Source organism: Phalangium opilio, unplaced genomic scaffold (genome assembly GCF_054372755.1).
Source record: "Phalangium opilio isolate 3A_F unplaced genomic scaffold, DU_Popi_V2 ptg000021l_1, whole genome shotgun sequence".
NCBI classification, from domain to species: Eukaryota; Metazoa; Arthropoda; class Arachnida; order Opiliones; family Phalangiidae; genus Phalangium; species Phalangium opilio.
In genome coordinates, this window is record NW_028324153.1 from 4,302,268 (window position 1) to 4,445,332 (window position 143,065).

Here is a 143,065-nt window from a genome sequence, read left to right on the forward strand (position 1 = left end):
AAGTGAGAAGATACCAAAGTTGACGAACATTTTGCTTAATATCTCGGACCCTGTTTGTCCTAGCTCAATGTTTTTAGTATGGTTAGATGGGGGACAATTTGGACTATAACATATCCTAAGGACGTCCCCGTATCTCTAGTAGACACAGAGTTATGGGCCTGCAAAGTATAGTCTAATGCATTTGCTATGGACGGGTTGTTTGTTTACGTTTAGCTTAATTACTCGGCCCCTGTTTGTCGTAGCTCAATGTTTTTAGTATGGTTAGATGGGGGACAAATTGGACTATAACATACTCAAAGGACATCCCCGTATCTCCAGTAGAAACGGAGTTACGAGCCAGCAAACTATAGTCTAATGCATTTTCTATGGAGAGGTTTGTTTGTTCACGTATTGCTTAATTACTTGACCCTGTTCTTTCGATTAAAAATAATAACATATCTTTAGTGTAGCGGTTATCGCATCCGCGTCACTCCCGGAAGGCCACAGGTTCGAAACCGCGAAGTTTTTTTTTATAATTATCCGAACATTTGTGTCAAGGTCACATTATTTACATCCCCGTATCTCTGGTAGAACCAGAGTTACGAGCCTCCAGAATTTAGTCTAATGTATTTCCTATGGAGGGGTTTGTTTGTTTACGATTAGCTTAATTACTCGACTACTGTTTGTCGTAGCCCTAATTCTTAGTATGGCTAGATGGGGGACAAATTGGTCTATAACATACTCGAAGGACATCCCCGTATCTCCAGTAGAAACAGAGTTACGAGCCTGCAAAATATAGTCTAATGCATTTTCTATGGAAGGGTTTGTTTGTTCACGTATTGCTTAATTACTTGACCCTGTTCCTTCGATTACAAATAATAACATATCTTTAGTGTAGCGGTTATCGCATCCGCCTCACTCCCGGAAGGCCACAGGTTCGAAACCGCGAAGTTTTTTTTTTTTGCTTGGAACATGCAAAGACCTTTATAATTATCCGAACATTTGCGTCAAGGTCACATTATTTACATCCCCGTATCTCTGGTAGAACCAGAGTTACGAGCCTCCAGAATTAAGTCTAATGTATTTCCTATGGAGGGGTTTGTTTGTTTACGATTAGCTTAATTACTCGACTACTGTTTGTCGTAGCCCTAATTCTTAGTATGGCTAGATGGGGGACAAATTGGTCTATAACATTCTCAAAGGACATCCCCGTATCTCCAGTAGAAACAGAGTTACGAGCCTGCAAAGTTTTTTTCAAAAATCAAAAGTAACCTTCTAACAATAAGTGAGACAAAAAATAAGTTGACGACGATATTGAGGTAGCCTCAAGTTTAAAGTATCCTTGTATGGGGAGCAAAGAGTACTATAACATATCCAAAGGAGATCCCAGTATCTCTTGTAGAACAAGAGTTATGAGCCTCCAAAGTTTAGTGCAAAAATCATAAGTAACATAATAAAATAAGTGAGACGATACCAAAGTTGACGAACATTTTGCTTAATATCTCGGCCCCTGTTTGTCGTAGCTCAATGTTTTTAGTATGGTTAGATGGGGGACAATTTGGACTATAACATATCCTAGGGACATCCCCTTATCTCTAGTAGACACAGAGTTATGGGCCTGCAAAGTATAGTCTAATGCATTTCCTATGGACGGCATGTTTGTTTACGTTTAGCTTAAATACTCGGCCCCTGTTTGTCGTAGCTCATTGTTTTTAGTATGGTTAGATGGGGGACAAATTGGACTATAACATACTCAAAGGACATCCCCGTATCTCCAGTAGAAACAGAGTTACGAGCCTGCAAAGTAGAGTCTAATGCATTTTCTATGGAGGGGTTTGTTTGTTCACGTATTGCTTAACTACTTGACCCTGTTCTTTCGATTAAAAATAATAACATATCTTTAGTGTAGAGGTTATCGCATCCGCCTCACTCCCGGAAGGCCACAGGTTCGAAACCGCGAAGTTTTTTTTTTTTTGCTTGGAACATGCAAAGACCTTTATAATTATCCGAACATTTGTGTCAAGGTCACATTATTTACATCCCCGTATCTCTGGTAGAACCAGAGTTACGAGCCTCCAGAATTTAGTCTAATGTATTTCCTATGGAGGGGTTTGTTTGTTTACGATTAGCTTAATTACTCGACTACTGTTTGTCGTAGCCCTTATTCTTAGTATGGCTAGATGTTGGACAAATTGGTCTATAACATACTCAAAGGACATCCCCGTATCTCCAGTAGAAACAGAGTTACGAGCCTGCAAAGTATAGTCTAATGCATTTTCTATGGAGGGGTTTGTTTGTTCACGTATTGCTTAATTACTTGACCCTGTTCCTTCGATTAAAAATAATAACATATCTTTAGTGTAGCGGTTATCGCATCCGCCTCACTCCCGGAAGGCCACAGGTTTGAAACCGCGAAGTTTTTTTTTTGCTTGGAACATGCAAAGACCTTTATAATTATCCGAACATTTGTGTCAAGGTCACATTATTTACATCCCCGTATCTCTGGTAGAACCAGAGTTACAAGCCTCCAGAATTTAGTCTAATGTATTTCCTATGGAGGGGTTTGTTTGTTTACGATTAGCTTAATTACTCGACTACTGTTTGTCGTAGCCCTTATTCTTAGTATGGCTAGATGGGGGACAAATTGGACTATAACATACTCAAAGGACATCCCCGTATCTCCAGTAGAAACGGAGTTACGAGCCAGCAAACTATAGTCTAATGCATTTTCTATGGAGGGGTTTGTTTGTTCACGTATTGCTTAATTACTTGACCCTGTTCTTTCGATTAAAAATAATAACATATCTTTAGTGTAGCGGTTATCGCATCCGCCTCACTCCCGGAAGGCCACAGGTTTGAAACCGCGAAGTTCTTTTTTTTGCTTGGAACATGCAAAGACCTTTATAATTATCCGAACATTTGTGTCAAGGTCACATTATTTACATCCCCGTATCTCTGGTAGAACCAGAGTTACAAGCCTCCAGAATTTAGTCTAATGTATTTCCTATGGAGGGGTTTGTTTGTTTACGATTAGCTTAATTACTCGACTACTGTTTGTCGTAGCCCTAATTCTTAGTATGGCTAGATGGGGGACAAATTGGTCTATAACATACTCAAAGGACATCCCCGTATCTCCAGTAGAAACAGAGTTACGAGCCTGCAAAGTTTATTTTCAAAAATCAAAAGTAACCTTCTAACAATAAGTGAGACAAAAAATAAGTTGACGACGATATTGCGGTAGCCTCAAGTTTAAAGTATCCTTGTATGGGGAGCAAAGAGTACTATAACATATCCAAAGGAGATCCCAGTATCTCTTGTAGAAGAAGAGTTATGAGCCTCCAAAGTTTAGTGCAAAAATCATAAGTAACATAATAAAAATAAGTGAGAAGATACCAAAGTTGACGAACATTTTGCTTAATATCTCGGACCCTGTTTGTCCTAGCTCAATGTTTTTAGTATGGTTAGATGGGGGACAATTTGGACTATAACATATCCTAAGGACGTCCCCGTATCTCTAGTAGACACAGAGTTATGGGCCTGCAAAGTATAGTCTAATGCATTTGCTATGGACGGGTTGTTTGTTTACGTTTAGCTTAATTACTCGGCCCCTGTTTGTCGTAGCTCAATGTTTTTAGTATGGTTAGATGGGGGACAAATTGGACTATAACATACTCAAAGGACATCCCCGTATCTCCAGTAGAAACGGAGTTACGAGCCAGCAAACTATAGTCTAATGCATTTTCTATGGAGGGGTTTGTTTGTTCACGTATTGCTTAATTACTTGACCCTGTTCTTTCGATTAAAAATAATAACATATCTTTAGTGTAGCGGTTATCGCATCCGCGTCACTCCCGGAAGGCCACAGGTTCGAAACCGCGAAGTTTTTTTTTTATAATTATCCGAACATTTGTGTCAAGGTCACATTATTTACATCCCCGTATCTCTGGTAGAACCAGAGTTACGAGCCTCCAGAATTTAGTCTAATGTATTTCCTATGGAGGGGTTTGTTTGTTTACGATTAGCTTAATTACTCGACTACTGTTTGTCGTAGCCCTAATTCTTAGTATGGCTAGATGGGGGACAAATTGGTCTATAACATACTCGAAGGACATCCCCGTATCTCCAGTAGAAACAGAGTTACGAGCCTGCAAAGTATAGTCTAATGCATTTTCTATGGAAGGGTTTGTTTGTTCACGTATTGCTTAATTACTTGACCCTGTTCCTTCGATTACAAATAATAACATATCTTTAGTGTAGCGGTTATCGCATCCGCCTCACTCCCGGAAGGCCACAGGTTCGAAACCGCGAAGTTTTTTTTTTTAGCTTGGAACATGCAAAGACCTTTATAATTATCCGAACATTTGCGTCAAGGTCACATTATTTACATCCCCGTATCTCTGGTAGAACCAGAGTTACGAGCCTCCAGAATTAAGTCTAATGTATTTCCTATGGAGGGGTTTGTTTGTTTACGATTAGCTTAATTACTCGACTACTGTTTGTCGTAGCCCTAATTCTTAGTATGGCTAGATGGGGGACAAATTGGTCTATAACATTCTCAAAGGACATCCCCGTATCTCCAGTAGAAACAGAGTTACGAGCCTGCAAAGTTTTTTTTCAAAAATCAAAAGTAACCTTCTAACAATAAGTGAGACAAAAAATAAGTTGACGACGATATTGAGGTAGCCTCAAGTTTAAAGTATCCTTGTATGGGGAGCAAAGAGTACTATAACATATCCAAAGGAGATCCCAGTATCTCTTGTAGAACAAGAGTTATGAGCCTCCAAAGTTTAGTGCAAAAATCATAAGTAACATAATAAAATAAGTGAGACGATACCAAAGTTGACGAACATTTTGCTTAATATCTCGGCCCCTGTTTGTCGTAGCTCAATGTTTTTAGTATGGTTAGATGGGGGACAATTTGGACTATAACATATCCTAGGGACATCCCCGTATCTCTAGTAGACACAGAGTTATGGGCCTGCAAAGTATAGTCTAATGCATTTCCTATGGACGGCATGTTTGTTTACGTTTAGCTTAAATACTCGGCCCCTGTTTGTCGTAGCTCATTGTTTTTAGTATGGTTAGATGGGGGACAAATTGGACTATAACATACTCAAAGGACATCCCCGTATCTCCAGTAGAAACAGAGTTACGAGCCTGCAAAGTAGAGTCTAATGCATTTTCTATGGAGGGGTTTGTTTGTTCACGTATTGCTTAACTACTTGACCCTGTTCTTTCGATTAAAAATAATAACATATCTTTAGTGTAGAGGTTATCGCATCCGCCTCACTCCCGGAAGGCCACAGGTTTGAAACCGCGAAGTTTTTTTTTTTTTTGCTTGGAACATGCAAAGACCTTTATAATTATCCGAACATTTGTGTCAAGGTCACATTATTTACATCCCCGTATCTCTGGTAGAACCAGAGTTACGAGCCTCCAGAATTTAGTCTAATGTATTTCCTATGGAGGGGTTTGTTTGTTTACGATTAGCTTAATTACTCGACTACTGTTTGTCGTAGCCCTTATTCTTAGTATGGCTAGATGTTGGACAAATTGGTCTATAACATACTCAAAGGACATCCCCGTATCTCCAGTAGAAACAGAGTTACGAGCCTGCAAAGTATAGTCTAATGCATTTTCTATGGAGGGGTTTGTTTGTTCACGTATTGCTTAATTACTTGACCCTGTTCCTTCGATTAAAAATAATAACATATCTTTAGTGTAGCGGTTATCGCATCCGCCTCACTCCCGGAAGGCCACAGGTTTGAAACCGCGAAGTTTTTTTTTTTGCTTGGAACATGCAAAGACCTTTATAATTATCCGAACATTTGTGTCAAGGTCACATTATTTACATCCCCGTATCTCTGGTAGAACCAGAGTTACAAGCCTCCAGAATTTAGTCTAATGTATTTCCTATGGAGGGGTTTGTTTGTTTACGATTAGCTTAATTACTCGACTACTGTTTGTCGTAGCCCTAATTCTTAGTATGGCTAGATGGGGGACAAATTGGTCTATAACATACTCAAAGGACATCCCCGTATCTCCAGTAGAAACAGAGTTACGAGCCTGCAAAGTTTATTTTCAAAAATCAAAAGTAACCTTCTAACAATAAGTGAGACAAAAAGTAAGTTGACGACGATATTGCGGTAGCCTCAAGTTTAAAGTATCCTTGTATGGGGAGCAAAGAGTACTATAACATATCCAAAGGAGATCCCAGTATCTCTTGTAGAACAAGAGTTATGAGCCTCCAAAGTTTAGTGCAAAAATCATAAGTAACATAATAAAAATAAGTGAGACGATACCAAAGTTGACGAACATTTTGCTTAATATCTCGGCCCCTGTTTGTCGTAGCTCAATGTTTTTAGTATGGTTAGATGGGGGACAAATTGGACTATAACATATCCTAGGGACATCCCCGTATCTCTAGTAGACACAGAGTTATGGGCCTGCAAAGTATAGTCTAATGCATTTCCTATGGAGGGGTTTGTTTGTTCACGTTTAGCTTAATTACTCGGCCCCTGTTTGTCGTAGCTCAATGTTTTTAGTATGGTTAGATGGGGGACAAATTGGAATATAACATACTCAAAGGACATCGCCGTAACTACAGTAGAAACAGAGTTACGAGCCTGCAAAGTATAGTCTAATGCATTTTCTATGGAGGGGTTTGTTTGTTCACGTATTGCTTAATTACTTGACCCTGTTCTTTCGATTAAAAATAATAACATATCTTTAGTGTAGCGGTTATCGCATCAGCCTCACTCCCGGAAAGCCACAGGTTCGAAATCGCGAAGTTTTTTTTTTTGCTTGGAACATTTAAAGACCTTTATAATTATCCGAACATTTTTGTCAAGGTCACATTATTTACATCCCCGTATCTCTGGTAGAACCAGAGTTACGAGCCTCCAGAATTTAGTCTAATGTATTTCCTATGGAGGGGTTTGTTTGTTTACGATTAGCTTAATTACTCGACTACTGTTTGTCGTAGCCCTAATTCTTAGTATGGCTAGATGGGGGACAAATTGGTCTATAACATACTCAAAGGACATCCCCGTATCTACAGTAGAAACAGAGTTACGAGCCTGCAAAGTATAGTCTAATGCATTTTCTATGGAGGGGTTTGTTTGTTCACGTATTGCTTAATTACTTGACCCTGTTCTTTCGATTAAAAATTATAACATATCTTTAGTGTAGCGGTTATCGCATCCGCCCCACTCCCGGAAGGCCACAGGTTCGAAACCGCGAAGTTTTTCTTTATAATTATCCGAACATTTGTGTCAAGGTCACATTATTTACATCCCCGTATCTCTGGTAGAACCAGAGTTACGAGCCTCCAGAATTTAGTCTAATGGATTTCCTATGGAGGGGTTTGTTTGTTTACGATTAGCTTAATTACTCGACTACTGTTTGTCGTAGCTCAATGTTTTAGTATGGTTAGATGGGGGACAAATTGGACTATAACATACTCAAAGGACATCCCCGTATCTACAGTAGAAACAGAGTTACGAGCCTGCAAAGTATAGTCTAATACATTTTCTATGGAGGGGTTTGTTTGTTCACGTATTGCTTAATTACTTGACCCTGTTCTTTCGATTAAAAATAATAACATATCTTTAGTGTAGCGGTTATCGCATCAGCCTCACTCCCGGAAAGCCACAGGTTCGAAATCGCGAAGTTTTTTTTTTTGCTTGGAACATTTTTGTCAAGGTCACATTATATTCATCCCCGTATCTCTGGTAGAACCAGAGTTACGAGCCTCCAGAATTTAGTCTAATGTATTTCCTATGGAGGGGTTTGTTTGTTTACGATTAGCTTAATTACTCGACTACTGTTTGTCGTAGCCCTAATTCTTAGTATGGCTAGATGGGGGACAAATTGGTCTATAACATACTCAAAGGACATCCCCGTATCTCCAGTAGAAACAGAGTTACGAGCCTGCAAAGTTTATTTTCAAAAATCAAAAGTAACCTTCTAACAATAAGTGAGACAAAAAATAAGTTGACGACGATATTGCGGTAGCCTCAAGTTTAAAGTATCCTTGTATGGGGAGCAAAGAGTACTATAACATATCCAAAGGAGATCCCAGTATCTCTTGTAGAACAAGAGTTATGAGCCTCCAAAGTTTAGTGCAAAAATCATAAGTAACATAATAAAAATAAGTGAGACGATACCAAAATTGACGAACATTTTGCTTAATATCTCGGACCCTGTTTGTCCTAGCTCAATGTTTTTAGTATGGTTAGATGGGGGACAATTTGGACTATAACATATCCTAAGGACGTCCCCGTATCTCTAGTAGACACAGAGTTATGGGCCTGCAAAGTATAGTCTAATGCATTTTCTATGGAGGGGTTTGTTTGTTCATGTATTGCTTAATTACTTGACCCTTTTCTTTCGATTAAAAATAATAACATATCTTTAGTGTAGCGGTTATCGCATCCGCGTCACTCCCGGAAGGCCACAGGTTCGAAACCGCGAAGTTTTTTCTTTATAATTATCCGAACATTTGTGTCAAGGTCACATTATTTACATCCCCGTATCTCTGGTAGAACCAGAGTTACGAGCCTCCAGAATTTAGTCTAATGTATTTCCTATGGAGGGGTTTGTTTGTTTACGATTAGCTTAATTACTCGACTACTGTTTGTCGTAGCCCTAATTCTTAGTATGGCTAGATGGGGGACAAATTGGTCTATAACATACTCGAAGGACATCCCCGTATCTCCAGTAGAAACAGAGTTACGAGCCTGCAAAGTAGAGTCTAATGCATTTTCTATGGAGGGGTTTGTTTGTTCACGTATTGCTTAACTACTTGACCCTGTTCTTTCGATTAAAAATAATAACATATCTTTAGTGTAGAGGTTATCGCATCCGCCTCACTCCCGGAAGGCCACAGGTTCGAAACCGCGAAGTTTTTTTTTTGCTTGGAACATGCAAAGACCTTTATAATTATCCGAACATTTGTGTCAAGGTCACATTATTTACATCCCCGTATCTCTGGTAGAACCAGAGTTACGAGCCTCCAGAATTTAGTCTAATGTATTTCCTATGGAGGGGTTTGTTTGTTTACGATTAGCTTAATTACTCGACTACTGTTTGTCGTAGCCCTAATTCTTAGTATGGCTAGATGGGGGACAAATTGGTCTATAACATACTCAAAGGACATCCCCGTATCTACAGTAGAAACAGAGTTACGAGCCTGCAAAGTATAGTCTAATGCATTTTCTATGGAGGGGTTTGTTTGTTCACGTATTGCTTAATTACTCGACTACTGTTTGTCGTAGCTCAATGTTTTTAGTATGGTTAGATGGGGGACAAATTGGTCTATAACATACTCAAAGGACATCCCCGTATCTACAGTAGAAACAGAGTTACGAGCCTCCAGAATTTAGTCTAATGGATTTCCTATGGAGGGGTTTGTTTGTTTACGATTAGCTTAATTACTCGACTACTGTTTGTCGTAGCTCAATGTTTTTAGTATGGTTAGATGGGGGACAAATTGGACTATAACATACTCAAAGGACATCCCCGTATCTACAGTAGAAACAGAGTTACGAGCCTGCAAAGTATAGTCTAATACATTTTCTATGGAGGGGTTTGTTTGTTCACGTATTGCTTAATTACTTGACCCTGTTCTTTCGATTAAAAATAATAACATATCTTTAGTGTAGCGGTTATCGCATCAGCCTCACTCCCGGAAAGCCACAGGTTCGAAATCGCGAAGTTTTTTTTTTTGCTTGGAACATTTTTGTCAAGGTCACATTATATTCATCCCCGTATCTCTGGTAGAACCAGAGTTACGAGCCTCCAGAATTTAGTCTAATGTATTTCCTATGGAGGGGTTTGTTTGTTTACGATTAGCTTAATTACTCGACTACTGTTTGTCGTAGCCCTAATTCTTAGTATGGCTAGATGGGGGACAAATTGGTCTATAACATACTCAAAGGACATCCCCGTATCTCCAGTAGAAACAGAGTTACGAGCCTGCAAAGTTTATTTTCAAAAATCAAAAGTAACCTTCTAACAATAAGTGAGACAAAAAATAAGTTGACGACGATATTGCGGTAGCCTCAAGTTTAAAGTATCCTTGTATGGGGAGCAAAGAGTACTATAACATATCCAAAGGAGATCCCAGTATCTCTTGTAGAACAAGAGTTATGAGCCTCCAAAGTTTAGTGCAAAAATCATAAGTAACATAATAAAAATAAGTGAGACGATACCAAAATTGACGAACATTTTGCTTAATATCTCGGACCCTGTTTGTCCTAGCTCAATGTTTTTAGTATGGTTAGATGGGGGACAATTTGGACTATAACATATCCTAAGGACGTCCCCGTATCTCTAGTAGACACAGAGTTATGGGCCTGCAAAGTATAGTCTAATGCATTTTCTATGGAGGGGTTTGTTTGTTCATGTATTGCTTAATTACTTGACCCTTTTCTTTCGATTAAAAATAATAACATATCTTTAGTGTAGCGGTTATCGCATCCGCGTCACTCCCGGAAGGCCACAGGTTCGAAACCGCGAAGTTTTTTCTTTATAATTATCCGAACATTTGTGTCAAGGTCACATTATTTACATCCCCGTATCTCTGGTAGAACCAGAGTTACGAGCCTCCAGAATTTAGTCTAATGTATTTCCTATGGAGGGGTTTGTTTGTTTACGATTAGCTTAATTACTCGACTACTGTTTGTCGTAGACCTAATTCTTAGTATGGCTAGATGGGGGACAAATTGGTCTATAACATACTCGAAGGACATCCCCGTATCTCCAGTAGAAACAGAGTTACGAGCCTGCAAAGTAGAGTCTAATGCATTTTCTATGGAGGGGTTTGTTTGTTCACGTATTGCTTAACTACTTGACCCTGTTCTTTCGATTAAAAATAATAACATATCTTTAGTGTAGAGGTTATCGCATCCGCCTCACTCCCGGAAGGCCACAGGTTCGAAACCGCGAAGTTTTTTTTTTGCTTGGAACATGCAAAGACCTTTATAATTATCCGAACATTTGTGTCAAGGTCACATTATTTACATCCCCGTATCTCTGGTAGAACCAGAGTTACGAGCCTCCAGAATTTAGTCTAATGTATTTCCTATGGAGGGGTTTGTTTGTTTACGATTAGCTTAATTACTCGACTACTGTTTGTCGTAGCCCTAATTCTTAGTATGGCTAGATGGGGGACAAATTGGTCTATAACATACTCAAAGGACATCCCCGTATCTACAGTAGAAACAGAGTTACGAGCCTGCAAAGTATAGTCTAATGCATTTTCTATGGAGGGGTTTGTTTGTTCACGTATTGCTTAATTACTCGACTACTGTTTGTCGTAGCTCAATGTTTTTAGTATGGTTAGATGGGGGACAAATTGGTCTATAACATACTCAAAGGACATCCCCGTATCTACAGTAGAAACAGAGTTACGAGCCTCCAGAATTTAGTCTAATGGATTTCCTATGGAGGGGTTTGTTTGTTTACGATTAGCTTAATTACTCGACTACTGTTTGTCGTAGCTCAATGTTTTTAGTATGGTTAGATGGGGGACAAATTGGACTATAACATACTCAAAGGACATCCCCGTATCTACAGTAGAAACAGAGTTACGAGCCTGCAAAGTATAGTCTAATACATTTTCTATGGAGGGGTTTGTTTGTTCACGTATTGCTTAATTACTTGACCCTGTTCTTTCGATTAAAAATAATAACATATCTTTAGTGTAGCGGTTATCGCATCAGCCTCACTCCCGGAAAGCCACAGGTTCGAAATCGCGAAGTTTTTTTTTTTGCTTGGAACATTTTTGTCAAGGTCACATTATATTCATCCCCGTATCTCTGGTAGAACCAGAGTTACGAGCCTCCAGAATTTAGTCTAATATATTTCCTATGGAGGGGTTTGTTTGTTTACGATTAGCTTAATTACTCGACTACTGTTTGTCGTAGCCCTAATTCTTAGTAAGGCTAGATGGGGGACAAATTGGTCTATAACATACTCAAAGGACATCCCCGTATCTCCAGTAGAAACAGAGTTACGAGCCTGCAAAGTTTATTTTCAAAAATCAAAAGTAACCTTCTAACAATAAGTGAGACAAAAAATAAGTTGACGACGATATTGCGGTAGCCTCAAGTTTAAAGTATCCTTGTATGGGGAGCAAAGAGTACTATAACATATCCAAAGGAGATCCCAGTATCTCTTGTAGAACAAGAGTTATGAGCCTCCAAAGTTTAGTGCAAAAATCATAAGTAACATAATAAAAATAAGTGAGACGATACCAAAATTGACGAACATTTTGCTTAATATCTCGGACCCTGTTTGTCCTAGCTCAATGTTTTTAGTATGGTTAGATGGGGGACAATTTGGACTATAACATATCCTAAGGACGTCCCCGTATCTCTAGTAGACACAGAGTTATGGGCCTGCAAAGTATAGTCTAATGCATTTTCTATGGAGGGGTTTGTTTGTTCATGTATTGCTTAATTACTTGACCCTTTTCTTTCGATTAAAAATAATAACATATCTTTAGTGTAGCGGTTATCGCATCCGCGTCACTCCCGGAAGGCCACAGGTTCGAAACCGCGAAGTTTTTTCTTTATAATTATCCGAACATTTGTGTCAAGGTCACATTATTTACATCCCCGTATCTCTGGTAGAACCAGAGTTACGAGCCTCCAGAATTTAGTCTAATGTATTTCCTATGGAGGGGTTTGTTTGTTTACGATTAGCTTAATTACTCGACTACTGTTTGTCGTAGACCTAATTCTTAGTATGGCTAGATGGGGGACAAATTGGTCTATAACATACTCGAAGGACATCCCCGTATCTCCAGTAGAAACAGAGTTACGAGCCTGCAAAGTAGAGTCTAATGCATTTTCTATGGAGGGGTTTGTTTGTTCACGTATTGCTTAACTACTTGACCCTGTTCTTTCGATTAAAAATAATAACATATCTTTAGTGTAGAGGTTATCGCATCCGCCTCACTCCCGGAAGGCCACAGGTTCGAAACCGCGAAGTTTTTTTTTTGCTTGGAACATGCAAAGACCTTTATAATTATCCGAACATTTGTGTCAAGGTCACATTATTTACATCCCCGTATCTCTGGTAGAACCAGAGTTACGAGCCTCCAGAATTTAGTCTAATGGATTTCCTATGGAGGGGTTTGTTTGTTTACGATTAGCTTAATTACTCGACTACTGTTTGTCTTAGCTCAATGTTTTTAGTATGGTTAGATGGGGGACAAATTGGACTATAACATACTCAAAGGACATCCCCGTATCTACAGTAGAAACAGATTTACGAGCTTGCAAAATATAGTCTAATGCATTTTCTATGGAGGGGTTTGTTTGTTCACGTATTGCTTAATTACTTGACCCTGTTCTTTCGATTAAAAATAATAACATATCTTTAGTGTAGCGGTTATCGCATCCGCCTCACCCCGGAAGGCCACAGGTTCGAAACCGCGAAGTTTTTTTTTGCTTGGAACATGCAAAGACCTTTATTATTATCCGAACATTTGTGTCAAGGTCACATTATTTACATCCCCGTATCTCTGGTAGAACCAGAGTTACGAGCCTGCAAAGTTTATTTTCAAAAATCAAAAGTAACCTTCTAACAATAAGTGAGACAAAAAATAAGTTGACGACGATATTGAGGTAGCCTCAAGTTTAAAGTATCCTTGTATGGGGAGCAAAGAGTACTATAACATATCCAAAGGAGATCCCAGTATCTCTTGTAGAACAAGAGTTATGAGCCTCCAAAGTTTAGTGCAAAAATCATAAGTAACATAATAAAAATAAGTGAGACGATACCAAAGTTGACGAACATTTTTCTTAATATCTCGGCCCTTGTTTGTCGTAGCTCAATGTTTTTAGTATGGTTAGATGGGGGACAAATTGGACTATAACATATCCTAAGGACATCCCGGTATCTCTAGTAGACACAGAGTTATGGGCCTGCAAAGCATAGTCTAATGCATTTCCTATGGAGGGGTTTGTTTGTTTACGATTAGCTTAATTACTCGACTACTGTTTGTCTTAGCTCAATGTTTTTAGTATGGTTAGATGGGGGACAAATTGGACTATAACATACTCAAAGGACATCCCCGTATCTACAGTAGAAACAGATTTACGAGCTTGCAAAATATAGTCTAATGCATTTTCTATGGAGGGGTTTGTTTGTTCACGTATTGCTTAATTACTTGACCCTGTTCTTTCGATTAAAAATAATAACATATCTTTAGTGTAGCGGTTATCGCATCCGCCTCACCCCGGAAGGCCACAGGTTCGAAACCGCGAAGTTTTTTTTTGCTTGGAACATGCAAAGACCTTTATTATTATCCGAACATTTGTGTCAAGGTCACATTATTTACATCCCCGTATCTCTGGTAGAACCAGAGTTACGAGCCTGCAAAGTTTATTTTCAAAAATCAAAAGTAACCTTCTAACAATAAGTGAGACAAAAAATAAGTTGACGACGATATTGAGGTAGCCTCAAGTTTAAAGTATCCTTGTATGGGGAGCAAAGAGTACTATAACATATCCAAAGGAGATCCCAGTATCTCTTGTAGAACAAGAGTTATGAGCCTCCAAAGTTTAGTGCAAAAATCATAAGTAACATAATAAAAATAAGTGAGACGATACCAAAGTTGACGAACATTTTACTTAATATCTCGGCCCTTGTTTGTCGTAGCTCAATGTTTTTAGTATGGTTAGATGGGGGACAAATTGGACTATAACATATCCTAAGGACATCCCGGTATCTTTAGTAGACACAGAGTTATGGGCCTGCAAAGCATAGTCTAATGCATTTCCTATGGAGGGGTTTGTTTGTTTACGATTAGCTTAATTACTCGACTACTGTTTGTCGTAGCCCTAATTCTTAGTATGGCTAGATGGGGGACAAATTGGTCTATAACATACTCAAAGGACATCCCCGTATCTCCAGTAGAAACAGAGTTACGAGCCTGCAAAGTTTATTTTCAAAAATCAAAAGTAACCTTCTAACAATAAGTGAAACAAAAAGTAAGTTGACGACGATATTGAGGTAGCCTCAAGTTTAAAGTATCCTTGTACGGGGAGCAAAGAGTACTATAACATATGCAAAGGAGATCCCAGTATCTCTTGTAGAACAAGAGTTATGAGCCTCCAAAGTTTAGTGCAAAAATCATAAGTAACATAATAAAAATAAGTGAGACGATACCAAAGTTGACGAACATTTTGCTTAATATCTCGGCCCCTGTTTGTCGCAGCTCAATGTTTTTAGTATGGTTAGATGAAGGACAAATTGGACTATAACATATCCTAAGGACATCCCGGTATCTCTAGTAGACACAGAGTTATGGGCCTGCAAAGCATAGTCTAATGCATTTCCTATGGAGGGGTTTGTTTGTTCACGTATTGCTTAATTACTTGACCCTGTTCTTTCGATTAAAAATAATAACATATCTTTAGTGTAGCGGTTATCGCATCCGCCTCACTCCCGGAAGGCCACAGGTTCGAAACCGCGAAGTTTTTTTTTTCTTGGAACATGCAAAGACCTTTATAATTATCCGAACATTTGTGTCAAGGTCACATTATTTACATCCCCGTATCTCTGGTAGAACCAGAGTTACGAGCCTCCAGAATTTAGTCTAATGTATTTCCTATGGAGGGGTTTGTTTGTTTATGATTAGCTTAATTACTCGACTAATGTTTGTCGTAGCCCTAATTCTTAGTATGGCTAGGTGGGGGACAAATTGGTCTATAACATACTCAAAGGACATCCCCGTATCTCCAGTAGAAACAGAGTTACGAGCCTGCAAAGTTTATTTTCAAAAATCAAAAGTAACCTTCTAACAATAAGTGAAACAAAAAGTAAGTTGACGACGATATTGAGGTAGCCTCAAGTTTAAAGTATCCTTGTACGGGGAGCAAAGAGTACTATAACATATGCAAAGGAGATCCCAGTATCTCTTGTAGAACAAGAGTTATGAGCCTCCAAAGTTTAGTGCAAAAATCATAAGTAACATAATAAAAATAAGTGAGACGATACCAAAGTTGACGAACATTTTGCTTAATATCTCGGCCCCTGTTTGTCGCAGCTCAATGTTTTTAGTATGGTTAGATGAAGGACAAATTGGACTATAACATATCCTAAGGACATCCCGGTATCTCTAGTAGACACAGAGTTATGGGCCTGCAAAGCATAGTCTAATGCATTTCCTATGGAGGGGTTTGTTTGTTCACGTATTGCTTAATTACTTGACCCTGTTCTTTCGATTAAAAATAATAACATATCTTTAGTGTAGCGGTTATCGCATCCGCCTCACTCCCGGAAGGCCACAGGTTCGAAACCGCGAAGTTTTTTTTTTCTTGGAACATGCAAAGACCTTTATAATTATCCGAACATTTGTGTCAAGGTCACATTATTTACATCCCCGTATCTCTGGTAGAACCAGAGTTACGAGCCTCCAGAATTTAGTCTAATGTATTTCCTATGGAGGGGTTTGTTTGTTTATGATTAGCTTAATTACTCGACTAATGTTTGTCGTAGCCCTAATTCTTAGTATGGCTAGGTGGGGGACAAATTGGTCTATAACATACTCAAAGGACATCCCCGTAAATCCAGTAGAAACAGAGTTACGAGCCTGCAAAGTTTATTTTCTAAAATCAAAAGTAACCTTCTAACAATAAGTGAGACAAAAAATAAGTTGACGACGATATTGAGGTAGCCTCAAGTTTAAAGTATCCTTGTACGGGGAGCAAAGAGTACTATAACATATGCAAAGGAGATCCCAGTATCTCTTGTAGAACAAGAGTTATGAGCCTCCAAAGTTTAGTGCAAAAATCATAAGTAACATAATAAAAATAAGTGAGACGATACCAAAGTTGACGAACATTTTGCTTAATATCTCGGCCCCTGTTTGTCGCAGCTCAATGTTTTTAGTATGGTTAGATGAAGGACAAATTGGACTATAACATATCCTAAGGACATCCCGGTATCTCTAGTAGACACAGAGTTATGGGCCTGCAAAGCATAGTCTAATGCATTTCCTATGGAGGGGTTTGTTTGTTCACGTATTGCTTAATTACTTGACCCTGTTCTTTCGATTTAAAATAATAACATATCTTTAGTGTAGCGGTTATCGCATCCGCCTCACTCCCGGAAGGCCACAGGTTCGAAACCGCGAAGTTTTTTTTTTCTTGGAACATGCAAAGACCTTTATAATTATCCGAACATTTGTGTCAAGGTCACATTATTTACATCCCCGTATCTCTGGTAGAACCAGAGTTACGAGCCTCCAGAATTTAGTCTAATGTATTTCCTATGGAGGGGTTTGTTTGTTTATGATTAGCTTAATTACTCGACTAATGTTTGTCGTAGCCCTAATTCTTAGTATGGCTAGATGGGGGACAAATAGGTCTATAACATACTCAAAGGACATCCCCGTAAATCCAGTAGAAACAGAGTTACGAGCCTGCAAAGTTTATTTTCAAAAATCAAAAGTAACCTTCTAACAATAAGTGAGACAAAAAATAAGTTGACGACGATATTGAGGTAGCCTCAAGTTTAAAGTATCCTTGTATGGGGAGCAAAGAGTACTATAACATATCCAAAGGAGATCCCAGTATCTCTTGTAGAACAAGAGTTATGAGCCTCCAAAGTTTAGTGCAAAAATCATAAGTAACATAATAAAAATAAGTGAGACGATACCAAAGTTGACGAACATTTTGCTTAATATCTCGGCCCCTGTAAGTCGTAGCTCAATGTTTTTAGTATGGTTAGATGGGGGACAATTTGGACTATAACATATCCTAAAGACATCCCCGTATCTCTAGTAGACACAGAGTTATGGGCCTGCAAAATATAGTCTAATGCATTTCCTAAGGACGGGTTGTTTGTTTACGTTTAGCTTAATTACTCGGCCCCTGTTTTTCGTAGCTCAATGTTTTTAGTATGGTTAGATGGGGGACAAATTGGAATATAACATACTCAAAGGACATCGCCGTATCTACAGTAGAAACAGAGTTACGAGCCTGCAAAGTATAGTCTAATGCATTTTCTATGGAGGGGTTTGTTTGTTCATGTATTGTTTAATTACTTGACCCTGTTCTTTCGATTAAAAATGATAACATATCTTTAGTGTAGCGGTTATCGCATCCGCCTCACCCCGGAAGGCCACAGGTTCGAAACCGCGAAGTTTTTTTTTGCTTGGAACATGCAAAGACCTTTATAATTATCCGAACATTTGTGTCAAGGTCACATTATTTACATCCCCGTATCTCTGGTAGAACCAGAGTTACGAGCCTCCAGAATTTAGTCTAATGGATTTCCTATGGAGGGGTTTGTTTGTTTACGATTAGCTTAATTACTCGACTACTGTTTGTCTTAGCTCAATGTTTTTAGTATGGTTAGATGGGGGACAAATTGGACTATAACATACTCAAAGGACATCCCCGTATCTACAGTAGAAACAGATTTACGAGCTTGCAAAATATAGTCTAATGCATTTTCTATGGAGGGGTTTGTTTGTTCACGTATTGCTTAATTACTTGACCCTGTTCTTTCGATTAAAAATAATAACATATCTTTAGTGTAGCGGTTATCGCATCCGCCTCACCCCGGAAGGCCACAGGTTCGAAACCGCGAAGTTTTTTTTTGCTTGGAACATGCAAAGACCTTTATTATTATCCGAACATTTGTGTCAAGGTCACATTATTTACATCCCCGTATCTCTGGTAGAACCAGAGTTACGAGCCTGCAAAGTTTATTTTCAAAAATCAAAAGTAACCTTCTAACAATAAGTGAGACAAAAAATAAGTTGACGACGATATTGAGGTAGCCTCAAGTTTAAAGTATCCTTGTATGGGGAGCAAAGAGTACTATAACATATCCAAAGGAGATCCCAGTATCTCTTGTAGAACAAGAGTTATGAGCCTCCAAAGTTTAGTGCAAAAATCATAAGTAACATAATAAAAATAAGTGAGACGATACCAAAGTTGACGAACATTTTACTTAATATCTCGGCCCTTGTTTGTCGTAGCTCAATGTTTTTAGTATGGTTAGATGGGGGACAAATTGGACTATAACATATCCTAAGGACATCCCGGTATCTCTAGTAGACACAGAGTTATGGGCCTGCAAAGCATAGTCTAATGCATTTCCTATGGAGGGGTTTGTTTGTTTACGATTAGCTTAATTACTCGACTACTGTTTGTCGTAGCCCTAATTCTTAGTATGGCTAGATGGGGGACAAATTGGTCTATAACATACTCAAAGGACATCCCCGTATCTCCAGTAGAAACAGAGTTACGAGCCTGCAAAGTTTATTTTCAAAAATCAAAAGTAACCTTCTAACAATAAGTGAAACAAAAAGTAAGTTGACGACGATATTGAGGTAGCCTCAAGTTTAAAGTATCCTTGTACGGGGAGCAAAGAGTACTATAACATATGCAAAGGAGATCCCAGTATCTCTTGTAGAACAAGAGTTATGAGCCTCCAAAGTTTAGTGCAAAAATCATAAGTAACATAATAAAAATAAGTGAGACGATACCAAAGTTGACGAACATTTTGCTTAATATCTCGGCCCCTGTTTGTCGCAGCTCAATGTTTTTAGTATGGTTAGATGAAGGACAAATTGGACTATAACATATCCTAAGGACATCCCGGTATCTCTAGTAGACACAGAGTTATGGGCCTGCAAAGCATAGTCTAATGCATTTCCTATGGAGGGGTTTGTTTGTTCACGTATTGCTTAATTACTTGACCCTGTTCTTTCGATTAAAAATAATAACATATCTTTAGTGTAGCGGTTATCGCATCCGCCTCACTCCCGGAAGGCCACAGGTTCGAAACCGCGAAGTTTTTTTTTTCTTGGAACATGCAAAGACCTTTATAATTATCCGAACATTTGTGTCAAGGTCACATTATTTACATCCCCGTATCTCTGGTAGAACCAGAGTTACGAGCCTCCAGAATTTAGTCTAATGTATTTCCTATGGAGGGGTTTGTTTGTTTATGATTAGCTTAATTACTCGACTAATGTTTGTCGTAGCCCTAATTCTTAGTATAGCTAGATGGGGGACAAATAGGTCTATAACATACTCAAAGGACATCCCCGTAAATCCAGTAGAAACAGAGTTACGAGCCTGCAAAGTTTATTTTCAAAAATCAAAAGTAACCTTCTAACAATAAGTGAGACAAAAAATAAGTTGACGACGATATTGAGGTAGCCTCAAGTTTAAAGTATCCTTGTATGGGGAGCAAAGAGTACTATAACATATCCAAAGGAGATCCCAGTATCTCTTGTAGAACAAGAGTTATGAGCCTCCAAAGTTTAGTGCAAAAATCATAAGTAACATAATAAAAATAAGTGAGACGATACCAAAGTTGACGAACATTTTGCTTAATATCTCGGCCCCTGTAAGTCGTAGCTCAATGTTTTTAGTATGGTTAGATGGGGGACAATTTGGACTATAACATATCCTAAAGACATCCCCGTATCTCTAGTAGACACAGAGTTATGGGCCTGCAAAATATAGTCTAATGCATTTCCTAAGGACGGGTTGTTTGTTTACGTTTAGCTTAAATACTCGGCCCCTGTTTGTCGTAGCTCAATGTTTTTAGTATAATTAGATGGGGGACAATTTGGACTATAACATATCCTAAGGACATCCCCGTATCTCTAGTAAACACAGAGTTATGGGCCTGCAAAGCATAGTCTAATGCATTTCCTTTGGACGGGTTGTTTGTTTACGTTTAGCTTAATTACTCGGCCCCTGTTTTTCGTAGCTCAATGTTTTTAGTATGGTTAGATGGGGGACAAATTGGAATATAACATACTCAAAGGACATCGCCGTATCTACAGTAGAAACAGAGTTACGAGCCTGCAAAGTATAGTCTAATGCATTTTCTATGGAGGGGTTTGTTTGTTCATGTATTGTTTAATTACTTGACCCTGTTCTTTCGATTAAAAATGATAACATATCTTTAGTGTAGCGGTTATCGCATCCGCCTCACCCCGGAAGGCCACAGGTTCGAAACCGCGAAGTTTTTTTTTGCTTGGAACATGCAAAGACCTTTATAATTATCCGAACATTTGTGTCAAGGTCACATTATTTACATCCCCGTATCTCTGGTAGAACCAGAGTTACGAGCCTCCAGAATTTAGTCTAATGGATTTCCTATGGAGGGGTTTGTTTGTTTACGATTAGCTTAATTACTCGACTACTGTTTGTCTTAGCTCAATGTTTTTAGTATGGTTAGATGGGGGACAAATTGGACTATAACATACTCAAAGGACATCCCCGTATCTACAGTAGAAACAGATTTACGAGCTTGCAAAATATAGTCTAATGCATTTTCTATGGAGGGGTTTGTTTGTTCACGTATTGCTTAATTACTTGACCCTGTTCTTTCGATTAAAAATAATAACATATCTTTAGTGTAGCGGTTATCGCATCCGCCTCACCCCGGAAGGCCACAGGTTCGAAACCGCGAAGTTTTTTTTTGCTTGGAACATGCAAAGACCTTTATTATTATCCGAACATTTGTGTCAAGGTCACATTATTTACATCCCCGTATCTCTGGTAGAACCAGAGTTACGAGCCTGCAAAGTTTATTTTCAAAAATCAAAAGTAACCTTCTAACAATAAGTGAGACAAAAAATAAGTTGACGACGATATTGAGGTAGCCTCAAGTTTAAAGTATCCTTGTATGGGGAGCAAAGAGTACTATAACATATCCAAAGGAGATCCCAGTATCTCTTGTAGAACAAGAGTTATGAGCCTCCAAAGTTTAGTGCAAAAATCATAAGTAACATAATAAAAATAAGTGAGACGATACCAAAGTTGACGAACATTTTACTTAATATCTCGGCCCTTGTTTGTCGTAGCTCAATGTTTTTAGTATGGTTAGATGGGGGACAAATTGGACTATAACATACTCAAAGGACATCCCCTTATCTCCAGTAGAAACAGAGTTACGAGCCTGGAAAGTATAGTCTAATGCATTTCCTATGGAGGGGTTGTTTGTTTACGTTTAGCTTAATTACTCGGCCCCTGTTTGTCGTAGCCCAAAGTTTTTAGTATGGTTAGATGGGGGACAATTTGGACTATATCATATCCTAAGGACATCCCCGTATCTCTAGTAGACACAGAGTTATGGGCCTGCAAAGTATAGTCTAATGCATTTCCTATGGACGGGTTGTTTTTTTACGTTTAGCTTAATTACTCGGCCCCTGTTTATCGTAGCTCAATGTTTTTAGTATGGTTAGATGGGGGACAAATTGGACTGTAACATACTCAAAGGTCATCCCCGTATCTACAGTAGAAACAGAGTTACGAGCCTGCAAAGTATAGTCTAATGCATTTTCTATGGAGGGGTTTGTTTGTTCACGTATTGCTTAATTACTTGACCCTGTTCTTTCGATTAAAAATAATAACATATCTTTAGCGCAGTCAGTACTAGGGAATACTGCGTGCCGTTTGCTTTTTCACTTTTGTTTCCTCTTTCAAATTCCACCAGATATGAAAAAAGCAAACATATCTTCTTTTTGTTATTGTTTTATAATGATGAAAGTTAATTAAATTCAAATTATTAACTAGCACTCTCGGCAACGGCCATATCACGCTGAATACACCGGTTCTCGTCCGATAACCGAAGATAAGCAGCGTCGAGCGCAGTCACTACTTGGGAGGGAGACCACTTAGGAACACTGCGTGCCGTTGGCTTTTTCACTTTTTTTTCCTCTTTTAAATTTTAATAGATATGAAAAAAGCAAACATGTTTTCTTTTTGTTATTGTTTTAAAATGATGAAGGTTAATTTGTCTCACTTAATTTAAATTCGAATTATTAACTAGCACTCTCGGCAACGGCCATATCACGCTGAAAACACCGGTTCTCGTCCGATCGCCGACGTTAGCAGCGTCGAGCGCAGTCAGTACTTGGGAATACTGCGTGCCGTTTGCTTTTTCACTTTTGTTTCCTCTTTCAAATTCCACCAGATATGAAAAAAGCAAACATATCTTCTTTTTGTTATTGTTTTATAATGATGAAAGTTAATTAAATTCAAATTATTAACTAGCACTCTCGGCAACGGCCATATCACGCTGAATACACCGGTTCTCGTCCGATAACCGAAGTTAAGCAGCGTCGAGCGCAGTCACTACTTGGGAGGGCGACCACTTAGGAACACTGCGTGCCGTTGGCTTTTTCACTTTTTTTCCCCATTTAAATTTTAATAGATATGAAAAAAGCAAACATGTTTTCTTTTTGTTATTGTTTTAAAATGATGAAGGTTAATTTGTCTCACTTAATTTAAATTCGAATTATTAACTAGCACTCTCGACAACGGCCATATCACGCAGAAAACACCGGTTCACGTCCGATCACCGAAGTTAAGCAGCGTCGAGCGCATACAGTACTTGGGAATACTAAGTGCCGTTTGTTTTTTCACTTTTGTTTCCTCTTTTAAATTCCACCAGATATGAAAAAAGCAAACATATCTTCTTTTTGTTATTGTTTTATAAAGATGAAGGTTAATTAAATTCAAATTATTAACTAGCACTCTCGGCAACGGCCATATCACGCTGAATACACCGGTTCTTGTCCGATAACCGAAGTTAAGCAGCGTCGAGCGCAGTCACTACTTGGGAGGGAGACCACTTAGGAACACTGCGTGCCGTTGGCTTTTTCACTTTTTTTTCCTCTTTTAAATTCCAATAGATATGAAAAAAGCAAACATGTTTTCTTTTTGTTATTGTTTTAAAATGATGAAGGTTAATTTGTCTCACTTAATTTAAATTCGAATTATTAACTAGCACTCTCGACAACGGCCATATCACGCAGAAAACACCGGTTCACGTCCGATCACCGAAGTTAAGCAGCGTCGAGCGCATACAGTACTTGCGAATACTGCGTGCCGTTTGTTTTTTCACTTTTGTTTCCTCTTTTAAATTCCACCAGATATGAAAAAAGCAAACATATCTTCTTTTTGTTATTGTTTTATAAAGATGAAGGTTAATTAAATTCAAATTATTAACTAGCACTCTCGGCAACGGCCATATCACGCTGAATACACCGGTTCTCGTCCGATAACCGAAGATAAGCAGCGTCGAGCGCATACACTACTTGGGAGGGAGACCACTTAGGAACACTGCGTGCCGTTGGCTTTTTCACTTTTTTTTCCTCTTTTAAATTTTAATAGATATGAAAAAAGCAAACATGTTTTCTTTTTGTTATTGTTTTAAAATGATGAAGGTTAATTTGTCTCACTTAATTTAAATTCGAATTATTAACTAGCACTCTCGGCAACGGCCATATCACGCTGAAAACACCGGTTCTCGTCCGATCGCCGACGTTAGCAGCGTCGAGCGCAGTCAGTACTTGGGAATACTGCGTGCCGTTTGCTTTTTCACTTTTGTTTCCTCTTTCAAATTCCACCAGATATGAAAAAAGCAAACATATCTTCTTTTTGTTATTGTTTTATAATGATGAAAGTTAATTAAATTCAAATTATTAACTAGCACTCTCGGCAACGGCCATATCACGCTGAATACACCGGTTCTCGTCCGATAACCGAAGTTAAGCAGCGTCGAGCGCAGTCACTACTTGGGAGGGCGACCACTTAGGAACACTGCGTGCCGTTGGCTTTTTCACTTTTTTTCCCCATTTAAATTTTAATAGATATGAAAAAAGCAAACATGTTTTCTTTTTGTTATTGTTTTAAAATGATGAAGGTTAATTTGTCTCACTTAATTTAAATTCGAATTATTAACTAGCACTCTCGACAACGGCCATATCACGCAGAAAACACCGGTTCACGTCCGATCACCGAAGTTAAGCAGCGTCGAGCGCATACAGTACTTGGGAATACTAAGTGCCGTTTGTTTTTTCACTTTTGTTTCCTCTTTTAAATTCCACCAGATATGAAAAAAGCAAACATATCTTCTTTTTGTTATTGTTTTATAAAGATGAAGGTTAATTAAATTCAAATTATTAACTAGCACTCTCGGCAACGGCCATATCACGCTGAATACACCGGTTCTTGTCCGATAACCGAAGTTAAGCAGCGTCGAGCGCAGTCACTACTTGGGAGGGAGACCACTTAGGAACACTGCGTGCCGTTGGCTTTTTCACTTTTTTTTCCTCTTTTAAATTCCAATAGATATGAAAAAAGCAAACATGTTTTCTTTTTGTTATTGTTTTAAAATGATGAAGGTTAATTTGTCTCACTTAATTTAAATTCGAATTATTAACTAGCACTCTCGACAACGGCCATATCACGCAGAAAACACCGGTTCACGTCCGATCACCGAAGTTAAGCAGCGTCGAGCGCATACAGTACTTGCGAATACTGCGTGCCGTTTGTTTTTTCACTTTTGTTTCCTCTTTTAAATTCCACCAGATATGAAAAAAGCAAACATATCTTCTTTTTGTTATTGTTTTATAAAGATGAAGGTTAATTAAATTCAAATTATTAACTAGCACTCTCGGCAACGGCCATATCACGCTGAATACACCGGTTCTCGTCCGATAACCGAAGATAAGCAGCGTCGAGCGCAGTCACTACTTGGGAGGGAGACCACTTAGGAACACTGCGTGCCGTTGGCTTTTTCACTTTTTTTTCCTCTTTTAAATTTTAATAGATATGAAAAAAGCAAACATGTTTTCTTTTTGTTATTGTTTTAAAATGATGAAGGTTAATTTGTCTCACTTAATTTAAATTCGAATTATTAACTAGCACTCTCGGCAACGGCCATATCACGCTGAAAACACCGGTTCTCGTCCGATCGCCGACGTTAGCAGCGTCGAGCGCAGTCAGTACTTGGGAATACTGCGTGCCGTTTGCTTTTTCACTTTTGTTTCCTCTTTCAAATTCCACCAGATATGAAAAAAGCAAACATATCTTCTTTTTGTTATTGTTTTATAATGATGAAAGTTAATTAAATTCAAATTATTAACTAGCACTCTCGGCAACGGCCATATCACGCTGAATACACCGGTTCTCGTCCGATAACCGAAGTTAAGCAGCGTCGAGCGCAGTCACTACTTGGGAGGGCGACCACTTAGGAACACTGCGTGCCGTTGGCTTTTTCACTTTTTTTCCCCATTTAAATTTTAATAGATATGAAAAAAGCAAACATGTTTTCTTTTTGTTATTGTTTTAAAATGATGAAGGTTAATTTGTCTCACTTAATTTAAATTCGAATTATTAACTAGCACTCTCGACAACGGCCATATCACGCAGAAAACACCGGTTCACGTCCGATCACCGAAGTTAAGCAGCGTCGAGCGCATACAGTACTTGGGAATACTGCGTGCCGTTTGTTTTTTCACTTTTGTTTCCTCTTTTAAATTCCACCAGATATGAAAAAAGCAAACATATCTTCTTTTTGTTATTGTTTTATAAAGATGAAGGTTAATTAAATTCAAATTATTAACTAGCACTCTCGGCAACGGCCATATCACGCTGAATACACCGGTTCTCGTCCGATAACCGAAGTTAAGCAGCGTCGAGCGCAGTCACTATTTGGGAGGGAGACCACTTAGGAACACTGCGTGCCTTTGGCTTTTTCACTTTTTTTTCCTCTTTTAAATTTTAATAGATATGAAAAAAGCAAACATGTTTTCTTTTTGTTATTGTTTTAAAATGATGAAGGTTAATTTGTCTCACTTAATTTAAATTCGAATTATTAACTAGCACTCTCGACAACGGCCATATCACGCTGAGAACACAGGTTCTCGTCCGATCGCCGACGTTAGCAGCGTCGAGCGCAGTCAGTACTTGTGAATACTGCGTGCCGTTGGCTTTTTCACTTTTGTTTCCTCTTTTAAATTCCACCCGATATGAAAAAAGCAAACATATCTTCTTTTTTTTATGGTTTTATAAAGATGAAAGTTAATTAAATTAAAATTATTAACTAGCACTCTCGGCAACGGCCATATTACGCTGAATACACCGGTTCTCGTCCGATAACCGAAGTTAAGCAGCGTCGAGCGCAGTCACTACTTGGGAGGGAGACCACTTAGGAACACTGCGTGCCGTTGTCTTTTTCACTTTTTTTTCCTCTTTTAAATTTTAATAGATAAGAAAAAAGCAAACATGTTTTCTTTTTGTTATTGTTTTAAAATGATGAAGGTTAATTTGTCTCACTTAATTTAAATTCGAATTATTAACTAGCACTCTCAGCAACGGCCATATCACGCTGAAAACACCGGTTCACGTCCGATCACCGAAAATAAGCAGCGTCGAGCGCATACAGTACTTGGAAATACTGCGTGCCGTTTGTTTTTTCACTTTTGTTTCTTCTTTTAAATTCCACCAGATATGAAAAAAGCAAACATATCTTCTTTTTGTTATTGTTTTATAAAGATGAACGTTAATTAAATTCAAATTATTAACTAGCACTCTCGGCAACGGCCATATCACGCTGAATACACCGTTTCTCGTCCGATAACCGAAGTTAAGCAGCGTCGAGCGCAGTCAGTACTTGGGAGGGCGACCACTTAGGAACACTGCGTGCCGTAAGCTTTTTCACTTTTTTTCCTCTTTTAAATTCCAATACATATGAAAAAAGCAAACATATTTTCTTTTTGTTATTGTTTGAAAAAGATGAAGGTTAATTTGTCTCACTTAATTTAAATTCGAATTATTAACTAGCACTCTCGACAACGGCCATATCACGCAGAAAACACCGGTTCACGTCCGATCACCGAAGTTAAGCAGCGTCGAGCGCATACAGTACTTGGGAATACTGCGTGCCGTTTGTTTTTTCACTTTTGTTTCCTCTTTTAAATTCCACCAGATATGAAAAAAGCAAACATATCTTCTTTTTGTTATTGTTTTATAAAGATGAAGGTTAATTAAATTCAAATTATTAACTAGCACTCTCGGCAACGGCCATATCACGCTGAATACACCGGTTCTCGTCCGATAACCGAAGTTAAGCAGCGTCGAGCGCAGTCACTATTTGGGAGGGAGACCACTTAGGAACACTGCGTGCCTTTGGCTTTTTCACTTTTTTTTCCTCTTTTAAATTTTAATAGATATGAAAAAAGCAAACATGTTTTCTTTTTGTTATTGTTTTAAAATGATGAAGGTTAATTTGTCTCACTTAATTTAAATTCGAATTATTAACTAGCACTCTCGACAACGGCCATATCACGCTGAGAACACAGGTTCTCGTCCGATCGCCGACGTTAGCAGCGTCGAGCGCAGTCAGTACTTGTGAATACTGCGTGCCGTTGGCTTTTTCACTTTTGTTTCCTCTTTTAAATTCCACCCGATATGAAAAAAGCAAACATATCTTCTTTTTTTTATGGTTTTATAAAGATGAAAGTTAATTAAATTAAAATTATTAACTAGCACTCTCGGCAACGGCCATATTACGCTGAATACACCGGTTCTCGTCCGATAACCGAAGTTAAGCAGCGTCGAGCGCAGTCACTACTTGGGAGGGAGACCACTTAGGAACACTGCGTGCCGTTGTCTTTTTCACTTTTTTTTCCTCTTTTAAATTTTAATAGATAAGAAAAAAGCAAACATGTTTTCTTTTTGTTATTGTTTTAAAATGATGAAGGTTAATTTGTCTCACTTAATTTAAATTCGAATTATTAACTAGCACTCTCAGCAACGGCCATATCACGCTGAAAACACCGGTTCACGTCCGATCACCGAAAATAAGCAGCGTCGAGCGCATACAGTACTTGGAAATACTGCGTGCCGTTTGTTTTTTCACTTTTGTTTCTTCTTTTAAATTCCACCAGATATGAAAAAAGCAAACATATCTTCTTTTTGTTATTGTTTTATAAAGATGAACGTTAATTAAATTCAAATTATTAACTAGCACTCTCGGCAACGGCCATATCACGCTGAATACACCGTTTCTCGTCCGATAACCGAAGTTAAGCAGCGTCGAGCGCAGTCAGTACTTGGGAGGGCGACCACTTAGGAACACTGCGTGCCGTAAGCTTTTTCACTTTTTTTCCTCTTTTAAATTCCAATACATATGAAAAAAGCAAACATATTTTCTTTTTGTTATTGTTTGAAAAAGATGAAGGTTAATTTGTCTCACTTAATTTAAATTCGAATTATTATCTAGCACTCTCGGCAACGGCCATATCACGCTGAGAACCCCGGTTCTCGTCCGATCGCCGACTTTAGCACCGTCGAGCGCAGTCAGTACTTGAGCGGTGTTGTGAGGTCTCAGATGTGACGTAAAAAGCCAAGGTTTTTACACAATACCTGACGAGCTTTTAATTTTTGGGCTTCCGTGGCGCAATGGTTAGCGCGTTCGGCTGTTAGCCAATAGGTTGGTGGTTCGAGCCCATCCGGGAGCGGTGTTGTGAGGTCTCAGATGTAACGTAAAATGTCAGAGTTTTTCCACAATACCTGACGAGCATTTAATTTTTGGGCTTCCGTGGCTCAATGGTTAGCGCGTTCGGCTGTTAACCTAAAGGTTGGTGGTTCGAGCCCATCCGGGAGCGGTGTTGTGACGTCTCAGATGTAACGTAATATGTCAGAGTTTTTCCACAATACCTGACGAACATTTAATTTTTGGGCTTCCTTGGCCCAATTATTAGCGCGTTCAACTGTTAATCGAAAGGCTGGTGGTTCAAGCGCACCCGGAAGAGGTGTTGTGGGGTCTCAGATGTAGCGTAAAAAGTCAAAACTTATCCACAGTACGTGACAACCATTTAATTTCTGAGCTTCCGTGGCTCAATGGTAGCGCGTTCGGCTGTTAACCAATAGGTTGGTGGTTCGAGCCCACCCGGGAGCGGTGGTGTGGGATCTCAAATGTAACGTAGAAAGCAAAAGTTTTTCTACAATACCTGACAACCATTTAATTTCCCCGGATGGGCTCGAACCACCAACCTATTGGTTAACCGCCGAACGCGCTAACCATTGAGCCACGGAAGCCCAAAAATTAAATGCTCGTCAGGTATTGTGTAAAAACCTTGACTTTTTGCGTCACATCTGAGACCTCACAACACCGCTCCCGGATGGGCTCGAACAACCAACCTATTGGTTAACAGCCAAACGCGCTAACCAATGCGCCACGGAAGCCCAAAAGTTAAATGCTCGTCAGGTATTGTGTAAAAACCTTGACATTTTACGTTACATCTGAGACCTCACAACACCGCTCCCGGATGGGCTCGAACCACCAACCTATTGGCTAACAGCCGAACGCGCTAACCATTGCGCCACGGAAGCCCAAAAATTAAATGCTCGTCAGGTATTGTGTAAAAACCTTGGCTTTTTACGTCACATCTGAGACCTCACACCACCGCTCAAGTACTGACTGCGCTCGACGGTGCTAAAGTCGGCGATCGGACGAGAACCGGGGTTCTCAGCGTGATATGGCCGTTGCCGAGAGTGCTAGATAATAATTCGAATTTAAATTAAGTGAGACAATTAACCTTCATCTTTTTCAAACAATAACAAAAAGAAAATATGTTTGCTTTTTTCATATGTATTGGAATTTAAAAGAGGAAACAAAGTGAAAAAGCTTACGGCACGCAATGTTCCTAAGTGGTCGCCCTCCCAAGTACTGACTGCGCTCGACGCTGCTTAACTTCGGTTATCGGACGAGAAACGGTGTATTCAGCGTGATATGGCCGTTGCCGAGAGTGCTAGTTAATAATTTGAATTTAATTAACGTTCATCTTTATAAAACAATAACAAAAAGAAGATATGTTTGCTTTTTTCATATCTGGTGGAATTTAAAAGAAGAAACAAAAGTGAAAAAACAAACGGCACGCAGTATTTCCAAGTACTGTATGCGCTCGACGCTGCTTATTTTCGGTGATCGGACGTGAACCGGTGTTTTCAGCGTGATATGGCCGTTGCTGAGAGTGCTAGTTAATAATTCGAATTTAAATTAAGTGAGACAAATTAACCTTCATCATTTTAAAACAATAACAAAAAGAAAACATGTTTGCTTTTTTCATATCTATTAAAATTTAAAAGAGGAAAAAAAAGTGAAAAAGCCAACGGCACGCAGTGTTCCTAAGTGGTCTCCCTCCCAAGTAGTGACTGCGCTCGACGCTGCTTAACTTCGGTTATCGGACGAGAACCGGTGTATTCAGCGTGATATGGCCGTTGCCGAGAGTGCTAGTTAATAATTTGAATTTAATTAACTTTCATCATTATAAAACAATAACAAAAAGAAGATATGTTTGCTTTTTTCATATCTGGTGGAATTTGAAAGAGGAAACAAAAGTGAAAAAGCAAACGGCACGCAGTATTCCCAAGTACTGCCTGCGCTCGACGCTGCTAACGTCGGCGATCGGACGAGAACCGGTGTTTTCAGCGTGATATGGCCGTTGCCGAGAGTGCTAGTTAATAATTCGAATTTAAATTAAGTGAGACAAATTAACCTTCATCATTTTAAAACAATAACAAAAAGAAAACATGTTTGCTTTTTTCATATCTATTAAAATTTAAAAGAGGAAAAAAAAGTGAAAAAGCCAACGGCACGCAGTGTTCCTAAGTGGTCTCCCTCCCAAGTAGTGACTGCGCTCGACGCTGCTTATCTTCGGTTATCGGACGAGAACCGGTGTATTCAGCGTGATATGGCCGTTGCCGAGAGTGCTAGTTAATAATTTGAATTTAATTAACTTTCATCATTATAAAACAATAACAAAAAGAATATATGTTTGCTTTTTTCATATCTGGTGGAATTTGAAAGAGGAAACAAAAGTGAAAAAGCAAACGGCACGCAGTATTCCCAAGTACTGACTGCGCTCGACGCTGCTAACGTCGGCGATCGGACGAGAACCGGTGTTCTCAGCGTGATATGGCCGTTGCCGAGAGTGCTAGATAATAATTCGAATTTAAATTAAGTGAGACAAATTAACCTTCATCTTTTTCAAACAATAACAAAAAGAAAATATGTTTGCTTTTTTCATATCTATTGGAATTTAAAAGAGGAAAAAAAAGTGAAAAAGCTAACGGCACGCAGTGTTCCTAAGTGGTCTCCCTCCCAAGTAGTGACTGCGCTCGACGCTGCTTAACTTCGGTTATCGGACGAGAACCGGTGTATTCAGCGTGATATGGCCGTTGCCGAGAGTGCTAGTTAATAATTTGAATTTAATTAACCTTCATCTTTATAAAACAATAACAAAAAGAAGATATGTTTGGTTTTTTCATATCTGGTGGAATTTAAAAGAGGAAACAAAAGTGAAAAACAAACGGCACGCAGTATTCCCAAGTACTGTATGCGCTCGACGCTGCTTAACTTCGGTGATCGGACGTGAACCGGTGTTTTCTGCGTGATATGGCCGTTGTCGAGAGTGCTAGTTAATAATTCGAATTTAAATTAAGTGAGACAAATTAACCTTCATCATTTTAAAACAATAACAAAAAGAAAACATGTTTGCTTTTTTCATATCTATTAAAATTCAAATGGGGAAAAAAAGTGAAAAAGCCAACGGCACGCAGTGTTCCTAAGTGGTCGCCCTCCCAAGTAGTGACTGCGCTCGTCGCTGCTTAACTTCGGTTATCGGACGAGAACCGGTGTATTCAGCGTGATATGGCCGTTACCGAGAGTGCTAGTTAATAATTTGAATTTAATTAACTTTCATCATTATAAAACAATAACAAAAAGAAGATATGTTTGCTTTTTTCATATCTGGTGGAATTTGAAAGAGGAAACAAAAGTGAAAAAGCAAACGGCACGCAGTATTCCCAAGTACTGACTGCGCTCGACGCTGCTAACGTCGGCGATCGGACGAGAACCGGTGTTCTCAGCGTGATATGGCCGTTGCCGAGAGTGCTAGATAATAATTCGAATTTAAATTAAGTGAGACAAATTAACCTTCATCTTTTTCAAACAATAACAAAAAGAAAATATGTTTGCTTTTTTCATATCTATTGGAATTTAAAAGAGGAAAAAAAAGTGAAAAAGCTAACGGCACGCAGTGTTCCTATGTGGTCTCCCTCCCAAGTACTGACTGCGCTCGACGCTGCTTAACTTTGGTTATCGGACGAGAGCCGGTGAATTCAGCGTGATATGGCCGTTGCCGAGAGCTACGACATTGAGCTACGACAAACAAGGGCCGAGATATTAAGCAAAATGTTCGTCAACTTTGGTATCGTCTCACTTATTTTTATTATGTTACTTATGATTTTTGCACTAAACTTTGGAGGCTCATAACTCTTGTTCTACAAGAGATACTGGGATCTCCTTTGGAAATGTTATAGTACTCTTTGCTCCCCATACAAGGATACTTTAAACTTGAGGCTACCTCAATATCGTCGTCAACTTATTTTTTGTCTCACTTATTGTTAGAAGGTTACTTTTGATTTTTGAAAATAAACTTTGCAGGCTCGTAACTCTGGTTCTACCAGAGATACGGGGATGTAAATAATGTGACCTTGACACAAATGTTCGGATAATTATAAAGGTCTTTGCATGTTCCAAGCAAAAAAAAAACTTCGCGGTTTCGAACCTGTGGCCTTCCGGGAGTGAGGCGGATGCGATAACCGCTACACTAAAGATATGTTATTATTTTTAATCGAAAGAACAGGGTCAAGTAATTAAGCAATACGTGAACAAACAAACCCCTCCATAGAAAATGCATTAGACTATACTTTGCAAGGCCCATAACTCTGTGTCTACTAGAGATACCGGGATGTCCTTAGGATATGTTATAGTCCAATTTGTCATTCATCTAACCATACTAAAAACTTTGGGCTACGACAAACAGGGGCCGAGTACTTAAGCGAAACGTAAAGAAACAAACCCCCTCCATAGGAAATGAGTTAGACTATACTTTGCAGGCTCGTAACTCTGTTTCTACTGGAGATACGGGGATGTCCTTTGAGTATGTTATAGACCAATTTGTCCCCCATCTAGCCATACTAAGAATTAGGGCTACGACAAACAGTAGTCGAGTAAATAAGCTAATCGTAAACAAACAAACCCCTCCATAGGAAATACATTAGACTAAATTCTGGAGGCTCGTAACTCTGGTTCTACCAGAGATACGGGGATGTAAATAATGTGACCTTGACACAAATGTTCGGATAATTATAAAAAAAACTTCGCGGTTTCGAACCTGTGGCCTTCCGGGAGTGAGGCGGATGCGATAACCGCTACACTAAAGATATGTTATTATTTTTAATCGAAAGAACAGGGTCAAGTAATTAAGCAATACGTGAACAAACAAACCCCTCCATAGAAAATGCATTAGACTATACTTTGCAAGGCCCATAACTCTGTGTCTACTAGAGATACCGGGATGTCCTTAGGATATGTTATAGTCCAATTTGTCATTCATCTAACCATACTAAAAACTTTGGGCTACGACAAACAGGGGCCGAGTACTTAAGCGAAACGTAAAGAAACAAACCCCCTCCATAGGAAATGAGTTAGACTATACTTTGCAGGCTCGTAACTCTGTTTCTACTGGAGATACGGGGATGTCCTTTGAGTATGTTATAGACCAATTTGTCCCCCATCTAGCCATACTAAGAATTAGGGCTACGACAAACAGTAGTCGAGTAAATAAGCTAATCGTAAACAAACAAACCCCTCCATAGGAAATACATTAGACTAAATTCTGGAGGCTCGTAACTCTGGTTCTACCAGAGATACGGGGATGTAAATAATGTGACCTTGACACAAATGTTCGGATAATTATAAAAAAAAACTTCGCGGTTTCGAACCTGTGGCCTTCCGGGAGTGAGGCGGATGCGATAACCGCTACACTAAAAATATGTTATTATTTTTAATCGAAAGAACAGGGTCAAGTAATTAAGCAATACGTGAACAAACAAACCCCTCCATAGAAAATGCATTAGACTATACTTTGCAAGGCCCATAACTCTGTGTCTACTAGAGATACCGGGATGTCCTTAGGATATGTTATAGTCCAATTTGTCATTCATCTAACCATACTAAAAACTTTGGGCTACGACAAACAGGGGCCGAGTACTTAAGCGAAACGTAAAGAAACAAACCCCCTCCATAGGAAATGAGTTAGACTATACTTTGCAGGCTCGTAACTCTGTTTCTACTGGAGATACGGGGATGTCCTTTGAGTATGTTATAGACCAATTTGTCCCCCATCTAGCCATACTAAGAATTAGGGCTACGACAAACAGTAGTCGAGTAAATAAGCTAATCGTAAACAAACAAACCCCTCCATAGGAAATACATTAGACTAAATTCTGGAGGCTCGTAACTCTGGTTCTACCAGAGATACGGGGATGTAAATAATGTGACCTTGACACAAATGTTCGGATAATTATAAAAAAAAACTTCGCGGTTTCGAACCTGTGGCCTTCCGGGATCGAGGCGGATGCGATAACCGCTACACTAAAGATATGTTATTATTTTTAATCGAAAGAACAGGGTCAATTAATTAAGCAATACGTGAACAAACAAACCCCTCCATAGAAAATGCATTAGACTATACTTTGCAGGCTCGTAACTCTGTTTCTACTGGAGATACGGGGATGTCCTTTGATTATGATATAGTCCAATTTGTCCCCCATCTAACCATACTAAAAACATTGAGCTACGACAAACAGTAGTCGAGTAATTAAGCTAATCGTAAACAAACAAACCCCTCCATAGGAAATACATTAGACTAAATTCTGGAGGCTCGTAACTCTGGTTCTACCAGAGATACGGGGATGTAAATAATGTGACCTTGACACAAATGTTCGGATAATTATAAAAAAAAACTTCGCGGTTTCGAACCTGTGGCCTTCCGGGAGTGAGGCGGATGCGATAACCGCTACACTAAAGATATGTTATTATTTTTAATCGAAAGAACAGGGTCAAGTAATTAAGCAATACGTGAACAAACAAACCCCTCCATAGAAAATGCATTATACTATACTTTGCAGGCTCGTAACTCTGTTTTTACTGGAGATACGGGGATGTCCTTTGAGTATGTTATAGTCCAATTTGTCTTCCATCTAACCATACTAAAAACATTGAGCTACGACAAACAGGGGCCGAGTAATTAAGCTAAACGTAAACAAACAACCCGTCCTTAGGAAATGCATTAGACTATACTTTGCAGGCCCATAACTCTGTGTCTACTAGAGATACGGGGATGTCCTTAGGATATGTTATAGTCCTATTTGTCCCCCATCTAACCATACTAAAAACATTGAGCTACGACAAACAAGGGCCGAGATATTAAGCAAAATGTTCGTCAACTTTGGTATCGTCTCACTTATTTTTATTATGTTACTTATGATTTTTGCACTAAACTTTGGAGGCTCATAACTCTTGTTCTACAAGAGATACTGGGATCTCCTTTGGAAATGTTATAGTACTCTTTGCTCCCCATACAAGGATACTTTAAACTTGAGGCTACCTCAATATCGTCGTCAACTTATTTTTTGTCTCACTTATTGTTAGAAGGTTACTTTTGATTTTTGAAAATAAACTTTGCAGGCTCGTAACTCTGTTTCTACTGGAGATACGGGGATGTCCTTTGAGTATGTTATAGACTAATTTGTCCCCCATCTAGCCATACTAAGAATTAGGGCTACGACAAACAGTAGTCGAGTAATTAAGCTAATCGTAAACAAACAAACCCCTCCATAGGAAATACATTAGACTAAATTCTGGAGGCTCGTAACTCTGGTTCTACCAGAGATACGGGGATGTAAATAATGTGACCTTGACACAAATGTTCGGATAATTATAAAAAAAAACTTCGCGGTTTCGAACCTGTGGCCTTCCGGGAGTGAGGCGGATGCGATAACCGCTACACTAAAGATATGTTATTATTTTTAATCGAAAGAACAGGGTCAAGTAATTAAGCAATACGTGAACAAACAAACCCCTCCATAGAAAATGCATTATACTATATTTTGCAGGCTCGTAACTCTGTTTTTACTGGAGATACGGGGATGTCCTTTGAGTATGTTTTAGTCCAATTTGTCCTTCATCTAACCATACTAAAAACATTGATCTACGACAAACAGGGGCCGAGATATTAAGCAAAACGTAACGAAACAAACCCCCTCCATAGGAAATGCATTAGACTATACTTTGCAGGCTCGTAACTCTGTTTCTACTGGAGATACGGGGATGTCCTTTGAGTATGTTATTGTCCAATTTGTCCCCCATCTAACCATACTAAAAACATTGAGCTACGACAAACAGGGGCCGAGATATTAAGCAAAATGTTCGTCAACTTTGGTATCGTCTCACTTATTTTTATTATGTTATTTATGATTTTTGCACTAAACTTTGGAGGCTCATAACTCTTGTTCTACAAGAGATACTGGGATCTCCTTTGGATATGTTATAGTACTCTTTGCTCCCCATACAAGGATACTTTAAACTTGAGGCTACCTCAATATCGTCGTCAACTTACTTTTTGTCTCACTTATTGTTAGAAGGTTACTTTTGATTTTTGATAATATACTTTGCAGGCTCGTAACTCTGGTTCTACCAGAGATACGGGGATGTAAATAATGTGACCTTGACACAAATGTTCGGATAATTATAAAGGTCTTTGCATGTTCCAAGCAAAAAAAAAAAAACTTCGCGGTTTCGAACCGGTGGCCTTCCGGGAGTGAGGCGGATGCGATAACCTCTACACTAAAGATATGTTATTATTTTTAATCGAAAGAACAGGGTCAAGTAATTAAGCAATACGTGAACAAACAAACCCTCCATAGAAAATGCATTAGACTATAATTTGCAGGCTCGTTACTCTGTTTCTACTGGAGATACGGGGATGTCCTTTGAGTATGTTATAGTCCAATTTGTCCTTCATCTAACCGTACTAAAAACTTTGGGCTACGACAAACAGGGGCCGAGATATTAAGCAAAATGTTCGTCAACTTTGGTATCGTCTCACTTATTTTTATTATGTTATTTATGATTTTTGCACTAAACTTTGGAGGCTCATAACTCTTGTTCTACAAGAGATACTGGGATCTCCTTTGGATATGTTATAGTACTCTTTGCTCCCCATACAAGGATACTTTAAACTTGAGGCTACCTCAATATCGTCGTCAACTTACTTTTTGTCTCACTTATTGTTAGAAGGTTACTTTTGATTTTTGATAATATACTTTGCAGGCTCGTAACTCTGGTTCTACCAGAGATACGGGGATGTAAATAATGTGACCTTGACACAAATGTTCGGATAATTATAAAGGTCTTTGCATGTTCCAAGCAAAAAAAAAAAAAACTTCGCGGTTTCGAACCGGTGGCCTTCCGGGAGTGAGGCGGATGCGATAACCTCTACACTAAAGATATGTTATTATTTTTAATCGAAAGAACAGGGTCAAGTAATTAAGCAATACGTGAACAAACAAACCCTCCATAGAAAATGCATTAGACTATAATTTGCAGGCTCGTTACTCTGTTTCTACTGGAGATACGGGGATGTCCTTTGAGTATGTTATAGTCCAATTTGTCCTTCATCTAAACGTACTAAAAACTTTGGGCTACGACAAACAGGGGCCGAGATATTAAGCAAAATGTTCGTCAACTTTGGTATCGTCTCACTTATTTTTATTATGTTATTTATGATTTTTGCACTAAACTTTGGAGGCTCATAACTCTTGTTCTACAAGAGATACTGGGATCTCCTTTGGATATGTTATAGTACTCTTTGCTCCCCATACAAGGATACTTTAAACTTGAGGCTACCTCAATATCGTCGTCAACTTACTTTTTGTCTCACTTATTGTTAGAAGGTTACTTTTGATTTTTGATAATATACTTTGCAGGCTCGTAACTCTGGTTCTACCAGAGATACGGGGATGTAAATAATGTGACCTTGACACAAATGTTCGGATAATTATAAAGGTCTTTGCATGTTCCAAGCAAAAAAAAAAACTTCGCGGTTTCGAACCGGTGGCCTTCCGGGAGTGAGGCGGATGCGATAACCTCTACACTAAAGATATGTTATTATTTTTAATCGAAAGAACAGGGTCAAGTAATTAAGCAATACGTGAACAAACAAACCCTCCATAGAAAATGCATTAGACTATAATTTGCAGGCTCGTTACTCTGTTTCTACTGGAGATACGGGGATGTCCTTTGAGTATGTTATAGTCCAATTTGTCCTTCATCTAACCATACTAAAAACTTTGGGCTACGACAAACAGGGGCCGAGTACTTAAGCAAAACGTAAAGAAACAAACCCCCTCCATAGGAAATGAGTTAGACTATAATTTGCAGGTTCGTAACTCTGTTTCTACTGGAGATACGAGGATGTCCTTTGAGTATGTTATAGACCAATTTGTCCAACATCTAGCCATACTAAGAATTAGGGCTACGACAAACAGTAGTCGAGTAATTAAGCTAATCGTAAACAAACAAACCCCTTCATAGGAAATACATTAGACTAAATTCTGGAGGCTCGTAACTCTGGTTCTATCAGAGATACGGGGATGTAAATAATGTGACCTTGACACAAATGTTCGGATAATTATAAAGATCTTTGCATGTTCCAATAAAAAAAAAACTTCGCGGTTTCGAACCTGTGGCCTTCCGGGAGTGTGGCGGATGCGATAACCGCTACACCAAAGATATGTTATTATTTATAATCGAAAGAACAGGGTCAAGTAATTAAGCAATACGTGAACAAACAAACCCCTCCATAGAAAATGCATTAGACTATACTTTGCAGGCTCGTTACTCTGTTTCTACTGGAGATACGGGGATGTCCTTTGAGTATGTTATAGTCCAATTTGTCCTTCATCTAAACGTACTAAAAACTTTGGGCTACGACAAACAGGGGCCGAGATATTAAGCAAAATGTTCGTCAACTTTGGTATCGTCTCACTTATTTTTATTATGTTATTTATGATTTTTGCACTAAACTTTGGAGGCTCATAACTCTTGTTCTACAAGAGATACTGGGATCTCCTTTGGATATGTTATAGTACTCTTTGCTCCCCATACAAGGATACTTTAAACTTGAGGCTACCTCAATATCGTCGTCAACTTACTTTTTGTCTCACTTATTGTTAGAAGGTTACTTTTGATTTTTGATAATATACTTTGCAGGCTCGTAACTCTGGTTCTACCAGAGATACGGGGATGTAAATAATGTGACCTTGACACAAATGTTCGGATAATTATAAAGGTCTTTGCATGTTCCAAGCAAAAAAAAAAACTTCGCGGTTTCGAACCGGTGGCCTTCCGGGAGTGAGGCGGATGCGATAACCTCTACACTAAAGATATGTTATTATTTTTAATCGAAAGAACAGGGTCAAGTAATTAAGCAATACGTGAACAAACAAACCCTCCATAGAAAATGCATTAGACTATAATTTGCAGGCTCGTTACTCTGTTTCTACTGGAGATACGGGGATGTCCTTTGAGTATGTTATAGTCCAATTTGTCCTTCATCTAACCATACTAAAAACTTTGGGCTACGACAAACAGGGGCCGAGTACTTAAGCAAAACGTAAAGAAACAAACCCCCTCCATAGGAAATGAGTTAGACTATAATTTGCAGGTTCGTAACTCTGTTTCTACTGGAGATACGAGGATGTCCTTTGAGTATGTTATAGACCAATTTGTCCAACATCTAGCCATACTAAGAATTAGGGCTACGACAAACAGTAGTCGAGTAATTAAGCTAATCGTAAACAAACAAACCCCTTCATAGGAAATACATTAGACTAAATTCTGGAGGCTCGTAACTCTGGTTCTATCAGAGATACGGGGATGTAAATAATGTGACCTTGACACAAATGTTCGGATAATTATAAAGATCTTTGCATGTTCCAATAAAAAAAAAACTTCGCGGTTTCGAACCTGTGGCCTTCCGGGAGTGTGGCGGATGCGATAACCGCTACACCAAAGATATGTTATTATTTATAATCGAAAGAACAGGGTCAAGTAATTAAGCAATACGTGAACAAACAAACCCCTCCATAGAAAATGCATTAGACTATACTTTGCAGGCTCGTTACTCTGTTTCTACTGGAGATACGGGGATGTCCTTTGAGTATGTTATAGTCCAATTTGTCCTTCATCTAAACGTACTAAAAACTTTGGGCTACGACAAACAGGGGCCGAGATATTAAGCAAAATGTTCGTCAACTTTGGTATCGTCTCACTTATTTTTATTATGTTATTTATGATTTTTGCACTAAACTTTGGAGGCTCATAACTCTTGTTCTACAAGAGATACTGGGATCTCCTTTGGATATGTTATAGTACTCTTTGCTCCCCATACAAGGATACTTTAAACTTGAGGCTACCTCAATATCGTCGTCAACTTACTTTTTGTCTCACTTATTGTTAGAAGGTTACTTTTGATTTTTGATAATATACTTTGCAGGCTCGTAACTCTGGTTCTACCAGAGATACGGGGATGTAAATAATGTGACCTTGACACAAATGTTCGGATAATTATAAAGGTCTTTGCATGTTCCAAGCAAAAAAAAAAACTTCGCGGTTTCGAACCGGTGGCCTTCCGGGAGTGAGGCGGATGCGATAACCTCTACACTAAAGATATGTTATTATTTTTAATCGAAAGAACAGGGTCAAGTAATTAAGCAATACGTGAACAAACAAACCCTCCATAGAAAATGCATTAGACTATAATTTGCAGGCTCGTTACTCTGTTTCTACTGGAGATACGGGGATGTCCTTTGAGTATGTTATAGTCCAATTTGTCCTTCATCTAACCATACTAAAAACTTTGGGCTACGACAAACAGGGGCCGAGTACTTAAGCAAAACGTAAAGAAACAAACCCCCTCCATAGGAAATGAGTTAGACTATAATTTGCAGGTTCGTAACTCTGTTTCTACTGGAGATACGAGGATGTCCTTTGAGTATGTTATAGACCAATTTGTCCAACATCTAGCCATACTAAGAATTAGGGCTACGACAAACAGTAGTCGAGTAATTAAGCTAATCGTAAACAAACAAACCCCTTCATAGGAAATACATTAGACTAAATTCTGGAGGCTCGTAACTCTGGTTCTATCAGAGATACGGGGATGTAAATAATGTGACCTTGACACAAATGTTCGGATAATTATAAAGATCTTTGCATGTTCCAATAAAAAAAAAACTTCGCGGTTTCGAACCTGTGGCCTTCCGGGAGTGTGGCGGATGCGATAACCGCTACACCAAAGATATGTTATTATTTATAATCGAAAGAACAGGGTCAAGTAATTAAGCAATACGTGAACAAACAAACCCCTCCATAGAAAATGCATTAGACTATACTTTGCAGGCTCGTTACTCTGTTTCTACTGGAGATACGGGGATGTCCTTTGAGTATGTTATAGTCCAATTTGTCCTTCATCTAACCATACTAAAAACTTTGGGCTACGACAAACAGGGGCCGAGTACTTAAGCAAAACGTAAAGAAACAAACCCCCTCCATAGGAAATGAGTTAGACTATAATTTGCAGGTTCGTAACTCTGTTTCTACTGGAGATACGAGGATGTCCTTTGAGTATGTTATAGACCAATTTGTCCAACATCTAGCCATACTAAGAATTAGGGCTACGACAAAGAGTAGTCGAGTAATTAAGCTAATCGTAAACAAACAAACCCCTTCATAGGAAATACATTAGACTAAATTCTGGAGGCTCGTAACTCTGGTTCTACCAGAGATACGGGGATGTAAATAATGTGACCTTGACACAAATTTTCGGATAATTATAAAGATCTTTGCATGTTCCAATAAAAAAAAAAACTTCGCGGTTTCGAACCTGTGGCCTTCCGGGACTGAGGCGGATGCGATAACCGCTACATCAAAGATATGTTATTATTTATAATCGAAAGAACAGGGTCAAGTAATTAAGCAATAATTGAACAAACAAACCCCTCCATAGAAAATGCATTAGACTATATTTGCAGGCTCGTAACTCTGTTTCTACTGGAGATACGGGGATGTCCTTTGAGTATGTTATTGCCCAATTTGTCCCCCATCTAACCATACTAAAAACATTGAGCTACGACAAACAGGGGCCGAGATATTAAGCAAAATGTTCGTCAACTTTGGTATCGTCTCACTTATTTTTATTATGTTATTTATGATTTTTGCACTAAACTTTGGAGGCTCATAACTCTTGTTCTACAAGAGATACTGGGATCTCCTTTGGATATGTTATAGCACTCTTTGCTCCCCATACAAGGATACTTTAAACTTGAGGCTACCTCAATATCGTCGTCAACTTACTTTTTGTCTCACTTATTGTTAGAAGGTTACTTTTGATTTTTGAAAATATACTTTGCAGGCTCGTAACTCTGGTTCTACCAGAGATACGGGGATGTAAATAATGTGACCTTGACACAAATGTTCGGATAATTATAAAGGTCTTTGCATGTTCCAAGCAAAAAAAAAAAAACTTCGCGGTTTCGAACCGGTGGCCTTCCGGGAGTGAGGCGGATGCGATAACCTCTACACTAAAGATATGTTATTATTTTTAATCGAAAGAACAGGGTCAAGTAATTAAGCAATACGTGAACAAACAAACCCTCCATAGAAAATGCATTAGACTATAATTTGCAGGCTCGTTACTCTGTTTCTACTGGAGATACGGGGATGTCCTTTGAGTATGTTATAGTCCAATTTGTCCTTCATCTAACCATACTAAAAACTTTGGGCTACGACAAACAGGGGCCGAGTACTTAAGCAAAACGTAAAGAAACAAACCCCGTCCATAGAAAATGCATTAGACTCTACTTTGCAGGCTCGTAACTCTGTTTCTACTGGAGATACGGGGATGTCCTTTGAGTATGTTATAGTCCAATTTGTCCCCCATCTAGCCATACTAAGAATTAAGGCTACGACAAACAGTAGTCGAGTAATTAAGCTAATCGTAAACAAACAAACCCCTCCATAGGAAATACATTAGACTAAATTCTGGAGGCTCGTAACTCTGGTTCTACCAGAGATACGGGGATGTAAATAATGTGACCTTGACACAAATGTTCGGATAATTATAAAGATCTTTGCATGTTCCAATAAAAAAAAAACTTCGCGGTTTCGAACCTGTGGCCTTCCGGGAGTGAGGCGGATGCGATAACCTCTACACTAAAGATATGTTATTATTTTTAATCGAAAGAACAGGGTCAAGTAATTAAGCAATACGTGAACAAACAAACCCTCCATAGAAAATGCATTAGACTATAATTTGCAGGCTCGTTACTCTGTTTCTACTGGAGATACGGGGATGTCCTTTGAGTATGTTATAGTCCAATTTGTCCTTCATCTAACCATACTAAAAACTTTGGGCTACGACAAACAGGGGCCGAGTACTTAAGCAAAACGTAAAGAAACAAACCCCGTCCATAGAAAATGCATTAGACTCTACTTTGCAGGCTCGTAACTCTGTTTCTACTGGAGATACGGGGATGTCCTTTGAGTATGTTATAGTCCAATTTGTCCCCCATCTAGCCATACTAAGAATTAAGGCTACGACAAACAGTAGTCGAGTAATTAAGCTAATCGTAAACAAACAAACCCCTCCATAGGAAATACATTAGACTAAATTCTGGAGGCTCGTAACTCTGGTTCTACCAGAGATACGGGGATGTAAATAATGTGACCTTGACACAAATGTTCGATTAATTATAAAGGTCTTTGCATGTTCCAAGCAAAAAAAAAAAAACTTCGCGGTTTCGAACCTGTGGCCTTCCGGGAGTGAGGCGGATGCGATAACCGCTACACTAAAGATATGTTATTATTTTTAATCGAAAGAACAGGGTCAAGTAATTAAGCAATACGTCAACAAACAAACCCTCCATAGAAAATGCATTAGACTATAATTTGCAGGCTCGTTACTCTGTTTCTACTGGAGATACGGGGATGTCCTTTGAGTATGTTATAGTCCAATTTGTCCTTCATCTAACCATACTAAAAACTTTGGGCTACGACAAACAGGGGCCGAGTACTTAAGCAAAACGTAAAGAAACAAACCCCCTCCATAGGAAATGAGTTAGACTATAATTTGCAGGTTCGTAACTCTGTTTCTACTGGAGATACGAGGATGTCCTTTGAGTATGTTATAGACCAATTTGTCCAACATCTAGCCATACTAAGAATTAGGGCTACGACAAACAGTAGTCGAGTAATTAAGCTAATCGTAAACAAACAAACCCCTTCATAGGAAATACATTAGACTAAATTCTGGAGGCTCGTAACTCTGGTTCTACCAGAGATACGGGGATGTAAATAATGTGACCTTGACACAAATGTTCGGATAATTATAAAGATCTTTGCATGTTCCAATAAAAAAAAAAAACTTCGCGGTTTCGAACCTGTGGCCTTCCGGGAGTGAGGCGGATGCGATAACCGCTACACCAAAGATATGTCATTATTTATAATCGAAAGAACAGGGTCAAGTAATTAAGCAATACGTGAACAAACAAACCCCTCCATAGAAAATGCATTAGACTATACTTTGCAGGCTCGTAACTCTGTTTCTATTGGAGATACGGGGATGTCCTTTGAGTATGTTATAGTCCAATTTGTCCCCCATCTAACCATACTAAAAACATTGAGCTACGACAAACAAGGGCCGAGATATTAAGCAAAATGTTCGTCAACTTTCTTCTTTTTGTTATTGTTTTATAAAGATGAAGGTTAATTAAATTCAAATTATTAACTAGCAGTCTCGGCAACGGCCATATCACGCTGAATTCACCGGTTCTCGTCCGATAACCAAAGTTAAGCAGCGTCGAGCGCAGTCAGTACTTGGGAGGGCGACCACTTAGGAGCACTGCGTGCCGTTAGCTTTTTCACTTTTTTTCCTCTTTTAAATTCCAATAGATATGAAAAAAGCAAACATATTTTCTTTTTGTTATTGTTTGAAAAAGATGAAGGTTAATTTGTCTCACTTAATTTAAATTCGAATTATTATCTAGCACTCTCGGCAACGGCCATATCACGCTGAGAACACCGGTTCTCGTCCGATCGCCGACGTTAGCAGCGTCGAGCGCAGTCAGTACTTGGGAATACTGCGTGCCGTTTGCTTTTTCACTTTTGTTTCCTCTTTCAAATTCCACCAGATATGAAAAAAGCAAACATATCTTCTTTTTGTTATTGTTTTATAATGATGAAAGTTAATTAAATTCAAATTATTAACTAGCACTCTCGGCAACGGCCATATCACGCTGAATACACCGGTTCTCGTCCGATAACCGAAGTTAAGCAGCGTCGAGCGCAGTCACTACTTGGGAGGGAGACCACTTAGGAACACTGCGTGCCGTTGGCTTTTTCACTTTTTCTTCCCCATTTAAATTTTAATAGATATGAAAAAAGCAAACATGTTTTCTTTTTGTTATTGTTTTAAAATGATGAAGGTTAATTTGTCTCACTTAATTTAAATTCGAATTATTAACTAGCACTCTCGACAACGGCCATATCACGCAGAAAACACCGGTTCACGTCCGATCACCGAAGTTAAGCAGCGTCGAGCGCATACAGAACTTGGGAATACTGCGTGCCGTTTGTTTTTTCACTTTTGTTTCCTCTTTTAAATTCCACCAGATATGAAAAAAGCAAACGTATCTTCTTTTTGTTATTGTTTTATAAAGATGAAGGTTAATTAAATTCAAATTATTAACTAGCACTCTCGGCAACGGCCATATCACGCTGAATTCACCGGTTCTCGTCCGATAACCGAAGTTAAGCAGCGTCGAGCGCAGTCATTACTTGGGAGGGAGACCACTTAGGAACACTGCGTGCCGTTGGCTTTTTCACTTTTTTTTCCTCTTTTAAATTTTAATAGATATGAAAAAAGCAAACATGTTTTCTTTTTGTTATTGTTTTAAAATGATGAAGGTGAATTTGTCTCACTTAATTTAAATTCGAATTATTAACTAGCACTCTCGGCAACGGCCATATCACGCTGAAAACACCGGTTCTCGTCCGATCGCCGACGTTAGCAGCGTCGAGCGCAGTCAGTACTTGGGAATACTGCGTGCCGTTTGCTTTTTCACTTTTGTTTCCTCTTTCAAATTCCACCAGATATGAAAAAAGCAAACATATCTTCTTTTTGTTATTGTTTTATAAAGATGAAGGTTAATTAAATTCAAATTATTAACTAGCACTCTCGGCAACGGCCATATCACGCTGAATTCACCGGTTCTCGTCCGATAACCGAAGTTAAGCAGCGTCGAGCGCAGTCACTACTTGGGAGGGAGACCACTTAGGAACACTGCGTGCCGTTGGCTTTTTCACTTTTTTTCCTCTTTTAAATTTTAATAGATATGAAAAAAGCAAACATGTTTTCTTTTTGTTATTGTTTTAAAATGATGAAGGTTAATTTGTCTCACTTAATTTAAATTCGAATTATTAACTAGCACTCTCGACAACGGCCATATCACGCAGAAAACACTGGTTCACGTCCGATCACCGAAGTTAAGCAGCGTCGAGCGCATACAGTACTTGGGAATACTGCGTGCCGTTTCTTTTTTCACTTTTGTTTCCTCTTTTAAATTCCACCAGATATGAAAAAAGCAAACATATCTTCTTTTTGTTATTGTTTTATAAAGATGAAGGTTAATTAAATTCAAATTATTAACTAGCACTCTCGGCAACGGCCATATCACGCTGAATACACCGGTTCTCGTCCGATAACCGAAGTTAAGCAGCGTCGAGCGCAGTCACTACTTGGGAGGGAGACCACTTAGGATCACTGCGTGCCGTTGGCTTTTTCACTTTTTCTTCCCCATTTAAATTTTAATAGATATGAAAAAAGCAAACATGTTTTCTTTTTGTTATTGTTTTAAAATGATGAAGGTTAATTTGTCTCACTTAATTTAAATTCGAATTATTAACTAGCACTCTCGGCAACGGCCATATCACGCTGAAAAGACCGGTTCACGTCCGATCACCGAAGTTAAGCAGCGTCGAGCGCATACAGTACTTGGGAATACTGCGTGCCCTTTGTTTTTTCACTTTTGTTTCCTCTTTTAAATTCCACCAGATATGAAAAAAGCAAACATATCTTCTTTTTGTTATTGTTTTATAAAGATGAAGGTTAATTAAATTCAAATTATTAACTAGCACTCTCGGCAACGGCCATATCACGCTGAAAACACCGGTTCACGTCCGATCACCGAAGTTAAGCAGCGTCGAGCGCATACAGTACTTGTGAATACTGCGTGCCGTTGGCTTTTTCACTTTTGTTTCCTCTTTCAAATTCCACCAGATATGAAAAAAGCAAACATATCTTCTTTTTTGTTATTGTTTTATAAAGATGAAGGTTAATTAAATTCAAATTATTAACTGGCACTCTCGGCAACGGCCATATCACGCTGAATACACCGATTCTCGTCCGATATCCGAAGTTAAGCAGCGTCGAGCGCAGTCACTACTTGGGAGGGAGACCACTTAGGATCACTGCGTGCCGTTGGCTTTTTCACTTTTTTTTCCTCTTTTAAATTTTAATAGATATGAAAAAAGCAAACATGTTTTCTTTTCGTTATTGTTTTAAAATGATGAAGGTTAATTTGTCTCACTTAATTTAAATTCGAATTATTAACTAGCACTCTCGGCAACGGCCATATCACGCTGAAAACACCGGTTCACGTCCGATCACCGAAGTTAGGCAGCGTCGAGCGCATACAGTACTTGGAAATACTGCGTGCCGTTTGTTTTTTTCACTTTTGTTTCTTCTTTTAAATTCCACCAGATATGAAGAAAGCAAACATATCTTTTTGTTATTGTTTTATAAAGATGAACGTTAATTAAATTCAAATTATTAACTAGCACTCTCGGCAACGGCCATATCACGCTGAATACACCGTTTCTCGTCCGATAACCGAAGTTAAGCAGCGTCGAGCGCAGTCACTACTTGGGAGGGCGACCACTTAGGAACACTGCGTGCCGTAAGCTTTTTCACTTTTTTTTCCTCTTTTAAATTCCAATAGATATGAAAAAAGCAAACATATTTTCTTTTTGTTATTGTTTGAACAAGATGAAGGTTAATTTGTCTCACTTAATTTAAATTCGAATTATTATCTAGCACTCTCGGCAACGGCCATATCACGCTGAGAACACCGGTTCTCGTCCGATCGCCGACGTTAGCAGCGTCGAGCGCAGTCAGTACTTGGGAATACTGCGTGCCGTTTGCTTTTTCACTTTTGTTTCCTCTTTCAAATTCCACCAGATATGAAAAAAGCAAACATATCTTCTTTTTGTTATTGTTTTATAATGATGAAAGTTAATTAAATTCAAATTACTAACTAGCACTCTCGGCAACGGCCATATCACGCTGAATACACCGGTTCTCGTCCGATAACCGAAGTTAAGCAGCGTCGAGCGCAGTCACTACTTGGGAGGGAGACCACTTAGGAACACTGCGTGCCGTTGGCTTTTTCACTTTTTCTTCCCCATTTAAATTTTAATAGATATGAAAAAAGCAAACATGTTTTCTTTTTGTTATTGTTTTAAAATGATGAAGGTTAATTTGTCTCACTTAATTTAAATTCGAATTATTAACTAGCACTCTCGACAACGGCCATATCACGCAGAAAACACCGGTTCACGTCCGATCACCGAAGTTAAGCAGCGTCGAGCGCATACAGAACTTGGGAATACTGCGTGCCGTTTGTTTTTTCACTTTTGTTTCCTCTTTTAAATTCCACCAGATATGAAAAAAGCAAACGTATCTTCTTTTTGTTATTGTTTTATAAAGATGAAGGTTAATTAAATTCAAATTATTAACTAGCACTCTCGGCAACGGCCATATCACGCTGAATTCACCGGTTCTCGTCCGATAACCGAAGTTAAGCAGCGTCGAGCGCAGTCATTACTTGGGAGGGAGACCACTTAGGAACACTGCGTGCCGTTGGCTTTTTCACTTTTTTTTCCTCTTTTAAATTTTAATAGATATGAAAAAAGCAAACATGTTTTCTTTTTGTTATTGTTTTAAAATGATGAAGGTGAATTTGTCTCACTTAATTTAAATTCGAATTATTAACTAGCACTCTCGGCAACGGCCATATCACGCTGAAAACACCGGTTCTCGTCCGATCGCCGACGTTAGCAGCGTCGAGCGCAGTCAGTACTTGGGAATACTGCGTGCCGTTTGCTTTTTCACTTTTGTTTCCTCTTTCAAATTCCACCAGATATGAAAAAAGCAAACATATCTTCTTTTTGTTATTGTTTTATAAAGATGAAGGTTAATTAAATTCAAATTATTAACTAGCACTCTCGGCAACGGCCATATCACGCTGAATTCACCGGTTCTCGTCCGATAACCGAAGTTAAGCAGCGTCGAGCGCAGTCACTACTTGGGAGGGAGACCACTTAGGAACACTGCGTGCCGTTGGCTTTTTCACTTTTTTTCCTCTTTTAAATTTTAATAGATATGAAAAAAGCAAACATGTTTTCTTTTTGTTATTGTTTTAAAATGATGAAGGTTAATTTGTCTCACTTAATTTAAATTCGAATTATTAACTAGCACTCTCGACAACGGCCATATCACGCAGAAAACACTGGTTCACGTCCGATCACCGAAGTTAAGCAGCGTCGAGCGCATACAGTACTTGGGAATACTGCGTGCCGTTTCTTTTTTCACTTTTGTTTCCTCTTTTAAATTCCACCAGATATGAAAAAAGCAAACATATCTTCTTTTTGTTATTGTTTTATAAAGATGAAGGTTAATTAAATTCAAATTATTAACTAGCACTCTCGGCAACGGCCATATCACGCTGAATACACCGGTTCTCGTCCGATAACCGAAGTTAAGCAGCGTCGAGCGCAGTCACTACTTGGGAGGGAGACCACTTAGGATCACTGCGTGCCGTTGGCTTTTTCACTTTTTCTTCCCCATTTAAATTTTAATAGATATGAAAAAAGCAAACATGTTTTCTTTTTGTTATTGTTTTAAAATGATGAAGGTTAATTTGTCTCACTTAATTTAAATTCGAATTATTAACTAGCACTCTCGGCAACGGCCATATCACGCTGAAAAGACCGGTTCACGTCCGATCACCGAAGTTAAGCAGCGTCGAGCGCATACAGTACTTGGGAATACTGCGTGCCCTTTGTTTTTTCACTTTTGTTTCCTCTTTTAAATTCCACCAGATATGAAAAAAGCAAACATATCTTCTTTTTGTTATTGTTTTATAAAGATGAAGGTTAATTAAATTCAAATTATTAACTAGCACTCTCGGCAACGGCCATATCACGCTGAAAACACCGGTTCACGTCCGATCACCGAAGTTAAGCAGCGTCGAGCGCATACAGTACTTGTGAATACTGCGTGCCGTTGGCTTTTTCACTTTTGTTTCCTCTTTCAAATTCCACCAGATATGAAAAAAGCAAACATATCTTCTTTTTTGTTATTGTTTTATAAAGATGAAGGTTAATTAAATTCAAATTATTAACTGGCACTCTCGGCAACGGCCATATCACGCTGAATACACCGATTCTCGTCCGATATCCGAAGTTAAGCAGCGTCGAGCGCAGTCACTACTTGGGAGGGAGACCACTTAGGATCACTGCGTGCCGTTGGCTTTTTCACTTTTTTTTCCTCTTTTAAATTTTAATAGATATGAAAAAAGCAAACATGTTTTCTTTTCGTTATTGTTTTAAAATGATGAAGGTTAATTTGTCTCACTTAATTTAAATTCGAATTATTAACTAGCACTCTCGGCAACGGCCATATCACGCTGAAAACACCGGTTCACGTCCGATCACCGAAGTTAAGCAGCGTCGAGCGCATACAGTACTTGGAAATACTGCGTGCCGTTTGTTTTTTTCACTTTTGTTTCTTCTTTTAAATTCCACCAGATATGAAGAAAGCAAACATATCTTTTTGTTATTGTTTTATAAAGATGAACGTTAATTAAATTCAAATTATTAACTAGCACTCTCGGCAACGGCCATATCACGCTGAATACACCGTTTCTCGTCCGATAACCGAAGTTAAGCAGCGTCGAGCGCAGTCACTACTTGGGAGGGCGACCACTTAGGAACACTGCGTGCCGTAAGCTTTTTCACTTTTTTTTCCTCTTTTAAATTCCAATAGATATGAAAAAAGCAAACATATTTTCTTTTTGTTATTGTTTGAACAAGATGAAGGTTAATTTGTCTCACTTAATTTAAATTCGAATTATTATCTAGCACTCTCGGCAACGGCCATATCACGCTGAGAACACCGGTTCTCGTCCGATCGCCGACGTTAGCAGCGTCGAGCGCAGTCAGTACTTGGGAATACTGCGTGCCGTTTGCTTCTTCACTTTTGTTTCCTCTTTCAAATTCCACCAGATATGAAAAGAGCAAACATATCTTCTTTTTGTAATTGTTTTATAAAGATGAAAGTTAATTAAATTTTAATTATTAACTAGCACTCTCGGCAACGGCCATATCACGCTGAATTCACCGATTCTCGTCCGAATACCGAAGTTAAGCAGCGTCGAGCGCAGTCATTTCTTGGGAGGGAGACCACTTAGGAACACTGCGTGCCGTTGGCTTTTTCACTTTTTTTCCTCTTTTAAATTTTAATAGATATGAAAAAAGCAAACACGTTTTCTTTTTGTTATTGTTTTAAAATGATGAAGGTTAATTTGTCTCACTTAATTTAAATTCGAATTATTAACTAGCACTCTCGGCAACGGCCATATCACGCTGAAAACACCGGTTCACGTCCGATCACCGAAGTTAAGCAGCGTCGAGCGCATACAGTACTTGGGAATACTGCGTGCCGTTGGCTTTTTCACTTTTGTTTCCTCTTTCAATTTCCACCAGATATGAAAAAAGCAAACATATCTTCTTTTTTGTTATTGTTTTATAAAGATGAAAGTTAATTAAATTCAAATTATTAACTAGCACTCTCGGCAACAGCCATATCACGCTGAATACACCGGTTCTCGTCCGATAACCGAAGTTAAGCAGCGTCGAGCGCAGTCACTACTTGGGAGGGAGACCACTTAGGAACACTGCGTGCCGTTGGCTTTTTCACTTTTTTTTCCTCTTGTAAATTTTAATAGATATGAAAAAAGCAAACATGTTTTCTTTTTATTATTGTTTTAAAATGATGAAGGTTAATTTGTCTCACTTAATTTAAATTCGAAATATTAACTACCACTCTCGGCAACGGCCATATCACGCTGAAAACACCGGTTCACGTCCGATCACCGAAGTTAAGCAGCGTCGAGCGCATACAGTACTTGGGAATACTGCGTGCCGTTTGCTTTTTCACTTTTGTTTCCTCTTTCAAATTCCACCAGATATGAAAAAAGCAAACATATCTTCTTTTTGTTATTGTTTTATAAAGATGAAAGTTAATTAAATTCAAATTATTAACTAGCACTCTCGGCAACGGCCATATCACGCTGAAAACGCCGGTTCTCGTCCGATCGCCGACGTTAGCAGCGTCGAGCGCAGTCAGTACTTGGGAATACTGCGTGCCGTTTGCTTTTTTCACTTTAGTTTCCTCTTTCAAATTCCACCAGATATGAAAAAAGCAAACAAATCTTCTTTTAGTTATTGTTTTATAAAGATGAAAGTTAAATAAATTCAAATTATTAACTAGCACTCTCGGCAACGGCCATGTCACGCTGAATACACCGATTCTCGTCCGATAACCGAAGTTAAGCAGCGTCGAGCGCAGTCATTACTTGGGAGGGAGACCACTTAGGAACACTGCGTGCCGTTGGCTTTTTCACTTTTTTTCCTCTTTTAAATTTTAATAGATATGAAAAAAGCAAACACGTTTTCTTTTTGTTATTGTTTTAAAATGATGAAGGTTAATTTGTCTCACTTAATTTAAATTCGAATTATTAACTAGCACTCTCGGCAACGGCCATATCACGCTGAAAACGCCGGTTCTCGTCCGATCGCCGACGTTAGCAGCGTCGAGCGCAGTCAGTACTTGGGAATGCTGCGTGCCGTTTGCTTTTTTCACTTTAGTTTCCTCTTTCAAATTCCACCAGATATGAAAAAAGCAAACAAATCTTCTTTTAGTTATTGTTTTATAAAGATGAAAGTTAATTAAATTCAAATTATTAACTACCACTCTCGGCAACGGCCATATCACGCTGAATACACCGGTTCTCGTCAGATAACCGAAGTTAAGCAGCGTCGAGCGCAGTCACTACTTGGGAGGGAGACCACTTAGGAACACTGCGTGCCGTTGGCTTTTTCACTTTTTTTTCCTCTTTTAAATTTTAATAGATATGAAAAAAGCAAACATGTTTTCTTTTTGTTATTGTTTTAAAATGATGAAGGTTAATTTGTCTCACTTAATTTAAATTCGAATTATTAACTAGCACTCTCGGCAACGGCCATATCACGCTGAAAACACCGGTTCACGTCCGATCACCGAAGTTAAGCAGCGTCGAGCGCATACAGTTCTTGGAAATACTGCGTGCCGTTTGTTTTTTCACTTTTGTTTCCTCTTTTAAATTCCACCAGATATGAAAAAAGCAAACATATCTTCTTTTTGTTATTGTTTTATAAAGATGAACGTTAATTAAATTCAAATTATTAACTAGCACTCTCGGCAACGGCCATATCACGCTGAATACACCGGTTCTCGTCCGATAACCGAAGTTAAGCAGCGTCGAGCGCAGTCAGTACTTGGGAGGGCGACCACTTAGGAACACTGCGTGCCGTTAGCTTTTTCACTTTTTTTTTCTCTTTTAAATTCCAATAGATATGAAAAAAGCAAACATATTTTCTTTTTGTTATTGTTTGAAAAAGATGAAGGTTAATTTGTCTCACTTAATTTAAATTCGAAATATTATCTAGCACTCTCGGCAACGGCCATATCACGCTGAGAACACCGGTTCTCGTCCGATCGCCGACGTTAGCAGCGTCGAGCGCAGTCAGTACTTGGGAATACTGCGTGCCGTTTGCTTTTTTCACTTTAGTTTCCTCTTTCAAATTCCACCAGATATGAAAAAAGCAAACAAATCTTCTTTTAGTTATTGTTTTATAAAGATGAAAGTTAAATAAATTCAAATTATTAACTAGCACTCTCGGCAACGGCCATGTCACGCTGAATACACCGATTCTCGTCCGATAACCGAAGTTAAGCAGCGTCGAGCGCAGTCATTACTTGGGAGGGAGACCACTTAGGAACACTGCGTGCCGTTGGCTTTTTCACTTTTTTTTCCTCTTTTAAATTTTAATAGATATGTAAAAAGAAAACAGGTTTTCTTTTTGTTATTGTTTTAAAATGATGAAGGTTAATTTGTCTCACTTAATTTAAATTCGAATTATTAACTAGCACTCTCGGCAACGGCCATATCACGCTGAAAACACCGGTTCCCGTCCGATCACCGAAGTTAAGCAGCGTCGAGCGCATACAGTACTTGGGAATACTGCGTGCCGTTTGTTTTTTCACTTTTTTTTCCTCTTTTAAATTCCACCAGATATGAAAAAAGCAAACGTATCTTCTTTTTGTTATTGTTTTATAAAGATGAAGGTTATTTAAATTCAAATTATTAACTAGCACTCTCGGCAACGGCCATATCACGCTGAATTCACCGGTTCTCGTCCGATAACCGAAGTTAAGCAGCGTCGAGCGCAGTCATTACTTGGGAGGGAGACCACTTAGGAACACTGCGTGCCGTTGGCTTTTTCACTTTTTTTTCCTCTTTTAAATTTTAATAGATATGAAAAAAGCAAACATGTTTTCTTTTTGTTATTGTTTTAAAATGATGAAGGTTAATTTGTCTCACTTAATTTAAATTCGAATTATTAACTAGCACTCTCGGCAACGGCCATATCACGCTGAAAACACCGGTTCTCGTCCGATCGCCGACGTTAGCAGCGTCGAGCGCAGTCAGTACTTGGGAATACTGCGTGCCGTTTGCTTTTTCACTTTTGTTTCCTCTTTCAAATTCCACCAGATATGAAAAAAGCAAACATATCTTCTTTTTGTTATTGTTTTATAAAGATGAAGGTTAATTAAATTCAAATTATTAACTAGCACTCTCGGCAACGGCCATATCACGCTGAATTCACCGGTTCTCGTCCGATAACCGAAGTTAAGCAGCGTCGAGCGCAGTCACTACTTGGGAGGGAGACCACTTAGGAACACTGCGTGCCGTTGGCTTTTTCACTTTTTTTCCTCTTTTAAATTTTAATAGATATGAAAAAAGCAAACATGTTTTCTTTTTGTTATTGTTTTAAAATGATGAAGGTTAATTTGTCTCACTTAATTTAAATTCGAATTATTAACTAGCACTCTCGACAACGGCCATATCACGCAGAAAACACTGGTTCACGTCCGATCACCGAAGTTAAGCAGCGTCGAGCGCATACAGTACTTGGGAGGGCGACCACTTAGGAACACTGCGTGCCGTTAGCTTTTTCACTTTTTTTTTCTCTTTTAAATTCCAATAGATATGAAAAAAGCAAACATATTTTCTTTTTGTTATTGTTTGAAAAAGATGAAGGTTAATTTGTCTCACTTAATTTAAATTCGAAATATTATCTAGCACTCTCGGCAACGGCCATATCACGCTGAGAACACCGGTTCTCGTCCGATCGCCGACGTTAGCAGCGTCGAGCGCAGTCAGTACTTGGGAATACTGCGTGCCGTTTGCTTTTTTCACTTTAGTTTCCTCTTTCAAATTCCAAGAGATATGAAAAAAGCAAACAAATCTTCTTTTAGTTATTGTTTTATAAAGATGAAAGTTAAATAAATTCAAATTATTAACTAGCACTCTCGGCAACGGCCATGTCACGCTGAATACACCGATTCTCGTCCGATAACCGAAGTTAAGCAGCGTCGAGCGCAGTCATTACTTGGGAGGGAGACCACTTAGGAACACTGCGTGCCGTTGGCTTTTTCACTTTTTTTTCCTCTTTTAAATTTTAATAGATATGTAAAAAGCAAACAGGTTTTCTTTTTGTTATTGTTTTAAAATGATGAAGGTTAATTTGTCTCACTTAATTTAAATTCGAATTATTAACTAGCACTCTCGGCAACGGCCATATCACGCTGAAAACACCGGTTCCCGTCCGATCACCGAAGTTAAGCAGCGTCGAGCGCATACAGTACTTGGGAATACTGCGTGCCGTTTGTTTTTTCACTTTTTTTTCCTCTTTTAAATTCCACCAGATATGAAAAAAGCAAACATATCTTCTTTTTGTTATTGTTTTATAAAGATTAAAGTTAATTAAATTCAAATTATTAACTAGCACTCTCGGCAACGGCCATATCACGCTGAATACACCGGTTCTCGTCAGATAACCGAAGTTAAGCAGCGTCGAGCGCAGTCACTACTTGGGAGGGAGACCACTTAGGAGCACTGCGTGCCGTTAGCTTTTTCACTTTTTTTTCCTCTTTTAAATTCCAATAGATATGAAAAAAGCAAACATATTTTCTTTTTGTTATTGTTTGAAAAAGATGAAGGTTAATTTGTCTCACTTAATTTAAATTCGAATTATTATCTAGCACTCTCGGCAACGGCCATATCACGCTGAGAACACCGGTTCTCGTCCGATCGCCGACGTTAGCAGCGTCGAGCGCAGTCAGTACTTGGGAATACTGCGTGCCGTTTGCTTTTTCACTTTTGTTTCCTCTTTCAAATTCCACCAGATATGAAAAAAGCAAACATATCTTCTTTTTGTTATTGTTTTATAATGATGAAAGTTAATTAAATTCAAATTATTAACTAGCACTCTCGGCAACGGCCATATCACGCTGAATACACCGGTTCTCGTCCGATAACCGAAGTTAAGCAGCGTCGAGCGCAGTCACTACTTGGGAGGGAGACCACTTAGGAACACTGCGTGCCGTTGGCTTTTTCACTTTTTCTTCCCCATTTAAATTTTAATAGATATGAAAAAAGCAAACATGTTTTCTTTTTGTTATTGTTTTAAAATGATGAAGGTTAATTTGTCTCACTTAATTTAAATTCGAATTATTAACTAGCACTCTCGACAACGGCCATATCACGCAGAAAACACCGGTTCACGTCCGATCACCGAAGTTAAGCAGCGTCGAGCGCATACAGAACTTGGGAATACTGCGTGCCGTTTGTTTTTTCACTTTTGTTTCCTCTTTTAAATTCCACCAGATATGAAAAAAGCAAACGTATCTTCTTTTTGTTATTGTTTTATAAAGATGAAGGTTAATTAAATTCAAATTATTAACTAGCACTCTCGGCAACGGCCATATCACGCTGAATTCACCGGTTCTCGTCCGATAACCGAAGTTAAGCAGCGTCGAGCGCAGTCATTACTTGGGAGGGAGACCACTTAGGAACACTGCGTGCCGTTGGCTTTTTCACTTTTTTTTCCTCTTTTAAATTTTAATAGATATGAAAAAAGCAAACATGTTTTCTTTTTGTTATTGTTTTAAAATGATGAAGGTTAATTTGTCTCACTTAATTTAAATTCGAATTATTAACTAGCACTCTCGGCAACGGCCATATCACGCTGAAAACACCGGTTCTCGTCCGATCGCCGACGTTAGCAGCGTCGAGCGCAGTCAGTACTTGGGAATACTGCGTGCCGTTTGCTTTTTCACTTTTGTTTCCTCTTTCAAATTCCACCAGATATGAAAAAAGCAAACATATCTTCTTTTTGTTATTGTTTTATAAAGATGAAGGTTAATTAAATTCAAATTATTAACTAGCACTCTCGGCAACGGCCATATCACGCTGAATACACCGGTTCTCGTCCGATAACCGAAGTTAAGCAGCGTCGAGCGCAGTCACTACTTGGGAGGGAGACCACTTAGGATCACTGCGTGCCGTTGGCTTTTTCACTTTTTCTTCCCCATTTAAATTTTAATAGATATGAAAAAAGCAAACATGTTTTCTTTTTGTTATTGTTTTAAAATGATGAAGGTTAATTTGTCTCACTTAATTTAAATTCGAATTATTAACTAGCACTCTCGGCAACGGCCATATCACGCTGAAAAGACCGGTTCACGTCCGATCACCGAAGTTAAGCAGCGTCGAGCGCATACAGTACTTGGGAATACTGCGTGCCCTTTGTTTTTTCACTTTTGTTTCCTCTTTTAAATTCCACCAGATATGAAAAAAGCAAACATATCTTCTTTTTGTTATTGTTTTATAAAGATGAAGGTTAATTAAATTCAAATTATTAACTAGCACTCTCGGCAACGGCCATATCACGCTGAAAACACCGGTTCACGTCCGATCACCGAAGTTAAGCAGCGTCGAGCGCATACAGTACTTGTGAATACTGCGTGCCGTTGGCTTTTTCACTTTTGTTTCCTCTTTCAAATTCCACCAGATATGAAAAAAGCAAACATATCTTCTTTTTTGTTATTGTTTTATAAAGATGAAGGTTAATTAAATTCAAATTATTAACTGGCACTCTCGGCAACGGCCATATCACGCTGAATACACCGATTCTCGTCCGATATCCGAAGTTAAGCAGCGTCGAGCGCAGTCACTACTTGGGAGGGCGACCACTTAGGAACACTGCGTGCCGTAAGCTTTTTCACTTTTTTTCCTCTTTTAAATTTTAATAGATATGAAAAAAGCAAACACGTTTTCTTTTTGTTATTGTTTTAAAATGATGAAGGTTAATTTGTCTCACTTAATTTAAATTCGAATTATTAACTAGCACTCTCGGCAACGGCCATATCACGCTGAAAACACCGGTTCACGTCCGATCACCGAAGTTAAGCAGCGTCGAGCGCATACAGTACTTGGGAATACTGCGTGCCGTTGGCTTTTTCACTTTTGTTTCCTCTTTCAATTTCCACCAGATATGAAAAAAGCAAACATATCTTCTTTTTTGTTATTGTTTTATAAAGATGAAAGTTAATTAAATTCAAATTATTAACTAGCACTCTCGGCAACAGCCATATCACGCTGAATACACCGGTTCTCGTCCGATAACCGAAGTTAAGCAGCGTCGAGCGCAGTCACTACTTGGGAGGGAGACCACTTAGGAACACTGCGTGCCGTTGGCTTTTTCACTTTTTTTTCCTCTTGTAAATTTTAATAGATATGAAAAAAGCAAACATGTTTTCTTTTTGTTATTGTTTTAAAATGATGAAGGTTAATTTGTCTCACTTAATTTAAATTCGAAATATTAACTAGCACTCTCGGCAACGGCCATATCACGCTGAAAACACCGGTTCACGTCCGATCACCGAAGTTAAGCAGCGTCGAGCGCATACAGTACTTGGGAATACTGCGTGCCGTTTGCTTTTTCACTTTTGTTTCCTCTTTCAAATTCCACCAGATATGAAAAAAGCAAACATATCTTCTTTTTGTTATTGTTTTATAAAGATGAAAGTTAATTAAATTCAAATTATTAACTAGCACTCTCGGCAACGGCCATATCACGCTGAATACACCGGTTCTCGTCAGATAACCGAAGTTAAGCAGCGTCGAGCGCAGTCACTACTTGGGAGGGAGACCACTTAGGAACACTGCGTGCCGTTGGCTTTTTCACTTTTTTTTCCTCTTTTAAATTTTAATAGATATGAAAAAAGCAAACATGTTTTCTTTTTGTTATTGTTTTAAAATGATGAAGGTTAATTTGTCTCACTTAATTTAAATTCGAATTATTAACTAGCACTCTCGGCAACGGCCATATCACGCTGAAAACACCGGTTCACGTCCGATCACCGAAGTTAAGCAGCGTCGAGCGCATACAGTTCTTGGAAATACTGCGTGCCGTTTGTTTTTTCACTTTTGTTTCCTCTTTTAAATTCCACCAGATATGAATAAAGCAAACATATCTTCTTTTTGTTATTGTTTTTTAAAGATGAAGGTTAATTAAATTCAAATTATTAACTTGCACTCTCTTCAACAGCCATATCACGCTGAATACACCGGTTCTCGTCCGATAACCGAAGTTAAGCAGCGTCGAGCGCAGTCAGTACTTGGGAGGGCGACCACTTAGGAACACTGCGTGCCGTTGGCTTTTTCACTTTTTTTTCCTCTTTTAAATTCCAATAGATATGAAAAAAGCAAACATATTTTCTTTTTGTTATTGTTTGAAAAATATGAAGGTTAATTTGTCTCACTTAATTTAAATTCGAATTATTATCTAGCACTCTCGGCAACGGCCATATCACGCTGAGAACACCGGTTCTCGTCCGATCGCCGACGTTAGCAGCGTCGAGCGCAGTCAGTACTTGGGTATACTGCGTGCCGTTTGCTTTTTCACTTTTGTTTCCTCTTTCAAATTCCACCAGATATGAAAAAAGCAAACATATCTTCTTTTTTGTTATTGTTTTATAGTGATGAAAGTTAATTAAATTCAAATTATTAACTAGCACTCTCGGCAACGGCCATATCACGCTGAATACACCGGTTCTCGTTCAATAACCGAAGTTAAGCAGCGTCGAGAGCAGTCACTACTTGGGAGGGAGACCACTTAGGAACACTGCGTGCCGTTGGCTTTTTCACTTTTTTTTTCCTCTTTTAAATTTTAATAGATATGAAAAAAGCAAACATGTTTTTTTATGTTATTGTTTTAAAATGATGAAGGTTAATTTGTCTCACTTAATTTAAATTCGAATTATTAACTAGCACTCTCGGTAACGGCCATATCACGCTGAAAACACCGGTTCACGTCCGATCACCGAAGTTAAGCAGCGTCGAGCGCATACAGTACTTGGGAATACTGCGTGCCGTTTGTTTTTTCACTTTTGTTTCCTCTTTTAAATTCCACCAGATATGAATAAAGCAAACATATCTTCTTTTTGTTATTGTTTTATAAAGATGAAGGTTAATTAAATTCAAAATATTAACTAGCACTCTCGGCAACGGCCATATCACGCTGCATACACCGGTTCTCGTCCGATAACCGAAGTTAAGCAGCGTCGAGCGCAGTCAGTACTTGGGAGGGCGACCACTTAGAAACACTGCGTGCCGTTGGCTTTTTCACTTTTTTTTCCTCTTTTAAATTCCAATAGATATGAAAAAAGCAAACATATTTTCTTTTTGTTATTGTTTGAAAAATATGAAGGTTAATTTGTCTCACTTAATTTAAATTCGAATTATTATCTAGCACTCTCGGCAACGGCCATATCACGCTGAGAACACCGGTTCTCGTCCGATCGCCGACGTTAGCAGCGTCGAGCGCAGTCAGTACTTGGGAATACTGCGTGCCGTTTGCTTTTTCACTTTTGTTTCCTCTTTCAAATTCCACCAGATATGAAAAAAGCAAACATATCTTCTTTTTGTTATTGTTTTATAAAGATGAAAGTTAATTAAATTCAAATTATTAACTGGCACTCTCGGCAACGGCCATATCACGCTGAATACACCGATTCTCGTCCGATAACCGAACTTAAGCAGCGTCGAGCGCAGTCATTACTTGGGAGGGAGACCACTTAGGAACACTGCGTGCCGTTGGCTTTTTCACTTTTTTTCCTCTTTTAAATTTTAATAGATATGAAAAAAGCAAACACGTTTTCTTTTGTTATTGTTTTAAAATGATGAAGGTTAATTTGTCTCACTTAATTTAAATCCGAATTATTAACTAGCACTCTCGGCAACGGCCATATCACGCTTAAAACACCTGTTCACGTCCGATAACCGAAGTTAAGCAGCGTCGAGCGCATACAGTACTTGGGAATACTGCGTGCCGTTGGCTTTTTCACTTTTGTTTCCTTTTTCAAATTCCACCAGAAATGAAAAAAGCAAACATATCTTCTTTTTTGTTATTGTTTTATAGTGATGAAAGTTAATTAAATTCAAATTATTAACTAGCACTCTCGGCAACGGCCATATCACGCTGAATACACCGGTTCTCGTTCGATAACCGAAGTTAAGCAGCGTCGAGCGCAGTCACTACTTGGGAGGGAGACCACTTAGGAACACTGCGTGCCGTTGGCTTTTTCACTTTTTTTTTCCTCTTTTAAATTTTAATAGATATGAAAAAAGCAAACATGTTTTTTTATGTTATTGTTTTAAAATGATGAAGGTTAATTTGTCTCACTTAATTTAAATTCGAATTATTAACTAGCACTCTCGGTAACGGCCATATCACGCTGAAAACACCGGTTCACGTCCGATCACCGAAGTTAAGCAGCGTCGAGCGCATACAGTACTTGGGAATACTGCGTGCCGTTTGTTTTTTCACTTTTGTTTCCTCTTTTAAATTCCACCAGATATGAATAAAGCAAACATATCTTCTTTTTGTTATTGTTTTTTAAAGATGAAGGTTAATTAAATTCAAAATATTAACTAGCACTCTCGGCAACGGCCATATCACGCTGAATACACCGGTTCTCGTCCGATAACCGAAGTTAAGCAGCGTCGAGCGCAGTCAGTACTTGGGAGGGCGACCACTTAGGAACACTGCGTGCCGTTGGCTTTTTCACTTTTTTTTCCTCTTTTAAATTCCAATAGATATGAAAAAAGCAAACATATTTTCTTTTTGTTATTGTTTGAAAAATATGAAGGTTAATTTGTCTCACTTAATTTAAATTCGAATTATTATCTAGCACTCTCGGCAACGGCCATATCACGCTGAGAACACCGGTTCTCGTCCGATCGCCGACGTTAGCAGCGTCGAGCGCAGTCAGTACTTGGGAATACTGCGTGCCGTTTGCTTTTTCACTTTTGTTTCCTCTTTCAAATTCCACCAGATATGAAAAAAGCAAACATATCTTCTTTTTGTTATTGTTTTATAAAGATGAAAGTTAATTAAATTCAAATTATTAACTGGCACTCTCGGCAACGGCCATATCACGCTGAATACACCGATTCTCGTCCGATAACCGAAGTTAAGCAGCGTCGATCGCAGTCATTACTTGGGAGGGAGACCACTTAGGAACACTGCGTGCCGTTGGCTTTTTCACTTTTTTTCCTCTTTTAAATTTTAATAGATATGAAAAAAGCAAACACGTTTTCTTTTGTTATTGTTTTAAAATGATGAAGGTTAATTTGTCTCACTTAATTTAAATCCGAATTATTAACTAGCACTCTCGGCAACGGCCATATCACGCTGAAAACACCTGTTCACGTCCGATAACCGAAGTTAAGCAGCGTCGAGCGCATACAGTACTTGGGAATACTGCGTGCCGTTGGCTTTTTACCTCTCCGTGTGACGTAGTCCAGGAGAGGTTCTGTAACGGCCGTGTCTGTCTGTGTGTCTGTCTGTCTGTCCGTTGTTACACCCACGTGACCGCGTTCGCAGTTTGCGTATCGGAGCAAACGTGTTCGCCATTTCCGAACTGCTTTCACAGTCACGGAAATGGCTCCTCTACTTGAGTTCTCACACCACCAATCTTCTGGTCTTTGTCCACATCACACGGACACTAGGCTGTTCTTACTGGCTGCTAATCACCACCATCTTCTGGTCTTCGTCCATTCCACGTGGACACCAGTCTGTACATACTGGCTTCTAATCACCACCATCTTCTGTTCTTTGTCAATCCCACATTGACACCCGTCTGCACTTACACTGCCTTCTAACACCACCATCCACTGGTCTTCCGTCTATTCCACATAGACACCAATCTGTATCATTGGCTTCTACTCCATTATCATCGTTTGGTTTTAGGATATACGCGGCGATCAGCTAGGGTTACGAGAAACGTCTAGCCTCCCTAAGGTAGGATCGCTACCAAAGGTTTTCGCATTTGCGGTTTTTCCTTACTATTATAATGGAAACGAATCGTATATATACCCCAAAATTTGAAGAAAGCGGGAAGAGGGGTACCCTTCACTTTAAACGTCAATATTAGCAAAGTTTGAGAAGATAATAAGTATAACTTTATTTTAAACGATTTAACTATTATTAATGTTAATTATTGAAGATTAAAATAATTAAAAATAATTATATTTATTTAAATATTAAAGATAAACCTCTCGTGCAAAGAGAGAGATTATCATTGCCTCCTATATCTACCAAGGCCCGTGCATGCGATATATTTCCTTCATTGCCTCCTATATCGATCAAGGCCCGTGCATTGTGATATATTTCATTCATTGCATAAACATAAGCGAGATTGTTTTGGGAAAAAAATACTGCTTCCTCTAATGGGTTTATACTCCTTGTTACTGTTGTATAGAGTAATCATGATAAAAGCTTAAAAAATTACGAGAGGACAGACCTTTTTTATCCTCATTCAAAAATATTTTTTGGTGCTAAGACTGCTTTAAAAAATCCAAACGGTTAGGCATTGGTAAAAAAGACAAATGATATTTTTCAAATCTTATGAGATAACGCCCACCTAGTTGAAAATTGCCGTTTTTTATCCGCGCGAGCCATTCTTAATGAGAATTTCGATGCTAGTAGGTTGTCAATTAAACTACCGGTATATTATTGTTGTTGGAAATTGGATATTAAGTCAAATTAAGTGGTTGTAAAGAGCCAGCAGGTTTTTGCCGCTTCTTTTTGTGAGTATTTGATTTTTATATGTAAAATGGAGGAAGATAATGTTGAGAGTAAGGATGAAATGCGGAAGCGCAAAGCGCGGGAAAGGATGAGGGCAAAAAGGTCGACGTTTTCATTGGATACTTAAGGTTATATAATCTTCTCGACACGGAGAGGTAATATTTTGGTTTTCCCGACTTGTTCACTTTTGTTTCCTTTTTCAAATTCCACCAGATATGAATAAAGCAAACATATCTTCTTTTTGTTATTGTTTTTTAAAGATGAAGGTTAATTGAATTCAAATTATTAACTAGCACTCTCGGCAACGGCCATATCACGCTGAATACACCGGTTCTCGTCCGATAACCGAAGTTAAGCAGCGTCGAGCGCAGTCAGTACTTGGGAGGGCGACTACTTAGGAACACTGCGTGCCGTTGGCTTTTTCACTTTTTTTTCCTCTTTTAAATTCCAATAGATATGAAAAAAGCAAACATATTTTCTTTTTGTTATTGTTTGAAAAATATGAAGGTTAATTTGTCTCACTTAATTTAAATTCGAATTATTATCTAGCACTCTCGGCAACGGCCATATCACGCTGAGAACACCGGTTCTCGTCCGATCGCCGACGTTAGCAGCGTCGAGCGCAGTCAGTACTTGGGAATACTGCGTGCCGTTTGCTTTTTCACTTTTGTTTCCTCTTTCAAATTCCACCAGATATGAAAAAAGCAAACATATCTTCTTTTTGTTATTGTTTTATAAAGATGAGAGTTAATTAAATTCAAATTATTAACTGGCACTCTCGGCAACGGCCATATCACGCTGAATACACCGATTCTCGTCCGATAACCGAAGTTAAGCAGCGTCGAGCGCAGTCATTACTTGGGAGGGAGACCACTAAGGTAACTAGCACTCTCGGCAACGGCCATATCACGCTGAAAACACCTGTTCACGTCCGATAACCGAAGTTAAGCAGCGTCGAGCGCATACAGTACTTGGGAATACTGCGTGCCGTTGGCTTTTTCACTTTTGTTTCCTCTTTCAAATTCCACCAGAAATGAAAAAAGCAAACATATCTTCTTTTTTGTTATTGTTTTATAGTGATGAAAGTTAATTAAATTCAAATTATTAACTAGCACTCTCGGCAACGGCCATATCACGCTGAATACACCGGTTCTCGTTCGATAACCGAAGTTAAGCAGCGTCGAGCGCAGTCACTACTTGGGAGGGAGACCACTTAGGAACACTGCGTGCCGTTGGCTTTTTCACTTTTTTTCCTCTTTTAAATTCCAATAGATATGAAAAAAGCAAACATATTTTCTTTTTGTTATTGTTTGAAAAATATGAAGGTTAATTTGTCTCACTTAATTTAAATTCGAATTATTATCTAGCACTCTCGGCAACGGCCATATCACGCTGAGAACACCGGTTCTCGTCCGATCGCCGACGTTAGCAGCGTCGAGCGCAGTCAGTACTTGGGAATACTGCGTGCCGTTTGCTTTTTCACTTTTGTTTCCTCTTTCAAATTCCACCAGATATGAAAAAAGCAAACATATCTTCTTTTTGTTATTGTTTTATAAAGATGAAAGTTAATTAAATTCAAATTATTAACTGGCACTCTCGGCAACGGCCATATCACGCTGAATACACCGATTCTCGTCCGATAACCGAAGTTAAGCAGCGTCGAGCGCAGTCATTACTTGGGAGGGAGACCACTTAGGAACACTGCGTGCCGTTGGCTTTTTTACTTTTTTTTCCTCTTTTAAATTTTAATAGATATGAAAAAAGCAAACACGTTTTCTTTTTGTTATTGTTTTAAAATGATGAAGGTTAATTTGTCTCACTTAATTTAAATCCGAATTATTAACTAGCACTCTCGGCAACGGCCATATCACGCTGAAAACACCTGTTCACGTCCGATAACCGAAGTTAAGCAGCGTCGAGCGCATACAGTACTTGGGAATACTGCGTGCCGTTGGCTTTTTCACTTTTGTTTCCTCTTTCAAATTCCACCAGATATGAAAAAAGCAAACATATCTTCTTTTTTGTTATTGTTTTATAGTGATGAAAGTTAATTAAATTCAAATTATTAACTAGCACTCTCGGCAACGGCCATATCACGCTGAATACACCGGTTCTCGTTCGATAACCGAAGTTAAGCAGCGTCGAGCGCAGTCACTACTTGGAAGGGAGACCACTTAGGAACACTGCGTGCCGTTGGCTTTTTCACTTTTTTTTCCTCTTTTAAATTCCAATAGATATGAAAAAAGCAAACATATTTTCTTTTTGTTATTGTTTGAAAAATATGAAGGTTAATTTGTCTCACTTAATTTAAATTCGAATTATTATCTAGCACTCTCGGCAACGGCCATATCACGCTGAGAACACCGGTTCTCGTCCGATCGCCGACGTTAGCAGCGTCGAGCGCAGTCAGTACTTGGGAATACTGCGTGCCGTTTGCTTTTTCACTTTTGTTTCCTCTTTCAAATTCCACCAGATATGAAAAAAGCAAACATATCTTCTTTTTGTTATTGTTTTATAAAGATGAAAGTTAATTAAATTCAAATTATTAACTGGCACTCTCGGCAACGGCCATATCACGCTGAATACACCGATTCTCGTCCGATAACCGAAGTTAAGCAGCGTCGAGCGCAGTCATTACTTGGGAGGGAGACCACTTAGGAACACTGCGTGCCGTTGGCTTTTTCACTTTTTTTCCTCTTTTAAATTTTAATAGATATGAAAAAAGCAAACACGTTTTCTTTTGTTATTGTTTTAAAATGATGAAGGTTAATTTGTCTCACTTAATTTAAATCCGAATTATTAACTAGCACTCTCGGCAACGGCCATATCACGCTGAAAACACCTGTTGACGTCCGATAACCGAAGTTAAGCAGCGTCGAGCGCATACAGTACTTGGGAATACTGCGTGCCGTTGGCTTTTTCACTTTTGTTTCCTCTTTCAAATTCCACCAGATATGAAAAAAGCAAACATATCTTCTTTTTTGTTATTGTTTTATAGTGATGAAAGTTAATTAAATTCAAATTATTAACTAGCACTCTCGGCAACGGCCATATCACGCTGAATACACCGGTTCTCGTTCGATAACCGAAGTTATGCAGCGTCGAGCGCAGTCACTACTTGGGAGGGAGACCACTTAGGAACACTGCGTGCCGTTGGCTTTTTCACTATTTTTTCCTCTTTTAAATTTTAATAGATATGAAAAAAGCAAACATGTTTTCTTTTTGTTATTGTTTTAAAATGATGAAGGTTAATTTGTCTCACTTAATTTAAATCCGAATTATTAACTAGCACTCTCGGCAACGGCCATATCACGCTGAAAACACCTGTTCACGTCCGATAACCGAAGTTAAGCAGCGTCGAGCGCATACAGTACTTGGGAATACTGCGTGCCGTTGGCTTTTTCACTTTTGTTTCCTCTTTCAAATTCCACCAGATATGAAAAAAGCAAACATATCTTCTTTTTTGTTATTGTTTTATAGTGATGAAAGTTAATTAAATTCAAATTATTAACTAGCACTCTCGGCAACGGCCATATCACGCTGAATACACCGGTTCTCGTCCGATAACCGAAGTTAAGCAGTGTCGAGCGCAGTCAGTACTTGGGAGGGCGACCACTTAGGAACACTGCGTGCCGTTGGCTTTTTCACTTTTTTTTCCTCTTTTAAATTCCAATAGATATGAAAAAAGCAAACATATTTTCTTTTTGTTTTTGTTTGAAAAATATGAAGGTTAATTTGTCTCACTTAATTTAAATTCGAATTATTATCTAGCACTCTCGGCAACGGCCATATCACGCTGAGAACACCGGTTCTCGTCCGATCGCCGACGTTAGCAGCGTCGAGCGCAGTCAGTACTTGGGAATACTGCGTGCCGTTTGCTTTTTCACTTTTGTTTCCTCTTTCAAATTCCACCAGATATGAAAAAAGCAAACATATCTTCTTTTTGTTATTGTTTTATAAAGATGAAAGTTAATTAAATTCAAATTATTAACTGGCACTCTCGGCAACGGCCATATCACGCTGAATACACCGATTCTCGTCCGATAACCGAAGTTAAGCAGCGTCGAGCGCAGTCATTACTTGGGAGGGAGACCACTTAGGAACACTGCGTGCCGTTGGCTTTTTCACTTTTTTTTCCTCTTTTAAATTTTAATAGATATGAAAAAAGCAAACACGTTTTCTTTTTGTTATTGTTTTAAAATGATGAAGGTTAATTTGTCTCACTTAATTTAAATCCGAATTATTAACTAGCACTCTCGGCAACGGCCATATCACGCTGAAAACACCTGTTCACGTCCGATAACCGAAGTTAAGCAGCGTCGAGCGCATACAGTACTTGGGAATACTGCGTGCCGTTGGCTTTTTCACTTTTGTTTCCTCTTTCAAATTCCACCAGATATGAAAAAAGCAAACATATCTTCTTTTTTGTTATTGTTTTATAGTGATGAAAGTTAATTAAATTAAAATTATTAACTAGCACTCTCGGCAACGGCCATATCACGCTGAATACACCGGTTCTCGTTCAATAACCGAAGTTAAGCAGCGTCGAGCGCAGGCACTACTTGGGAGGGAGACCACTTAGGAACACTGCGTGCCGTTGGCTTTTTCACTTTTTTTTCCTCTTTTAAATTTTAATAGATATGAAAAAAGCAAACATGTTTTTTTATGTTATTGTTTTAAAATGATGAAGGTTAATTTGTCTCACTTAATTTAAATTCGAATTATTAACTAGTACTCTCGGCAACGGCCATATCACGCTGAATACACCGGTTCACGTCCGATCACCGAAGTTAAGCAATACGTGAACAAACAAACCCCTCCATAGAAAATGCATTAGACTATACTTTGCAGGCTCGTAACTCTGTTTCTACTGGAGATACGGAGATGTCCTTTGAGTATGTTATAGACCAATTTGTCCCCCATCTAGCCATACTAAGAATTAGGGCTACGACAAACAGTAGTCGAGTAATTAAGCTAATCATAAACAAACAAACCCCTCCATAGGAAATACATTAGACTAAATTCTGGAGGCTCGTAAATCTGGTTCTACCAGAGATACGGGGATGTAAATAATGTGACCTTGACACAAATGTTCGGATAATTATAAAGGTCTTTGCATGCTCCAAGCAAAAAAAAAAACTTCGCGGTTTCGAACCTGTGGCCTTCCGAGAGTGAGGCGGATGCGATAACCGCTACACTAAAGATATACTATTATTTTTAATCGAAAGAACAGGGTCAAGTAATTAAGCAATACGTGAACAAACAAACCCCTCCATAGAAAATGCATTAGACTATACTTTGCAGGCCCATAACTCTGTGTCTACTAGAGATACCGGGATGTCCTTAGGATATGTTATAGTCCAATTTGTCCTTCATCTAACCATACTAAAAACTTTGAGCTACGACAAACAGGGGCCGAGTACTTAAGCAAAACGTAAAGAAACAAACCCCCTCCATAGGAAATGCATAAGACTATACTTTGCAGGCTCGTAACTCTGTTTCTACTGGAGATACGGGGATGTCCTTTGAGTATGGTTTAGTCCAATTTGTCCCCCATCTAACCATACTAAAAACATTGAGCTACGACAAACAGGGGCCGAGTAATTAAGCTAAACGTAAACAAACAACCCGTTCATAGGAAATGCATTAGACTATACTTTGCAGGCCCATAACTATGTGTCTACTAGAGATACGGGGATGTCCTTAGGATATGTTAAAGTCCAAATTGTCCCCCATCTAACCATACTAAAAACATTGAGCTACGACAAACAGGGGCCGCGATATTAAGCAAAATGTTCGTCAACTTTGGTATCGTCTCACTTATTTTATTATGTTACTTATGATTTTTGCACTAAACTTTGGTGGCTCATAACTCTTGTTCTACAAGAGATACTGGGATCTCCTTTGGATATGTTATAGTACTCTTTGCTCCCCATACAAGGGTACTTTAAACTTGAGGCTACCTCAATATCGTCGTCAACTTATTTTTTGTCTCACTTATTGTTAGAAGGTTACTTTTGATTTTTGAAAATAAACTTTGCAGGCTCGTAACTCTGTTTCTACTGGAGATACGGGGATGTCCTTTGAGTATGTTATAGACCAATTTGTCCCTCATCTAGCCATACTAAGAATTAGGGCTACGACAAACAGTAGTCGAGTAATTAAGCTAATCGTAAACAAACAAACCCCTCCATAGGAAATACATTAGACTAAATTCTGCAGGCTCGTAACTCTGGTTCTACCAGAGATACGGGGATGTAAATAATGCGACCTTGACACAAATGTTCGGATAATTATAAAAAAAAACTTCGCGGTTTCGAACCTGTGGCCTTCCGAGAGTGAGGCGGATGCGATAACCGCTACACTAAAGATATACTATTATTTTTAATCGAAAGAACAGGGTCAAGTAATTAAGCAATACGTGAACAAACAAACCCCTCCATAGAAAATGCATTAGACTATACTTTGCAGGCCCATAACTCTGTGTCTACTAGAGATACCGGGATGTCCTTAGGATATGTTATAGTCCAATTTGTCCTTCATCTAACCATACTAAAAACTTTGAGCTACGACAAACAGGGGCCGAGTACTTAAGCAAAACGTAAAGAAACAAACCCCCTCCATAGGAAATGCATAAGACTATACTTTGCAGGCTCGTAACTCTGTTTCTACTGGAGATACGGGGATGTCCTTTGAGTATGGTTTAGTCCAATTTGTCCCCCATCTAACCATACTAAAAACATTGAGCTACGACAAACAGGGGCCGAGTAATTAAGCTAAACGTAAACAAACAACCCGTTCATAGGAAATGCATTAGACTATACTTTGCAGGCCCATAACTATGTGTCTACTAGAGATACGGGGATGTCCTTAGGATATGTTAAAGTCCAAATTGTCCCCCATCTAACCATACTAAAAACATTGAGCTACGACAAACAGGGGCCGCGATATTAAGCAAAATGTTCGTCAACTTTGGTATCGTCTCACTTATTTTATTATGTTACTTATGATTTTTGCACTAAACTTTGGTGGCTCATAACTCTTGTTCTACAAGAGATACTGGGATCTCCTTTGGATATGTTATAGTACTCTTTGCTCCCCATACAAGGGTACTTTAAACTTGAGGCTACCTCAATATCGTCGTCAACTTATTTTTTGTCTCACTTATTGTTAGAAGGTTACTTTTGATTTTTGAAAATAAACTTTGCAGGCTCGTAACTCTGTTTCTACTGGAGATACGGGGATGTCCTTTGAGTATGTTATAGACCAATTTGTCCCTCATCTAGCCATACTAAGAATTAGGGCTACGACAAACAGTAGTCGAGTAATTAAGCTAATCGTAAACAAACAAACCCCTCCATAGGAAATACATTAGACTAAATTCTGCAGGCTCGTAACTCTGGTTCTACCAGAGATACGGGGATGTAAATAATGCGACCTTGACACAAATGTTCGGATAATTATAAAAAAAAACTTCGCGGTTTCGAACCTGTGGCCTTCCGGGAGTGAGGCGGATGCGATAACCGCTACACTAAAGATATGTTATTATTTTTAATCGAAAGAACAGGGTCAAGTAATTAAGCAATACGTGAACAAACAAACCCCTCCATAGAAAATGCATTAGACTATAGTTTGCTGGCTCGTAACTCTGTTTCTACTGGAGATACGAGGATGTCCTTTGAGTAGGTTATAGTCCAATTTGTCCCCCATCTAACCATACTAAAAACATTGAGCTACGACAAACAGGGGCCGAGTAATTAAGCTAAACGTAAACAAACAACCCGTCCATAGCAAATGCATTAGACTATACTTTGCAGGCCCATAACTCTGTGTCTACAAGAGATACGGGGATGTCCTTAGGATATGTTATAGTCCAAATTGTCCCCCATCTAACCATACTAAAAACATTGAGCTAGGACAAACAGGGTCCGAGATATTAAGCAAAATGTTCGTCAACTTTGGTATCGTCTCACTTATTTTTATTATGTTACTTATGATTTTTGCACTAAACTTTGGAGGCTCATAACTCTTGTTCTACAAGAGATACTGGGATCTCCTTTGGATATGTTATAGTACTCTTTGCTCCCCATACAAGGATACTTTAAACTTGAGGCTACCTCAATATCGTCGTCAACTTATTTTTTGTCTCACCTATTGTTAGAAGGTTACTTTTGATTTTTGAAAATAAACTTTGCAGGCTCGTAACTCTGTTTCTACTGGAGATACGGGGATGTCCTTTGAGTATGTTATAGACCAATTTGTCCCTCATCTAGCCATACTAAGAATTAGGGCTACGACAAACAGTAGTCGAGTAATTAAGCTAATCGTAAACAAACAAACCCCTCCATAGGAAATACATTAGACTAAATTCTGGAGGCTCGTAACTCTGGTTCTACCAGAGATACGGGATGTAAATAATGTGACCTTGACACAAATGTTCGGATACCCCAGTAGCACTGCCGACGTAGGGCCTACATGGTCGGCTTTGTGTGTTACCGTAGAGTTGGTAAAAAGTCACTAATAAGTCGGGAGAGTAATGGTTTGAAAGTCGAAATGTCCGCCTGGAGGGACGATGGCCCGCCGGTTTTCCTACTGTTTTGAGGCTACTATAAAACGACTGTTGGCCGACTATATGTCGGCGTCATTATGCCTACGTAAAGCCGCGCTCAATCCGACGATTTCGCGGCTTTTTAGTATAGGAACGGTAAATCGTCGGTAAAGGGCTGGTAGAGTAAGGGTTTGAGAGTCGAAATGTCCGCCCGGCGGGACGACGGCCCGCCGGTTTTCAGACTGTTATGAGGCGACTATAAAACGACTGTTGGCCGACTATAGGTCGGCGTCATTATGCCTACCTAAAGCCGCGCTCAATCCGACGATTTCGCGGCTTTTTAGTATAGGAACGGTAAATCGTCGGTAAAGGGCTGGTAGAGTAAGGGTTTGAGAATCGAAATGCCCGCCCGGTGGGACGACGGCCCACTGGTTTACCGACTGTTACGACACGAATGAAATAGGACCCTCATCCAACACGTTTGAGAGTCGACTTAACCGCCTGTCAGCAAGAGGTCCGACGCTTTTGCGACGATCAAACCTTAACTCGAGGCCCGACGGTTTTGCGACGATCAAGCCTTAACTCGAGGCTTCATTCGCTTATAGTAAAGGATACTGATACCAAGTATTGAAATTTCTTTAATACATTTTCAATGAAAATCACTTTAGAATTGGTACTTTGAATATTTCAAGTAACATACAGGTTGAGCATCAATTATAACAATTTCAAATATTAAACAATGTATTCGATATTACACGACTAGTCGAATTTAAATATTAGCTGCCTTGCTAATTGGTTTTAACCAAAAGTAAAATTTTTCAGGACGAGTATAATATTTACATCAATTAAAGCATTTATTAATATTCATTGTTAATATCTTCGATGTGGCCAGTTACTATCTCTTAAATACAAAAATCTTAATGAAAAATATTATTATACGCTTCCAGATTTTTTTAAAGGAAAAAGAAAAACATACAATTCTAAAGGGTATTATTTCACACATTTATCTCTTAAAATGTTTGAAACCGCATAAAAATTCTATAACTAAAACAAATTGAGATCTATTTTGGAATTCAGTATTATTTTCACAACCAAAAATCTCTAAAATACTAAATATATAAGGTTTTTGAACTCCAAGCGCCCCAAAACACTTGCTTCTTTTATATTCAAACAAAGAAACTGAAGGTAGACATAAACGTTTAAGTTTTGGTTTCACTTTATAGGGGTGTGGTTAACAGCAGATGAGAAGCTAGGTAAAAAGCAAAGGCTTAAGCATAAAACTGGCTCTAAGAGGTAGATTAATTGATAATTCAATAACAAAATTCAAACCTTAAGTGACAAACGAAGACGTTTCTAGTTTATATAGTGTGACAAAGAACCTTTGCGATGAAATTGAAAGTTAGCAAGCGTAGAACTAATCATTTTCGACCACAAAAATCTCGTTTAAACATTCTGACGACTCAGCCGCGTCAGAGATACTGGAAAGGCTAACTTGCTTTCGCACTAGCAGCGCCCTCTTCGATGATGACGTGCATGGCGTTACCTTAGTTACGCCAATAGAACAGAGGCGTGTCACCTGACCCGAAAAATTACAGGAGGGAAAATTCAAACTAGAAAATCAGATGTGTTTTCTTGCTTTGCAGTTTTTTGTAAGGTTATGTTTCTAGTGTTGCCATAAATATAGTATTATCAACTTCTGATTGTGGGTCGAAATAAAGTATTAGTTAAATATTTAACAAAAATATTTTGGTGGCATATGCGGAATAGTAAAAGTCAAAAAAAAACCGTCCCACGGAAAAAGAAGGCCTACCAAGAGCTTCGTTTTTCATTTTACTCTTTTTAAACGTGTTTTCTTGACGATAGGCAAGCCTACTTTAAACCATCTCAGTTCCAACTGTCGGATAAATGTCGGTTACTAAACGGCCTAAGCATAACTTTGCTTTTAATTTTACTCTTCTTAAACGTCACAATACCGACTAGCGCGAAAGAGTCGGTAATCAATTGGCAAAAAAATAAGTTGGAATTTTCTAGACGGTAGGCAAGCCTACTTTAAACCATCTCAGTTCCAACTGTCAGACAGATGTCGGCATTGCCAACTAAAAGAAGTAGTCGGCTCCATGAGTCGGAAAAGTGTCGGAATAAGCACGGTACAGCCGACTGGACCGTAAACCGACTATTCGACCTTTAACCGACTATTATGCGGAAGGCTTGTGCTACTGGGGTAATTATTGTTGTATAATGTAAAAAACTATGTTAGTTAAAAAACTATTTTATCTATTGGCATAAGATAAAACAAGAGTGAAACCGAGTCTTCCTTATCGGTAGATATATTTCAAGGAAGCACTTCTCTTAAGATCAGCTACCATGTAACAACGCTTACTTTTTATCGTGACAAATAAATCTTTTATTATGCACAAACGTTTATTAAAATAATCAAATAGAAAACTACAACATGGTGTCAGAAGTGGGGTAATTTTTATAATTCAGGCCCAACCACCCACTCGCGTATCGTTACAAATATGATGGCCTCCTTCAAAAGTCCGGAACCTTTTACACCTGGGAACAGTCCAGCGGAAGCCTGGGAGGCTTACAAGGAACGCTTCAAAATTTACGCCATTGCCTCAAAACTTAACAAGGAAGAGCATGAACTGCAACTTAATGTATTTCTACACGTCATCGGTACGGATGGACTACGGATTTACAAAACACTCTCGTTTACATCCACCATCGGCAATCGTACACTACAAAACGTCTATGATGCCTTCGACGCCTATTATAAACCATATAAAAACGTAACCTATTCTCGGTACAAGTTCTTTACAACGAAACAAGAGTCAGGCGAACCATTTGATGTCTACCTGACGAAAATCAAAACTCTCGCAGCCCAATGTGATCTGGACAAACCCAACCTGACGGACTCGCTGGTAGCCACCCAGATTGCGATAGGAACGACCAATGCCGAGGTTCGAAAACAACTACTAAAACTAGAACCACTCTCGCTGGGCCAAGCTATAGCCATAGCCCAAGCTGAGGAAACGTCCATGCAGCAGGCCCAAGTAATCAATCCAACAAAATCCATACTCACCTCCTCATACGGACAGCCAGAGCAGGAATATTCTATGGTACATGAAGTGAATAGCCTCACTAACGTCCAACACTGGCGCGACCGCCAATCTACAAGCCAATATCATGCACAACGGGGTCGGCCAAGGACTCGCAACAACAATTACCACCAAATCGCTCCAGACAGGAACAACTTCCGCCCAACCTCGCAATTTCGATCCGCTGTGCCGCCACGACGTCGACCAAGCCAGAATTCTGCATCTTCAGACCCAACCTGCACACGATGCGGTCTGCGACACCTATCACAACAATGTCCCGCAATGGGATCCACATGTCGGGCTTGCGGAGGACCGAACCACTGGTCAACGGTTTGCCGTGCCATCAATGAACTTAATGCTTATCTACCAATTTCCCGTACCACTGACGAAGAACACGGACACAACATCCGACGTGTAGACGAAATAATGTATGACGACAACCACACAATCCAAAATGACGAATTCTTGTACAAAACTTCTCTGACACTACACGCAACATTTGCAAATCTGGAAGATGACCATCTCTGGCGGGCACAACTCATGGTGGCGAATACACCGACTACCTTTAAAATCGATACGGGCTCCCAAGTCAACGTTATTCCGGAAGTACTGTACTCTCGGCTACATCCACGGCCCGCCATGTTAACCCCAAGACACATAATCAAAGCATATTCTGGGCATGCTGTCGAAGTTCTGGGTATGACTCAACTCATCTGCTCCTCAAACCTCGCCTCCATACCGCTCGACTTCTATATAACGCCAAAGGATCAAACTCCCATCATTGGAGCGAGTGCATCTCGAAAACTCGGCCTAATCACAAGATTACCACACAATGAACATAGCGCAATTCCCCCATTCATGGCACTCCAACCTGCCGCTGATATTAGGACTCCACCGCAAGCAACCGCGTCCCTACATTCTTGCACAGTGCCACCTGATGTTGCGACTAGCACGCCACAAGAAATAATGAAGAGATTCCCTGATGTTTTTGACACGGTAGGAAAACTCCCGGGACAACATCACATGAAACTTCGCCCGGATGCGATCCCAACAAGAACACCAGCCCGCAAAATCCCGATCCAACTGATTCCACGGGTTCAAGCCGAAATACAACGCATGGTCGCTGCTCAGGTCATAGTTCCTGTCACCGAACACACAGAATGGCTTCATCCAATGGTAGTGGTTCCCAAACCAGGCAATGACATCCGCATTTGTTTGGATCCGCGCAATTTGAACAAGGCACTATTAAGAGAACACTATCCCATGCCAACATCCCAACAAATCTTCTCTGAGTTATCTGACGCCCAAGTTTTCACCGCATTGGATGCCAAATCGGCCTTTTGGCAAATCGAACTTACACCAGAGAGCTCTCGAATGTGCACCTTTGCAACGCCATTTGGAAATTTCCGATTCACGCGTCTACCCTACGGGATATCCACTGCTTCTGAATACTGCCAAAGGATAATGAATTCTATATTTGGCGATATACCTCGAACACGAATTGCCACAGACGACTTCCTTATACACGGTTCAAACGAAGCAGAACACAACAAAATCCTATATACAGAATTGGAACGGGCGCAAAGAAAAGGACTGATGTTTAATTCCAAAAAGATCCAACTAGCCGTTACCCGCATCAAATATCTCGGTCATATCATATCTCCCAAGGGCGTCGAAACTGATCCGGAGAAGGTTGGAGCGATCAGAGAACTACCACCACCAGCGGACAAACCGGCACTACTAAGATTTCTGGGCATGGTTAACTTCATGGCAAATTATATTTCTGGATATTCCGAACGAACTGCTCCCCTACGGCCTCTTCTCAAGCAAGACACAGTATTTCGATGGGACGAAACCCACCAAGACGCTTATGACGACTTGAAACAAGCCATCACTTAAGCGCCAGTGTTAACATTTTACAATCCCAAACTACATAACACTGTATCCGTCGACGCTAGTCAACATGGAATTGGTGCCGTACTTCTGCAGCAAGGCAAACCTATTGAATACGCGTCGATGACCTTTACATCCGCACAAACGCGCTACGCTCAAATTGAAAAGGAGCTGCTCGCCATATTATATGCATGCGAACACTTTCATTATTATGTGGCAGCCGCCCCACTAACAGTGCAGACAGACCACAAGCCGCTGCTTGCCATTATCCGGAAGCCGTTCCATCTTCTCTCTCCGAGGCTCCAGCGCCTAACATTGCGGTTGGCGCGGTATGACCCGACATTAATTTATGTTCCTGGTACCAAGCTTTTCATCGCTGACGCCCTCTCGAGAGTACCACAACCCAACTGCACAATGACAACGGACTTTTTGGAAGGTCCCGCTGCAACAATATATACTCTGACCACTCTTTCCGATGACCGACTCCGCAAGTTCCAACACGCAACAAATCAAGATCCTGACCTGCAACAGATTCAAAGCTACGTGGAAAATGGCTGGCCCTTGCATCACAAGTCAATCCGTCTTCCTGGCGTAAGGGCATTCTGGGCACTACAGGAGGAAATACACTCACAGAACGGACTCCTATACAGAGGCGATCGTCTGTTGGTTCCGGCAATATTACAAGGAGACACTATGAAGCAGATACACGCCATACATCAAGGTGTTACAGCTTGTCTCGCAAAAGCCAAAATGAATGTATACTGGCCGACAATGACTGCCGACATTACCAGATTTATAGCAAATTGCCCCGTTTGCAAGGAAAGAGAACGCGCAAACACTGCGATGCCTTTACATCCCTTGACAATTCCACCACATCCATGGCACACGGTCTCGTCTGATCTGTTCAAATTCCGCTCTAAAAACTATATTCTTCTGATTGACCACTTTTCGAAATATGTAGAAGCCCAAGAATTGACAACTACGAATGCTGAAGCTGTCATCAAGTTCCTAACACCAAATTTTGCCCGCCATGGCATTCCAAGACGTTTTCAGTCGGACAATGGACCACCCTACTCCTCATACATGTTTACGAAATTTCTCGAAAAATGGGGCGTGGAACAAATCACATCGAGTCCTTATCACCCGCAAAGTAATGGATTAGCAGAGCGCATGGTCCAAACGCTAAAGAGCTACCTAGCTAAATCGCAACCTGAAGGCAAAGACCTCAATCAAATCTTGCTAGAATACCGGACGACTCCATTGGAAAATCTTCTCACACCTGCAGAAATGCTAATGGGGAGAAAACTTCGTAGTCCCATCACAATGAATGACGCATCACTCAACCCGAATTTTCCGACACAAGAAATCATATCTGGACTACAACACAGACAGTTCACCATGCAAAGACATGCTGACAAAAAACCGCATAGAAATCTACGTCCACTCGAGATAGGGGAGAAAGTCTGGTACTTCGTGGGAACACGTTCTTAGAAACCAGCAATAATACTCCAAAAAGCTACCTCCCCAGATTCCTACATCATAGAAACGGAACAAAATCAAATTTTCCGGCGATCAAGAATTCACCTTCGCCCTCAAATTCAACGAAAACCCGACAATCAAAATAAGCCAGAAATTCCGAGAAGGATTAACGCACAAAGATTTCAAAACAACTCATGTGCTAACCTCCTTGAAGAAGCTTTCAACAAAACCCCTAAAGTGGCTCATTATGCGTACAAACCTGTCGCTGTGACAGAGACGACGTCTCCGAGATCTTCCAGTGCATTGACAGATCACTCCCAGCGATCATCTATCCTACCTAATCTTCCTGATATCCATGAATTAAATGCTAACCACCCTTTAGAATCACACATCGTGAACCCATCAAGACAATCCCTGCAAGAGACGTCAACACGTGATGAAACCGGGCCAAGGATGATCCCACAACAAACTGCTCTAATAAAATCTCGACCACCAACCGTACCACCTTTCCCACAAACAATTGTCAAGACACCCACTTCATCGTATGGACGACCATTGAAAACCCCGGCGTGGTTCTCACCTGCATAGACCGTATAAAAAAAAAAAAAAAAAAAAGCTTGTTGTATAATGTAAAAAACTATGTTAGTTAAAAAAATATTTTATCTATTGGCATAAGATAAAACAAGAGTGAAACCGAGTCTTCCTTATCGGTAGATATATTTCAAGGAAGCACTTCTCTTAAGATCAGCTACCATGTAACAACGCGTACTTTTTATCGTGACAAATAAATCCTTTATTATGCACAAACGTTTATTAAGATAATCAAATAGAAAACTACAACAATTCTAAAAAAAAACTTCGCGGTTTCGAACCTGTGCCCTTCCGGGAGTGAGGCGGATGCGATAACCGCAACACTAAAGATATAATATTATTTTTAATCGAAAGAACAGGGTCATGTAATTAAGCAATACGTGAACAAACAAACCCCTCCATAGAAAATGCATTAGACTATACTTTGCAGGCTCGTACCTCTGTTTCTACTGTAGATACGGGGATGTCCTTAGGATATGTTATAGTCCAAATTGTCCCCCATCTAACCATACTAAAACATTGAGCTACGACAAACAGGGGCCGAGATATTAAGCAAAATGTTCGTCAACTTTGGTATCGTCTCACTTATTTTTATTATGTTACTTATGATTTTTGCACTAAACTTTGGAGGCTCATAACTCTTGTTCTACAAGAGATACTGGGATCTCGTTTGGATATGTTATAGTACTCTTTGCTCCCCATACAAGGATACTTTAAACTTGAGGCTACCGCAATATCGTCGTCAACTTACTTTTTGTCTCACTTATTGTTAGAAGGTTACTTTTGATTTTTGAAAATAAACTTTGCAGGCTCGTAACTCTGTTTCTACTGGAGATACGGGGATGTCCTTTGAGTATGTTATAGACCAATTTGTCCTCCATCTAGCCATACTAAGAATTAGGGCTACGACAAACAGTAGTCGAGTAATTAAGCTAATCGTAAACAAACCTACCCCTCCATAGGAAATACATTAGACTAAATTCTGGAGGCTCGTAACTCTGGTTCTACCAGAGATACGGGGATGTAAATAATGTGACCTTGACACAAATGTTCGGATAATTATAAAGGTCTTTGCATGTTCCAAGCACAAAAACAAAACTTCGCGGTTTCGAACCTGTGGCCTTCCGGGAGTGAGTCGGATGCGATAACCGCTACACTAAAGATATGTTATTATTTTTAATCGAAAGAACAGGGTCAAGTAATTAAGCAATACGTTAACAAACAAACCCCTCCATAGAAAATGAATTAGACTATACTTTGCAGGCCCATAACTCTGTGTCTACTAGAGATACCGGGATGTCCTTAGGATATGTTATAGTCCAATTTGTCCCCCATCTAACCATAGTAAAAACATTGAGCTACGACAAACAGGGGCCGAGTAATTATGCTAAACGTAAACAAACAAACTCTCCATAGGAAATGCATTAGACTATACTTTGCAGGCCCATAACTCTGTGTCTACTTGAGATACGGGGATGTCCTTAGGATATGTTATAGTCCAAATTGTCCCCCATCTAACCATACTAAAAACATTGAGCTAGGACAAACAGGGTTCGAGATATTAAGCAAAATGTTCGTCAACTTTGGTATCGTCTCACTTATTTTTATTATGTTACTTATGATTTTTGCACTAAACTTTGGAGGCTCATAACTCTTGTTCTACAAGAGATACTGGGATCTCCTTTGGATATGTTATAGTACTCTTTGCTCTTCATACAAGGATACTTTAAACTTGAGGCTACCTCAATATCGTCGTCAACATATTTTTTGTCTCACTTATTGTTAGAAGGTTACTTTTGATTTTTGAAAATAAACTTTGCAGGCTCGTAACTCTGTTTCTACTGGAGATACGGGGATGTCCTTTGAGTATGTTATAGACCAATTTGTCCCTCATCTAGCCATACTAAGAATTAGGGCTACGACAAACAGTAGTCGAGTAATTAAGCTAATCGTAAACAAACAAACCCCTCCATAGGAAATACATTAGACTAAATTCTGGAGGCTCGTAACTCTGGTTCTACCAGAGATACGGGGATGTAAATAATGTGACCTTGACACAAATGTTCGGATAATTATAAAGGTCTTTGCATGTTCCAAGCAAAAAAACAAAACTTCGCGGTTTCGAACCTGTGGCCTTCCGGGAGTGAGGCGGATGCGATAACCGCGACACTAAAGATATGTTATTATTTTTAATCGAAAGAACAGGGTCAAGAAATTAAGCAATACATTAACAAACAAACCCCTCAATAGAAAATGCATTAGACCATACTTTGCAGGCCCATAACTCTGTGTCTACTAGAGATACCGGGATGTCTTTAGGATATGTTATAGTCCAATTTGTCCCCCATCTAACCATACTAAAAACATTGAGCTACGACAAACAGGGGCCGAGTAATTAAGCTAAACGTAAACAAACAACCCCTCCATAGGAAATGCATTAGACTATACTTTGCAGGCCCATTACTCTGTGTCTACTTGAGATACGGGGATGTCCTTAGGATATGTTATAGTCCAATTTATCCCCCATCTAACCATACTAAAAACTTTGGGCTACGACAAACAGGGGCCGAGTAATTAAGCTAAACGTAAACAAACAACCCCTCCATAGGAAATGCATTAGACTATACTTTGCAGGCTCGTAACTCTGTTTCTACTGGAGATACGGGGATGTCCTTTTAGTATGTTTTATTCCAATTTGTCCCCCATCTAACCATACTAACAACATTGAGCTACGACAAACAGGGGCTGAGATATTAAGCAAAATGTTCGTCAACTTTGGTATCGTCTCACTTATTTTTATTATGTTACTTATGATTTTTGCACTAAACTTTGGAGGCTCATAACTCTTGTTCTACAAGAGATACTGGGATCTCCTTTGGATATGTCATAGTACTCTTTGCTCCCCATACAAGGATACTTTAAACTTGAGGCTACCTCAATATCGTCGTCAACTTATTTTTTGTCTCACTTATTGTTAGAAGGTTACTTTTGATTTTTGAAAATAAACTTTGCAGGCTCGTAACTCTGTTTCTACTGGAGATACGGGGATGTCCTTTGAGTATGTTATAGACCAATTTGTCCCCCATCTAGCCATACTAAGAATTAGGGCTACGACAAACAGTAGTCGAGTAATTAAGCTAATCGTAAACAAACAAACCCCTCCATAGGAAATACATTAGACTAAATTCTGGAGGCTCGTAACTCTGGTTCTACCAGAGATACGGGGATGTAAATAATGTGACTTTGACACAAATGTTCGGATAATTATAAAGGTCTTTGCATGTTCCAAGCAAAAAAAAAAAAAACTTCGCGGTCTCGAACCTGTGGCCTTCCGGGAGTGAGGCGGATGCGATAACCGCTACACTAAAGATATGTTATTATTTTTAATCGAAGGAACAGAGTCAAGTAATTAAGCAATACGTGAACAAACAAACCCCTCCATAGAAAATGCATTAGACTATATTTTGCAGGCTCGTAACTCTGTTTCTACTGGAGATACGGGGATGTCCTTTGAATATGTTATAGACCAATTTGTCCTCCATCTAGCCATACTAAGAATTAGGGCTACGAAAAACAGTAGTCGAGTAATTAAGCTAATCGTAAAGAAACCTACCCCTCCATAGGAAATACATTAGACTAAATTCTGGAGGCTCGTAACTCTGGTTCTACCAGAGATACGGGGATGTAAATAATGTGACCTTGACACAAATGTTCGGATAATTATAAAGGTCTTTGCATGTTCCAAGCAAAAAAACAAAACTTCGCGGTTTCGAACCTGTGGCCTTCCGGGAGTGAGTCGGATGCGATAACCGCTACACTAAAGATATATTATTATTTTTAATCGAAAGAACAGGGTCAAGTAATTAAGCAATACGTTAACAAACAAACCCCTCCATAGAAAATGCATTAGACTATACTTTGCAGGCCCATAACTCTGTGTCTACTAGAGATACCGGGATGTCCTTAGGATATGTTATAGTCCAATTTGTCCCCCATCTAACCATAGTAAAAACATTGAGCCACGACAAACAGGGGCCGAGTAATTAAGCTAAACGTAAACAAACAACCCCTCCATAGGAAATGCATTAGACTATAATTTGCAGGCCCATAACTCTGTGTCTACTAGAGATACGGGGATGTCCTTAGGATATGATATAGTCCAATTTGTCCCCCATCTAGCCATACTAAGAATTAGGGCTACGACAAACAGTAGTCGAGTAATTAAGCAAATAGTAAACAAACAAACCCCTTCATAGGAAATACAATAGACTAAATTCTGGAGGCTCGTAACTCTGGTTCTACCAGAGATACGGGGATGTAATTAATGTGACCTTGACACAAATGTTCGGATAATTATAAAGGTCTTTGCATGTTCCAAGCAAAAAAAAGAAAAACTTCGCGGTTTCGAACCTGTGGCCTTCCGGGAGTGAGGCGGATGCGATAACCGCTACACCAAAGATATGTTATTATTTTTAATCGAAGGAACAGGGTCAAGTAATTAAGCAATACGTGAACAAACAAACCATTCCATAGAAAATGCATTAGACTATACTTTGCAGGCTCGTAACTCTGTTTCTACTGGAGATACGGGGATGTCCTTTGAGTATGTTATAGACCAATTTGTCCCCCATCTAACCATACTAAAAACTTTGGGCTACGACAAACAGGGGCCGAGTACTTAAGCAAAACGTAACGAAACAAACCCACTCCATAGGTTATGCATTAGACTATACTTTGCAGGCTCGTAACTCTGTTTCTACTGGAGATACGAGGATGTCCTTAGGATATGTTATAGTCCAAATTGTCCCCCATCTAACCATACTAAAAACGTTGGGCTACGACAAACAGGGACCGAGTAATTAAGTTAAACGTAAACAAACAACCCCTCCATAGGAAATGCATTAGACAATACTTTGCAGGCTCGTAACTCTGTTTCTACTGGAGGTACGGGGATGTCCTTTGAGTATGTTTTAGTCCAATTTGTCCGTCATCTAACCATACTAAAAACATTGAGCTAGGACAAACAGGGGCCGAGATATTAAGCAAAATGTTCGTCAACTTTGGTATCGTCTCACTTATTTTTATTATGTTACTTATGATTTTTGCACTAAATTTGGAGGCTCATAACTCTTGTTCTACAAGAGATACTGGGATCTCCTTTGGATATGTTATAGTACTCTTTGCTCCCCATACAAGGATACTTTAAACTTGAGGCTACCTCAATATCGTCGTCAACTTATTTTTTGTCTCACTTATTGTTAGAAGGTTACTTTTGATTTTTGAAAATAAACTTTGCAGGCTCGTAACTCTGGTTCTACCAGAGATACGGGGATGTAAATAATGTGACCATGACACAAATATTTGGATAATTATAAAGGTCTTTGCATGTTCCAAGCAAAAAAAAAACTTCGCGGTTTCGAACCTGTGGCCTTGCGGGAGTGAGGCGGATGCGATAACCGCTACAATAAAGATATGTTATTATTTTTAATCGAAAGAACAGGGTCAAGTAATTAAGCAATACGTGAACAAACAAACCCCTCCATAGGAAATGCATTAGACTATGCTTTGCAGGCCCATAACTCTGTGTCTACTAGAGATACGGGGATGTCCTTAGAGTATGTTATAGACCAATTTGTCCCCCATCTAGCCATACTAAGAATTAGGGCTACGACAAACAGTAGTCGAGTAATTAAGCTAATCGTAAACAAACAAACCCCTCCATAGGAAATACATTAGACTAAATTCTGGAGGCTCGTAACTCTGGTTCTACCAGAGATACGGGGATGTAAATAATGTGACCTTGACACAAATGTTCGGATAATTATAAAGGTCTTTGCATGTTCCAAGCAAAAAAACAAAACTTCGCGGTTTCGAACCTGTGGCCTTCCGGGAGTGAGGCGGATGCGATAACCGCTACACTAAAGATATGTTATTATTTTTAATCGAAAGAACAGGGTCAAGTAATTACGCAATACGTGAACAAACAAACCCCTCCATAGAAAATGCATTAGACTATACTTTGCAGGCTCGTAACTCTGTGTCTACTGGAGATACGGGGATGTCCTTTGAGTATGTTATATTCCAATTTGTCCCCCATCTAACTATACTAAAAACATTGAGCTACGACAAACAGTGGCCGAGTAATTAAGCTAAACGTAAACAAACAACCCGTCCAAAGGAAATGCATTAGACTATGCTTTGCAGGCCCATAACTCTGTGTCTACTAGAGATACGGGGATGTCCTTAGGATATGTTATAGTCCAAATTGTCCTTCATCTAACCATACTAAAAACTTTGGGCTACGACAAACAGGGGCCGAGTACTTAAGCAAAACGTAACGAAACAAACCCACTCCATAGGAAATGCATTAGACTATACTTTGCAGGCTCGTAACTCTGTTTCTACTGGAGATACGGGGATGTCCTATAAGTATGTTATAGTCCAATTTGTCCCCCATCTAACCATACTAAAAATAATGAGCTACGACAAACAGGGGCCGAGTAATTAAGCTAAACGTAAACAAACAACCCGTCCATAGGAAATGCATTAGACTATATTTTGCAGGCCCATAACTCTGTGTCTACTAGAGATACGGGGATGTCCTTAGGACATAATATAGTCCAAATTGTCCCCCATCTAACCATACTAAAAACATTGAGCTACGACAAACAAGGGCCGAGATATTAAGCAAAATGTTCGTCAACTTTGGTATCGTCTCACTTATTTTTATTATGTTACTTATGATTTTAGCACTAAACTTTGGAGGCTCATAACTCTTGTTCTACAAGAGATACTGGGATCTCCTTTGGATATGTTATAGTACTCTTTGCTCCCCATACAAGGATACTTTAAACTTGAGGCTACCTCAATATCGTCGTCAACTTATTTTTTGTCTCACTTATTGTTAGAAGGTTACTTTTGATTTTTGAAAATACACTTTGCAGGCTCGTAACTATGTTTCAACTGGAGATACGGGGATGTCCTTTGAGTATGTTATAGACCAATTTGTCCCCCATCTAGCCATACTAAGAAATAGGGCTACGACAAACAGTAGTCGAGTAATTAAGCTAATCGTAAACAAACAAACCCCTCCATAGGAAATACATTAGACTAAATTCTGGAGGCTCGTAACTCTGGTTCTACCAGAGATACGGGGATGTAAATAATGTGACCTTGACACAAATGTTCGGATAATTATAAAGGTCTTTGCATGTTCCAAGCAAAAAAAAAAACTTCGTGGTTTCGAACCTGTGGCCTTCCGGGAGTGAGGCGGATGCGATAACCGCTACACTAAAGATATGTTATTATTTTTAATCGAAAGAACAGGGTCAAGTAATTAAGCACTACGTGAACAAACAAACACCTCCATAGAAAATGCATTAGACTATACTTTGCAGGCTCGTAACTCTGTTTCTACTGTAGATAAGGCGATGTCCTTTGAGTATGTTTTATTCCAATTTGTCCCCCATCTAACCATACTAAAAACATTGAGCTAAGGCAAACAGGGGCCGAGTAATTAAGCTAAACGTAAACAAACAACCCGTCCAAAGGAAATGCATTAGACTATGCTTTGCAGGCCCATAACTCTGTGTCTACTAGAGATACGGGGATGTCCTTAGGATATGTTATAGTCCAAATTGTCCTTCATCTAACCATACTAAAAACTTTGGGCTACGACAAACAGGGGCCGAGTACTTAAGCAAAACGTAACGAAACAAACCCCCTCCATAGGAAATGCATTAGACTATACGTTGCAGGCTCGTAACTCTGTTTCTACTGGAGATACGGGGATGTCCTATGAGTATGTTATAGTCCAATTTGTCCCCCATCTAACCATACTAAAAATAATGAGCTACGACAAACAGGGGCCGAGTAATTAAGCTAAACGTAAACAAACAACCCGTCCATAGGAAATGCATTAGACTATATTTTCCAGTGCCCATAACTCTGTGTCTACTGTGTCTACTAGAGATACGCGGATTTTCTTAGGATATGTTATAGTCCAAATTGTCCTTCATCTAACCATACTAAAAACTTTGGGCTACGACAAACAGGGGCCGAGTACTTAAGCAAAACGTAACGAAACAAACCCCCTCCATAGGAAATGCATTAGACTATACTTTGCAGGCTCGTAACTCTGTTTCTACTGGAGATACGGGGATGTCCTATGAGTATGTTATAGTCCAATTTGTCCCCCATCTAACCATACTAAAAATAATGACCTACGACAAACAGGGGCCGAGTAATTAAGCTAAACGTAAACAAACAACCCGTCCATAGGAAATGCATTAGACTATATTTTGCAGGCCCATAACTCTGTTTCTGCTAGAGATACGGGGATGTCCTTAGGATCTGTTATAGTCCAAATTGTCCCCCATCTAACCATACTAAAAACATTGAGCTACGACAAACAGGGGCCGAGATGTTAAGCAAAATGTTCGTCAACTTTGGTATCGTCTCACTTATTTTTATTATGTTACTTATGATTTTTGCACTAAACTTTGGAGGCTCATAACTCTCTTTCTACAAGAGATACTGGGATCTCCTTTGGATATGTTATAGTACTCTTTGATCCCCATACAAGGATACTTTAAACTTGAGGCTACCTCAATATCGTCGTCAACTTATTTTTTGTCTCACTTATTGTTAGAAGGTTACTTTTGATTTTTGAAAATAAAGTTTGCAGGGTCGTAACTCTGGTTCTACCAGAGATACGGGGATGTAAATAATGTGACCTTGACACAAATGTTCGGATAATTATAAAGGTCTTTGCATGTTCCAAGCAAAAAAAAAACTTCGCGGTTTCGAACCTGTGGCCTTCCGGGAGTGAGGCGGATGCGATAACCGCTACACTAAAGATATGTTATTATTCTAATCGAAAGAACAGGGTCAAGTAATTAAGCAATACGTGAACAAACAAACCCCTCCATAGAAAATGCATTAGACTATACTTTGCAGGCCCATAACTCTGTGTCTACTAGAGATACCGGGATGTCCTTAGGATATGTTATAGTCCAATTTGTCCTTCATCTAACCATACTAAAAACTTTGGGCTACGACAAACAGGGGCCGAGTACTTAAGCAAAACGTAAAGAAACAAACCCCCTCCATAGGAAATGAGTTAGACTATACTTTGCAGGCTCGTAACTCTGTTTCTACTGGAGATACGGGGATGTCCTTTGCGTATTTTATAGTCCAATTTGTCCCCCATCTAACCATACTAAAAACATTGAGCTACGACAAACAGGGGCCGAGTAATTAAGCTAAACGTAAACAAACAACCCGTCCATAGGAAATGCATTAGACTATACTTTGCAGGCCCATAACTCTGTGTCTACATGAGATACGGGGATGTCCTTAGGATATGATATAGTCCAATTTGTCCCCCATCTAACCATACTAAAAACATTGAGCTATGACAAACAGGAGCCGAGATATTAAGCAAAATGTTCGTCAACTTTGGTATCGTCTCACTTATTTTTATTATGTTACTTATGATTTTTGCACTAAACTTTGGAGGCTCATAATTAACTCTTGTTCTACAAGAGATACTGGGATCTCCTTTGGATATGTTATAGTACTCATTGCTCCCCATACAAGGATACTTTAAACTTGAGGCTACCTCAATATCGTCGTCAACTTAATTTTTGTCTCACTTATTGTCAGAAGGTTACTTTTGATTTTTGAAAATATACTTTGCAGGCTCGTAACTCTGTTTCTACTGGAGATACGGGGATGTCCTTTGAGTATGTTATAGACCAATTTGTCCTTCATCTAGCCATACTAAGAATTAGGGCTATGACAAACAGTAGTCGAGTAATTAAGCTAATCGTATACAAACAAACCCCTCCATAGGAAATACATTAGACTAAATTCTGGAGGCTCGTAACTCTGGTTCTACCAGAGATACGGGGATGCAAATAATGTGACCTTGACACAAATGTTCGGATAATTATAAAGGTCTTTGCATGTTCCAAGCAAAAAAAAAACTTCGTGGTTTCGAACCTTTGGCCTTCCGAGAGTGAGGCGGATGCGATAACCGCTACACTAAAGATATGTTATTATTTTTAATCGAAAGAACAGGGTCAAGTAATTAAGCAATACGTGAACAAACAAACCCCTCCATAGAAAATGCATTAGACTATACTTTGCAGGCTCGTAACTCTGTTTCTACTGGAGATACGGGGATGTCCTTTGAGTATGTTATAGTCCAATTTGTCCCCCATCTAACCATACTAAAAACATTGAGCTACGACAAACAGTAGTCGAGTAATTAAGCTAATCGTAAACAAACAAACCCCTCCATAGGAAATGCATTAGACTATACTTTGCAGGCCCATAACTATGTGTCTACTAAAGATAAGGGGATGTCCTTAGGATATGCTATAGTCCAAATTGTCCCCCATCTAACCATACTAAAAATATTGAGCTACGACAAACAAGGGCCGAGATATTAAGCAAAATGTTCGTCAACTTTGGTATCGTCTCACTTATTTTTATTATGTTACTTATGATTTTTGCACTAAACTTTGGAGGCTCATAGCTCTTGTTCTACAAGAGATACTGGGATCTCCTTTGGATATGATATAGTACTCTTTGCTCCCCATACAAGGATACTTTAAAACTTGAGGCTACCTCAATATCGTCGTCAACTTATTTTTTGTCTCACTTATTGTTAGAAGGTTACTTTTGATTTTTGAAAATAAACTTTGCAGGCTCGTAACTCTGGTTCTACCAGAGATACGGGGATGTAAATAATGTGACCTTGACACAAATGTTCGGATAGTTATAAAGGTCTTTGCATGTTCCAAGCAAAAAAAAAAAAACTTCGCGGTTTCGAACCTGTGGCCTTCCGGGAGTGAGGCGGATGCGATAACCGCTACACTAAAGATTTGTTATTATTTTTAATCGAAAGAACAGGGTCAAGTAATTAAGCAATACGTGAACAAACAAACCCCTCCATATAAAATGCATTAGACTATATTTTGCAGTCTCGTAAATCTGTTTCTACTGTAGATACGGGGATGTCCTTTGAGTATGTTATAGTCCAATTTGTCCCCCATCTAACCATACTAAAAACATTGAGCTACGACAAACAGTAGTCGAGTAATTAAGCTAATCGTAAACAAACAAACCCCTCCATAGGAAATCCATTAGACTAAATTCTGGAGGCTCGTAACTCTGGTTCTACCAGAGATACGGGGATGTAAATAATGTGACCTTGACACAAATGTTCGGATAATTATAAAAAAAAACTTCGCGGTTTCGAACCTGTGGCCTTCCGGGAGTGAGGCGGATGCGATAACCGCTACGCTAAAGATATGTTATTATTTTTAATCGAAAGAACAGGGTCAAGTAATTAAGCAATACATGAACAAACAAACCCCTCCATAGAAAATGCATTAGACTATACTTTGCAGGCTCGTAACTCTGTTTCTACTGTAGATACGGCGAAGTCCTTTGAGTATGTTATATTCCAATTTGTCCCCCATCTAACCATACTAAAAACATTGAGCTACGAAAAACAGGGGCCGAGTAATTAAGCTAAACGTAAACAAACAACCCGTCCAAAGGAAATGCATTAGACTATGCTTTGCAGGCCCATAACTCTGTGTTTACTAGAGATACGGGGATATCCTTAGGATATGTTATAGTTCAAATTGTCCCCCATCTAATCATACTAAAAACATTGAGCTACGACAAACAGGGGCCGAGATATTAAGCAAAATGTTCGTCAACTTTGGTATCGTCTCACTTATTTTTATTATGTTACTTATGATTTTTGCACTAAACTTTGGAGGCTCATAGCTCTTGTTCTACAAGAGATACTGGGATCTCCTTTGGATATGATATAGTACTCTTTGCTCCCCATACAAGGATACTTTAAAACTTGAGGCTACCTCAATATCGTCGTCAACTTATTTTTTGTCTCACTTATTGTTAGAAGGTTACTTTTGATTTTTGAAAATAAACTTTGCAGGCTCGTAACTCTGGTTCTACCAGAGATACGGGGATGTAAATAATGTGACCTTGACACAAATGTTCGGATAGTTATAAAGGTCTTTGCATGTTCCAAGCAAAAAAAAAAAAACTTCGCGGTTTCGAACCTGTGGCCTTCCGGGAGTGAGGCGGATGCGATAACCGCTACACTAAAGATTTGTTATTATTTTTAATCGAAAGAACAGGGTCAAGTAATTAAGCAATACGTGAACAAACAAACCCCTCCATATAAAATGCATTAGACTATATTTTGCAGTCTCGTAAATCTGTTTCTACTGTAGATACGGGGATGTCCTTTGAGTATGTTATAGTCCAATTTGTCCCCCATCTAACCATACTAAAAACATTGAGCTACGACAAACAGTAGTCGAGTAATTAAGCTAATCGTAAACAAACAAACCCCTCCATAGGAAATCCATTAGACTAAATTCTGGAGGCTCGTAACTCTGGTTCTACCAGAGATACGGGGATGTAAATAATGTGACCTTGACACAAATGTTCGGATAATTATAAAAAAAAACTTCGCGGTTTCGAACCTGTGGCCTTCCGGGAGTGAGGCGGATGCGATAACCGCTACGCTAAAGATATGTTATTATTTTTAATCGAAAGAACAGGGTCAAGTAATTAAGCAATACATGAACAAACAAACCCCTCCATAGAAAATGCATTAGACTATACTTTGCAGGCTCGTAACTCTGTTTCTACTGTAGATACGGCGAAGTCCTTTGAGTATGTTATATCCAATTTGTCCCCCATCTAACCATACTAAAAACATTGAGCTACGAAAAACAGGGGCCGAGTAATTAAGCTAAACGTAAACAAACAACCCGTCCAAAGGAAATGCATTAGACTATGCTTTGCAGGCCCATAACTCTGTGTTTACTAGAGATACGGGGATATCCTTAGGATATGTTATAGTTCAAATTGTCCCCCATCTAATCATACTAAAAACATTGAGCTACGACAAACAGGGGCCGAGATATTAAGCAAAATGTTCGTCAACTTTGGTATCGTCTCACTTATTTTTATTATGTTACTTATGATTTTTGCACTAAACTTTGGAGGCTCATAACTCTTGTTCTACAAGAGATACTGGGATCTCCTTTGGATATGTTATAGTACTCTTTGCTCCCCATACAAGGATACTTTAAACTTGAGGCTACCTCAATATCGTCGTCAACTTACTTTTTGTCTCACTTATTGTTAGAAGGTTACTTTTGATTTTGAAAATAAACTTTGCAGGCTCGTAACTCTGTTTCTACTGGAGATACGGGGATGTCCTTTGAGTATGTTATAGACCAATTTGTCCCCCATCTAGCCATACTAAGAATTAGGGCTACGACAAACAGTAGTCGAGTAATTAAGCTAATAGTAAACAAACAAACCCCTCCATAGGAAATACATTAGACTAAATTCTGGAGGCTCGTAACTCTGGTTTTACCAGAGATACGGGGATGTAAATAATGTGACCTTGACACAAATGTTCGGATAATTATAAAGGTCTTTGCATGTTCCAAGCAAAAAAAAAACTTCGCGGTTTCGAACCTGTGGCCTTCCGGGAGTGAGGCGGATGCGATAACCGCTACACTAAAGATATGTTATTGTTTTTAATCGAAAGAACAGGGTCAAGTAATTAAGCAATACGTGAACAAGCAAACTCCTCCATAGAAAATGCATTAGACTATACTTTGCAGGCTCGTAACTCTGTTTCTACTGGAGATACGGGGATGTCCTATGAGTATGTTATAGTCCAATTTGTCCCCCATCTAACCATACTAAAAATAATGAGCTACGACAAACAGGGGCCGAGTAATTAAGCTAAACGTAAACAAACAACCCGTCCATAGGAAATGCATTAGACTATATTTTCCAGTGCCCATAACTCTGTGTCTACTGTGTCTACTAGAGATACGGGGATTTTCTTAGGATATGTTATAGTCCAAATTGTCCTTCATCTAACCATACTAAAAACTTTGGGCTACGACAAACAGGGGCCGAGTACTTAAGCAAAACGTAACGAAACAAACCCCCTCCATAGGAAATGCATTAGACTATACTTTGCAGGCTCGTAACTCTGTTTCTACTGGAGATACGGGGATGTCCTATGAGTATGTTATAGTCCAATTTGTCCCCCATCTAACCATACTAAAAATAATGACCTACGACAAACAGGGGCCGAGTAATTAAGCTAAACGTAAACAAACAACCCGTCCATAGGAAATGCATTAGACTATATTTTGCAGGCCCATAACTCTGTTTCTGCTAGAGATACGGGGATGTCCTTAGGATCTGTTATAGTCCAAATTGTCCCCCATCTAACCATACTAAAAACATTGAGCTACGACAAACAGGGGCCGAGATGTTAAGCAAAATGTTCGTCAACTTTGGTATCGTCTCACTTATTTTTATTATGTTACTTATGATTTTTGCACTAAACTTTGGAGGCTCATAACTCTCTTTCTACAAGAGATACTGGGATCTCCTTTGGATATGTTATAGTACTCTTTGATCCCCATACAAGGATACTTTAAACTTGAGGCTACCTCAATATCGTCGTCAACTTATTTTTTGTCTCACTTATTGTTAGAAGGTTACTTTTGATTTTTGAAAATAAAGTTTGCAGGGTCGTAACTCTGGTTCTACCAGAGATACGGGGATGTAAATAATGTGACCTTGACACAAATGTTCGGATAATTATAAAGGTCTTTGCATGTTCCAAGCAAAAAAAAAACTTCGCGGTTTCGAACCTGTGGCCTTCCGGGAGTGAGGCGGATGCGATAACCGCTACACTAAAGATATGTTATTATTCTAATCGAAAGAACAGGGTCAAGTAATTAAGCAATACGTGAACAAACAAACCCCTCCATAGAAAATGCATTAGACTATAATTTGCAGGCCCATAACTCTGTGTCTACTAGAGATACCGGGATGTCCTTAGGATATGTTATAGTCCAATTTGTCCTTCATCTAACCATACTAAAAACTTTGGGCTACGACAAACAGGGGCCGAGTACTTAAGCAAAACGTAAAGAAACAAACCCCCTCCATAGGAAATGAGTTAGACTATACTTTGCAGGCTCGTAACTCTGTTTCTACTGGAGATACGGGGATGTCCTTTGCGTATTTTATAGTCCAATTTGTCCCCCATCTAACCATACTAAAAACATTGAGCTACGACAAACAGGGGCCGAGTAATTAAGCTAAACGTAAACAAACAACCCGTCCATAGGAAATGCATTAGACTATACTTTGCAGGCCCATAACTCTGTGTCTACATGAGATACGGGGATGTCCTTAGGATATGATATAGTCCAATGTGTCCCCCATCTAACCATACTAAAAACATTGAGCTATGACAAACAGGAGCCGAGATATTAAGCAAAATGTTCGTCAACTTTGGTATCGTCTCACTTATTTTTATTATGTTACTTATGATTTTTGCACTAAACTTTGGAGGCTCATAATTAACTCTTGTTCTACAAGAGATACTGGGATCTCCTTTGGATATGTTATAGTACTCATTGCTCCCCATACAAGGATACTTTAAACTTGAGGCTACCTCAATATCGTCGTCAACTTAATTTTTGTCTCACTTATTGTCAGAAGGTTACTTTTGATTTTTGAAAATATACTTTGCAGGCTCGTAACTCTGTTTCTACTGGAGATACGGGGATGTCCTTTGAGTATGTTATAGACCAATTTGTCCTTCATCTAGCCATACTAAGAATTAGGGCTATGACAAACAGTAGTCGAGTAATTAAGCTAATCGTATACAAACAAACCCCTCCATAGGAAATACATTAGACTAAATTCTGGAGGCTCGTAACTCTGGTTCTACCAGAGATACGGGGATGCAAATAATGTGACCTTGACACAAATGTTCGGATAATTATAAAGGTCTTTGCATGTTCCAAGCAAAAAAAAAACTTCGTGGTTTCGAACCTTTGGCCTTCCGAGAGTGAGGCGGATGCGATAACCGCTACACTAAAGATATGTTATTATTTTTAATCGAAAGAACAGGGTCAAGTAATTAAGCAATACGTGAACAAACAAACCCCTCCATAGAAAATGCATTAGACTATACTTTGCAGGCTCGTAACTCTGTTTCTACTGGAGATACGGGGATGTCCTTTGAGTATGTTATAGTCCAATTTGTCCCCCATCTAACCATACTAAAAACATTGAGCTACGACAAACAGTAGTCGAGTAATTAAGCTAATCGTAAACAAACAAACCCCTCCATAGGAAATGCATTAGACTATACTTTGCAGGCCCATAACTATGTGTCTACTAAAGATAAGGGGATGTCCTTAGGATATGCTATAGTCCAAATTGTCCCCCATCTAACCATACTAAAAATATTGAGCTACGACAAACAAGGGCCGAGATATTAAGCAAAATGTTCGTCAACTTTGGTATCGTCTCACTTATTTTTATTATGTTACTTATGATTTTTGCACTAAACTTTGGAGGCTCATAGCTCTTGTTCTACAAGAGATACTGGGATCTCCTTTGGATATGATATAGTACTCTTTGCTCCCCATACAAGGATACTTTAAAACTTGAGGCTACCTCAATATCGTCGTCAACTTATTTTTTGTCTCACTTATTGTTAGAAGGTTACTTTTGATTTTTGAAAATAAACTTTGCAGGCTCGTAACTCTGGTTCTACCAGAGATACGGGGATGTAAATAATGTGACCTTGACACAAATGTTCGGATAGTTATAAAGGTCTTTGCATGTTCCAAGCAAAAAAAAAAAACTTCGCGGTTTCGAACCTGTGGCCTTCCGGGAGTGAGGCGGATGCGATAACCGCTACACTAAAGATTTGTTATTATTTTTAATCGAAAGAACAGGGTCAAGTAATTAAGCAATACGTGAACAAACAAACCCCTCCATATAAAATGCATTAGACTATATTTTGCAGTCTCGTAAATCTGTTTCTACTGTAGATACGGGGATGTCCTTTGAGTATGTTATAGTCCAATTTGTCCCCCATCTAACCATACTAAAAACATTGAGCTACGACAAACAGTAGTCGAGTAATTAAGCTAATCGTAAACAAACAAACCCCTCCATAGGAAATCCATTAGACTAAATTCTGGAGGCTCGTAACTCTGGTTCTACCAGAGATACGGGGATGTAAATAATGTGACCTTGACACAAATGTTCGGATAATTATAAAAAAAAACTTCGCGGTTTCGAACCTGTGGCCTTCCGGGAGTGAGGCGGATGCGATAACCGCTACGCTAAAGATATGTTATTATTTTTAATCGAAAGAACAGGGTCAAGTAATTAAGCAATACATGAACAAACAAACCCCTCCATAGAAAATGCATTAGACTATACTTTGCAGGCTCGTAACTCTGTTTCTACTGTAGATACGGCGAAGTCCTTTGAGTATGTTATATTCCAATTTGTCCCCCATCTAACCATACTAAAAACATTGAGCTACGAAAAACAGGGGCCGAGTAATTAAGCTAAACGTAAACAAACAACCCGTCCAAAGGAAATGCATTAGACTATGCTTTGCAGGCCCATAACTCTGTGTTTACTAGAGATACGGGGATATCCTTAGGATATGTTATAGTTCAAATTGTCCCCCATCTAATCATACTAAAAACATTGAGCTACGACAAACAGGGGCCGAGATATTAAGCAAAATGTTCGTCAACTTTGGTATCGTCTCACTTATTTTTATTATGTTACTTATGATTTTTGCACTAAACTTTGGAGGCTCATAACTCTTGTTCTACAAGAGATACTGGGATCTCCTTTGGATATGTTATAGTACTCTTTGCTCCCCATACAAGGATACTTTAAACTTGAGGCTACCTCAATATCGTCGTCAACTTACTTTTTGTCTCACTTATTGTTAGAAGGTTACTTTTGATTTTGAAAATAAACTTTGCAGGCTCGTAACTCTGTTTCTACTGGAGATACGGGGATGTCCTTTGAGTATGTTATAGACCAATTTGTCCCCCATCTAGCCATACTAAGAATTAGGGCTACGACAAACAGTAGTCGAGTAATTAAGCTAATCGTAAACAAACAAACCCCTCCATAGGAAATACATTAGACTAAATTCTGGAGGCTCGTAACTCTGGTTTTACCAGAGATACGGGGATGTAAATAATGTGACCTTGACACAAATGTTCGGATAATTATAAAGGTCTTTGCATGTTCCAAGCAAAAAAAAAACTTCGCGGTTTCGAACCTGTGGCCTTCCGGGAGTGAGGCGGATGCGATAACCGCTACACTAAAGATATGTTATTGTTTTTAATCGAAAGAACAGGGTCAAGTAATTAAGCAATACGTGAACAAGCAAACTCCTCCATAGAAAATGCATTAGACTATACTTTGCAGGCTCGTAACTCTGTTTCTACTGTAGATACGGGGATGTCCTTTGAGTATGTTATAGTCCAATTTGTCCCCCATCTAACCATACTAAAAACATTGAGCTACGACAAACAGGAGCCGAGATATTAAGCAAAATGTTCGTCAACTTTGGTATCGTCTCACTTATTTTTATTATGTTACTTATGATTTTTGCACTAAACTTTGGAGGCTCATAATTAACTCTTGTTCTACAAGAGATACTGGGATCTCCTTTGGATATGTTATAGTACTCTTTGCTCCCCATACAAGGATACTTTAAACTTGAGGCTACCTCAATATCGTCGTCAACTTAATTTTTGTCTCACTTATTGTTAGAAGGTTACTTTTGATTTTTGAAAATATACTTTGCAGGCTCGTAACTCTGTTTCTACTGGAGATACGGGGATGTCCTTTGAGTATGTTATAGACCAATTTGTCCTTCATCTAGCCATACTAAGAATTAGGGCTATGACAAACAGTAGTCGAGTAATTAAGCTAATCGTATACAAACAAACCCCTCCATAGGAAATACATTAGACTAAATTCTGGAGGCTCGTAACTCTGGTTCTACCAGAGATACGGGGATGTAAATAATGTGACCTTGACACAAATGTTCGGATAATTATAAAGGTCTTTGCATGTTCCAAGCAAAAAAAAAAAAACTTCGTGGTTTCGAACCTGTGGCCTTCCGAGAGTGAGGCGGATGCGATAACCGCTACACTAAAGATATGTTATTATTTTTAATCGAAAGAACAGGGTCAAGTAATTAAGCAATACGTGAACAAACAAACCCCTCCATAGAAAATGCATTAGACTATACTTTGCAGGCTCGTAACTCTGTTTCTACTGTAGATACGGGGATGTCCTTTGAGTATGTTATAGTCCAATTTGTCCCCCATCTAACCATACTAAAAACATTGAGCTACGACAAACAGGAGCCGAGATATTAAGCAAAATGTTCGTCAACTTTGGTATCGTCTCACTTATTTTTATTATGTTACTTATGATTTTTGCACTAAACTTTGGAGGCTCATAATTAACTCTTGTTCTACAAGAGATACTGGGATCTCCTTTGGATATGTTATAGTACTCTTTGCTCCCCATACAAGGATACTTTAAACTTGAGGCTACCTCAATATCGTCGTCAACTTAATTTTTGTCTCACTTATTGTTAGAAGGTTACTTTTGATTTTTGAAAATATACTTTGCAGGCTCGTAACTCTGTTTCTACTGGAGATACGGGGATGTCCTTTGAGTATGTTATAGACCAATTTGTCCTTCATCTAGCCATACTAAGAATTAGGGCTATGACAAACAGTAGTCGAGTAATTAAGCTAATCGTATACAAACAAACCCCTCCATAGGAAATACATTAGACTAAATTCTGGAGGCTCGTAACTCTGGTTCTACCAGAGATACGGGGATGTAAATAATGTGACCTTGACACAAATGTTCGGATAATTATAAAGGTCTTTGCATGTTCCAAGCAAAAAAAAAAAACTTCGTGGTTTCGAACCTGTGGCCTTCCGAGAGTGAGGCGGATGCGATAACCGCTACACTAAAGATATGTTAATCGAAAGAACAGGGTCAAGTAATTAAGCAATACGTGAACAAACAAACCCCTCCATAGAAAATGCATTAGACTATACTTTGCAGGCTCGTAACTCTGTTTCTACTGTAGATACGGGGATGTCCTTTGAGTATGTTATAGTCCAATTTGTCCCCCATCTAACCATACTAAAAACATTGAGCTACGACAAACAGGAGCCGAGATATTAAGCAAAATGTTCGTCAACTTTGGTATCGTCTCACTTATTTTTATTATGTTACTTATGATTTTTGCACTAAACTTTGGAGGCTCATAATTAACTCTTGTTCTACAAGAGATACTGGGATCTCCTTTGGATATGTTATAGTACTCTTTGCTCCCCATACAAGGATACTTTAAACTTGAGGCTACCTCAATATCGTCGTCAACTTAATTTTTGTCTCACTTATTGTTAGAAGGTTACTTTTGATTTTTGAAAATATACTTTGCAGGCTCGTAACTCTGTTTCTACTAAAGATACGGGGATGTCCTTTGAGTATGTTATAGACCAATTTGTCCTTCATCTAGCCATACTAAGAATTAGGGCTATGACAAACAGTAGTCGAGTAATTAAGCTAATCGTATACAAACAAACCCCTCCATAGGAAATACATTAGACTAAATTCTGGAGGCTCGTAACTCTGGTTCTACCAGAGATACGGGGATGTAAATAATGTGACCTTGACACAAATGTTCGGATAATTATAAAGGTCTTTGCATGTTCCAAGCAAAAAAAAAAAAACTTCGTGGTTTCGAACCTGTGGCCTTCCGAGAGTGAGGCGGATGCGATAATCGCTACACTAAAGATATGTTATTATTTTTAATCGAAAGAACAGGGTCAAGTAATTAAGCAATACGTGAACAAACAAACCCCTCCATAGAAAATGCATTAGACTATACTTTGCAGGCTCGTAACTCTGTTTCTACTGGAGATACGGGGATGTCCTTTGAGTATGTTATAGTCCAATTTGTCCCCCATCTAACCATACTAAAAACATTTAGCTACGACAAACAGTAGTCGAGTAATTAAGCTAATCGTAAACAAACAAACCCCTCCATAGGAAATGCATTAGACTATACTTTGCAGGCCCATAACTATGTGTCTACTAAAGATAAGGGGATGTCCTTAGGATATGCTATAGTCCAAATTGTCCCCCATCTAACCATACTAAAAATATTGAGCTACGACAATCAAGGGCCGAGATATTAAGCAAAATGTTCGTCAACTTTGTTATCGTCTCACTTATTTTAATTATGTTACTTATGATTTTTGCACTAAACTTTGGAGGCTCATAACTCTTGTTCTACAAGAGATACTGGGATCTCCTTTGGATATGTTATAGTACTCTTTGCTCCCCATACAAGGATACTTTAAAACTTGAGGCTACCTCAATATCGTCGTCAACTTATTTTTTGTCTCACTTATTGTTAGAAGGTTACTTTTGATTTTTGAAAATAAACTTTGCAGGCTCGTAACTCTGTTTCTACTGGAAATACGGGGATGTCCTTTGAGAATGTTATAGACCAATTTGTCCCCCATCTAGCCATACTAAGAATTAGGGCTACGACAAACAGTAGTCGAGTAATTAAGCTAATCGTAAACAAACAGACCCCTCCATAGGAAATACATTAGACTAAATTCTGGAGGCTCGTAACTCTGGTTCTACCAGAGATACGGGGATGTAAATAATGTGACCTTGACACAAATGTTCGGATAATTATAAAAAAAAACTTCGCGGTTTCGAACCTTTGGCCTTCCGGGAGTGAGGCGGATGCGATAACCGCTACGCTAAATATATGTTATTATTTTTAATCGAAAGAACAGGGTCAAGTAATTAAGCAATACATGAACAAACAAACCCCTCCATAGAAAATGCATTAGACTATACTTTGCAGGCTCGTAACTCTGTTTCTACTGTAGATACGGCGATGTCCTTTGAGTATGTTATATTCCAATTTGTCCCCCATCTAACCATACTAAAAACATTGAGCTACGAAAAACAGGGGCCGAGTAATTAAGCTAAACGTAAACAAACAACCCGTCCAAAGGAAATGCATTAGACTAAATTCTGGAGGCTCGTAACTCTGGTTCTACCAGAGATACGGGGATGTAAATAATGTGACCTTGACACAAATGTTCGGATAATTATAAAGGTCTTTGCATGTTCCAAGCAAAAAAAAAAAAACTTCGCGGTTTCGAACCTGTGGCCTTCCGGGAGTGAGGCGGATGCGATAACTGCTACACTAAAGATATGTTATTATTTTTAATCGAAAGAACAGGGTCAAGTAATTAAGCAATACGTGAACAAACAAACCCCTCCTTAGAAAATGCATTAGACTATAATTTGCAGGCTCGTAACTCTGTTTCTACTGTAGATACGGGGATGTCCTTTGAGTATGTTACAGTCCAATTTGTCCCCCATCTAACCATACTAAAAACATTGAGCCACGACAAACAGGGTCCGAGTAATTAAGCTAAACGTAAACAAACAACCCGTCCATAGGAAATGCATTAGACTATACTTTAAGGCCCATAACTCTGTGTCTACTAGAGATACGGGGATGTCCTTAGGGTATGATATAGTCCAAATTGTCCCCCATCTAACCATACTAAAAACTTTGGGCTACGACAAACAGGGGCCGAGTAATTAAGCTAAACGTAAACAAACAACCCCTCCATAGGAAATGCATTAGACTATACTTTGCAGGCTCGTAACTCTGTTTCTACTGGAGATACGGGGATGTCCTTTGAATATGTTTTAGTCCAATTTGTCCCCCATCTAACCATACGAAAGACATTGAGCTACGACAAGAGTTATGAGCCGCCAAAGTTTAGTGCAAAAATCATAAGTAACATAATAAAAATAAGTGAGACGATACCAAAGTTGACGAACATTTTGCTTAATATCTCGGCCCCTGTTTGTCGTAGCTCAATGTTTTTGTATGGTTAGATGGGGGACAAATTGGACTAAAACATACTCAAAGGACATACCCGTATCTCCAGTAGAAACAGATTTACGAGCCTGCAAAGTATAGTCTAATGCATTTCCTATGGAGGGGTTGTTTGTTTACGTTTAGCCTAATTACTGGGCCCCTGTTTGTCGTAGCCCAAAGTTTTTAGTATGGTTAGATGGGGGACAATTTGGACTATATCATATCCTAAGGACATCCCCGTATCTCTAGTAGACACAGAGTTATGGGCCTGCAAAGTATAGTCTAATGCATTTCCTATGGACGGGTTGTTTGTTTACGTTTAGCTTAATTACTCGGCCCCTGTTTGTCGTAGCTCAATGTTTTTAGTGTGGTTAGATGGGGGACAAATTGGACTGTAACATACTCAAAGGACATCCCCGTATCTACAGTAGAAACAGAGTTACGAGCCTGCAAAGTATAGTCTAATGCATTTTCTATGGAGGGGTTTGTTTGTTCACGTATTGCTTAATTACTTGACCCTGTTCTTTCGATTAAAAATAATAACATATCTTTAGTGTAGCGGTTATCGCATCCGCCTCACTCCCGGAAGGCCACAGGTTGGAAACCGCGAAGTTTTTTTTTATAATTATCCGAACATTTGTGTCAAGGTCACATTATTTACATCCCCGTATCTCTGGTAGAACCAGAGTTACCAGCCTCCAGAATTTAGTCTAATGTATTTCCTATGGAGGGGTTTGTTTGTTTACGATTAGCTTAATTACTCGACTACTGTTTGTCGAAGCCCTAATTCTTAGTATGGCTAGATGGGGGACAAATTGGTCTATAACATACTCAAAGGACATCCCCGTATCTCCAGTAGAAACAGAGTTACGAGCCTGCAAAGTTTATTTTCAAAAATCAAAAGTAACCTTCTAACAATAAGTGAGACAAAAAATAAGTTGACGACGATATCGAGGTAGCCTCAAGTTTAAAGTATCCTTGTATGGGGAGCAAAGAGTACTATAACATATCCAAAGGAGATCCCAGTATCTCTTGTAGAACAAGAGTTATGAGCCTCCAAAGTTTAGTGCAAAAATCATAAGTAACATAATAAAAATAAGTGAGACGATACCAAAAATGACGAACATTTTGCTTAATATCTCGGCCCCTGTTTGTCGTAGCTCAATGTTTTTAGTATGGTTAGATGGGGGACAAATTGGACTATAACATACTCAAAGGACATCCCCGTATCTCCAGTAGAAACAGAGTTACGAGCCTGCAAAGTATAGTCTAATGCATTTCCTATGGAGGGGGTTTGTTTCGTTACGTTTTGCTTAAGTACTCGGCCCCTGTTTGTCGTAGCCCAAAGTTTTTAGTATGGTTAGATGGGGGACAATTTGGACTATAACATATCCTAAGGACATCCCCGTATCTCTAGTAGACACAGAGTTATGGGCCTGCAAAGTATAGTCTAATGCATTTCCTATGGAGGGGTTTGTTTGTTTACGATTAGCTTAATTACTCGACTGCTGTTTGTCGTAGCTCAATGTTTTTAGTATGGTTAGATGGGGGACAAATTGGACTATAACATACTCAAAGGACGTCCCCGTATCTCCAGTAGAAACAGAGTTACGAGCCTGCAAAGTATAGTCTAATGCATTTCCTATGGAGGGGGTTTGTTTCGTTACGTTTTGCTTAAGTACTCGGCCCCTGTTTGTCGTAGCCCAAAGTTTTTAGAATGGTTAGATGGGGGACAATTTGGACTATAACATATCCTAAGGACATCCCCGTATCTCTAGTAGACACAGAGTTATGGGCCTGCAAAGTATAGTCTAATGCATTTCCTATGGAGGGGTTTGTTTGTTTACGATTAGCTTAATTACTCGACTACTGTTTGTCGTAGCTCATTGTTTTTAGTATGGTTAGATGGGGGACAAATTGTACTATAACATACTCAAAGGACATCCCCGTATCTCCAGTAGAAACAGAGTTACGAGCCTGCAAAGTATAGTCTAATGCATTTTCTATGGAGGGGTTTGTTTGTTCACGTATTGCTTAATTACTTGACCCTGTTCTTTCGATTAAAAATAATAACATATCTTTAGTGTAGCGGTTATCGCATCCGCCTCACTCTCGGAAGGCCACAGGTTCGAAACCGCGAAGTTTTTTATTTGCTTGGAACATGCAAAGACCTTTATAATTATCCGAACATTTGTGTCAAGGTCACATTATTTACATCCCCGTATCTCTGGTAGAACCAGAGTTACGAGCCTGCAAAGTTTATTTTCAAAAATCAAAAGTAACCTTCTAACAATAAGTGAGACAAAAAATAAGTTGACGATGATATTGAGGTAGCCTCAAGTTTAAAGTATCCTTGTATGGGGAGCAAAGAGTACTATAACATATCCAAAGGAGATCCCAGTATCTCTTGTAGAACAAGAGTTATGAGCCTCCAAAGTTTAGTGCAAAAATCATAAGTAACATAATAAAAATAAGTGAGACGATACCAAAAATGACGAACATTTTGCTTAATATCTCGGCCCTTGTTTGTCGTAGCTCAATGTTTTTAGTATGGTTAGATGGGGGACAATTTGGACTATAACATATCCTAAGTACATCCCCGTATCTCTAGTAGACACAGAGTTATGGGCCTGCAAAGTATAGTCTAATGCATTTCCTAAGGACGGGTTGTTTGTTTACGTTTGGCTTAATTACTCGGCCCCTGTTTGTCGTAGCTCAATGTTTTTAGTATGGTTAGATGGGGGACAAATTGGACTATAACATACTCAAAGGACATCCCCGTATCTCCAGTAGAAACAGATTTACGAGCCTGCAAAGTATAGTCTAATGCATTTCCTAAGGACGGGTTGTTTGTTTACGTTTAGCTTAATTACTCGGCCCTTGTTTGTCGTAGCTCATTATTTGTAGTATGGTTAGATGGGGGACAAATTGGACTATAACATACTCAAAGGACATCCCCGTATCTCCAGTAGAAACAGATTTACGAGCCTGCAAAGTATAGTCTAATGCATTTCCTATGGAGGGGGTTTGTTTCGTTACGTTTTGCTTAAGTACTCAGCCCCTGTTTGTCGTAGCCCAAAGTTTTTAGTATGGTTAGATGGGGGACAATTTGGACTATAACATATCCTAAGGACATCCCCGTATCTCTAGTAGACACAGAGTTATGGGCCTGCAAAATATAGTCTACTGCATTTCCTATGGACGGGTTGTTTGTTTACGTTTAGCTTAATTACTCGGCCCTTGTTTGTCGTAGCTCATTATTTGTAGTATGGTTAGATGGGGGACAAATTGGACTATAACATATCCTAAGGACATCCCCGTATCTCTAGTAGACACAGAGTTATGGGCCTGCAAAATATAGTCTACTGCATTTCCTATGGACGGGTTGTTTCTTTACGTTTTGCTTAAGTACTCGGCCCCTGTTTGTCGAAGCCCAAAGTTTTTAGTATGGTTAGATGGGGGACAATTTGGACTATAACATATCCTAAGGACATCCCCGTATCTCTAGTAGACACAGAGTTATGGGCCTGCAAAATATAGTCTAATGCATTTCCTATGGTTAACAGCCGAACGCGCTAACCATTGCGCCACGGAAGCCCAAAAGTTTTAACTCGTCAGGTATTGTGTAAAAACCATGACTTCTTACGTCACATCTGAGACCTCACAACACCGCTCCCGGATGGGCTCGAACCACCAACCTATTGGTTAACATCCGAACGCGCTAACCATTGAGCCACGGAAGCTCAGAAATTAAATGGTTGTCAGGTGTTGTGGAAAAACTTTGGCTTTCTACGTTACATTTGAGACCCCACAACACCTCTCCCGGATGGGCTCGAACCACCAACCTTTCGATTAACAGCTGAACGCGCTAACCATTGCGCCACGGAATCCCAAAAATTAAATGCTCGTCAGGTATTGTGGAAAAACTTTGGCTTTCTACGTTACATTTGAGATCACACAACACCGCTCCCGGGTGGGCTCGAACCACCAACCTATTGGTTAACAGCCGAACGTGCTAACCATTGCGCCACGGAAGCCCAAAAGTTAAATACTCGTCAGGTATTGTGGAAAAACTTTGGCTTTCTACGTTACATTTGAGATCACACAACACCGCTCCCGGGTGGGCTCGAACCACCAACCTATTGGTTAACAGCCGAACGCGCTAACCATTGCGCCACGGAAGCCCAAAAATTAAATGCTCGTCAGGTATTGTGTAAAAACCTTGACTTTTTACGTCACATCTGAGACCTCACAACACCGCTCCCGGATGGGCTCGAACCACCAACCTATTGGTTAACAGCCGTACGCACTAAACATTGCGCCACGGAAGCCCAAAAGTTAAATGCTCGTCAGGTATTGTGTAAAAACCTTGACTTTTTACGTCAAATCTGAGACCTCACAACACCGCTCCCGGATGGGGTCGAACCACCAACCTATTGGTTCACAGCCGAACGCGCTAACCATTGCGCCACGGAAGCCCAAAAGTTAAATGCTCGTCAGGTATTGTGTAAAAACCTTGACTTTTTACGTCAAATCTGAGACCTCACAACACCGCTCCCGGATGGGCTCGAACCACCAACCTATTGGTTAACATCCGAACGCGCTAACCATTGAGCCACGGAAGCCCAAAAATTAAATGGTCGTCAGGTATTGTGGAAAAACTTTGGCTTTCTACGTTACATTTGAGATCACACAACACCGCTCCCGGGTGGGCTCGAACCACCAACCTATTGGTTAACAGCCGAACGCGCTAACCATTGCGCCACGGAAGCCCAAAAATTAAATGCTCGTCAGGTATTGTGTAAAAACCTTGACTTTTTACGTCAAATCTGAGATCCCACAACACCGCTCCCGGATGGGCTCGAACCACCAACCTATTGGTTAACAGCCGTACGCACTAAACATTGCGCCACGGAAGCCCAAAAGTTAAATGCTCGTCAGGTATTGTGTAAAAACCTTGACTTTTTACGTCAAATCTGAGACCTCACAACACCGCTCCCGGATGGGGTCGAACCACCAACCTATTGCTTCACAGCCGAACGCGCTAACCATTGCGCCACGGAAGCCCAAAAATTAAATGGTCGTCATTTATTGTGCAAAAACTTTGGCTTTCTACGTTACATTTGAGATCCCACAACACCGCTCCCGGATGGGCTCGAACCACCAACCTATTGGTTAACAGCCGAACGTGCTAACCATTGCGCCACGGAAGCCCAAAAATTAAATGGTCGTCAGGTATTGTGGAAAAACTTTGGCTTTCTACGTTACATTTGAGATCACACAACACCGCTCCCGGGTGGGCTCGAACCACCAACCTATTGGTTAACAGCCGAACGCGCTAACCATTGCGCCACGGAAGCCAAGAAATTAAAAGGTTGTCAGGTATTGTGGAAAAGTTTTGACTTTTCACGCTACGTCTGAGACCCCACAACACCTCTCTCGGGTGGGCTCGAACCACCAACCTTTTGAACAACAGCTGAGCGCGCTAACCATTGCGCCACGGAAGCCCAAAAATTAAATGTTCGTCAGGTATTGTGGAAAAACTCTGACATTTTACGTTACATCTGAGACGTCACAACACCGCTCCAGGGAGGGCTCAAACAACCAGTCTTCTGAATTGCAGCTGAACGCGCTAACCATTGCGCCACGGAAGCCCATAAATTAAATGGTCGTCAGGTATTGTGGAAAAACCTTGACTTTTTACGTTACATCTGAGACCTCACAACACCGCTCCCAGATGGGCTCGAACCACCAACCTTTCAGTCGGTTAACAGCCGAACGCGCTAACCATTGCGCCACGGAAGCCCAAATATTAAATGGTCGTCAGGTACTGTGGAAAAACCTTGACTTCTTACGTCACATCTGAGATCTCACAACACCGCTCCCGGGTGGGCTCGAACCTTCAACCTTTTGTCAGGTACGCCACAAGAAATAATGAAGAGATTCCCTGATGTTTTTGACACGGTAGGAAAACTCCCGGGACAACATCACATGAAACTTCGCCCGGATGCGATCCCAACAAGAACACCAGCCCGCAAAATCCCGATCCAACTGATTCCACGGGTTGAAGCCGAAATACAACGCATGGTCGCTGCTCAGGTCATAGTTCCTGTCACCGAACACACAGAATGGCTTCATCCAATGGTAGTGGTTCCCAAACCAGGCAATGACATCCGCATTTGTTTGGATCCGCGCAATTTGAACAAGGCACTATTAAGAGAACACTATCCCATGCCAACATCCCAACAAATCTTCTCTGAGTTATCTGACGCCCAAGTTTTCACCGCATTGGATGCCAAATCGGCCTTTTGGCAAATCGAACTTACACCAGAGAGCTCTCGAATGTGCACCTTTGCAACGCCATTTGGAAATTTCCGATTCACGCCTCTACCCTACGGGATATCCACTGCTTCTGAATACTGCCAAAGGATAATGAATTCTATATTTGGCGATATACCTCGAACACGAATTGCCACAGACGACCTCCTTATACACGGTTCAAACGAAGCAGAACACAACAAAATCCTATATACAGTATTGGAACGGGCGCAAAGAAAAGGACTGATGTTTAATTCCAAAAAGATCCAACTAGCCGTTACCCGCATCAAATATCTCGGTCATATCATATCTCCCAAGGGCGTCGAAACTGATCCGGAGAAGGTTGGAGCGATCAGAGAACTACCACCACCAGCGGACAAACCGGCACTACTAAGATTTCTGGGCATGGTTAACTTCATGGCAAATTATATTTCTGGATATTCCGAACGAACTGCTCCCCTACGGCCTCTTCTCAAGCAAGACACAGTATTTCGATGGGACGAAACCCACCAAGACGCTTATGACGACTTGAAACAAGCCATCACTTAAGCGCCAGTGTTAACATTTTACAATCCCAAACTACATAACACTGTATCCGTCGACGCTAGTCAACATGGAATTGGTGCCGTACTTCTGCAGCAAGGCAAACCTATTGAATACGCGTCGATGACCTTTACATCCGCACAAACGCGCTACGCTCAAATTGAAAAGGAGCTGCTCGCCATATTATATGCATGCGAACACTTTCATTATTATGTGGCAGCCGCCCCACTAACAGTGCAGACAGACCACAAGCCGCTGCTTGCCATTATCCGGAAGCCGTTCCATCTTCTCTCTCCAAGGCTCCAGCGCCTAACATTGCGGTTGGCGCGGTATGACCCGACATTAATTTATGTTCCTGGTACCAAGCTTTTCATCGCTGACGCCCTCTCGAGAGTACCACAACCCAACTGCACAATGACAACGGACTTTTTGGAAGGTCCCGCTGTAACAATATATACTCTGACCACTCTTTCCGATGACCGACTCCGCAAGTTCCAACACGCAACAAATCAAGATCCTGACCTGCAACAGATTCAAAGCTACGTGGAAAATGGCTGGCCCTTGCATCACAAGTCAATCCGTCTTCCTGGCGTAAGGGCATTCTGGGCACTACAGGAGGAAATACACTCACAGAACGGACTCCTATACAGAGGCGATCGTCTGTTGGTTCCGGCAATATTACAAGGAGACACTATGAAGCAGATACACGCCATACATCAAGGTGTTACAGCTTGTCTCGCAAAAGCCAAAATGAATGTATACTGGCCGACAATGACTGCCGACATTACCAGATTTATAGCAAATTGCCCCGTTTGCAAGGAAAGAGAACGCGCAAACACTGCGATGCCTTTACATCCCTTGACAATTCCACCACATCCATGGCACACGGTCTCGTCTGATCTGTTCAAATTCCGCTCTAAAAACTATATTCTTCTGATTGACCACTTTTCGAAATATGTAGAAGCCCAAGAATTGACAACTACGAATGCTGAAGCTGTCATCAAGTTCCTAACACCAAATTTTGCCCGCCATGGCATTCCAAGAAGTTTTCAGTCGGACAATGGACCACCCTACTCCTCATACATGTTTACGAAATTTCTCGAAAAATGGGGCGTGGAACAAATCACATCGAGTCCTTATCACCCGCAAAGTAATGGATTAGCAGAGCGCATGGTCCAAACGCTAAAGAGCTACCTAGCTAAATCGCAACCTGAAGGCAAAGACCTCAATCAAATCTTGCTAGAATACCGGACGACTCCATTGGAAAATCTTCTCACACCTGCAGAAATGCTAATGGGGAGAAAACTTCGTAGTCCCATCACAATGAATGACGCATCACTCAACCCGAATTTTCCGACACAAGAAATCATATCTGGACTACAACACAGACAGTTCACCATGCAAAGACATGCTGACACAAAACCGCATAGAAATCTACGTCCACTCGAGATAGGGGAGAAAGTCTGGTACTTCGTGGGAACACGTTCTTAGAAACCAGCAATAATACTCCAAAAAGCTACCTCCCCAGATTCCTACATCATAGAAACGGAACAAAATCAAATTTTCCGGCGATCAAGAATTCACCTTCGCCCTCAAATTCAACGAAAACCCGACAATCAAAATAAGCCAGAAATTCCGAGAAGGATTAACGCACAAAGATTTCAAAACAACTCATGTGCTAACCTCCTTGAAGAAGCTTTCAACAAAACCCCTAAAGTGGCTCATTATGCGTACAAACCTGTCGCTGTGAAAGAGACGACGTCTCCGAGATCTTCCAGTGCATTGACAGATCACTCCCAGCGATCATCTATCCTACCTAATCTTCCTGATATCCATGAATTAGATGCTAACCACCCTTTTGAATCACACATCGTGAATCCATCAAGACAATCCCTGCAAGAGACGTCAACACGTGATGAAACCGGGCCAAGGATGATCCCACAACAAACTGCTCTAATAAAATCTCGACCACCAACCGTACCACCTTTCCCACAAACAATTGTCAAGACACCCACTTCATCGTATGGACGACCATTGAAAACCCCGGCGTGGTTCTCACCTGCATAGACCGTATAAAAAAAAAAAAAAAAGCTTGTTGTATAATGTAAAAAACTATGTTAGTTAAAAAATATTTTATCTATTGGCATAAGATAAAACAAGAGTGAAACCGAGTCTTCCTTATCGGTAGATATATTTCAAGGAAGCACTTCTCTTAAGATCAGCTACCATGTAACAACGCGTACTTTTTATCGTGACAAATAAATCTTTTATTATGCACAAACGTTTATTAAGATAATCAAATAGAAAACTACAACAATTATAAAAAAAACTTCGCGGTTTCGAACCTGTGGCCTTCCGGGAGTGAGGCGGATGCGATAACCGCAACACTAAAGATATGTTATTATTTTTAATCGAAAGAACAGGGTCAAGTAATTAAGCAATACGTTAACAAACAAACCCCTCCATAGAAAATGCATTAGACTATATTTTGCAGGCCCATAACTCTGTGTCTACTAGAGATATCGGGATGTCCTTAGGATATGTTATAGTCCAATTTGTCCCCCATCTAAACATCCTAAAAACATTGAGCTACGACAAACAGGGGCCGAGTAATTAAGCTAAACGTAAACAAACAACCCCTCCATAGGAAATGCATTAGACTATACTTTGCAGGACCATTACTCTGTGTCTACTAGAGATACGGGGATGTCCTTAGGATATGTTATAGTCCAATTTGTCCCCCATCTAACCATACTAAAAACTTTGGGCTACGACAAACAGGGGCCGAGTAATTAAGCTAAACGTAAACAAACAACCCGTCCATAGGAAATGCATTAGACTATACTTTGCAGGCCCCTAACTCTGTGTCTACTAGAGATACGGGGATGTCCTTAGGATATGTTATAGTCCAAATTGTCCTCCATCTAACCATACTAAAAACATTGAGCTACGACAAACAGGGGCCGAGATATTAAGCAAAATGTTCGTCAACTTTGGTATCGTCTCACTTATTTTTATTATGTTACTTATGATTTTTGCACTAAACTTTGGAGGCTCATAACTCTTGTTTTACAAGAGATACTGGGATCTCCTTTGGATATGTTATAGTACTCTTTGCTCCCCAAACAAGGATACTTTAAACTTGAGGCTACCTCAATATCGTCGTCAACTTATTTTTTGTCTCACTAATTGTTAGAAGGTTACTTTTGATTTTTGAAAGTAAACTTTGCAGGCTCGTAACTCTGTTTCTACTGGAGATACGGGGATGTCCTTTGAGTATGTTATAGACCAATTTGTCCCTCATCTAGCCATACTAAGAATTAGGGCTACGACAAACAGTAGTCGAGTAATTAAGCTAATCGTAAACAAACAAACCCCTCCATAGGAAATACATTAGACTAAATTCTGGAGGCTCGTAACTCTGGTTCTACCAGAGATACGGGGATGTAAATAATGTGACCTTGACACAAATGTTCGGATAATTATAAAGGTCTTTGCATGTTCCAAGCAAAAAAAAAAAAACTTCGCGGTCTCGAACCTGTGGCCTTCCGGGAGTGAGGCGGATGCGATAACCGCTACACTAAAGATATGTTATTATTTTTAATCGAAGGAACAGGGTCAAGTAATTAAGCAATACGTGAACAAACAAACCCCTCCATAGAAAGTGCATTAGACTATATTTTGCAGGCTCGTAACTCTGTTTCTACTGGAGATACGGGGATGTCCTTTGAGTATGTTATAGACCAATTTGTCCTCCATCTAGCCATACTAAGAATTAGGGCTACGACAAACAGTAGTCGAGTAATTAAGCTAATCGTAAACAAACCTACCCCTCCATAGGAAATACATTAGACTAAATTCTGGAGGCTCGTAACTCTGGTTCTATCAGAGATACGGGGATGTAAATAATGTGACCTTGACACAAATGTTCGGATAATTATAAAGGTCTTTGCATGTTCCAAGCAAAAAAACAAAACTTGGCGGTTTCGAACCTGTGGCCTTCCGGGAGTGAGTCGGATGCGATAACCGCTACACTAAAGATATGTTATTATTTTTAATCGAAAGAACAGGGTCAAGTAATTAAGCAATACGTTAACAAACAAACCCCTCCATATAAAATGCATTAGACTATACTTTGCAGGCCCATAACTCTGTGTCTACTAGAGATACCGGGATGTCCTTAGGATATGTTATAGTCCAATTTGTCCCCCATCTAACCATACTAAAAACTTTGGGCTACGACAAACAGGGGCCGAGTAATTAAGCTAAACGTAAACAAACAACCCGTCCATAGGAAATGCATTAGACTATACTTTGCAGGTTCCTAACTCTGTGTCTACTAGAGATACGGGGATGTCCTTAGGATATGTTATAGTCCAAATTGTCCTCCATCTAACCATACTAAAAACATTGAGCTACGACAAACAGGGGCCGAGATATTAAGCAAAATGTTCGTCAACTTTGGTATCGTCTCACTTATTTTTATTATGTTACTTATGATTTTTGCACTAAACTTTGGAGGCTCATAACTCTTGTTCTACAAGAGATACTGGGATCTCCTTTGGATATGTCATAGTACTCTTTGCTCCCCATACAAGGATACTTTAAACTTGAGGCTACCTGATTATCGTCGTCAACTTATTTTTTGTCTCACTTATTGTTAGAAGGTTACTTTTGATTTTTGAAAATAAACTTTGCAGGCTCGTAACTCTGTTTCTACTGGAGATACGGGGATGTCCTTTGAGTATGTTATAGACCAATTTGTCCCCCATCTAGCCATACTAAGAATTAGGGCTACGACAAACAGTAGTCGAGTAATTAAGCTAATCGTAAACAAACAAACCCCTCCATAGGAAATACATTAGACAAAATTCTGGAGGCTCGTAACTCTGGTTCTACCAGAGATACGGGGATGTAAATAATGTGACTTTGACACAAATGTTCGGATAATTATAAAGGTCTTTGCATGTTCCAAGCAAAAAAAAAAAAAAAACTTCGCGGTCTCGAACCTGTGGCCTTCCGGGAGTGAGGCGGATGCGATAACCGCTACACTAAAGATATGTTATTATTTTTAATCGAAAGAACAGGGTCAAGTAATTAAGCAATACATTAACAAACAAACCCCTCAATAGAAAATGCATTAGACCATACTTTGCAGGCCCATAACTCTGTGTCTACTAGAGATACCGGGATGTCGTTAGGATATGTTATAGTCCAATTTGTCCCCCATCTAACCATACTAAAAACATTGAGCTACGACAAACAGGGGCCGAGTAATTAAGCTAAACGTAAACAAACAACCCCTCCATAGGAAATGCATTAGACTATACTTTGTAGGCTCGTAACTCTGTTTCTACTGGAGATACGGGGATGTCCTTTTAGTATGTTTTATTCCAATTTGTCCCCCATCTAACCATACTAAAAACATTGAGCTACGACAAACAGGGGCCGAGATATTAAGCAAAATGTTCGTCAACTTTGGTATCGTCTCACTTATTTTTATTATGTTACTTATGATTTTTGCACTAAACTTTGGAGGCTCATAACTCTTGTTCTACAAGAGATACTGGGATCTCCTTTGGATATGTCATAGTACTCTTTGCTCCCCATACAAGGATACTTTAAACTTGAGGCTACCTGAATATCGTCGTCAACTTATTTTTTGTCTCACTTATTGTTAGAAGGTTACTTTTGATTTTTGAAAATAAACTTTGCAGGCTCGTAACTCTGTTTCTACTGGAGATACGGGGATGTCCTTTGAGTATGTTATAGACCAATTTGTCCCCCATCTAGCCATACTAAGAATTAGGGCTACGACAAACAGTAGTCGAGTAATTAAGCTAATCGTAAACAAACAAACCCCTCCATAGGAAATACATTAGACTAAATTCTGGAGGCTCGTAACTCTGGTTCTACCAGAGATACGGGGATGTAAATAATGTGACTTTGACACAAATGTTCGGATAATTATAAAGGTCTTTGCATGTTCCAAGCAAAAAAAAAAAAAAACTTCGCGGTCTCGAACCTGTGGCCTTCCGGGAGTGAGGCGGATGCGATAACCGCTACACTAAAGATATGTTATTATTTTTAATCGAAAGAACAGGGTCAAGTAATTAAGCAATACATTAACAAACAAACCCCTCAATAGAAAATGCATTAGACCATACTTTGCAGGCCCATAACTCTGTGTCTACTAGAGATACCGGGATGTCGTTAGGATATGTTATAGTCCAATTTGTCCCCCATCTAACCATAGTAAAAACATTGAGCTACGACAAACAGGGGCCGAGTAATTAAGCTAAACGTAAACAAACAACCCCTCCATAGGAAATGCATTAGACTATAATTTGCAGGCCCATAACTCTGTGTCTACTAGAGATACGGGGATGTCCTTAGGATATGATATAGTCCAATTTGTCCCCCATCTAACTATACTAAAAACTTTGGGCTACGAGAAACAGGGGCCGAGTAATTAAGCTAAACGTAAACAAACAACCCCTCCATAGGAAATGCATTAGACTATACTTTGCAGGCTCGTAACTCTGTTTCTACTGGAGATACGGGGATGTCCTTTGAGTATGTTATTGTCCAATTTGTCCCCCATCTAACCATACTAAAAACATTGAGCTACGACAAACAAGGGCCGAGATATTAAGCAAAATGTTCGTCAACTTTGGTATCGTCTCACTTATTTTTATTATGTTACTTATGATTTTTGCACTAAACTTTGGAGGCTCATAACTCTTGTTCTACAAGAGATTCTGGGATCTCCATTGGATATGTTATAGTACTCTTTGCTCCCCATACAAGGATACTTTAAACTTGAGCCTACCTCAATATCGTCGTCAACTTATTTTCTGTCTCACTTATTGTTAGAAGGTTACTTTTGATTTTTGAAACAAAACTTTGCAGGCTCGTAACTCTGTGTCTACTAGAGATACCGGGATGTCCTTAGGATATGTTATAGTCCAATTTGTCCCTCATCTAACCATAGTAAAAACATTGAGCTACGACAAACAGGGGCCGAGTAATTAAGCTAAACGTAAACAAACAACCCCTCCATAGGAAATGCATTAGACTATAATTTGCAGGCCCATAACTCTGTGTCTACTAGAGATACGGGGATGTCCTTAGGATATGATATAGTCCAATTTGTCCCCCATCTAACCATACTAAAAACTTTGGGCTACGAGAAACAGGGGCCGAGTAATTAAGCTAAACGTAAACAAACAACCCCTCCATAGAAAATGCATTAGACTATACTTTGCAGGCTCGTAACTCTGTTTCTACTGTAGATACGGCGATGTCCTTTGAGTATGTTATATTCCAATTTGTCCCCCATCTAACCATACTAAAAACATTGAGCTACGACAAACAGGGGCCGAGATGTTAAGCAAAATGTTCGTCAACTTTGGTATCGTCTCACTTATTTTTATTATGTTACTTATGATTTTTGCACTAAACTTTGGAGGCTCATAACTCTTGTTCTACAAGAGATACTGGGATCTCCTTTGGATATGTTATAGTACTCTTTGCTCCCCATACAAGGATACTTTAAACTTGAGGCTACCTCAATATCGTCGTCAACTTATTTTTTGTCTCACTTATTGTTAGAAGGTTACTTTTGATTTTTGAAAATAAACTTTGCAGGCTCGTAACTCTGGTTCTACCAGAGATACGGGGATGTAAATAATGTGACCTTGACACAAATGTTCGGATAATTATAAAGTTCTTTGCATGTTCCAAGCAAAAAAAAAAACTTCGCGGTTTCGAACCTGTGGCCTTCCGGGAGTGAGGCGGATGCGATAACCGCTACACTAAAGATATGCTATTATTTTTAATCGAAAGAACAGGGTCAAGTAATTAAGCAATACGTTAACAAACAAACCCCTCCATAGAAAATGCATTAGACTATACTTTGCAGGGCCATAACTCTGTGTCTACTAGAGATACCGGGATGTCCTTAGGATATGTTATAGTCCAATTTGTCCTTCATCTAACCATACTAAAAACTTTGAGCTACGACAAACAGGGGCCGAGTACTTAAGCAAAACGTAAAGAAACAAACCCCCTCCATAGGAAATGAGTTAGACTATACTTTGCAGGCTCGTAACTCTGTTTCTACTGGAGATACGGGGATGTCCTTTGAGTATTGTATAGTCCAATTTGTCCCCCATCTAACCATACTAAAAACATTGAGCTACGACAAACAGGGGCCGAGTAATTAAGCTAAACGTAAACAAACAACCCGTCCATAGGAAATGCATTAGACTATACTTTGCAGGCCCATAACTCTGTGTCTACAAGAGATACGGGGATGTCCTTAGGATATGATATAGTCCAAATTGTCCCCCATCTACCCATACTAAAAACATTGAACTACGACAAACAGGGGCCGAGATATTAAGCAAAATGTTCGTCAACTTTGGTATCGTCTCACTTATTTTTATTATGTTACTTATGATTTTTGCACTAAACTTTGGAGGCTCATAACTCTTGTTCTACAAGAGATACTGGGATCTCCTTTGGATATGTTATAGTACTCTTTGCTCCCCATACAAGGATACTTTAAACTTGAGGCTACCTCAATATCGTCGTCAACTTATTTTTTGTCTCACTTATTGTTAGAAGGTTACTTTTGATTTTTGAAAATATACTTTGCAGGCTCGTAACTCTGGTTCTACCAGAGATACGGGGATGTAAATAATGTGACCTTGACACAAATGTTCGGATAATTATAAAGGTCTTTGCATGTTCCAAGCAAAAAAAAAACTTCGCGGTTTCGAACCTGTGGCCTTCCGGGAGTGAGGCGGATGCGATAACCGCTACACTAAAGATATGCTATTATTTTTAATCGAAAGAACAGGGTCAAGTAATTAAGCAATACGTGAACAAACAAACCCCTCCATAGAAAATGCACTAGACTATTCTTTGCAGGGCCATAACTCTGTGTCTACTAGAGATACCGGGATGTCCTTAGGATATGTTATAGTCCAATTTGTCCTTCATCTAACCATACTAAAAACTTTGGGCTACGACAAACAGGGGCCGAGTACTTAAGCAAAACGTAAAGAAACAAACCCCCTCCATAGGAAATGAGTTAGACTATATTTTGCAGGCTCGTAACTCTGTTTCTACTGGAGATACGGGGATGTCCTTTGAGTATTTTATAGTCCAATTTGTCCCCCATCTAACCATAGTAAAAACATTGAGCTACGACAAACAGGGGCCGAGTAATTAAGCTAAACGTAAACAAACCACCCGTCCATAGGAAATGCATTAGACTATATTTTGCAGGCCCATAACTCTGTGTCTACAAGAGATACGGGGATGTCCTTAGGATATGATATAGTCCAAATTGTCCCCCATCTAACCATACTAAAAACATTGAGCTACGACAAACAGGGGCCGAGTACTTAAGCAAAACGTAAAGAAACAAACCCCCTCCATAGGAAATGAGTTAGACTATATTTTGCAGGCTCGTAACTCTGTTTCCACTGGAGATACGGGGATGTCCTTTGAGTATGTTATAGTCCAATTTGTCCCCCATCTAACCATAGTAAAAACATTGAGCTACGACAAACAGGGGCCGAGTAATTAAGCTAAACGTAAACAAACAACCCCTCCATAGGAAATACATTAGACTAAATTCTGGAGGCTCGTAACTCTGGTTCTACCAGAGATACGGGGATGTAAATAATGTGACTTTGACACAAATGTTCGGATAATTATAAAGGTCTTTGCATGTTCCAAGCAAAAAAAAAAAAAAAAACTTCGCGGTCTCGAACCTGTGGCCTTCCGGGAGTGAGGCGGATGCGATAACCGCTACACTAAAGATATGTTATTATTTTTAATCGAAAGAACAGGGTCAAGTAATTAAGCAATACATTAACAAACAAACCCCTCAATAGAAAATGCATTAGACCATATTTTGCAGGCCCATAACTCTGTGTCTACAAGAGATACCGGGATGTCGTTAGGATATGTTATAGTCCAATTTGTCCCCCATCTAACCATACTAAAAACATTGAGCTACGACAAACAGGGACCGAGTAATTAAGCTAAACGTAAACAAACAACCCCTCCATAGGAAATGCATTAGACTATACTTTGCAGGCTCGTAACTCTGTTTCTACTGGAGATACGGGGATGTCCTTTTAGTATGTTTTATTCCAATTTGTCCCCCATCTAACCATACTAAAAACATTGAGCTACGACAAACAGGGGCCGAGATATTAAGCAAAATGTTCGTCAACTTTGGTATCGTCTCACTTATTTTTATTATGTTACTTATGATTTTTGCACTAAACTTTGGAGGCTCATAACTCTTGTTCTACAAGAGATACTGGGATCTCCTTTGGATATGTCATAGTACTCTTTGCTCCCCATACAAGGATACTTTAAACTTGAGGCTACCTGAATATCGTCGTCAACTTATTTTTTGTCTCACTTATTGTTAGAAGGTTACTTTTGATTTTTGAAAATAAACTTTGCAGGCTCGTAACTCTGTTTCTACTGGAGATACGGGGATGTCCTTTGAGTATGTTATAGACCAATTTGTCCCCCATCTAGCCATACTAAGAATTAGGGCTACGACAAACAGTAGTCGAGTAATTAAGCTAATCGTAAACAAACAAACCCCTCCATAGGAAATACATTAGACTAAATTCTGGAGGCTCGTAACTCTGGTTCTACCAGAGATACGGGGATGTAAATAATGTGACTTTGACACAAATGTTCGGATAATTATAAAGGTCTTTGCTTGTTCCAAGCAAAAAAAAAAAAAAAACTTCGCGGTCTCGAACCTGTGGCCTTCCGGGAGTGAGGCGGATGCGATAACCGCTACACTAAAGATATGTTATTATTTTTAATCGAAAGAACAGGGTCAAGTAATTAAGCAATACATTAACAAACAAACCCCTCAATAGAAAATGCATTAGACCATACTTTGCAGGCCCATAACTCTGTGTCTACAAGAGATACCGGGATGTCGTTAGGATATGTTATAGTCCAATTTGTCCCCCATCTAACCATACTAAAAACATTGAGCTACGACAAACAGGGACCGAGTAATTAAGCTAAACGTAAACAAACAACCCCTCCATAGGAAATGCATTAGACTATACTTTGCAGGCTCGTAACTCTGTTTCTACTGGAGATACGGGGATGTCCTTTTAGTATGTTTTATTCCAATTTGTCCCCCATCTAACCATACTAAAAACATTGAGCTACGACAAACAGGGGCCGAGATATTAAGCAAAATGTTCGTCAACTTTGGTATCGTCTCACTTATTTTTATTATGTTACTTATGATTTTTGCACTAAACTTTGGAGGCTCATAACTCTTGTTCTACAAGAGATACTGGGATCTCCTTTGGATATGTCATAGTACTCTTTGCTCCCCATACAAGGATACTTTAAACTTGAGGCTACCTGAATATCGTCGTCAACTTATTTTTTGTCTCACTTATTGTTAGAAGGTTACTTTTGATTTTTGAAAATAAACTTTGCAGGCTCGTAACTCTGTTTCTACTGGAGATACGGGGATGTCCTTTGAGTATGTTATAGACCAATTTGTCCCCCATCTAGCCATACTAAGAATTAGGGCTACGACAAACAGTAGTCGAGTAATTAAGCTAATCGTAAACAAACAAACCCCTCCATTAGAAATACATTAGACTAAATTCTGGAGGCTCGTAACTCTGGTTCTACCAGAGATACGGGGATGTAAATAATGTGACTTTGACACAAATGTTCGGATAATTATAAAGGTCTTTGCATGTTCCAAGCAAAAACAAAAAAAAACTTCGCGGTCTCGAACCTGTGGCCTTCCGGGAGTGAGGCGGATGCGATAACCGCTACACTAAAGATATGTTATTATTTTTAATCGAAGGAACAGGGTCAAGTAATTAAGCAATACGTGAACAAACAAACCCCTCCATAGAAAATGCATTAGACTATATTTTGCAAGCTCGTAACTCTGTTTCTACTGGAGATACGGGGATGTCCTTTGAGAATGTTATAGACCAATTTGTCCTCCATCTAGCCATACTAAGAATTAGGGCTACGACAAACAGTAGTCGAGTAATTAAGCTAATCGTAAACAAACCTACCCCTCCATAGGAAATACATTAGACTAAATTCTGGAGGCTCGTAACTCTGGTTCTACCAGAGATACGGGGATGTAAATAATGTGACCTTGACACAAATGTTCGGATAATTATAAAGTTCTTTGCATGTTCCAAGCAAAAAAAAAAACTTCGCGGTTTCGAACCTGTGGCCTTCCGGGAGTGAGGCGGATGCGATAACCGCTACACTAAAGATATGCTATTATTTTTAATCGAAATAACAGGGTCAAGTAATTAAGCAATACGTGAACAAACAAACCCCTCCATAGAAAATGCATTAGACTATACTTTGCAGGGCCATAACTCTGTGTCTACTAGAGATACCGGGATGTCCTTAGGATATGTTATAGTCCAATTTGTCCTTCATCTAACCATACTAAAAACTTTGGGCTACGACAAACAGGGGCCGAGTACTTAAGCAAAACGTAAAGAAACAAACCCCCTCCATAGGAAATGAGTTAGACTATACTTTGCAGGCTCGTAACTCTGTTTCTACTGGAGATACGGGGATGTCCTTTGAGTATTTTATAGTCCAATTTGTCCCCCATCTAACCATACTAAAAACATTGAGCTACGACAAACAGGGGCCGAGTAATTAAGCTAAACGTAAACAAACAACCCGTCCATAGGAAATGCATTAGACTATACTTTGCAGGCCCATAACTCTGTGTCTACAAGAGATACGGGGATGTCCTTAGGATATGATATAGTCCAAATTGTCCCCCATCTAACCATACTAAAAACATTGAGCTACGACAAACAGGGGCCGAGATATTAAGCAAAATGTTCGTCAACTTTGGTATCGTCTCACTTATTTTTATTATGTTACTTATGATTTTTGCACTAAACTTTGGAGGCTCATAACTCTTGTTCTACAAGAGATACTGGGATCTCCTTTGGATATGTTATAGTACTCTTTGCTCCCCATACAAGGATACTTTAAACTTGAGGCTACCTCAATATCGTCGTCAACTTATTTTTTGTCTCACTTATTGTTAGAAGGTTACTTTTGATTTTTGAAAATAAACTTTGCAGGCTCGTAACTCTGGTTCTACCAGAGATACAGGGATGTAAATAATGTGACCTTGACACAAATGTTCGGATAATTATAAAGGTCTTTGCATGTTCCAAGCAAAAAAAAAAACTTCGCGGTTTCGAACCTGTGGCCTTCCGGGAGTGAGGCGGATGCGATAACCGCTACACTAAAGATATGCTATTATTTTAAATCGAAAGAACAGGGTCAAGTAATTAAGCAATACGTGAACAAACAAACCCCTCCATAGAAAATGCATTAGACTATACTTTGCAGGCTCGTAACTCTGTTTCTACTGGAGATACGGGGATGTCCTTTGAGTATGTTATAGTCCAATTTGTCCCCCATCTAACCATACTAAAAATATTGAGCTACGACAAACAGGGGCCGAGTAATTAAGCTAAACGTAAACAAACAACCCGTGCATAGGAAATGCATTAGACTATACTTTGCAGGGCCATAACTCTGTGTCTACTAGAGATACCGGGATGTCCTTAGGATATGTTATAGTCCAATTTGTCCTTCATCTAACCATACTAAAAACATTGAGCTACGACAAACAGGGGCCGAGCAATTAAGCTAAACGTAAACAAACAACCCGTCCATAGGAAATGCAGTAGACTATATTTTGCAGGCCCATAACTCTGTGTCTACTAGAGATACGGGGATGTCCTTAGGATACGTTATAGTCCAAATTGTCCCCCATCTAACCATACTAAAAACATTGAGCTACGACAAACAAGGGCCGAGATATTAAGCAAAATGTTCGTAAACTTTGGTATCGTCTCACTTATTTTTATTATGTTACTTTTGATTTTTGCACGAAACTTTGGAGGCTCATAACTCTTGTTCTACAAGAGATACTGGGATCTCCTTTGGATATGTTATAGTACTCTTTGCTCCCCATACAAGGATACTTTAAACTTGAGGCTACCTCAATATCGTCGTCAACTTATTTTTTGTCTCACTTATTGTTAGAAGGTTACTTTTGATTTTTGAAAATAAACTTTGCAGGCTCGTAACTCTGGTTCTACCAGAGATACGGGGATGTAAATAATGTGACCTTGACACAAATGTTCGGATAATTATAAAGGTCTTTGCATGTTCCAAGCAAAAGAAAAAACTTCGCGGTTTCGAACCTGTGGCCTTCCGGGAGTGAGGCGGATGCGATAACCGCTACACTAAAGATATGCTATTATTTTAAATCGAAAGAACAGGGTCAAGTAATTAAGCAATACGTGAACAAACAAACCCCTCCATAGAAAATGCATTAGACTATACTTTGCAGGCTCGTAACTCTGTTTCTACTGGAGTTACGGGGATGTCCTTAGGATATGTTATAGTCCAATTTGTCCTTCATCTAACCATACTAAAAACATTGAGCTACGACAAACAGGGGCCGAGCAATTAAGCTAAACGTAAACAAACAACCCGTCCATAGGAAATGCAGTAGACTATATTTTGCAGGCCCATAACTCTGTGTCTACTAGAGATACGGGGATGTCCTTAGGATACGTTATAGTCCAAATTGTCCCCCATCTAACCATACTAAAAACATTGAGCTACGACAAACAAGGGCCGAGATATTAAGCAAAATGTTCGTCAACTTTGGTATCGTCTCACTTATTTTTATTATGTTACTTATGATTTTTGCACGAAACTTTGGAGGCTCATAACTCTTGTTCTACAAGAGATACTGGGATCTCCTTTGGATATGTTATAGTACTCTTTGCTCCCCATACAAGGATACTTTAAACTTGAGGCTACCTCAATATCGTCGTCAACTTATTTTTTGTCTCACTTATTGTTAGAAGGTTACTTTTGATTTTTGAAAATAAACTTTGCAGGCTCGTAACTCTGGTTCTACCAGAGATACGGGGATGTAAATAATGTGACCTTGACACAAATGTTCGGATAATTATAAAGGTCTTTGCATGTTCCAAGCAAAAAAAAAACTTCGCGGTTTCGAACCTGTGGCCTTCCGGGAGTGAGGCGGATGCGATAACCGCTACACTAAAGATATGCTATTATTTTAAATCGAAAGAACAGGGTCAAGTAATTAAGCAATACGTGAACAAACAAACCCCTCCATAGAAAATGCATTAGACTATACTTTGCAGGCTCGTAACTCTGTTTCTACTGGAGATACGGGGATGTCCTTTGAGTATGTTATAGTCCAATTTGTCCCCCATCTAACCATACTAAAAATATTGAGCTACGACAAACAGGGGCCGAGTAATTAAGCTAAACGTAAACAAACAACCCGTGCATAGGAAATGCATTAGACTATACTTTGCAGGGCCATAACTCTGTGTCTACTAGAGATACCGGGATGTCCTTAGGATATGTTATAGTCCAATTTGTCCTTCATCTAACTATACTAAAAACATTGAGCTACGACAAACAGGGGCCGAGCAATTAAGCTAAACGTAAACAAACAACCCGTCCATAGGAAATGCAGTAGACTATATTTTGCAGGCCCATAACTCTGTGTCTACTAGAGATACGGGGATGTCCTTAGGATACGTTATAGTCCAAATTGTCCCCCATCTAACCATACTAAAAACATTGAGCTACGACAAACAAGAGCCGAGATATTAAGCAAAATGTTCGTCAACTTTGGTATCGTCTCACTTATTTTTATTATGTTACTTATGATTTTTGCACGAATATTTGGAGGCTCATAACTCTTGTTCTACAAGAGATACTGGGATCTCCTTTGGATATGTTATAGTACTCTTTGCTCCCCATACAAGGATACTTTAAACTTGAGGCTACCTCAATATCGTCGTCAACTTATTTTTTGTCTCACTTATTGTTAGAAGGTTACTTTTGATTTTTGAAAATAAACTTTGCAGGCTCGTATCTCTGTTTCTACTGGAGATACGGGGATGTCCTTTGAGTATGTTATAGACCAATTTGTCCCCCATCTAGCCATACTAAGAATTAGGGCTTCGACAAACAGTAGTCGAGTAATTAAGCTAATCGTAAACAAACAAACCCCTCCATAGGAAATACATTAGACTAAATTCTGGAGGCTGGTAACTCTGGTTCTACCAGAGATACGGGGATGTAAATAATGTGACCTTGACACAAATGTTCGGATAATTATAAAAAAAAACTTCGCGGTTTCGAACCTGTGGCCTTCCGGGAGTGAGGCGGATGCGATAACCGCTACACTAAAGATATGTTATTATTATTTATCGAAAGAACAGGGTCAAGTAATTACGCAATACGTGAACAAACAAACCCCTCCATAGAAAATGCGTTAGACTATACTTTGCAGGCTCGTAACTCTGTGTCTACTGGAGATACGGGGATGTCCTTTGAGTATGTTATAGTCCAATTTGTCCCCCATCTAACCATAGTAAAAACATTGAGCTACGACAAACAGTAGTCGAGTATTTAAGCTAATCGTAAACAAACAAACCCCTCTATAGGAAATGCATTAGACTATACTTTGCAGGCCCATAACTCTGTGTCTACTAGAGATACGGGGATGTCCTTAGGATATGTTATAGTCCAAATTGTCCCCCATCTAACCATACTAAAAACTTTGGGCTTCGACAAACAGGGGCCGAGTACTTAAGCAAAACGTAACGAAACAAACCCCCTCCATAGGAAATGCATTACACTATACTTTGCAGGCTCGTAACTCTGTTTCTACTGGAGATACGGGATGTCCTTTGAGTATGTTATAGTCCAATTTGTCCCCCATCTAATTATACTAAAAATATTGAGCTACGACAAACAGGGGCCGAGTAATTAAGCTAAACGTAAACAAACAACCCGTCCATAGGAAATGCATTAGACTATATTTTGCAGGCCCATAACTCTGTGTCTACTAGAGATACGGGGATGTCCTTAGGATATGATATAGTCCAAATTGTCCCCCATCTAACCATACTAAAAACATTGAGCTACGACAAACAGGGGCCGAGATATTAAGCAAAATGTTCGTCAACTTTGGTATCGTCTCACTTATTTTTATTATGTTACTTATGATTTTTGCACTAAACTTTGGAGGCTCATAACTCTTGTTCTACAAGAGATACTGGGATCTCCTTTGGATATGTTATAGTACTCTTTGCTCCCCATACAAGGATACTTTAAACTTGAGGCTACCTCAATATCGTCGTCAACTTATTTTTTGTCTCACTTATTGTTAGAAGGTTACTTTTGATTTTTGAAAATAAACTTTGCAGGCTCGTAACTCTGGTTCTACCAGAGATACGGGGATGTAAATAATGTGACCTTGACACAAATGTTCGGATAATTATAAAGGTCTTTGCTTGTTCCAAGCAAAAAAAAAACTTCGCGGTTTCGAACCTGTGGCCTTCCGGGAGTGAGGCGGATGCGATAACCGCTACACTAAAGATATGTTATTATTTTTAATCGAAAGAACAGGGTCAAGTAATTAAGCACTACGTGAACAAACAAACCCCTCCATAGAAAATGCATTAGACTATACTTTGCAGGCTCGTAACTCTGTTTCTACTGTAGATAAGGCGATGTCCTTTGAGTATGTTATATTCCAATTTGTCCCCCATCTAACCATACTAAAACATTGAGCTAAGACAAACAGGGGCCGAGTAATTAAGCTAAACGTAAACAAACAACCCGTCCAAAGGAAATGCATTAGACTATGCTTTGCAGGCCCATAACTCTGTGTCTACTAGAGATACGGGGATGTCCTTAGGATATGTTACAGTCCAAATTGTCCTTCATCTAACCATACTAAAAACTTTGGGCTACGACAAACAGGGGCCGAGTACTTAAGCAAAACGTAACGAAACAAACCCCCTCCATAGGAAATGCATTAGACTATACTTTGCAGGCTCGTAACTCTGTTTCTACTGGAGATGCGGGGATGTCCTATGAGTATGTTATAGTCCAATTTGTCCCCCATCTAACCATACTAAAAATAATGAGCTACGACAAACAGGGGCCGAGTAATTAAGCTAAACGTAAACAAACAACCCGTCCATAGGAAATGCATTAGACTATATTTTGCAGGCCCATAACTCTGTGTCTACTAGAGATACGGGGATGTCCTTAGGATATGTTATAGTCCAAATTGTCCTTCATCTAACCATACTAAAAACTTTGGGCTACGACAACAGGGGCCGAGTACTTAAGCAAAACGTAACGAAACAAACCCCCTCCATAGGAAATGCATTAGACTATACTTTGCAGGCTCGTAACTCTGTTTCTACTGGAGATGCGGGGATGTCCTATGAGTATGTTATAGTCCAATTTGTCCCCCATCTAACCATACTAAAAATAATGAGCTACGACAAACAGGGGCCGAGTAATTAAGCTAAACGTAAACAAACAACCCGTCCATAGGAAATGCATTAGACTATATTTTGCAGGCCCATAACTCTGTGTCTACTAGAGATACGGGGATGTCCTTAGGATATGTTATAGTCCAAATAGTCCTTCATCTAACCATACTAAAAACTTTGGGCTACGACAAACAGGGGCCGAGTACTTAAGCAAAACGTAACGAAACAAACCCCCTCCATAGGAAATGCATTAGACTATACTTTGCAGGCTCGTAACTCTGTTTCTACTGGAGATACGGGGATGTCCTATGAGTATGTTATAGTCCAATTTGTCCCCCATCTAACCATACTAAAAATAATGACCTACGACAAACAGGGGCCGAGTAATTAAGCTAAACGTAAACAAACAACCCGTCCATAGGAAATGCATTAGACAATATTTTGCAGGCCCATAACTCTGTGTCTACTAGAGATACGGGGATGTCCTTAGGAAATGTTATAGTCCAAATTGTCCCCCATCTAACCATACTAAAAACATTGAGCTACGACAAACAAGGGCCGAGATATTAAGCAAAATGTTCGTCAACTTTGGTATCGTCTCACTTATTTTTATTATGTTACTTATGATTTTTGCACTAAACTTTGGAGGCTCATAACTCGCTCCCCATACAAGGATACTTTAAACTTGAGGCTACCTCAATATCGTCGTCAAATTATTTTTTGTCTCACTTATTGTTAGAAGGTTACTTTTGATTTTTGAAAATAAACTTTGCAGGCTCGTAACTCTGGTTCTACCAGAGATACGGGGATGTAAATAATGTGACCTTGACACAAATGTTCGGATAATTATAAAGGTCTTTGCATGTTCCAAGCAAAAGAAAAAACTTCGCGGTTTCGAACCTGTGGCCTTCCGGGAGTGAGGCGGATGCGATAACCGCTACACTAAAGATATGTTATTATTTTTAATCGAAAGAACAGGGTCAAGTAATTAAGCAATACGTGAACAAACAAACCCCTCCATAGAAAATGCATTAGACTATACTTTGCAGGCTCGTAACTCTGTTTCTACTGTAGATAAGGCGATGTCCTTTGAGTATGTTATATTCCAATTTGTCCCCCATCTAACCATACTAAAAACATTGAGCTACGACAAACAGGGGCCGAGTAATTAAGCTAAACGTAAACAAACAACCCGTCCAAAGGAAATGCATTAGACTATGCTTTGCAGGCCCATAACTCTGTGTCTACTAGAGATACGGGGATGTCCTTAGGATATGTTATAGTCCAAATTGTCCTTCATCTAACCATACTAAAAACTTTGGGCTACGACAAACAGGGGCCGAGTACTTAAGCAAAACGTAACGAAACAAACCCCCTCCATAGGAAATGCATTAGACTATACTTTGCAGGCTCGTAACTCTGTTTCTACTCGAGATACGGGGATGTCCTATGAGTATGTTATAGTCCAATTTGTCCCCCATCTAACCATACTAAAAATAATGACCTACGACAAACAGGGGCCGAGTAATTAAGCTAAACGTAAACAAACAACCCGTCCATAGGAAATGCATTACACTATATTTTGCAGGCCCATAACTCTGTGTCTACTAGAGATACGGGGATGTCCTTAGGAAATGTTATAGTCCAAATTGTCCCCCATCTAACCATACTAAAAACATTGAGCTACGACAAACAAGGGCCGAGATATTAAGCAAAATGTTCGTCAACTTTGGTATCGTCTCACTTATTTTTATTATGTTACTTATGATTTTTGCACTAAACTTTGGAGGCTCATAACTCGCTCCCCATACAAGGATACTTTAAACTTGAGGCTACCTCAATATCGTCGTCAAATTATTTTTTGTCTCACTTATTGTTAGAAGGTTACTTTTGATTTTTGAAAATAAACTTTGCAGGCTCGTAACTCTGGTTCTACCAGAGATACGGGGATGTAAATAATGTGACCTTGACACAAATGTTCGGATAATTATAAAGGTCTTTGCATGTTCCAAGCAAAAGAAAAAACTTCGCGGTTTCGAACCTGTGGCCTTCCGGGAGTGAGGCGGATGCGATAACCGCTACACTAAAGATATGTTATTATTTTTAATCGAAAGAACAGGGTCAAGTAATTAAGCAATACGTGAACAAACAAACCCCTCCATAGAAAATGCATTAGACTATACTTTGCAGGCTCGTAACTCTGTTTCTACTGTAGATAAGGCGATGTCCTTTGAGTATGTTATATTCCAATTTGTCCCCCATCTAACCATACTAAAAACATTGAGCTACGACAAACAGGGGCCGAGTAATTAAGCTAAACGTAAACAAACAACCCGTCCAAAGGAAATGCATTAGACTATGCTTTGCAGGCCCATAACTCTGTGTCTACTAGTGATACGGGGATGTCCTTAGGATATGTTATAGTCCAAATTGTCCTTCATCTAACCATACTAAAAACTTTGGGCTACGACAAACAGGGGCCGAGTACTTAAGCAAAACGTAACGAAACAAACCCCCTCCATAGGAAATGCATTAGACTATACTTTGCAGGCTCGTAACTCTGTTTCTACTCGAGATACGGGGATGTCCTATGAGTATGTTATAGTCCAATTTGTCCCCCATCTAACCATACTAAAAATAATGACCTACGACAAACAGGGGCCGAGTAATTAAGCTAAACGTAAACAAACAACCCGTCCATAGGAAATGCATTAGACTATATTTTGCAGGCCCATAACTCTGTGTCTACTAGAGATACGGGGATGTCCTTAGGAAATGTTATAGTCCAAATTGTCCCCCATCTAACCATACTAAAAACATTGAGCTACGACAAACAAGGGCCGAGATATTAAGCAAAATGTTCGTCAACTTTGGTATCGTCTCACTTATTTTTATTATGTTACTTATGATTTTTGCACTAAACTTTGGAGGCTCATAACTCTTGTTCTACAAGAGATACTGGGATCTCCTTTGGATATGTTATACTACTCTTTGCTCCCCATACAAGGATACTTTAAACTTGAGGCTACCTCAATATCGTCGTCAACTTATTTTTTGTCTCACTTATTGTTAGAAGGTTACTTTTGATTTTTGAAAATAAACTTTGCAGGCTCGTAACTCTGGTTCTACCAGAGAAACGGGGATGTAAATCATGTGACCTTGACACAAATGTTCGGATAATTATAAAGGTCTTTGTATGTTCCAAGCAAAAGAAAAAACTTCGCGGTTTCGAACCTGTGGCCTTCCGGGAGTGAGGCGGATGCGATAACCGCTACACTAAAGATATGTTATTATTTTTAATCGAAAGAACAGGGTCAAGTAATTAAGCAATACGTGAACAAACAAACCCCTCCATAGAAAATGCATTAGACTATACTTTGCAGGCTCGTAACTGTGTTTCTACTGTAGATAAGGCGATGTCCTTTGAGTATGTTATATTCCAATTTGTCCCCCATCTAACCATACTAAAAACATTGAGCTACGACAAACAGGGGCCGAGTAATTAAGCTAAACGTAAACAAACAACCCGTCCAAAGGAAATGCATTAGACTATGCTTTGCAGGCCCATAACTCTGTGTCTACTAGAGATACGGGGATGTCCTTAGGATATGTTATAGTCCAAATTGTCCTTCATCTAACCATTCTAAAAACTTTGGGCTACGACAAACAGGGGCCGAGTACTTAAGCAAAACGTAACGAAACAAACCCCCTCCATAGGAAATGCATTAGACTATACTTTGCAGGCTCGTAACTCTGTTTCTACTGGAGATACGGGGATGTCCTATGAGTATGTTATAGTCCAATTTGTCCCCCATCTAACCATACTAAAAATAATGACCTACGACAAACAGGGGCCGAGTAATTAAGCTAAACGTAAACAAACAACCCGTCCATAGGAAATGCATTAGACTATATTTTGCAGGCCCATAACTCTGTGTCTACTAGAGATACGGGGATGTCCTTAGGAAATGTTATAGTCCAAATTGTCCTCCATCTAACCATACTAAAACCATTGAGCTACGACAAACAAGGGCCGAGATATTAAGCAAAATGTTCGTCAACTTTGGTATCGTCTCACTTATTTTTATTATGTTACTTATGATTTTTGCACTAAACTTTGGAGGCTCATAACTCTTGTTCTACAAGAGATACTGGGATCTGTTTTGGATATGTTATAGTACTCTTTGCTCCCCATACAAGGATACTTTAAACTTGAGGCTACCTCAATATCGTCGTCAACTTATTTTTTGTCTCACTTATTGTTAGAAGGTTACTTTTGATTTTTGAAAATAAACTTTGCAGGCTCGTAACTCTGGTTCTACCAGAGATACGGGGATGTAAATAATGTGACCTTGACACAAATGTTCGGATAATTATAAAGGTCTTTGCATGTTCCAAGCAAAAAAAAAAACTTCGCGGTTTCGAACCTGTGGCCTTCCGGGAGTGAGGCGGATGCGATAACCGCTACACTAAAGATATGTTATTATTTTTAATCGAAAGAACAGGGTCAAGTAATTAAGCACTACGTGAACAAACAAACCCCTCCATAGAAAATGCATTAGACTATACTTTGCAGGCTCGTAACTCTGTTTCTACTGTAGATAGGGCGATGTCCTTTGAGTATGTTATATTCCAATTTGTCCCCCATCTAACCATACTAAAAACATTGAGCTAAGACAAACAGGGGCCGAGTACTTAAGCAAAACGTAACGAAACAAACCCCCTCCATAGGAAATGCATTAGACTATACTTTGCAGGCTCGTAACTCTGTTTCTACTCGAGATACGGGGATGTCCTATGAGTATGTTATAGTCCAATTTGTCCCCCATCTAACCATACTAAAAATAATGACCTACGACAAACAGGGGCCGAGTAATTAAGCTAAACGTAAACAAACAACCCGTCCATAGGAAATGCATTACACTATATTTTGCAGGCCCATAACTCTGTGTCTACTAGAGATACGGGGATGTTCTTAGGAAATGTTATAGTCCAAATTGTCCCCCATCTAACCATACTAAAAACATTGAGCTACGACAAACAAGGGCCGAGATATTAAGCAAAATGTTCGTCAACTTTGGTATCGTCTCACTTATTTTTATTATGTTACTTATGATTTTTGCACTAAACTTTGGAGGCTCATAACTCGCTCCCCATACAAGGATACTTTAAACTTGAGGCTACCTCAATATCGTCGTCAAATTATTTTTTGTCTCACTTATTGTTAGAAGGTTACTTTTGATTTTTGAAAATAAACTTTGCAGGCTCGTAACTCTGGTTCTACCAGAGATACGGGGATGTAAATAATGTGACCTTGACACAAATGTTCGGATAATTATAAAGGTCTTTGCATGTTCCAAGCAAAAGAAAAAACTTCGCGGTTTCGAACCTGTGGCCTTCCGGGAGTGAGGCGGATGCGATAACCGCTACACTAAAGATATGTTATTATTTTTAATCGAAAGAACAGGGTCAAGTAATTAAGCAATACGTGAACAAACAAACCCCTCCATAGAAAATGCATTAGACTATACTTTGCAGGCTCGTAACTCTGTTTCTACTGTAGATAAGGCGATGTCCTTTGAGTATGTTATATTCCAATTTGTCCCCCATCTAACCATACTAAAAACATTGAGCTACGACAAACAGGGGCCGAGTAATTAAGCTAAACGTAAACAAACAACCCGTCCAAAGGAAATGCATTAGACTATGCTTTGCAGGCCCATAACTCTGTGTCTACTAGTGATACGGGGATGTCCTTAGGATATGTTATAGTCCAAATTGTCCTTCATCTAACCATACTAAAAACTTTGGGCTACGACAAACAGGGGCCGAGTACTTAAGCAAAACGTAACGAAACAAACCCCCTCCATAGGAAATGCATTAGACTATACTTTGCAGGCTCGTAACTCTGTTTCTACTCGAGATACGGGGATGTCCTATGAGTATGTTATAGTCCAATTTGTCCCCCATCTAACCATACTAAAAATAATGACCTACGACAAACAGGGGCCGAGTAATTAAGCTAAACGTAAACAAACAACCCGTCCATAGGAAATGCATTAGACTATATTTTGCAGGCCCATAACTCTGTGTCTACTAGAGATACGGGGATGTCCTTAGGAAATGTTATAGTCCAAATTGTCCCCCATCTAACCATACTAAAAACATTGAGCTACGACAAACAAGGGCCGAGATATTAAGCAAAATGTTCGTCAACTTTGGTATCGTCTCACTTATTTTTATTATGTTACTTATGATTTTTGCACTAAACTTTGGAGGCTCATAACTCTTGTTCTACAAGAGATACTGGGATCTCCTTTGGATATGTTATACTACTCTTTGCTCCCCATACAAGGATACTTTAAACTTGAGGCTACCTCAATATCGTCGTCAACTTATTTTTTGTCTCACTTATTGTTAGAAGGTTACTTTTGATTTTTGAAAATAAACTTTGCAGGCTCGTAACTCTGGTTCTACCAGAGAAACGGGGATGTAAATCATGTGACCTTGACACAAATGTTCGGATAATTATAATGGTCTTTGTATGTTCCAAGCAAAAGAAAAAACTTCGCGGTTTCGAACCTGTGGCCTTCCGGGAGTGAGGCGGATGCGATAACCGCTACACTAAAGATATGTTATTATTTTTAATCGAAAGAACAGGGTCAAGTAATTAAGCAATACGTGAACAAACAAACCCCTCCATAGAAAATGCATTAGACTATACTTTGCAGGCTCGTAACTGTGTTTCTACTGTAGATAAGGCGATGTCCTTTGAGTATGTTATATTCCAATTTGTCCCCCATCTAACCATACTAAAAACATTGAGCTACGACAAACAGGGGCCGAGTAATTAAGCTAAACGTAAACAAACAACCCGTCCAAAGGAAATGCATTAGACTATGCTTTGCAGGCCCATAACTCTGTGTCTACTAGAGATACGGGGATGTCCTTAGGATATGTTATAGTCCAAATTGTCCTTCATCTAACCATTCTAAAAACTTTGGGCTACGACAAACAGGGGCCGAGTACTTAAGCAAAACGTAACGAAACAAACCCCCTCCATAGGAAATGCATTAGACTATACTTTGCAGGCTCGTAACTCTGTTTCTACTGGAGATACGGGGATGTCCTATGAGTATGTTATAGTCCAATTTGTCCCCCATCTAACCATACTAAAAATAATGACCTACGACAAACAGGGGCCGAGTAATTAAGCTAAACGTAAACAAACAACCCGTCCATAGGAAATGCATTAGACTATATTTTGCAGGCCCATAACTCTGTGTCTACTAGAGATACGGGGATGTCCTTAGGAAATGTTATAGTCCAAATTGTCCTCCATCTAACCATACTAAAACCATTGAGCTACGACAAACAAGGGCCGAGATATTAAGCAAAATGTTCGTCAACTTTGGTATCGTCTCACTTATTTTTATTATGTTACTTATGATTTTTGCACTAAACTTTGGAGGCTCATAACTCTTGTTCTACAAGAGATACTGGGATCTGTTTTGGATATGTTATAGTACTCTTTGCTCCCCATACAAGGATACTTTAAACTTGAGGCTACCTCAATATCGTCGTCAACTTATTTTTTGTCTCACTTATTGTTAGAAGGTTACTTTTGATTTTTGAAAATAAACTTTGCAGGCTCGTAACTCTGGTTCTACCAGAGATACGGGGATGTAAATAATGTGACCTTGACACAAATGTTCGGATAATTATAAAGGTCTTTGCATGTTCCAAGCAAAAAAAAAAACTTCGCGGTTTCGAACCTGTGGCCTTCCGGGAGTGAGGCGGATGCGATAACCGCTACACTAAAGATATGTTATTATTTTTAATCGAAAGAACAGGGTCAAGTAATTAAGCACTACGTGAACAAACAAACCCCTCCATAGAAAATGCATTAGACTATACTTTGCAGGCTCGTAACTCTGTTTCTACTGTAGATAGGGCGATGTCCTTTGAGTATGTTATATTCCAATTTGTCCCCCATCTAACCATACTAAAAACATTGAGCTAAGACAAACAGGGGCCGAGTAATTAAGCTAAACGTAAACAAACAACCCGTCCAAAGGAAATGCATTAGACTATGCTTTGCAGGCCCATAACTCTGTGTCTACTAGAGATACGGGGATGTCCTTAGGATATGTTACAGTCCAAATTGTCCTTCATCTAACCATACTAAAAACTTTGGGCTACGACAAACAGGGGCCGAGTACTTAAGCAAAACGTAACGAAACAAACCCCCTCCATAGGAAATGCATTAGACTATACTTTGCAGGCTCGTAACTCTTGTTCTACAAGAGATACTGGGATCTCCTTTGGATATGTCATAGTACTCTTTGCTCCCCATACAAGGATACTTTAAACTTGAGGCTACCTGAATATCGTCGTCAACTTATTTTTTGTCTCACTTATTGTTAGAAGGTTACTTTTGATTTTTGAAAATAAATTTGCAGGCTCGAAACTCTGTTTCTACTGGAGATACGGGGATGTCCTTTGAGTATGTTATAGACCTATTTGTCCCCCATCTAGCCATACTAAGAATTAGGGCTACGACAAACAGTAGTCGAGTAATTAAGCTAATCGTAAACAAACAAACCCCTCCATAGGAAATACATTAGACTAAATTCTGGAGGCTCGTAACTCTGGTTCTACCAGAGATACGGGGATGTAAATAATGTGACTTTGACACAAATGTTCGGATAATTATAAAGGTCTTTGCATGTTCCAAGCAAAAAAAAAAAAAAACTTCGCGGTCTCGAACCTGTGGCCTTCCGGGAGTGAGGCGGATGCGATAACCGCTACACTAAAGATATGTTATTATTTTTAATCGAAGGAACAGGGTCAAGTAATTAAGCAATACGTGAACAAACAAACCCCTCCATAGAAAATGCATTAGACTATATTTTGCAGGCTCGTAACTCTGTTTCTACTGGAGATACGGGGATGTCCTTTGAGTATGTTATAGACCAATTTGTCCCCCATCTAGCCATACTAAGAATTAGGGCTACGACAAACAGTAGTCGAGTAATTAAGCTAATCGTAAACAAACAAACCCCTCCATAGGAAATACATTAGACTAAATTCTGGAGGCTCGTAACTCTGGTTCTACCAGAGATACGGGGATGTAAATAATGTGACTTTGACACAAATGTTCGGATAATTATAAAGGTCTTTGCATATTCCAAGCAAAAAAAAAAAAAAACTTCGCGGTCTCGAACCTGTGGCCTTCCGGGAGTGAGGCGGATGCGATAACCGCTACACTAAAGATATGTTATTATTTTTAATCGAAGGAACAGGGTCAAGTAATTAAGCAATACGTGAACAAACAAACCCCTCCATAGAAAATGCATTAGACTATATTTTGCAGGCTCGTAACTCTGTTTCTACTGGAGATACGGGGATGTCCTTTGAGTATGTTATAGACCAATTTGTCCCCCATCTAGCCATACTAAGAATTAGGGCTACGACAAACAGTAGTCGAGTAATTAAGCTAATCGTAAACAAACAAACCCCTCCATAGGAAATACATTAGACTAAATTCTGGAGGCTCGTAACTCTGGTTCTACCAGAGATACGGGGATGTAAATAATGTGACTTTGACACAAATGTTCGGATAATTATAAAGGTCTTTGCTTGTTCCAAGCAAACAAAAAAAAAACTTCGCGGTCTCGAACCTGTGGCCTTCCGGGAGTGAGGCGGATGCGATAACCGCTACACTAAAGATATGTTATTATTTTTAATCGAAAGAACAGTGTCAAGTAATTAAGCAATACATTAACAAACAAACCCCTCAATAGAAAATAAATTAGACCATACTTTGCAGGCCCATAACTCTGTGTCTACAAGAGATACCGGGATGTCGTTAGGATATGTTATAGTCCAATTTGTCCCCCATCTAACCATACTAAAAACATTGAGCTACGACAAACAGGGACCGAGTAATTAAGCTAAACGTAAACAAACAACCCCTCCATAGGAAATGCATTAGACTATACTTTGCAGGCTCGTAACTCTGTTTCTACTGGAGATACGGGGATGTCCTTTTAGTATGTTTTATTCCAATTTGTCCCCCATCTAACCATACTAAAAACATTGAGCTACGACAAACAGGGGCCGAGATATTAAGCAAAATGTTCGTCAACTTTGGTATCGTCTCACTTATTTTTATTATGTTACTTATGATTTTTGCACTAAACTTTGGAGGCTCATAACTCTTGTTCTACAAGAGATACTGGGATCTCCTTTGGATATGTCATAGTACTCTTTGCTCCCCATACAAGGATACTTTAAACTTGAGGCTACCTGAATATCGTCGTCAACTTATTTTTTGTCTCACTTATTGTTAGAAGGTTACTTTTGATTTTTGAAAATAAACTTTGCAGGCTCGTAACTCTGTTTCTACTGGAGATACGGGGATGTCCTTTGAGTATGTTATAGACCAATTTGTCCCCCATCTAGCCATACTAAGAATTAGGGCTACGACAAACAGTAGTCGAGTAATTAAGCTAACCGTAAACAAACAAACCCCTCCATAGGAAATACATTAGACTAAATTCTGGAGGCTCGTAACTCTGGTTCTACCAGAGATACGGGGATGTAAATAATGTGACTTTGACACAAATGTTCGGATAATTATAAAGGTCTTTGCATGTTCCAAGCAAAAAAAAAAAAAAACTTCGCGGTCTCGAACCTGTGGCCTTCCGGGAGTGAGGCGGATGCGATAACCGCTACACTAAAGATATGTTATTATTTTTAATCGAAGGAACAGGGTCAAGTAATTAAGCAATACGTGAACAAACAAACCCCTCCATAGAAAATGCATTAGACTATATTTTGCAGGCTCGTAACTCTGTTTCTACTGGAGATACGGGGATGTCCTTTGAGTATGTTATAGACCAATTTGTCCCCCATCTAGCCATACTAAGAATTAGGGCTACGACAAACAGTAGTCGAGTAATTAAGCTAATCGTAAACAAACAAACCCCTCCATAGGAAATACATTAGACTAAATTCTGGAGGCTCGTAACTCTGGTTCTACCAGAGATACGGGGATGTAAATAATGTGACTTTGACACAAATGTTCGGATAATTATAAAGGTCTTTGCATGTTCCAAGCAAAAAAAAAAAAAAAAACTTCGCGGTCTCGAACCTGTGGCCTTCCGGGAGTGAGGCGGATGCGATAACCGCTACACTAAAGATATGTTATTATTTTTAATCGAAAGAACAGGGTCAAGTAATTAAGCAATACATTAACAAACAAACCCCTCAATAGAAAATGCATTAGACCATATTTTGCATGCCCATAACTCTGTGTCTACAAGAGATACCGGGATGTCGTTAGGATATGTTATAGTCCAATTTGTCCCCCATCTAACCATACTAAAAACATTGAGCTACGACAAACAGGGACCGAGTAATTAAGCTAAACGTAAACAAACAACCCCTCCATAGGAAATGCATTAGACTATACTTTGCAGGCTCGTAACTCTGTTTCTACTGGAGATACGGGGATGTCCTTTTAGTATGTTTTATTCCAATTTGTCCCCCATCTAACCATACTAAAAACATTGAGCTACGACAAACAGGGGCCGAGATATTAAGCAAAATGTTCGTCAACTTTGGTATCGTCTCACTTATTTTTATTATGTTACTTATGATTTTTGCACTAAACTTTGGAGGCTCATAACTCTTGTTCTACAAGAGATACTGGGATCTCCTTTGGATATGTCATAGTACTCTTTGCTCCCCATACAAGGATACTTTAAACTTGAGGCTACCTGAATATCGTCGTCAACTTATTTTTTGTCTCACTTATTGTTAGAAGGTTACTTTTGATTTTTGAAAATAAACTTTGCAGGCTCGTAACTCTGTTTCTACTGGAGATACGGGGATGTCCTTTGAGTATGTTATAGACCAATTTGTCCCCCATCTAGCCATACTAAGAATTAGGGCTACGACAAACAGTAGTCGAGTAATTAAGCTAATCGTAAACAAACAAACCCCTCCATAGGAAATACATTAGACTAAATTCTGGAGGCTCGTAACTCTGGTTCTACCAGAGATACGGGGATGTAAATAATGTGACTTTGACACAAATGTTCGGATAATTATAAAGGTCTTTGCTTGTTCCAAGCAAAAAAAAAAAAAAAAAACTTCGCGGTCTCGAACCTGTGGCCTTCCGGGAGTGAGGCGGATGCGATAACCGCTACACTAAAGATATGTTATTATTTTTAATCGAAAGAACAGGGTCAAGTAATTAAGCAATACATTAACAAACAAACCCCTCAATAGAAAATGCATTAGACCATACTTTGCAGGCCCATAACTCTGTGTCTACAAGAGATACCGGGATGTCGTTAGGATATGTTATAGTCCAATTTGTCCCCCATCTAACCATACTAAAAACATTGAGCTACGACAAACAGGGACCGAGTAATTAAGCTAAACGTAAACAAACAACCCCTCCATAGGAAATGCATTAGACTATACTTTGCAGGCTCGTAACTCTGTTTCTACTGGAGATACGGGGATGTCCTTTTAGTATGTTTTATTCCAATTTGTCCCCCATCTAACCATACTAAAAACATTGAGCTACGACAAACAGGGGCCGAGATATTAAGCAAAATGTTCGTCAACTTTGGTATCGTCTCACTTATTTTTATTATGTTACTTATGATTTTTGCACTAAACTTTGGAGGCTCATAACTCTTGTTCTACAAGAGATACTGGGATCTCCTTTGGATATGTCATAGTACTCTTTGCTCCCCATACAAGGATACTTTAAACTTGAGGCTACCTGAATATCGTCGTCAACTTATTTTTTGTCTCACTTATTGTTAGAAGGTTACTTTTGATTTTTGAAAATAAACTTTGCAGGCTCGTTACTCTGTTTCTACTGGAGATACGGGGATGTCCTTTGAGTATGTTATAGACCAATTTGTCCCCCATCTAGCCATACTAAGAATTAGGGCTACGACAAACAGTAGTCGAGTAATTAAGCTAATCGTAAACAAACAAACCCCTCCATTAGAAATACATTAGACTAAATTCTGGAGGCTCGTAACTCTGGTTCTACCAGAGATACGGGGATGTAAATAATGTGACTTTGACACAAATGTTCGGATAATTATAAAGGTCTTTGCATGTTCCAAGCAAAAACAAAAAAAAACTTCGCGGTCTCGAACCTGTGGCCTTCCGGGAGTGAGGCGGATGCGATAACCGCTACACTAAAGATATGTTATTATTTTTAATCGAAGGAACAGGGTCAAGTAATTAAGCAATACGTGAACAAACAAACCCCTCCATAGAAAATGCATTAGACTATATTTTGCAAGCTCGTAACTCTGTTTCTACTGGAGATACGGGGATGTCCTTTGAGAATGTTATAGACCAATTTGTCCTCCATCTAGCCATACTAAGAATTAGGGCTACGACAAACAGTAGTCGAGTAATTAAGCTAATCGTAAACAAACCTACCCCTCCATAGGAAATACATTAGACTAAATTCTGGAGGCTCGTAACTCTGGTTCTACCAGAGATACGGGGATGTAAATAATGTGACCTTGACACAAATGTTCGGATAATTATAAAGTTCTTTGCATGTTCCAAGCAAAAAAAAAAAAACTTCGCGGTTTCGAACCTGTGGCCTTCCGGGAGTGAGGCGGATGCGATAACCGCTACACTAAAGATATGCTATTATTTTTAATCGAAATAACAGGGTCAAGTAATTAAGCAATACGTGAACAAACAAACCCCTCCATAGAAAATGCATTAGACTATACTTTGCAGGGCCATAACTCTGTGTCTACTAGAGATACCGGGATGTCCTTAGGATATGTTATAGTCCAATTTGTCCTTCATCTAACCATACTAAAAACTTTGGGCTACGACAAACAGGGGCCGAGTACTTAAGCAAAACGTAAAGAAACAAACCCCCTCCATAGGAAATGAGTTAGACTATACTTTGCAGGCTCGTAACTCTGTTTCTACTGGAGATACGGGGATGTCCTTTGAGTATTTTATAGTCCAATTTGTCCCCCATCTAACCATACTAAAAACA

At 39.3% G+C, this 143,065-nt stretch overlaps 1 protein-coding gene, 1 non-coding gene and 77 pseudogenes across 2 annotated transcripts; 72 read left to right on the top strand and 7 right to left on the bottom strand.

Annotated features, from left to right (window-relative positions):
* Positions 1-22,554: 22,554 nt before the first annotated feature.
* On the top strand, positions 22,555-22,673 carry LOC149697138 (5S ribosomal RNA; annotated as a pseudogene).
* A 361-nt stretch (positions 22,674-23,034) lies between these two features.
* Positions 23,035-23,153, top strand: LOC149697139 (5S ribosomal RNA; annotated as a pseudogene).
* A 361-nt stretch (positions 23,154-23,514) lies between these two features.
* Positions 23,515-23,633, top strand: LOC149697140 (5S ribosomal RNA; annotated as a pseudogene).
* A 362-nt stretch (positions 23,634-23,995) lies between these two features.
* LOC149697141 (5S ribosomal RNA) lies at positions 23,996-24,114 on the top strand (annotated as a pseudogene).
* A 361-nt stretch (positions 24,115-24,475) lies between these two features.
* LOC149697142 (5S ribosomal RNA) lies at positions 24,476-24,594 on the top strand (annotated as a pseudogene).
* A 361-nt stretch (positions 24,595-24,955) lies between these two features.
* On the top strand, positions 24,956-25,074 carry LOC149697143 (5S ribosomal RNA; annotated as a pseudogene).
* Positions 25,075-25,436: 362 nt separating this feature from the next.
* Positions 25,437-25,555, top strand: LOC149697144 (5S ribosomal RNA; annotated as a pseudogene).
* A 361-nt stretch (positions 25,556-25,916) lies between these two features.
* Positions 25,917-26,035, top strand: LOC149697145 (5S ribosomal RNA; annotated as a pseudogene).
* Positions 26,036-26,396: 361 nt separating this feature from the next.
* LOC149697146 (5S ribosomal RNA) lies at positions 26,397-26,515 on the top strand (annotated as a pseudogene).
* A 361-nt stretch (positions 26,516-26,876) lies between these two features.
* LOC149697147 (5S ribosomal RNA) lies at positions 26,877-26,995 on the top strand (annotated as a pseudogene).
* Positions 26,996-27,357: 362 nt separating this feature from the next.
* On the top strand, positions 27,358-27,476 carry LOC149697148 (5S ribosomal RNA; annotated as a pseudogene).
* A 361-nt stretch (positions 27,477-27,837) lies between these two features.
* LOC149697149 (5S ribosomal RNA) lies at positions 27,838-27,956 on the top strand (annotated as a pseudogene).
* A 361-nt stretch (positions 27,957-28,317) lies between these two features.
* Positions 28,318-28,436, top strand: LOC149697150 (5S ribosomal RNA; annotated as a pseudogene).
* Positions 28,437-28,798: 362 nt separating this feature from the next.
* On the top strand, positions 28,799-28,917 carry LOC149697151 (5S ribosomal RNA; annotated as a pseudogene).
* Positions 28,918-30,451: 1,534 nt separating this feature from the next.
* LOC149697152 (5S ribosomal RNA) lies at positions 30,452-30,570 on the bottom strand (annotated as a pseudogene).
* A 362-nt stretch (positions 30,571-30,932) lies between these two features.
* On the bottom strand, positions 30,933-31,051 carry LOC149697153 (5S ribosomal RNA; annotated as a pseudogene).
* A 361-nt stretch (positions 31,052-31,412) lies between these two features.
* LOC149697154 (5S ribosomal RNA) lies at positions 31,413-31,531 on the bottom strand (annotated as a pseudogene).
* A 361-nt stretch (positions 31,532-31,892) lies between these two features.
* LOC149697155 (5S ribosomal RNA) lies at positions 31,893-32,011 on the bottom strand (annotated as a pseudogene).
* Positions 32,012-32,371: 360 nt separating this feature from the next.
* On the bottom strand, positions 32,372-32,490 carry LOC149697156 (5S ribosomal RNA; annotated as a pseudogene).
* A 361-nt stretch (positions 32,491-32,851) lies between these two features.
* On the bottom strand, positions 32,852-32,970 carry LOC149697157 (5S ribosomal RNA; annotated as a pseudogene).
* A 12,564-nt stretch (positions 32,971-45,534) lies between these two features.
* On the top strand, positions 45,535-45,653 carry LOC149697158 (5S ribosomal RNA; annotated as a pseudogene).
* A 360-nt stretch (positions 45,654-46,013) lies between these two features.
* On the top strand, positions 46,014-46,132 carry LOC149697159 (5S ribosomal RNA; annotated as a pseudogene).
* Positions 46,133-46,494: 362 nt separating this feature from the next.
* Positions 46,495-46,613, top strand: LOC149697160 (5S ribosomal RNA; annotated as a pseudogene).
* A 361-nt stretch (positions 46,614-46,974) lies between these two features.
* Positions 46,975-47,093, top strand: LOC149697161 (5S ribosomal RNA; annotated as a pseudogene).
* A 361-nt stretch (positions 47,094-47,454) lies between these two features.
* LOC149697162 (5S ribosomal RNA) lies at positions 47,455-47,573 on the top strand (annotated as a pseudogene).
* A 362-nt stretch (positions 47,574-47,935) lies between these two features.
* On the top strand, positions 47,936-48,038 carry LOC149697163 (5S ribosomal RNA; annotated as a pseudogene).
* Positions 48,039-48,161: 123 nt separating this feature from the next.
* On the top strand, positions 48,162-48,280 carry LOC149697164 (5S ribosomal RNA; annotated as a pseudogene).
* A 360-nt stretch (positions 48,281-48,640) lies between these two features.
* LOC149697165 (5S ribosomal RNA) lies at positions 48,641-48,759 on the top strand (annotated as a pseudogene).
* Positions 48,760-49,120: 361 nt separating this feature from the next.
* On the top strand, positions 49,121-49,239 carry LOC149697166 (5S ribosomal RNA; annotated as a pseudogene).
* A 362-nt stretch (positions 49,240-49,601) lies between these two features.
* Positions 49,602-49,720, top strand: LOC149697167 (5S ribosomal RNA; annotated as a pseudogene).
* Positions 49,721-50,081: 361 nt separating this feature from the next.
* LOC149697168 (5S ribosomal RNA) lies at positions 50,082-50,200 on the top strand (annotated as a pseudogene).
* A 361-nt stretch (positions 50,201-50,561) lies between these two features.
* Positions 50,562-50,680, top strand: LOC149697169 (5S ribosomal RNA; annotated as a pseudogene).
* A 362-nt stretch (positions 50,681-51,042) lies between these two features.
* Positions 51,043-51,145, top strand: LOC149697170 (5S ribosomal RNA; annotated as a pseudogene).
* Positions 51,146-51,268: 123 nt separating this feature from the next.
* On the top strand, positions 51,269-51,387 carry LOC149697171 (5S ribosomal RNA; annotated as a pseudogene).
* Positions 51,388-51,747: 360 nt separating this feature from the next.
* Positions 51,748-51,866, top strand: LOC149697172 (5S ribosomal RNA; annotated as a pseudogene).
* A 361-nt stretch (positions 51,867-52,227) lies between these two features.
* LOC149697173 (5S ribosomal RNA) lies at positions 52,228-52,346 on the top strand (annotated as a pseudogene).
* A 136-nt stretch (positions 52,347-52,482) lies between these two features.
* Positions 52,483-52,585, top strand: LOC149697174 (5S ribosomal RNA; annotated as a pseudogene).
* Positions 52,586-52,708: 123 nt separating this feature from the next.
* Positions 52,709-52,827, top strand: LOC149697175 (5S ribosomal RNA; annotated as a pseudogene).
* A 137-nt stretch (positions 52,828-52,964) lies between these two features.
* On the top strand, positions 52,965-53,067 carry LOC149697176 (5S ribosomal RNA; annotated as a pseudogene).
* A 347-nt stretch (positions 53,068-53,414) lies between these two features.
* On the top strand, positions 53,415-53,533 carry LOC149697177 (5S ribosomal RNA; annotated as a pseudogene).
* Positions 53,534-53,894: 361 nt separating this feature from the next.
* On the top strand, positions 53,895-54,013 carry LOC149697178 (5S ribosomal RNA; annotated as a pseudogene).
* Positions 54,014-54,375: 362 nt separating this feature from the next.
* On the top strand, positions 54,376-54,494 carry LOC149697179 (5S ribosomal RNA; annotated as a pseudogene).
* A 362-nt stretch (positions 54,495-54,856) lies between these two features.
* On the top strand, positions 54,857-54,975 carry LOC149697180 (5S ribosomal RNA; annotated as a pseudogene).
* A 137-nt stretch (positions 54,976-55,112) lies between these two features.
* On the top strand, positions 55,113-55,215 carry LOC149697181 (5S ribosomal RNA; annotated as a pseudogene).
* Positions 55,216-55,337: 122 nt separating this feature from the next.
* LOC149697182 (5S ribosomal RNA) lies at positions 55,338-55,456 on the top strand (annotated as a pseudogene).
* Positions 55,457-55,817: 361 nt separating this feature from the next.
* On the top strand, positions 55,818-55,936 carry LOC149697183 (5S ribosomal RNA; annotated as a pseudogene).
* A 136-nt stretch (positions 55,937-56,072) lies between these two features.
* Positions 56,073-56,191, top strand: LOC149697184 (5S ribosomal RNA; annotated as a pseudogene).
* Positions 56,192-56,553: 362 nt separating this feature from the next.
* LOC149697185 (5S ribosomal RNA) lies at positions 56,554-56,672 on the top strand (annotated as a pseudogene).
* Positions 56,673-56,809: 137 nt separating this feature from the next.
* On the top strand, positions 56,810-56,912 carry LOC149697186 (5S ribosomal RNA; annotated as a pseudogene).
* A 122-nt stretch (positions 56,913-57,034) lies between these two features.
* LOC149697187 (5S ribosomal RNA) lies at positions 57,035-57,153 on the top strand (annotated as a pseudogene).
* Positions 57,154-57,514: 361 nt separating this feature from the next.
* LOC149697188 (5S ribosomal RNA) lies at positions 57,515-57,633 on the top strand (annotated as a pseudogene).
* Positions 57,634-57,995: 362 nt separating this feature from the next.
* LOC149697189 (5S ribosomal RNA) lies at positions 57,996-58,114 on the top strand (annotated as a pseudogene).
* Positions 58,115-58,475: 361 nt separating this feature from the next.
* LOC149697190 (5S ribosomal RNA) lies at positions 58,476-58,594 on the top strand (annotated as a pseudogene).
* A 362-nt stretch (positions 58,595-58,956) lies between these two features.
* Positions 58,957-59,059, top strand: LOC149697191 (5S ribosomal RNA; annotated as a pseudogene).
* A 123-nt stretch (positions 59,060-59,182) lies between these two features.
* On the top strand, positions 59,183-59,301 carry LOC149697192 (5S ribosomal RNA; annotated as a pseudogene).
* Positions 59,302-59,437: 136 nt separating this feature from the next.
* LOC149697193 (5S ribosomal RNA) lies at positions 59,438-59,540 on the top strand (annotated as a pseudogene).
* Positions 59,541-59,663: 123 nt separating this feature from the next.
* LOC149697194 (5S ribosomal RNA) lies at positions 59,664-59,782 on the top strand (annotated as a pseudogene).
* A 137-nt stretch (positions 59,783-59,919) lies between these two features.
* Positions 59,920-60,022, top strand: LOC149697195 (5S ribosomal RNA; annotated as a pseudogene).
* Positions 60,023-60,144: 122 nt separating this feature from the next.
* On the top strand, positions 60,145-60,263 carry LOC149697196 (5S ribosomal RNA; annotated as a pseudogene).
* A 362-nt stretch (positions 60,264-60,625) lies between these two features.
* On the top strand, positions 60,626-60,744 carry LOC149697197 (5S ribosomal RNA; annotated as a pseudogene).
* A 362-nt stretch (positions 60,745-61,106) lies between these two features.
* Positions 61,107-61,225, top strand: LOC149697198 (5S ribosomal RNA; annotated as a pseudogene).
* Positions 61,226-61,362: 137 nt separating this feature from the next.
* LOC149697199 (5S ribosomal RNA) lies at positions 61,363-61,465 on the top strand (annotated as a pseudogene).
* A 122-nt stretch (positions 61,466-61,587) lies between these two features.
* LOC149697200 (5S ribosomal RNA) lies at positions 61,588-61,706 on the top strand (annotated as a pseudogene).
* A 361-nt stretch (positions 61,707-62,067) lies between these two features.
* LOC149697201 (5S ribosomal RNA) lies at positions 62,068-62,186 on the top strand (annotated as a pseudogene).
* A 361-nt stretch (positions 62,187-62,547) lies between these two features.
* Positions 62,548-62,666, top strand: LOC149697202 (5S ribosomal RNA; annotated as a pseudogene).
* A 137-nt stretch (positions 62,667-62,803) lies between these two features.
* LOC149697203 (5S ribosomal RNA) lies at positions 62,804-62,906 on the top strand (annotated as a pseudogene).
* A 122-nt stretch (positions 62,907-63,028) lies between these two features.
* On the top strand, positions 63,029-63,147 carry LOC149697204 (5S ribosomal RNA; annotated as a pseudogene).
* Positions 63,148-63,508: 361 nt separating this feature from the next.
* Positions 63,509-63,627, top strand: LOC149697205 (5S ribosomal RNA; annotated as a pseudogene).
* Positions 63,628-65,475: 1,848 nt separating this feature from the next.
* LOC149697206 (5S ribosomal RNA) lies at positions 65,476-65,594 on the top strand (annotated as a pseudogene).
* A 700-nt stretch (positions 65,595-66,294) lies between these two features.
* On the top strand, positions 66,295-66,413 carry LOC149697207 (5S ribosomal RNA; annotated as a pseudogene).
* Positions 66,414-66,773: 360 nt separating this feature from the next.
* Positions 66,774-66,892, top strand: LOC149697208 (5S ribosomal RNA; annotated as a pseudogene).
* A 363-nt stretch (positions 66,893-67,255) lies between these two features.
* LOC149697209 (5S ribosomal RNA) lies at positions 67,256-67,374 on the top strand (annotated as a pseudogene).
* Positions 67,375-67,735: 361 nt separating this feature from the next.
* Positions 67,736-67,854, top strand: LOC149697210 (5S ribosomal RNA; annotated as a pseudogene).
* Positions 67,855-68,215: 361 nt separating this feature from the next.
* Positions 68,216-68,334, top strand: LOC149697211 (5S ribosomal RNA; annotated as a pseudogene).
* A 363-nt stretch (positions 68,335-68,697) lies between these two features.
* LOC149697212 (5S ribosomal RNA) lies at positions 68,698-68,816 on the top strand (annotated as a pseudogene).
* A 361-nt stretch (positions 68,817-69,177) lies between these two features.
* Positions 69,178-69,296, top strand: LOC149697213 (5S ribosomal RNA; annotated as a pseudogene).
* A 363-nt stretch (positions 69,297-69,659) lies between these two features.
* Positions 69,660-69,778, top strand: LOC149697214 (5S ribosomal RNA; annotated as a pseudogene).
* Positions 69,779-76,242: 6,464 nt separating this feature from the next.
* On the top strand, positions 76,243-78,723 carry LOC149697215 (uncharacterized). Its single transcript, XM_089867383.1, has one exon. It carries the CDS (start codon positions 76,243-76,245, stop codon positions 78,721-78,723), a length of 2,481 nt encoding a protein of 826 aa, XP_089723509.1.
* A 29,369-nt stretch (positions 78,724-108,092) lies between these two features.
* TRNAH-GUG (transfer RNA histidin (anticodon GUG)) lies at positions 108,093-108,165 on the bottom strand. Its single transcript has one exon. It is a non-coding gene; the product is annotated as a tRNA-His (tRNA).
* Between the last annotated feature and the right edge of the window lie 34,900 nt (positions 108,166-143,065).

Excerpts from the sequence above, each read along its gene's own strand:
- LOC149697215 (XM_089867383.1), top strand. The coding sequence starts at position 76,243 with ATGATGGCCTCCTTCAAAAGTCCGGAACCTTTTACACCTGGGAACAGT.